Raw genomic sequence first — 144179 nt, 5'->3', positions numbered from 1 at the left:
TACCTGAGCAAGGGATGTTACTATTTCCCACACATTTGGCCTGTTTACACACTGAAGCCAAGAACCAAGGTGGCTGTTAGCACGTAGCCAAATGCCCCAGTGCAAATTACACATGGCACCAAAGTTGGACATCAGTTGTAGTCAGGTACAAAACGTTTGTGGCTACTCTTAGCCTGGTAGCACATTGACCAAAAGTGTTCTGATTGCCCTTGGGGTAGAACAATGGAACATTGAAGCCAGTACATGCTGGAACAGATAGATAGATGACTCAGGCCAATGAGAAACCGAGCTGCCTACAGACTCATGCTGTAGGGTACTGTGCTAACGCCCAACTTACATCTGGTTCAAGGAGTTGGGCCTCGGAAATAGATTACTTTCAGTTTCCCATGCTGTTTCATCTCTGGTTCCTATCCGGTAACCAAAACATCCTGTTGGTAAAGGCTACGGTTGGTGGACAAAGCTTCCCCGGACTGGATTTGGGAGTACAGCTGATGCAAGATTGAAATTGCTGTTCTTAAAGTTTTAACCTAACTCCGTGATACTGGCTATCAACTAGCAATAAGAAAATACTATACTGCTGTGCTCATGGAACTTCTGTGATTCCAGTTGATATTATTTTAATTTTGTAAAATTTGGAGTTGAAATCAAGAGAGAATTTGCCAGGTCTCTTAACCTGGCTCACTGGTGTTTCCAGGGTACCCCTCTGGCATTACCTCTGTCACCCCAGTATTCTGCCAAGACAGAGTACTGGACACCAAATTGGTGAGGCTGTTAGAGTACCCACAACAGAAAGAACTTGAAAGCGGTAGAGAAATTCAGTCCTTTATGGTGACACTATTGCTGAGACTAGCAATAAGCCAAATAACACATTTCATATGTGAAGAGTCAAGAGGGCCTGTTTATTAATTTTACTGATTCTCTTTAATGTAGAAATACTAACATTAATAAAAAAACGTCATCTAAGACCAAGTAAGAAAGTACATGGGCATATAGAACAAGAAAACAAAATGTACATTTTTTTTCAATTTATCCATACATTCATTGAAAAATATAATAAGACTCAGATGAAATTAATAGCCCTCCAAGAGATAATAAAATATAAAAGCTACTTACCTATTATAACTTCAAATCCACGGACATGAGGGGTAAATAAATATGACTCTGAACTCATTTACTGTTTTAAAGTGAAGCCTGACATCTTGTGGCCTCCCAAAATGCTACATGTTTATGAGAAAAACATTTCTAATTTGACTGTTATGCTTGAGTCGCCAATTCTCCGCATATGATTAAAACATATTTCATAGAATCTGGTCACAGTAGTTAGCAATCGTAGGGTTAATGTGCTGCGCCTTTATTTAGGAGTCAGATTATATTGATACTTGTGATCGGAATTTATGTAGGCAATTCAAAATAAGATCCCTTTACCTAGCAGTATCCTCAAAGTCTGTGCCATGGGAATGCTTTGCAGATACAACTGTCACAGAGTGAAATACTCCACTGTATCAATTACTAAACTACGTGCTCAAGGGTTTCTCTCCATGGTGCCTGGTAACGTGAACAATTCCAATGAGTTTCACCCTTTTTACTCAGGTTCCTAAAGCAGAAGAGATGGTGCAATTCAGTTCTGTTGTTGCTAATTAGGCACCAATGATAAGAGTCTTGTAAACAAAGGGACGGGTGTTACCTAAAGGCCCAGGGAAGAGCCAAGACTGCAGCACTCTCATTCTTATCTAAATACTAGGTAGAAGCCCAGGTGTCTTCTTTATGCCCACGTGATGATGAACTAACTCTATAGCAAAGTGCGCTCTACATTCAGTCAAACCTTCTGCCTTGTTATTTCAGACTCATCACAACACATGGTAAACATCCATTCTATTTTCTTGAAGATAATGGTTTTTGCTACGACCAATATTATGTTCAGCCTTTTACATATTCTTTGTTTGGTATTATTCTTTTCCTGTGATTCTTTCGTCAGATTATATATCAAAAACATTTTACATTCAAAATCAGTAGACAAGGTTTAAAACATTTTTTTAAGAACAGACTACCACGAAATACGTGTATTTACCTTTGAAATCTGCTAATTATACATAAGATTTCAGAAATTATCACAAAATGTTTAGTTCTCGATGTGTTTGACTCCATTTAACAAAGGGCATGCTGTCCTAAAGCCCTAGGGAAGCGTTGTTTATAAAACAATTTGTGGCAGACAGTGACATCTTGTGGATGAAACGATCATAGATTTAACTAAAGTAATCCAAAAACACGTGTACAAGCAAATGTTACCATATAATTAGGTTAACAATGTTGATTTTTAAGTTGGGTATCTGGGATTTGGAATATCCTGTGTGATAGAAATAACACTGTATGTGGAGGTTATGTTCAAGCTCACAAAATTCTATCTAACTTTCAATGCGATTATGAAATGTGGTTTACTTTCATATTTCACTAAATTATAGAGTCTTAGAGCCAAATGGCATTTTACAGAACTGTTCCAACCCAACCGTGTTACAGGTGAGCAAACTGAGGCCCACAGAAATTAAGTGACTTCACAACAGTCAGGCTGCATAAGGATAATTTAAGGCTAGAGCTAAGGGCTCGGATTGTTCTGGTCACTCCTACTGCTTCATGGATAGTCCACCCTGCAGTATTTGCTCATTATATGGAGTCTAAATGCCACGGATAGAAACACTTTTTTTAGGAAATGAAATCAAAGTTCCAAAGTATAACGCTAAGGATATGGGTCCTTAACATCCTCTGCCATTGCATCCTGAGTGGAGACGTCAAAAACCTTTCACCACTTTTACTAAAGCTGAGGGGAAAAAAAAATAAAAAAATCTATTTGTCATTCACTTGTGGTGACTCCCATGGAAGGTGGCTCAAGGTGAGTGGAGCCTGGAGGAATTTAAAAGGGAAGACCGGCAGTTTCACGAATTTTGCCTGAGGAGGTGGTTAACTGACGCTTCATCTACTTAGAAACCATACTGATTATTTTTCTGCTTTGCCCATTTGTTCTACAATGACTCCTACTTCCCACCCCACCAATAAAAATAAAACAAAACAAAATTTCAAAGGAATGGATCCACTGATTATTGTTTACGTGCCATGAGGACACTCGGAAATGTTACAAACATGCCAAAGTTTCTTTGGCTAGCCCATTGAGAATCAGAAGAGACCCACACACTCTAACCAGTGCATGGGTGCCCAAAGGATTGTATCTTAATGTTAACAAATGTCTTCTTTCCCAAAATCTCCACTGTTTTCGACAACCTGTATATCTTGACTTGGACTCCATCAGTCTATCAGAATTACTTTCACCAAGATGCTCACTGTTCTTGCCCTCGTCAAATTCAGTGGTTGAATCCCTTTGCAGTCTCACCCTCTGTCATCTTAAAATAATGATGCCCTTTAAAGCATGGCTGTTAATTTCTCTCTAAAAGGTCTCCTAGAGTCATATGATTATTGGGCAACCCTCATATGGTGACTGAATGGTTGGGGAGGGGGGGGGAAGGGACGAACTCCAGATGTCATGGCCTTCTGTGTGACAATGCTGATGAATGCTACTCTTTCCAGAACGCTTCACTGGGTTAGCCAAGACTTTGTTGAATCTGCATCTTAGTTCAATTTCTCCCTTTTCACAGGTGTCAATCCCTGATAAATCTTTTGTGAATTCTTTTAATCCACAATTAAAGTTAAAGAAAAATCACAGAGGAAGCATTAAAACCGTATTAAAAGGTGGCCTGTAATGGTGCGCGTAGGAACCTAATCCTGTATACCTGGAACTACCGCACTCACCTGTGTAGGTTCTGACATCCCATGTGCTCTGATTCGATCTTATTCCCACGCAGAGGGAATTTTCAGAACTATGTCATTCAGGGGGACAGCTTCTAGACAATCTTAGGACTTGCGAGTAAGATCTTTACACTCAGTTTTAACAACTGAGCATCAGCTTTTCTTTCTGTACCAACATCCTAAACTTACATGACAAGGGCGATACTTAGGCCCCTGATTTGTTCCTATGTGACTAATTCCTGTCTTGGTACATCCTGATACCCCGTTCCTCTAGGATTGTTGCCCTGCATGTTTCATGCTGCCATGCCTTTGGACAGAATTACTGTAGCTGAACGGCCATGTGGCAGGTGTAGATCATAAACCCAGCTCAGGCGTCCCCACAGCTGACTCTGTGCCTCAGGTGACATTGTTTGTTTTAATTCCGATTCCCCATCGCCCTGCTGCATACCCTGAAGGTATCCCTCACTGACAGCCTGACTTCAATCCTTCCCTGAAATGCAGCTAAGGTTGCTTCCACATCCCCACATTGCCTTCTGGGTGCTTCCATTCTCAAACCCTGCTTCTTACCTCCAAATCTGGCATGAACTAACTCTCCCCTCACTTCTATTTTTCTCTTCCCACCATTGAAAGAATACGTCTTCCTCTTCTAGGAAACTCTTGTTGACCACACTACAATTTGCCCAACGAGACCTCTTTTAAAGAGTTTTTGTTTTGTTTTGCTTCGCTTTTTGTTTTGTTTTGTTTTCTTAAGGGACATTTACACGAGCAGCAGAGACCTCTACTGGTTATTCAGGTTAACTTCCTAAAACGCTCATTTGATGTAAAAAGCTGAGTTTCTCTCTCTACTTTCTTCTCTATCAGTTGGTAAATGGTGCTTAATGTCATTGATGCCATGTAAACGCTGGCCTAGGTTTATGTGTGTCTTACAGAAAAAAAGATTTTACTCTGAGGGCTGAACCACAGGAGAGAATATTCACAGTAAAGCAAAGGAAGTTAAAGAAAGAGCAGATCACAGATAAACTGCAGTTTCCAGATAATACGGACAAAGCCAAGATGACTGTCCCTGTGGATAATTCAGGAATGGGAGATGATGCCAGCCTGAGGCTCCAGCCAGTGGAAAGTGGATTTACCCCTTGACTATAATGAATGTTTTCCCTCTTTTTGATGCAGCATAATTTGAACTACCTGTACTGACAAAGTTTTTATCAATGAATGTGCTGATGCATGGCCAACGTTTATGCACAGTTAATAATCAATTTCATAAACAACATCGATTTCTGCCAGTAGACCTGCTTTGGTATTCTCGGTAGCTTTCTTACTTGACATGTATCTACTAGTATGAAAACAATGAAGGAAGGTTGAAAACTTACCTTGGATCCATGGATATCTCTGTCTTTTATGGGAACTGGGTGGGTGGCATTGTTAGGTCCTCTGTAGAAGGAAGAACCTCAGGAAGAGCTAAGAAACAGAGAGGTGTGGGGGGCAGGGAGGGATGGAGAGAGGGACGGAGGGAGAGAGAGAGACAGAGAAAGAGAGAGGAATTTTCAAAATTCATATAGTGAGTTTAAAGTTGGTTAGTGCCTCTTTTAAAATTTTTGATGGAAGAATTTGTGCTGTCTGCTGTCGGTGGTCTCTACAACATGACTGATCCGTGTAACACTCCATACTAAACACTGAGTGATCCTGGTCTGCTTTCTACTCTTAACAGTTCGTTTCTCACAAATTGCTTTTTAAAAGGCATCCTATGGGTCCTCATGGATGCCCGGGATTACAGACCAGCTGCTCCTGAATCTCAATGTACTACTGATGTTTGTTTCCAGCTAGCCTGTTTACATATAACTTTGAACATGCGGAGCCCTGTTTTGTTATGAGATGGCTAGTGACAAAATAATATTCTGAGCAGGAGCAACAGGAATTGAGCCACTACACCACTGCACATGGCCGATGTTTACTGTATGATGCAATGTGACTCATGATGACACGTGATAGGAAAAACCCTCATTTTGGGGGGCCCAGCACTACCAACACAGCGGTTGTTTGGCATTAGCATGATTCTAACGAGTGTTTTTATCAAGCGGCAGGTGACACATTGGGAGAATTCTGGGCCTGATGTCTATCCTAGCTCTACCTCTTATTTGCTGAGTGGTTTAGTTACTTCATTTTAGTGTCCTCACCTGTAGACTAGGAAACATGGATATTAAATAACACAAGGTCCATGGGGCATGGAAGTAAGAGGAGTACTTACTCACAGCCAATAAAATAACATTACAAAGAGTATACTCAAATTTCTTTATAAATCAATTATATTTAGTAAACAATGTGGAAGTACAAATGTTACTTTTAATTTTGTCAAGATACTATATATTTACCTGAAAAACAGTTATGATTTCAAAGAAAAAAGAATTGGGTTGACTATCTTTCATTGTTGCCCAGGGCAAGAAGTCATGCTGTTTTGGTGATATAATTTAAGTTTTGAATCACATTGTCACGCAGGGCGGCCTGCAGGGTCTCTGGTCCCGCTCCCCACATAAGAACTCAGGATATGGTGAGGCCAAAAAGGAACACCCACGGAGCCATAGATATGGGAGTCATACCACTATAGTCTCACTGGCGGCTGGGATGGAGAAACAGGTAACAGGAGCCACACGATCCGCACCCCTCACTCCACCACTTGCTAGCTCAGCCACCATCTTCTTGCTAGGCCCCCATTTCCTGCTAGCATAGCCACAGCAGTTATATTAGTGGCCAATGGCTCACTGGTTACAGCTGATGGCCAACTAGCCACAGATGATGGCCATGCAATCACAGTTGATGGCCATTTACTACCTGAACCAGCACCTTTCCAAATGAGGCCGAGAGCCTGGAAACTGCACTCCTGGCTCTGTCCCCACACACATTAACTACAAAAATAAATTATGTCCAAAAATCTGGAGAGGCCAACAGAGGAAAGGGAAATGGCTAAAAAGTCATGGTACACAAGAATGCCAAGTAGCAACAGAACTTTTGTGAGACGGCTGCCATACTCTTTACCCAGAGGTCTTCATGAATGGGAACAGCTGAAATGATACTATTTCCAAGAGAAAGGACACCAAAATCCTCACAGAAATAGTTTTCCTGAAGCTTCTATATTAACAACAGCACCCATGTCCATGTAACAAAATCTTGAAAGCGGTCCCCCCGAGATAGCATGTTCTGCCCACATGAGGATCTGTGAGTTTTTGCAAAGCAAAATCAGCACCCACACAACACAGTGCAAATGCTGGGACTAGGACTGGGGCTTACTTACTCATATTCTGTGTCTTTCCGCAGCACCACAACGCTTCATTCAATAGAGAAACTCCTGCATTGCTACCCGCTGGGGGACCATGGTCCCCGTAAAAGTTTCTCCAGTCAATGTTGAGGTGTTGGGCGGGGGGAGGGGACTAAACAGCTGCTCCCCTGGCCAGTCAGCAAATACCCAGTGACTCTCTTGGTTAAATCAATTCTGATTTAACCAAGACTGAACGTGCAGAAAGAACAGCTCTGGTGGATTACATGGGAAGGCGTGGGACTGCCAACAGGAGGTGAAACCGGGAATAATTGTTTTTATATTGACTAGAAATATACTTACTTTGACACCTTCCTGATTGTGTCAAGATGAGGATTTATGGCTGAACTTGGGATTGACTAGCCACAGGATGATTTTCAGTGCCTCTATTCCCATCAGTAGATTATTTCTTGGTGTGCCAATATTTATTCTATTGCTGGAAGAATTCCTTGTAGCTAGTTGTCTGATGCTTATCAGGAAGGATTTGGGCCAGCCTTGTACTGGCAGGGCTCAGGAGACTAACTTTCATCTTTCTGCTCTCAGACAAGCCATCACAGGATACATCCAGGGCAGCTCACTGCATTGCTTTCTGTTCTTCACACTGTCTCATTTTTGGCAGTTGAGATATAAACCTGCAAGGAAAACTCAAAAGATTATTCGAAGACATCAATGTTCTCTAATATTGAGGTATTTACTGTTTAAACCTCACAGTCTTATGGAAAGGGTGGACTGTCATGCCTTTGATGTATTTAACCCCTTTAAGGCTAAATGTGAACGTACTAATAAAGAGTGCACACAACTGCCTCATCAGTTGCAAGACTTTGGAAAACTAAGAGAACAGAATAAGGTAAATGCCTCTGATTGATGGATCCTAGGTGACTCCAGAGCCAGAACCCCAAAAGATGAAATGTGAAAATGGTTGTTTTTCATCAATACGTCAAGTGATTACAGAACTCCCATCTGCTCTCCAACATTATTTGGTCATATAGAGAATATAAAATTATTAGCATGGTGCATGGTGTAGTGACAATAGATTTAAGAGTCCAAAAATGTTTGGATCCGCTTTGGTATCTGCTATTTAGTAAATATATAAACCTGTGAACCTCAGTTCCTGTATCTGTAACTTGAAATAGAGTGCTACTGTTCTAAACCAAGGCCCTTGCGCTCAAAATGTCTACACTGTCTTTCAGAAGAAAACACTAAGTCACTGTGAATATGTTAAAGGTCCAACTGTTGATAAAAGGATATGTTGAGAGGTGTAGATTTAAAAGCCATCCTCATGTAAATATTAAAGACAGAAGATTAAGTTATTTTATCTTTCAAAAACTATCTTCATTCATTCAACAAATACTGGTTAAGCACTTACCTGGTAGGCCCTGTACTGGACTCTCAGAGACTGAGAGAAAATTGACCAAACCCTTGACTTTGTGGAGCTTAACATGCCGAGGGTGAAAGAGAAGTCAGCTTAAGAGAGTCACGGTCAAACCACGATTCCATCTGAAAATATGGTTTCTCTGTTTTAATGCTTCTCAATCTTGGCTGCACCTTAGAATCATGGGAGGACCTTGGGATTATCAAAGGCTGGGGCTGCACCTCCTGTGCAGCCTGAACCCACAGAGCAGACCCATGCCCCATATTGTGAAAGTCCCTCCAGGTTATGCCAAAGTGCAGCGAGGGTTCTTGTCTGCCACATAGCAGGCACTCAGAATTAAAGGAAAATGTTGTTGAATATATTAAAATAGATACTTTCCCAGGCATTCCTACCACAAGACAGCTGCAACTGGTTCTTTTGGTCTACACTCTAGTTGCATACATTAAAAAAATGAACCTCTCATAAATGATGGTTAAAACAGAAAATCGGAATTAATTGAAACTGAGACACAAGTGCAGACACACATGCACACAGTCACAAATGAAACCTTAGTTCTTATTCCCTAAGCGTGCACTGCCGGTTACATACTCATAGATGGTAAAGGGGAAGGGATCCCATTCTTGAGGCTCAGGAAAAAATGTTTAACGGGAAGGTTTTCATTTTTCATTCTGCCTCAGTATAGGCATACCCCATTTTATTGTGCTCTGCTTTGTAGTGCTTTACAGATGTTGTGTTTTTTTACAAATTAAAGACAAGACCCTCCACCAGCAAAAAATTATGACTTGCTTAATGGCGGTGCTCGCTTTATTGCAGTGGTCTGGCAGTGAACCCCCAATATCTCCAAGGTCGGCCTGGGTCGAAACAATTAAGGAAATGCTGATTATTAAATGGTGTATTCCCTGCATCACTCACTAAAGTTGTAAGTTAAAGTTCGCCTTGAACTTTACTTTTGGCCTCCAGGCTTCATGGTAGATTGGACTGAATACAAGTTGGTCAGCAACTTTGTAACTTCAGATGGACATCCCTGGAAAAGTGACCCAGGTGGATGCCTTCATCTGTGGAGAGTTTTTCATGAATGAAGTACCACTGAAATTATTAACAACCCAGAATACAATATTTGATAATGGTATTGTGAGCCCACAGTATCAAAACTTGTCAAACTGAAGCCAGATATTTGAAGAAACTGTGTGCCCAAGAGCTAGGAGAGTATGTACATTCAGACAGTAGGTTCGTTATGTCAAGGTCAGAGATAAGGGTTGGGAGAAGTGAGTTCTTACAGATGAGTAAACAAGTAAAACAAAGTACACAGAAACTGTGCTGATAATTTTCAATAACTTCTTGTGGATGTTATGTTTTTGTTTCTTCTGTAAAAGTAGAGAAGAAGAAAGGAATACAACTTTTTTCATACCTCTAAAGTAAGTGTCCTTTGGTTTAATTTAGATGACAAGAACTTTAACCAAAATCTCTTAGTGGCATTCTTTTAGGGGCACATAATAGAGTATTTGGTATAATACTTTGCACAGAAGTGCTAATAAATATTTATGAAATGTGCATTGTTCTCTTAAATTAGCATGATCTTGGTTATACCAATTTAAGCTGGTTAATAATTCCATAACAATCATAAGGATCTGGATTATGTTCCCATTAATTTTCTCACTTTGTCAAGAGCCAGTGAATTTTAGAAATATTATTACATTCTACTATTAGTTAATAATTTCAGCTATCATAATATTAGGGAAGGAGGGATTTTATATTGTACTGGCATGGCCATCACTGCCTTTTTAAAGTTACCCACTGAGAATCTAAACCTTCTGGTTTTTCAATTTTTTCACCTATAAAATAGGCATGATCATATTTATTTTAAATAACATCACAAGATGTAAGTGGATAAATGTGTTCATTCATACCCTGTAATGACTGCTTTTTCAATAACAGCCTTTTATGAATGTCTGAAGGACACATTTCATGCTAATAGCTCAAGAAAGTATAAAAAAGGGTTAATTAAATACATAAATGTAGTATATTAAAGATAATGGACATTAGGTGTCTTAGAGGGAGTTATAAGTATAGAAAGAAGGAAAATTAAAATGCATATGTGAAGTTTGACAAGAATTGGAATAGCTATGTGATCTCACAGTTTTTTATTAGGTATGTATAAATAAATAAATATAATGTGTCTGTGTGTATATATATATATATATATATATATATATACATACATATATACACACATGGAGAAAAGATGTAGTAATACATTAGTTATTAGTATGTTAGAGGGATAATAAATGTGTTTTCCATGCTCAAATTTTTAGCCACTTTTGAGAAACAAGGATGTCTGGCAAATGGAAATTAACATGTCATCTTTATTACTGATAAAATCATTGGGGAATGTTTCTTATATGTGTTACAGTCTTGAGCTTCCGAATATCGTACGCACGAATACATGGCATTTTTTTCCACTCAGCCGTAAAGTGCAGTAGCGGAGAGACTACAGTTGTGCTTTTCCAGAGCAGGAAGAGTCCACCGAGAAAAGGAAAAAGGGGACACGTTAGATATGGCCAGTTCCTTGTCCCAAATTCACTAATCAGATAAGTCATTCCTTCTCAAGAGATGCCTCAGGAAGCCAGGACTGTTAATCTCACAGACAACCCAGCACATTATAAACCTAGAAAGGAGAAAGGAGTTGAGTCTATGGAAAGTGGAAAGTCGTCACTAAAAATAGTGCTGGGGGGTAAATGAAGGTGGATGGGGCATTGTTTACTTATTATTAAAACAGCAGCAAGAGAAATGCAATCAGTGACTTTGGTTTCTATTGTAGCCCAGGGAAGTGCCTCTGATTCTGAATTCCTGATATATAAAGTAGAGAAGTTTAATAGACCCATAATGTACCAAAGAAGGTTCAACTTACGGAGAGGTAGAAACAACTAAAGCTTAAAGGGAGAGAAAACCCAATTAATTTAGCAATTTTACATGTTTAGTTCTTTAGAATAAGTATATATACATATTTTAATAACTGAAATTTGTTATAAAAATCTTATTTAAAATGCATGTGATTTAAGTGGCTATTCTATAATTTTAAGGAGAGCATTGATAGGTATTGTGGAATCCAGAATGATTATTTGAGAAAACTTGGCGAGTTGATTGATTCTGCCCATGCCCAGAGACAGCAGAACCGTGCATCTGGGCAGTTATCTGAATTTTAAGCTGACTCTCTAGCAATGTAAATGTTTCAACAAAACTTGCTGGGGAAACCAAATCTGCTGAATGAAGCAAAATATATCCACTGTGAATATACGGATCATAAGATAGTAAATAAGGGGTTTCAATAACAAACGAAAAGAAAACCAAACAAAATCTTCCCATCTGCTCAAAATTTCCTTTCATTTAATTTTGATAACATAGCCAAAAGAGTGTTCGAAGGTTAAAAAAAATAAGAACTCTTGGGTCAACTTTTTTCCCCCTAATATTCTTTCTGTTGCTTTTGGCAATCTACCATATGTAACGAAGAGCACATTCTTGATTGAGAATGTCTCTGGCTTGTCTTTGAGTTAGACTAAAAGAATTTGCATGTGAATCAAGCAGAGGTACTAATGCAATCCTGCAGAAGACCTTTGTATAACTATATCTTTCCTTGATTTCTATGGAATAAAGAAAGTCATAAAAATCACATTCCAAGGAAACCAATGAATTATTTTTCAAGCAACCATTCACCATTGAAAAGATCTTTTGAGTCAAACTTAATACCAATTTTTTTTTTTTTTTTTTTTTTAATCTCCTTTCTTACTTTGCCTATGAGTCTATGCATTTCAATTGTTAGGCATGGCTGAGGTTGGGAGAAACAGAAAGAAGCTACTAAGAATAACTCTTGGTCCCTTCAAATGCTTCCAATTTTCTTTGTTAAAATCTAAAGTGTGCCTTATCAAAAGAAAGGAGTTTTGGAGAATCCTTTTACCTTTATATGAATTGGTCACAATAATTCTTTGCTGAGAATAAACACTCCTCCCTATTCTGGGCCATGGATGTATTTATGTGTTCAACATGTGTCATTTACTCTACAGGCAGTTTATATATTTTATTCTATGAAACAGATTATGCTAGTACTCTCTCGTAAACACACACACACACACACACACACACACACACACACATATATTTCTTGAATGCTTAAATGTAAGTAAAACTTCGCTTGTTGGAAAATGCACACTTACTGTTCCATGAGTTATATTGTGAAACTTAGTAGGTTAAAACTACTGCCCTTTAAATTTATTAGTTAAACAAGTAAAGCATTTTGTGTTTGGTTTCTCTTAGCATACAAGCATTCTTGCTAGGGCTCACTAGAAGATGTAGAACCCACTACCTCCAAAGCTTTGAATACTCGTATGTCACTTGTTCACTTAAATGCACTATTTTTATCAAAAGTAGCATGTTGACTATTTAAACTCGTTTCCCATCAACAATAATAAGAAGGAATAAATAAAACTGGAATTGATGCAGAACATTCTCTCAAACCTGTAAGCCTCTGAGCTTCTAAAACAGGATGGGCCAGAACCATATTTGATGTGTTGGTATATTCTGTCTCCAAAATAGAGACTCACAAAGTGCTGTATATTTTTCTTAGTGGCAGGAGAGGTGAGTAGCTATTACGTGTCCATTATCTTACAGGTGATATGCTGACAAAACCCAAACCACTGGATTCTTAAGAATTCCATTAACTGTCAGGCCTTTGAATTTCCGTGATGTTTAGCTGCCACTTTCTGCTGTCATATTTGCTATATTAGGTCCTCTAGGGTATTCACCACTTTCTACTCACTAAGTTCAATTAGTATGAGGACATGGGCAGAGTGAACCAGTGTAATATTCCTCGGAACATAAGAAGATCAAGAGTTATCATAGCTGCAAGGGAAGTGAGTTACCTCACATTGCTCCGTAAAGTATAATTTTTGTTCTTTCCTGCAGGTGAGAATAGAGCACCCTTCACCAGATCAACAGTGCACAAAGCACTCAGTGTTAGTAATCAGCTGCAATGAGGATGACTGCCTGGACTCTTTCCAGTAGCCCACAATCATTTGCTGTGTCTCGATTTGTTTCAGGGTCTATGTAGGTATATCGAATGGCGATATTGTGAGCATCATCAACCCAGCTTCTGTTAATTCTTTTCTGGTAGTGCTGATCGCTTGTGCTTCTGAGATGGAATATTGCTTCTATGGTGACTGGGGTGGGTGGAGGACTTTTTCATGGCCTTCCATTTGGCATAATGACTCTTACTCCATAGGTCACAGAACCACATCATAGGTTCACTCAGGTACTAAGTTTGTCTGTCCCAATGACATGTTTGGGTCAGGAGGAAACAACTACAGATAGGTGTATGGGCCCAATAGGCCTATTGTGAGATAGGCTTTAGCCATATTCTGTCTATCATATCCATAAACCTCCGCCCACTTTTACCAGAAAACCATGAAGATATTTTTGGTGACTTTCTTTCAGTTCAGCTCAGATCGCATATTTAATATTGCTCAGAGGACCGAGTATTCCCATTTTCCCACTGCATAGTTATTCAGCCAATGGCCCAGACCCTATTTCTGAAAGGTGAAAGGGATAGTTAACAAAGATATGGTAGTGATTTTCACCATGGACACTTTGGTCAATGTTGCTCACGCAGCAGTTCGCTGTAATCAGAAGCATCTGGATGCTGATGGTAACCACTTTGAGCACCTCTTGTAATTGCAGAAGTCAAATGTGACTTGTATTCATCTTTTGTTACCGGTATATGTTGAGTATTACAATTTAAGCACTTTCCTTTCTTAAAATGTGTATACATTTTTTTTGGCACCCTTTGTAGAGTTCCAAAATTGTAATAGAGCCCATGAGTGAAAATTAGTATGACAGATGAGTTATCTTTTTTAAATTTATTTTATTTTTTTTAATTAAAGTTTATTGGGGTGAGAATTGTTAGTAAAGTTACATAGGTTTCAGGTGTACAATTCTGTATTACATCATCTGTATATCACATTGTGTGTTCACCACCCAGAGTCAGTTCTCCTTCCATCACCATATATTTGATCCCCTTTACCCTCTTCTCCCACTCACCTCCCCACTTACCCTCTGGTAACCCCTAAACTATTGTCTGTGTCTATGAGTTTTGTTTCTTCATTTGTTTGTCTTGTTCTTTTGTTGTTTTCAGTTTTATATCCCACTTATCACTGAAATTATATGGTTCTTGAATTTTTCTGTCTGACTTATTTCGCTTGGCATTATAATCTCAAGATCCATCCATGTTGTCGCAAATGGTCCTATCTTAAAGCTAAAATAATGACAGTCCTATTAAGTTTTCACTACATGGAGAGATTTTTTCCCCCATTATGAGCCAATATTAACATTAAAGACATACTTCTCTTTCTGTAATAATCGACTTCTTGTTTCACGTGACACATGTTCACACAGCAGTCACAGCTTAACCATTTTCTTTTTTATTTGGGAAGGATACAATCTCTTCTTGAATATAATTAAGAGACTGGGAATAGTATCACTGGAGGGTCCGGATACACCTTGTTAACATCGTCATTCCAACAGAGACATCTCAGGAATCAGAAAGATGGCCCTCATTAACAAGAGAAAAGAAGCTTGACAAGCTATGGGATGGCAGAAATATGTGCTTGTTAAACAGAGTTTCACAAAAAAATGATCTGATAAATCCCTAATACCATGAAATTTCTTATTTCCCAAGAATTCTCTCATTGCTCTATATTTCTCAGAAAATAGAGAAACCACAGGATGATTTTTTCCCCTCAAGCAAGTGTGTTTGTGGCTAACCAACTAGCTGAGGAACCCATGGTGTAAAAGTCGTCAGTTACTTAGAAGATTTCATAAATTAAACACCTTCGTACCTTGGAGAATGTCTGATTTAGGTCGCTTACCGACAAGCTAAAATAATAATAATGAAAAAAACACAACACTGGCCTTTTCAAGAGCAGCTTCATCAAACATCCTCCGAGTATACTTTCTCCTGTGAACTGCACATGTCAGGGAGCCGAGACTTGGAGCTAGCAGGTCCTCACAAGGAGAGCCACCAAGAGCAGGATCTCTTTTATTTTATCAGCTTGGCCCAGGTTGCAAGGGCATGATTTCAAATAATCAAAGCAGAACAGCCCTCCCGCAAGTGTAATGAATAAAAATACCGAATATTGAACGAGCACAGTTTTCAGAGGGTCTTCGGGACATGGATGTTTTCTCGTATGTTTACCATGTTATCACAATTGTTCCAATATGATAAAGTCAACTTAATAAGTGAAAATTAGAGCTGCATTTATAATTTTGACCTTTTGGTGGTTTATGAAAGGCTGGTGGTGATACTGGTCGTCTGCTAAGTAATTTTCTTCTGTTCACCTTCAGTATTCCAGTATTATTACTGAAAAGTTTTAGCATACAAACAAAATATAGCTGAGTTTAATTTACTTAATCTGAGAATATCTTTCTCTTAATTTATAACTTTAACTCATCACAAGTATTGTGGATACTTATATGTTTGTACTTAATCTTTGTCAATTTGTTTTATTTTAATTTATCATGATTTATAAACCTTTATCTATGTAATGGGATTTTAACAGCAAATAGTTCAGAGCGATGTTGTATTAAAAGAACAAACTTCACTCATTCATGTGTCAATGTAGACAAGCTTTTGTTTTGTTTATTGTTTTTGAAGGACTTGTTGGGTTGTAAGCCACAGAAACCCAGTTTATGGAATTTTAAGGAAAATTTTAGTGTATTGGCCTAGGTGCCACACCATAGGGAAAACAAGGACAGTGCTTGTCTCAGGAGGGCTACAGGATCCTAACCGTGGATTCCACGAGTGTCTGAGTGAGGTCTGCGGCTCCTTTCTCTGCAGGTGGCTTCATTCTCTAACATTCGCTTCCCCATATAGAAGGATAAACGTCCAGCTCTGGACTGACATGCTGGTAGCTTATGACCAAATAGAACAGGGCCTTTTGTTAATTTCCTGTGTTTGAAAATCTCCGAAGAGCAGCTTGCTAGGTCAGTTTGGGTCACCGGCCCAGCCCACTACACTTGTGTCAGTCATACGAGGCAGGTGGACCAGGAAATTTGGGGGCCATGAAATGACTCTTGTGACTAGAAGGGCAGCATTGTGTGATTATTACACTCATCTCAAAAAAAGGTGAGCTGGGCAGACGTTGGGGAGACAAAATAAGGGATAGATTTTTATACATACATACATACATACACACACGTTATTATTTTCCACCATAGGTATAATTATAACACGAACCTCATAGCACTTTTGTGAAAGCTCAGTGTGGTAAACTATGCAAAGGGGTTTTGAAATCTCTAATGCAGGTTACTGCATGAGATTATTATTCTAATACGGCATCATGTACTTAAAATATAGCAGTTACTGCCTTTACCACTAGATGGGAGGCAAGTATAAGTAGCCTATCAACAAGCTGCCTTACAGTTAAAAATCAGCCTAAAACAAAGCTATATTTTTAAGTGGCCTTCAATAGGCAGATGGCTAAATGTAAAACGATTTAAAGTGAGGTCTGCCTATCCTTGGAAAATGACATACTATTTCTCAGATATAAGTGTTTTGTTTACAGTGTTATCACAATAGTTCCAATATAATAAAGTCAATATATTAAGTCCAAATTAGCGTTTCTCTCAAATCCATTCATTCACTCCTTCAAAAGCATGTTTGCTGAATATACACATTTTTCTTGTTTACTTTTCTTTTTTAAAAATAACACTATCACTTTATAATTTACATATTATGCAATTCACCCATTTGAAGTATAGAATTCAACGGTTTTCAGTTTATTTACAGAGTTGTGCAGTCATCACCATAATCCGATCGTATACCATCTCCCTCAAGCCTCAAAGAATCCGTGTACCAATTAGCGGTCACGTCCCATTATTCCCTGACCATCTTCCCCTCCCCTGCCAGCCCCAGGCAAACTAATTGACTTTCTTTCTTTGTAGATTTTCTTATTCTAGACATGTGTGTAATGGTTAACCAAAGCATCTGGAGTTGGATTTTCTTTCAGAGAAATCAACATTTGATCAGTATTTTCTCACAGAGGGATATTATTGATGTGTGAGTGTTTTCATTGCTCACTTACTCATTTTGTGCACCTGTAATACGTATCACTGCACTAATTCTTTCTCCAAGTAGCACAGTTTGCACCTTACTGGAAATTCAATATAAGTCCCTTTGAGCTGTATAAAGAAAAAAAACAAAGACCTGGATCTGGATTTTCATTAGTGAAGAGTTTGATACAAGCAGAGTCAATTTGTGCTTCAAAGAACACCACTACTAGTGATCAGTATGTATGGAAAATACACTATGTACTTGGCAGTGTTAGAAGAACTGTACGTGTATTAACATATTTTAATTCGTAACCAGATCTTAATAGAGTAAAAATATCAATCTGAGCAAGATTATTTGAATGAGATAAAGAATGTGAATGTTTTGAAAGCTCTAATAAACCATGATACATGATACCATTACTGTAAATTAGTGTGCACGTCCCGACTCTATTGCTTTAGAGATGGCAAGACTGAGGTACCGGCTGACGTAGCTAGGAAGTAGAAGAGCCCCAATTCAAACTTAGGTAACTTGTCTCCTAGCCCTACACACAGCAACATGTACTCACGTAAACTCATGGAGTGTATGTCATTTTTATTAACTGTCGTAATTTCAGTCCTGGTACACTAACCTACATAAATTAGGTAACCAATACCTATTTTTAGAATAAATGTATATTTTTGCTTTATAAACATTCAATTTGAAGAATGCTGACATGTACTCAGTTTTTATCTCTTTCATTTCTCACAGTACTCTTTTAAGGAATATCTGGCAGCTAGGTGAAGAAAAGTGTGGCTGCCTTACAATTTTCAAAAAAAATTCCATATTTAAATTCCTTGATAAAACAAAACTATATTTTTATTGTGAAAAAATAGTTAAATCCAAAAAAGTGACTATCTACCAGTTACTGTAACCAACATATTTACTTGTGAAATAGTCAAGGTGAGCCTTAGAGTTCAAAGTCTAATGAGAGAAAAAGATCAGAAAACAGACTTAAAATGCGGTATGGCAACCCCAAGTTGTTTGTGAAGAGAAAGAGGGGACATCTAGTAGGAGGGAGAGTGTGAATTATGGGGATATGGATGGGAAGAGTTTTCCTGGAAAAAGTGCCACCTGGACAGAATTTTGAAAATAAATAGAATTTCGTGAAAGAAAGGAAAGAGATTTCAAAGTCCCTCAGAATTAGAACATTCGTGAAGACAAGCATAGCTAAAACATAGTGCCTGCTGGAGAGGCGGTTGCAGTGAGGTATAAAAACAGAAATGAGGTTGGAAAGGCGGGAGAATCCAGGTCATGGAGGCCTTTTCATTCTATGATTTCAGCACTAAAGAGAGTCCATTTAAAGACGTCAATTGGAGAAGAGAGGTAACCAAATGTATATTTCAAAAAGGCAGCTTTAGTGGTAGTTTGGAGAACTGAAGGAATCTGATGGAAGTAGGATGTCCAATTAGGATATTGTTACAATAGTTCAAGGGAGAAAAATGTGTAGACTTGAAACAAAACAGACATATGGAGAAAAATCTGCATGTGTTAAGGGAAATAACACAAGTAGGTTGGCTAAGCTTGGTGACTCATTCAATGTGAAGTATGAACAAAAATGGGATTCAAAGCTGATACCCAAGACTTTGGCTTGTTCAACTAGGCAGAAGGTGACAGCATTTACTGATGGAAAATTCAAGAGAAGGAACAGGGTATAGAGGGATTGTACAGAGATGAGCCCGGATACTGTCAATTTCAGGTTTCACTGGGACATACAAATGGGGATATTCTATTAGTAATTTGATAAAAAGGTGTTGAGGCATGAAATAAATCTGAGCTGAAGATAAACTTTTCAGAGATGCTAGCATACCGGTGACAGCTGAAGTAACAAGAGCAGGTAAAACCTGTTTGAATACTTTGCCCACTCATCTTCTTGGCCAGCTGTTGGTCATTCTTTAAGTCTTAGTTCTGTTGTTCCTTTTCTGTTAAGTCTTTCCTGCCTCTCTCAGGCTGACACGGGTCTAAAAGTGTCCATGGTATCCGTACATTTTATCATTCTCCATCAGGGCAGTCATCAACTTGAATTGAAATTGTTTGCTTCCAGGTCTGCGTTATCTAGCTTTGTATATTAATATTCCACGTCTTTTCAAGCCTCACAAAGCTTCTGGTACATAATGGGTGTTCAGAAATAGATCGAGAAATAGATCTTTCAGAATCAAACCTGTAAAAGATTTCCAAACCTTTATTAGTGATATAAAATGTAACACTATAAAAGGTGAAATCCATATTCTGTACTTCAGCACATGAGCCTGTATGATGCAATGCAGTTTGGTGTAAAACATCTTGTTTTAAAATCAGTGGTGTCTAAAACCCTTGGATGTCTGAAGTGTTAAAGGGAGTCAGACACTTGTAAATGTTTAATGAAAATGTTTCTGCCCAAAAATTGTGATTTTCTTACTTGACCTTTTCATTCGGTGTATTGTGGATCGTTCAAAGGATCTCAAGCAATGCTTTCAATAACCCTGAATGCTGTTAGTATATAACTTAGATCATTATTTATTATTATATTGTTCCATTGAGAAACCTTTGTAATAAAATGAATTCTGAAAATATTGCCAATTGGTCCAGTAATACAACACTTAAGATGCCTCATGGTATATTAATTGATTTTCCTTACTTTGGTTGCTGGTAAGCATGTAGGGCAAACTAGATGCAATTTTTATAAAGAATTGAGGAACTTCGTAAATTTTATTTGAGGAATTAAGAAAGACTAATGATTATGAACTGAACTGACAACCATGATATTTAACATAACAAATATTGCAGCAAGAATGATTTAAAATCCCGTTCAAACACAGGGCTGTGTCTCTAGTTATGTAAGGAGCATGTGGGAGTTTGGAAGCCCAGATTTGTCTGATGTTCTTGTCATTTGCATTGAAAAACTGCTTTGAAATTCTTGGATGAAAATGTTCAAGTTATAAAGTTAGTATATTTTACATCTGAGGAGCTATGTAATGTGATTATTTTAACAATGGTCCTTTAAACACACACAGAAGAATATTTGTATTTTAGTTATAGGTACTTGCTATGCTGTTGTTGTTTGTTTGTTTTTGTCCTCTTAGGATAGGCAGAGTATAAAGTCAACTTCATTCTCACTTGGTACCGTTTTCTGTGCTGCTAACACAGCAGATATGCACGGTGATGGAGGTACTGAGTATTCTCTCAGTTTGCACCCAGGCTCATGCTTTCCAGTCCCTTCCATCTCATCTGTTCTTAGTACTTTTCCCATGTAGTGGTATTAGCAGAGGCTGTGGAATCAGAAATCATGTACAGAACTTCTCTGCATCCCTGACGTGTAAGTTTGGGGGTAGGCAGGAGAAAGCTGGATGGCTCAGATAAGATAACTAAAGAGACCATACTGAAAATCTATTTGAAAAGGTGCAGGCAGGGTTTACGGAAATCAGGTGGAGATGGAGCAGCACCCTGTCGTTAGTAATCTCAGGGAGCCATTATGAACCCTAAACATGGAGCTCAAGTGGAGGGGATAGGGCTGTGGAAGACGGTCTCATTATAAGAGCCATGGCCTTGGTGGAGGGACAGCAGACTGGCTCAGCAGCAAAGTAGCTGAGGAAATGATTACTCCAGTTTCACTCTGCTCTACTCTCCAATCTGCTGTCAGGATGGACTTTCGAATGAGTCTGCCCTGAGGACAGGGGATCAAGTAGCCTTATTGGCACAGTCCACAGAGGTTAGCCTCTCAAGGTCAGACCAGGTGGAGAAGGGTGGAAATGAAATCTGAAGGGTGCCTGAGGAAGACACAGCACACGTGTTTACAGACATGTGTGAATTCTCAATCCATTTCACCTCAAGATCAATGTGAGCATAGCAGGCAGGGTTCCACCAGAAAAAACAAGAACTGAGAGTAGGAGGAATGAATGATGGATAAAGAGTTTGAAAAAGCACTGGCTTACATAACTGGGAAGGCTGGCTAGGTAAGTCCATATTCCACAGGGCAGGTTGTCAGGCAGGATGAGCTGGACGCTCTTGGGCAGGAGCTGCCCATAGGTGTGATTTGCTTCTAATCAACAGAAAATTGCAGTGGTGGTGGGATGTCACTTCCATGTTACGTTATCAAGACTGCTCCACTGACCCTCTGGGGGCCTGAGGATGGCACCTAGAATTCAGCAGCAGCCTCCAGTTCAACAACCACAGGAAATACATTCTGCCAACAACTTTAGTAGGTTTGGGAATGGATTTTCCCCAGTCAAGCCTCTCAAGGAGGGTGCAGCACCGCCGACACCTTGATTGCAACCCTGTGACATCCTAAGCAGAGGACCCAGCTAAGCTGTGCCTGGACTTTTGGCCTACAGAAACTGTGTGTTATTTTAAGCTGCTAAGTCTGCACTTATTTGTTCTATGAATACAGGTTACTAACACATGAACTCCTTGGAGCAGGTTTCATAGAAATGTCCACACGAGGAGAGGTTCAACTCCAAAATGACAGATACAGTTAAAACCATCTGCAGTTAGGCAGCCAACTTGGGGAGGTCAGAAACTGTCCTAAGTACTTTACATACATTGCCTGCATAATCCTCACAACTTATAAAGTAGTTACCATTATTATCCCTACGTACAGTTCACGAAACTAAAACGATGAGAATGCTCTGTACAAATAAGAAAGCACTCAACGCGTACTCAACTTTTTGGACAGTGTGGAGTGGAGGATTTCTTCTGCTGTAATTGTTTGCAGTGTTGGGAGGATACAGGACCCAAAGGCAGAAGTCCTACCTGCTTAACAGAGCCAGCTGGAGTCAAACATTTATACTGCTTTCCAGGTCTCCCGGGCAGGTAACTACATTAGATCCCTTCAGTCCACAGGAAGACAGGCTTTACTCTGTGTGCAGACCTCTGGGCAGGCTTATCCCTCCAGGGACGCTGTGATAGAGAACGTCTCCCCTTCCACGTGGCAGAGAGAGGACAAATTTTCTCTGCTTACACCCAGAAAAAACTGTGAGTTTAGAGGGACCGCTGTATGCCCTACCCCTTAACCAAGCTAACCTAGCCTCCTTCTCTATCTTGCCTCACTCCTTATGGCTCACTGTCTGGAAAAACAAAACAAAACAAAACACCCCCCAAAAACAACAACAACAACAAAACATCACTTAAGAAATTCGATTTTGCAACAGAAATAGACCAAAACAACAATATTATTATTGTTAATCTCTACACCATGGCAGAAAACTCAATAGCTTAAAGGAGGTGGTCTAAAACAAATAACCAACACTGACAGCGCCTACGGAGAGCCACGAGAGAATGTGCAAAGGGGTCAATAAAATAATTTTCCAGTTTTATGGAGTAGAGAAGATGAACCACATAATTAAATGGCTTCTTCAGTGGGTTCCAAAATAATTTGATAATCTACAACTATTCCTGGTGAAAATTGTTAAGCTTCGAATAGATGGATGTCCCCTTAATGATATTAGAAAACTGCAGCAAAAATGATCCTTAAAATGAATATCACGAGGTTTTCCAAGATAGTCAGAAGTACAACAATGTGCCTACCATTTTTTCAGCTATTCAGCATTACACTAAATTTTTTACCTACCGCAATAATGCAAAATATTATATCAATAGTAGGAAAGGGAGAGACAGATTGTGTCAATATTTAGACTTAGAAAAACATGAGACTAAAGATACAAAATAACTAAAAAACATAGATGAATTTAAGACTGTGACTAGATGCCAAAATAACATACAGAAATCAATGGTTTTCTGTATGCTAGAGATCACGAATTTATAAAAATAAAAGAAATAAGACTCCTTTAATAAAGACATAAAATACCTAGGAATCAACCTAGGAAGAAAATAACAAAAGTTAAATAATGAAACTTATAGCATTTTGTTAACAGGTCAAAAAGATGACAAAATATTGAGAGACATTACTTTTGCAAAGTTTCAACATTATGATAATGGAAGTTCCGCAATTAATCCACATAGCCAACCTAACGAGAATCAAAATATCTATAGGATATCTTAAATACAAGTTTACAGGTTGATTCTGTACTGCTGGAAGGATGATATGTAAAAATAACCCCCAATAAATGATATCTAAACTAAAAAAAAAAACAAATACAAAAATATACAAAATATACTCGTAATACAAAAATATTAGAAAAAAATACAGAATAAAATCTCTGCTATATTACACTAGGGAAATACTTCCTAAATAAGACACAAATCCAGAAGCCACAAAGATTAAGGACAGATGTGAGTGCATAACAAATAAAACTTTACAGGAAGACTCTGTGATGTCAAAGGACCTGGAGGAAGAAGTACTGACTGCACATGTACAAACAGCTGGCCTCCCGCAGCCAAGGTCGCCACCAGCGTTTCCTGTGATTCCAGTGTTTTCTGTTTCCTGAACGCTAGGCTAGCTCTGGCTTCAGAGGTCTGCGCTGCTTAGTTCTGATGGTTTTGAAAGACTTTAATTCTCTCCATCAGATTCTTTCCTTCTCCTCCGGAGGGTGGTTTCTATTTGGCTGCCTGATCCTGACTGATACAAGATTTCCCTGAAGATAGACTAGGGCTAACATTTATCCTGTTCCTTTTCAAGCCATGTTATAGGACATGAGGTCCATGCCAATAAATGACAGTTGGGAGGTTTCACCCTCCACTCTGCTTTCCCTCTCTTTCTGCTAAGCAGAAGTAGATCTTAAAACACTACCCAACACAATTTTCATAGTTTATTTTCTGTGCAATGCATTCTTCACTTTTATAAGTGTTAAACAATAAGCACATAATTTCAAATTACAATATTTTTTACAGTTTTTTTTTTTACAGCTTTTTACAATATGTTTTCAGTTTTCTTACCCTAGGTTTATAGTTTTATTCTTACTCTTTTCCACTATTAGGAAATGGGAGGAGGGAAGGAGGGAAAGAAAGAGATTATTTTCTTAATTCTTAGGGACAAAATTTTGATTACATACCACCACTTTTACAAAAAGATCCTTTTAGACAGATTTCAGTAAATACTTGATAACTTGATTTGGTTTTTACTTACTGATAGAACTCACTTTTCTAGTTTCACCTTGCCAAGAAACCATAATAAATGGTGTCATAAGCCCACTTCCCACCCTTCATCTTTGTTCTCCTTCTTCTGTTAGGACTATTTCCTAAATCATTTGAGGATTGTTAACAAACAATAAATATCTTGTTGTTTAATGAAGAACAGTCAAATGGAACACTAAGTTTAGGAAAACCACTGATTACTCAGTAATGAACGAATTGACTTACTTTCAAATATTGGACAAGAAAAGACAATCTCTTGCAAATTATAGAGGGACCAAATTGTCCTTGTATGTTACCAAAACATCATGTGGAAAAAGGACCATTTCTTAAAGGACCATCTTTAGCAACTCAGAAATCTAAAAATAATTTATAGCCTGCAGTTCATACCTCTCTGTATTGAAATTAATTTATTCTTGATATCCATCCATCGTAAAACACATATACGAATTATGATCAGAAAGCAAATATTTCTACCAACACTAGCTTCTCTCCCCATGCATAAAAGCCTACAGGATGCATGGAGAGCCCCTAGAGGGAAGTAGAGGACTTCTCAGAGGCAGCTGCTCCGCTCTCTTTGTTTCTGCTGTTTTAACTTTGTGTATAGAACAATCATTGAGCTGTCAACCCAAATTAGCACAGAAATGCATGGGATCTGTTCAGTCCAAGCCTCCTCCTTCCCCCAAAAACTGTTCGTCAGTTGACTGTAGCACATTGAGTTAGAAAGAGATATTTGCAGGTTCTCAAATAATTTGATAGAAAATATGAAAAGGTAAAGAGAAGCATGTGGCCTTTGAAATTGATTGCATTATTTATATAGGAAATTCTCCATGACAGGATGTGTCTAACATGTGATCAGATGGGACTAGCCCCAGGTTTCTTCTTTGGTGACTTAGCAGGATAATATTATGTATGTACTTTGGACTAAGCCTCTTCTAATAACATGAAATAAAGAACGAAAATTATAGTTGACTTCCTTTTACCACAGTTTTCCATTGATTGCATTATGTATTTCAGAAAGGTACTCTGAGAAAAAGCATTAAAAAGGCAGTCTAAAATTTTCTCAGGTCGTTCGAAGAACATTCTGCCTTGTGAATGTACAAGTTATTTGCATTTAGTCTCCCATAAAACTCAAAAAATTACTGAAATTAACACATTTTGCACATTAAATAAAAATAATGCCATATTATTTTTTTTTAATTCTATTTTTAAATGATCTTTAAATGTATGAAATTAAAATTATTATCCTGTTTTTCTGGTCAGGTTACAAACATTTTACTATGTACATTTATTATTTATTTGTTTATTTATTATAAATATTGTGTGACTTTTTATATGCATTTTAATATGTATTACTGAAGGGTTAGAGAACATGGACCAAAACTTTTTAAAATTTAATTGTGGATCTGAACTGGGTTTTTGTATTGGATGCTGCTGAAAATTTCATAGTACCCTGGTATATGTAAATAAATGTAAGCAACAGAAAATAACTTTAATTAATTTAGACATTAAATATTCTATTAAAAGAATACTTGATTGCTCAGAAAATCTCTGAGAGAGCTGGTACCACAGACTTGGACTACAGGTAGCCAGGACCAACACCTGCAAGTACGCAAGTACACTGGGTCCATGAACACACCTGGAGGGTAAGACCATGGCCCAAACTACGGCAGGGACCAAGCTGCATGAGCTGCTGTCAGCTGTCTCCAGGAGCTAGAACCAGCTTCTTCTGCTGCCACCATCCTTGTCAAAATAGATTCAGTGCGCTCATGCTTTATTGCATCCCCAGCTTCTCTTTCAAGCACTGGTGTGGACCTATGATGACCACAACCTACCTAAGCCCCTACCTGAGGTGTGGGGGAAGTAGGATAGCAAACACTGTAATTACTGATGTTGCCATGGTAATAAATAGGTTGTGTTCTATCAGGTGTTGATTCCCCACAAATGAAAAAGGTATTTGCACCAGGTGACAAAAGCAATGACATATGTCCACTACACATACTCCTCAGCTGCTGAGATTTAGCAAATGTTTATAAACCGTATACCAGGTGCCTGTCAATAATGTGGTCACTAAGGATACAGCTGTGAACCCCACAGATAGAGTTCTGCCTTTGTGGGATTTACATTCAGGCAGGAGAGGGAACATTAAAACAACAGACTACATGTGTTAATTATGTATGTATTTTGTTACATAGGGTGAAAATAAATAATAACAATTAAAGTCCGTTAAAAGGAGAGAAAGAGAAAGGGGAGGTGAATGGAAAGAAGCTCTCACCTAACAAAACCTCAACCTTTAAAAGGGCCACCTCACAAAGTCTCATTAGATAGCACATGCAACTCAAAGTTAAGGATATCTAGGTTACGTCCACTGCTCCTTTAATTTAATTGTCCTGATTCCAATTTCTGTAAAGTTATAGGTGAATTAGAAAGTTAACAATTGTTGGGAAACAACGATCAATGGGACTCAAGTTCTGCACGTTTTGAGTAGAAGCACTGACAGTTTTTGTTCCAAATTTTATTTTCATGGATGTCTGTATATCAGACAATCTTGAACGACAGATACCTCTTTGCACTGGTGTGGACGTAGATTTGTGTCCTGACCAGGACAATAAAAAATAATGTCTCCCTCTGGGACAAATGTTGGGCGCATCTGTGAACAGCTACATTTAAATAAAATACTGGGGTTTTCAAAGTTTGGGGTCCTTTGCTTTGATGCAAATTCATTGCATGTGTAGCACCCACTGAGCCTCTTTGCATCACCCCCAAGAGATTTGGGGACTAGAGGAAATGTTGGAAACGTGAAGCTCAGGCTGCTGGCTACGCCATGAGAGACAAAGTCCTTTGTCTCTGGCCCAGGACTTCCATATCTGCTGTCAATATCCATGAAATCCTGCCTGAAAAACCAGTCAGCTTACAAGTAAGGGGAAATCCCAGCCACTTTACATTTCTTCACAACAATCATCAATATACAATATACTATTTATTTACTTATTTTTAATTGCAGTAAGAACACTTAACATGGGACCTACCATCTTAATCAAGTTTTGAGTATAAAATGCAGTGTTAATTACTTAAACAATGTTATACAGCTGATCTCTAGAACTTAATCATCTTGCGTAACTGAAACTTTATACCCATTGAATGAATGAATATATATATACTTTTTACAACAGGGTGAGACAGACAGGAAAACAGGAGAGTATCAGTTAACCAAGATAAGCATAAACATGTATATGGCAGCGTGGGTAAATAGTGCAGGTCCTTTTTTCTGCAACTGGCCCTGAGGCCATTTGCTGTCTTTTATAAATTCCCTCTTTTAAGAGCCTCTGCCTTCAGCTGGTTCCCTATGAGGTTGTATTATTTGTCCAATTAAGACGTCCAAACCCTTTTCCTTGAAAGGCTGAAGCTCTGGATATTTCTACTTCTCCTCCTCCTTCTCCTCTAAGTTCTTGTTTTTAATCAGGCTTATTAAGGCATAATTTATTTAGAGTAAAATTTACCTTTTTAAGTATATAGTTTTGATTTGATTGTGATTATTATAACAATCAAGATACAAAATACTTCCATCAGCTCAGTTTTCATCATGCATCGCTGGTCCCGCAAATCCGTAGCTTCATGTGCTACTTCAATTCAGGCGACAATAGGCAACGACTTCGTCAACTCCAGCATTATATTAGTATCCACTCAACCTAGGCCGGACGAATACCAACTATCAAATTCTACTGATCTCCCTGAAATTCATACTCTGTGGCCCCTACTTTTACCAATTTTATGAAGTTTTTAGTTGTAAATGTAAACAGGGAAGGGACTTTAAAAAGGATGTCAGGTATCTAGCTCATGGTTACTGGTACTAGGGATTCAGACTTCAGTGTATCCTTTTGGAGTGTAGGGTACTACACATAACAAGCGCGGTGCTTTCAGTTCTTAATGTCCAGGCTAAGTGTAGGGGTAGATAATTTCTGTTTTCAGAAGCTAGAAATGGAAACCTACATTAAAAACAAACAAACAAACAAAAAACCAGACAAAACCCTCAAATACCATGGTGGACACCCACATAGGACCACTGTCTATTCTTCAATGTCCCAATTCTCTCTAATACTGAATAATGTCGTAAATGCTGTGCTAGTCCCCATAGAGTATGCTGACAAAAAAAGCTGTCTGGATTATTCCTGTTCTTCTTCATAGACTCTCTGAAATAGCTGCTACTTTCACATTATAGCTCTCCATATTAAAGGGAAAGTGTGGTTACATCATTTTTAGAGGCAGGTGCCTGTTTCAGTGCAAGATAATTTAAAGTGAAAAGGATTTAAGAAATCTTGAAGAAAAACTCTTCATTTTCGATATTAAAACACTGTACTAATATTCTTTGCAAAGCAAATTATGGTTAACTACTATTGGTTTGTTAAAATAAATAAATGCCCTAGGTTAAATCATATGGTACAATAGGATAGCAAGGAATTTGTTCTTTAGGGCTCCTGGCCTAGCTCCTTCCTTTTGGTATTACTCAATTCCTTAGCCAATTATTACCATTTATTCTCAAGAAATAAGAAAACACATTTCTAATAGGTTGAAAATGATTTATAACTATTTCTGCTTCCAAGGAATATTGAGTATTGATTATGCAAAGTTGTAGGTGAAATAATTCTATGGGGAAAGTGTTGTTTAATAAAATTTCCCCCCCAAAAGGGGAAAAACCTTCCCAGAAAATATACACTGATTTAATAACCCACTAAAAATATATAAACTGGAATCACTTCTGGAATAGCAGAGTAAGGACCTCCAGAAATCCAATCCTCTACAAAAGCAACAATAACACCAGAAAAACGTGGTCAAAATTAACCTTTTCAGAAGTCTGGAAATTTACTCAATGTTTACAGCAATATGAGGAGCATTTATTCTATAAAAATGACTGACTCTCATAAGACCACACACTTTGTGGCATTTAGTTTACCCAATTCCCATCACCTGTTCATCAGTTCTGCTATAGCCTTAAAAAACAACAGCCTCACAACCACAGCAGCTGTGAAAATCAACAGCCTGTGAGGCACTGATGGATGTAAATGGGTCTGATGTTCCCTACAAAGCCCAATCACCAGAGCTTTGTTACTATTTGACCTGACAGCTCCCTGGAAAAGCCCCATTCTCAGAGCTTGTCTTTATTGGACCTGACTGAAAACTCTCTGTGAGAAGAGTTCTATCCCAGGGCATTTGCCAAAAACAATCAGTGACAATATTTTAACATCACAGATGCTTGAGATGGTGATACTAGTCCAAGCAAACATTAGCCTGACCAAAAAAATACTTAAGAAAAAAGCTTGGGTATGAGGTGTTCAAAGGGGGCTTTTCAAAGCTCAAATATATTCCTGGGAATCCATAAAATCATGTGCACATGAAGGGCTGTGGCAACACCCAGGAAACACCTGGAAGGCCTTAACGTCTCTCCTGTGGCTCACCTTGAGGTCCTGTGCACAGAGGAAGGGAAGTCAAAGGCAGAGTTGTAAATAACACACTGAAGGTGTGCCCCCAATACATACACAGAGCCCCTCAAAGGTTTAGTGACATTCTGGGTCAAATCATTCAAGGAGACCCCTATGCAGTCACTAGGTAACCACCCAATTAACAGAGGAGAGACTCCAGTGGCTTCACATGATGAAGAATACAGACACTGTAGAATTAGCCCATAAAACACTAAACAAATGAGCAACAAACCCTGGTAAACAGGGTAACTTATTTCCAGAGTTGTCACATTTATTATTATATTTCCAGTTTTTAAGAAAAAACAAAGATACAAGACATACCAAGAAACTATGACCCATACACAAGAAACAGAAAAAAAAAAAAATGCAGTCAATGAAACTATTCCTGAGAAAACTCAGACTTTGAATTCATTAGACAAAGACTTAAAACCAGCTATTAAAAATATGTTCAAATGACTAAGGCAATAATGGTTACAAAATTAAAGACAGATGTGAGAATGATGCATTATCAAATAGAGAATATACATAAAGACACAGAAATTGTAAGAAAGAGCCAAATAGAAATGTTGGAGTTCAAAAGTACAATATTTTATTCAAAATTCACTAGAGTGGCTCAGCAGCAGATTTTAGTTCGAGAAGAAAGAATCAGTGAACATAGAGATAGATTAATTGAGATTATCCAGTTTAAATAACAGGAAAAAAAAAACCGTGTTAAAAAATAATGAATCAACCCTCAAAGACTTATGAGGCCAAATAAAGCATAACAACTGACTTATATGGGGAGTATCAAAAGAAGAGGAAAGACAAAATATTTGAGAAAATAATGGTTAAAAACTTCCAGTTTGATAAAAAAAACATTCATCATGTCTAAGAATTCCAACAAACTTCAAGTAGAATTAACTCGAAGGAATGCATATCTAAGCATATCATAGTTAAAATGCCTAGAGTCAAAGAAAAATTCTTGAAAATAGTGAGAGATAAATGACTTATCGAGTACAAGTGATCTTAAATAAGATTAACAATTGACATCTCATCAGAAATCATTGATGTCAGAAAGTAATGGGACAACATATTCAAAGTGCTGAAATGACTGTCAATCAGGAATCCTATGCAAAATGATCCTTCAAAAAATCAAACAATAATTTAAGACATTCCATGATAAAAATTGAGGGGATTTTTCATTTACAGAATTACTCTAATGGGGGTTCTTCAGGCTGAAATTTACCAGACAGTAAATCAAAAACACACACAAAAGTAAAGAACCCCAGTAAAAATAAATGCATAGGTAAGTATAAAATATGGTTTTTGTTCATAATGCTTCTTCTATTTAATGTGTAAGACACCAACATAAAGCAATAATTACAAAACTGTTGATAGTGTAAAATGTACAAATATGTAATTTGCATGGCAATCAGAGCACAAAAGAGCAGGAAGAAATAATGCTATATTGGCACAATTTTTTTGTTTAGTATTGAAATTAAGTTGGTAATAAACTAAACTAGATTGTCACAAGTTATATTCATTGAAATTCCGAGGACATCACTTAGAAAATACAAAAGCAGCATAAAGTTCAACAAAAAAAAATTTTAAATGGTATACTGTTTTATTCTATTTAATATCTATTAACATGAAAAAACAGTGATTAAGTAATGAGAGAACATAAAAGACATAATTTATGGAAGAAACAAACAGCAAAATAGCAAGCATTAAATATTACCTTATCATTACATTAAAAGTAAAGGGTTAACTAGTTTAATGAAAAGGCAGATATTCACAAAATGAATTTAAAAAATAACCCAATTATGTACTGTCTGTAAGAGACATGCTTTAGATTCAAAATCACAAATAAATTGCAAGTTAAGAAAAAAAAAAGGATATACAGTGGACCATTGAACAACATGGATTTGAACTGTACACGTCCACTTATATGCAGATTGTTTTCAACTGACCACCTTTCAATTGACATGTGCAGTTCAATTGATCAGTCATCGACTTGCCTATCTCAAACCGATGTTGTTCTAGGATCAACTCGACAGTTAGGAATTCACATATGTGAATCCACATAACTATAATCAACTGACCATAGGTATGTGCAGATTTTTGACTGCAGAAGAGGTCGGTGCCCCTAACTGTCATGTTGTTCTAGGGTGAACTGTACTAGGCAAACCGTAATCAAAAGAAAGCTGGTATGGTAAAACTATTATCAAGTAGACTTTAGGATAAAAAATTTTACTAGAGACTAAAAAGGACCTTTTATAATAATAAAAGAATGAAGCCACAAAGAAAACACAATTATAAACATATATGATCCTAACTAGAGAACCACAAAGTACATGAAGTAAAAACTGACAGAACTGATAAAAGAAATGGAAATTTCAACAATAATAGTTGGAGACTTCATACCCTACTTATAATGATGGCTAATACAACTACACATTAGATCAGTAAAAAAGTAGAAAACATGAACAATTCTATAAACTAACAGAATTAATAAATATAGAACATTCCGGAGTATGATTTTTTTTCTTTTGTTTTTATTCTATTTTTTAATTAGTTTTAGGTGCACAAAACAAAGTAATAGTTAGACGTTTATCATTTATATCCCTCACATTGTGTCAACCCCCCTCCCCCATCCACTATCCCTATGACATCGCACACAGCCAATACATTTCCACTGTTGGCTATTCCTAATGCTGTACTCTGCTTCTTATAAGTATATATATATATATATATATATATATATATATATATATATATATATAAACTTGTAGTTGACATTCATTATTGTTTAGCTTCAGGTGTACAGTGCAGTGATCAGGCATCTACATCTTCCCTGAGGTGGTCTCCCTAACAAGACAAGTGTCCATCGGATACCCTACAAAATCTTTACAACATTATTGATTACATTCCCCAAATTAACTTTCGTGAACCCGTGGCAATCTTGTGGTTACTGACTGCTTTCTAATCCTCTCACCTTCTCCTTTATCCCCACCCCCCCATCTAGCAACCCTCAGTTTTTCCTCTATATCTCCAGAACTGTTTCTGATTAGTCCATTCACTTATTCTTTTCTTTAGATTCCACATATAAGTGAGATCATATGGTATTTGTCTTTCTCTGTCTGACTTATTTCACTTAACATAATGTTCTCTAGGTCCATCCATGTTGTTGCAAATGGTAAGATTTCTTTCTTCTTTATGGCTGCGTAATACTCCATTGTATAAATGTACCACAGTTTCTTAATCCAGTCGTCTACCAATGGGCATTTGGGTTGTTTCCATGTCTTGGCTATTGTGTATAGTGCTGCAATAAACATAGGAGTGAAAAAAAAAAAAAAAAAAAACATACACTGGAATGGACATGGGTAATTGAAGAGACTAAACAGTCTATTAAATAGAAAATTAACTTGAATTATTTTTGGTGTATTTACCCGCTGTTGTCAATTTGGGCATTATGGGTTTAGATATCATCATTAGAAATTGTGTGGTTAGGAATTGAATTGTCTGTGCTATCATAAAAACATCTTGGTTTAAAGGATGCTACTTTTAACTACTGGAGAAATTTAGTGCAATTTCAAGTTATGTATTGTTTTAACAGTTCAAAGTTAAAATAAATTCTATGAATTTTGTGAAGAAAGCAGCCACAAAATAAGCCATAAAGTAGTTGGTCATGCCTCTAGATAATATTTAGCTAAGTTTTGGAATTTGAATGGCTCTTTGGACTTAATAATTTATTTCTATTACATTTTATTTCAAAATAAGAGGACTTATCTGCCACACACACACAAAAAGAATACAGACGAAAGAAAGAAAGAAAGAAAGAAAGAAAGAAAGAAAGAAAGAAAGAAAGAAAGAAAGAAAGAAAGAAAGACTCTACCCAACAACAGCAGAACGCAACTTTCCTCCCAAGTGCTCGTGGAGCATTCTCCATAGTAGTTCATGTGTTAGTTCATAAAACTTACATTTAAAAGGATTAAAATAACAGAAAGTATGTTCTGTAGCCACAACAGAAAGGAATTATAAAAGAACAAGAAAACGCTATTTGGGAAATTTACCAATATGTGGAAATTAACACACTCTCCTATAATCAGTTAACTAAAAGAGAAATCACAGGGGAAATTACGAAGTATTTTGAAGTGAATATACAACACAATTTATCAGTTGCAGCTAAAAACAGTGCTTAGAGGAAAATTTATAGGTGTAAAAACATTAGTAAAAAGAATATCTTATGTCAATAACTTTCCCTTGCATCTTAAGAAATTAGAAAAAAAGAGAGCAAATTAAGCTTAAGGTAAGCAAAAAGAAGGTAATAATAACAGAAGTGAACACCTGAAATCTATGTAACTTTACTAACAATTGTCACCCCAATAAACTTTAATTTAAAAGAATCAGAGGAAAATAAATGATAAAAGAAAAGAAAACGAAAAAAAAAATCAATGAAACCAAAAGGTTATTTATTGAAAAACAATAGAGAAAAATCAAGGAAATGATAGTTAACAAAATTCAAATTATTAAAAGAAAGAATGAAAGAGTGGTATCACTACTAACCTTACAGAAATACATTTTTAAAAGAGATTAAAAGAGACTGTTATGAATAATTGTACACCCATAAATTAGATGACCCAGATTAATTGGAAAGTTATTATTGAAAGTAGTAAGATACAAATCACAGAAAATGACTCAAAAAGAAAAAAAGCAGTCTGATAGACCTATAACAAGAGAATGAATTAGCAATAAAAAAAAAGAAACAACCAAAAAAGAAAAAAAAAACACTTCCCATTAAAAACAAACAACAACAACAACAACAAAAACAAACCATCTGTGCCAGGTGGCTTCAATGACAAAATATGCTAATATTTAAAGAAGAGTTAAAACCAACCCTTCACTAATTCTTTGCAAAAGTAGAAGTAGTAAAAAGACTTTCCCAGTTATACAATAATCCAGAGGTACTCTGATGCCAAACCAAAGACATCACAAGAAAACTACAGACCAATATCCCTTATTGGCGGATATTCGGGGGATACTTAAAAAAAATACTAGAAACATTATCTAGCAACATAAAAAACATGAGGATCTTATACCATGAAAAAGTATGATTTATCTCTGGAAATCAAGGTTGGTTTAACACCAAAAATCAGACAATAATTAGGAGTCCAGAAATTAACTAATTAATTTGTGGTCAACAGATTTTCTACAATGATGCCAAAACAATTCAGTGGGAGAAACAATAGTATTTTCAATAAATTATCCTTTAACAAAAGGATATTTACATGCATATGAATGAATATGAACCAGTACTTCACATCATATTCAAAAATTAAATAAAAATGTATCACAGACCCAAGTATAAAAGGTAAAATCATAAAGCTCTTAAAAGAAAACAGGAGTAAAACCCTTGTAAACTTGAATTAGGCGATAGTTTCTGCTTCAAGTCACACCATCAAAAAAGTGGAACAGCACCTCACATAATGGGAGAAAATATTTGCAAATCATATATCTGATAAGGGGTTTATATATATATATAAAATCTTTCAACTCAACAATTAAAATATAAATTACCCAATTTAAATAGAAAGATTTGTATAGATTTTTTTTTTTTTTAAAATACAAATAATAAATAAGGTAGGAAAAGATGCTCAACTCCATCAGTCATTAGGGAAATACAAGTCAGACCCACCATAAGATACCAGTTCATTCCATTAAGATGGCAAGAAACAAACAAACACAACAAACAAACAACAAAACCCAAATGACAAGTGTTGGCAAGGATGTGGAGAGCATGAAACCTTCATACAGCTGTTAACTTCATTAATGGTACAACCACTTTAGAAAACAGATTGGCAATCCCTCAAAATTTTAAACATACAATTACCATTTCACCCAGCAATTCCACTTGTAAGTATTAATATATACCCAAGAGAACTGAAAACATAACATCACACAGAAACTTGTGCATGAACGTTAACAGCAACATTATTCATAATTGGCAAAAAAGTAAAAGTAATTCAAATATCCACCTACTGATGAATGGAGAAATCAAATATCTATACAAAGGAATATTATTTGACATTAGAAAGGAATAAAGTACTGATACACGCTAGGGCATGAGTAAACTTTGAAAATATTATGCTAAATGAAGGAAACCTGTCAGAAAAAGCCACATATTTTATGACTTGATTTACATGAAATGGTCAGAATGGTCAATTTGTGGCGACCATAAAATAGACTAGTGGTTTCCTGTGCTAGGGGAGGCTACTAAGTATGAGGTCACATTTTGGGGTGATAAAATTTTTCTAAAATTAGATAATGCTGATGATAGCATAACTGTAATACTGAAGCCACTGAAGTTTATATTTTACAGAATGAATGTTATGGCATGTGCATTGTATCTCAATAAAGCTTGTTTTTGAAATAAAAAAAAATGTATATTAACTAAGATGGCTACTTTGATAAAATTTTCGTAGTAAGTACACCTAGAAGGGAAACATCCACCTGAATAACATGCAATGTGATAGGGAATGTGGGTTCCCAAGATCCCTGAAAAATCCCTTGAGCTGAAGAGTCATTTACTGACACTAAATGTTATATTTTAACTTTTGAAATATCAGAGAAACTAGAAAGAATATGGGCAAAATTTACAAAAACTTCTTCAGCATTTTAATGCTCCTCCTGAGTTGCAATAGACCGTGTGAAAATCAGGACAACAGCTACATTTTTCTAAAGGAGTTTGCTAAGATCACTGGCAGGTGTGTGCATGGGGAGAGGCTGAATAACCTGCAATCATTTCACATTCGTTCATCAAATTGTTCTGAGCAGAACTCTGCTAAATTCTCGTGACTAGAAACCAAATAAAATATGAACTCTACCTTCAAAACTCTTAAAGTCTAGTGAGAAAGAACATAGATCTATCAATAAACAATTGTAAAACAGTCCTGTAAATTTTATACTGGAGATATACGCTTGGTTCAGTTGAAACAGAACTTTCTTCACTTCCATCTGGACTGGAATTTGTACTCTAATTGTAGGTTTCAAGCTAAAGAGAAGAATTTCAGAATTTAGTGAATCTCAATTCTATTCCCAGGGGGCAATTAGGAGGAATAGAAGCAAAATGTACTACCAGGTATTAGAAATACGTGTGCATCTTCAAACAGTTGCAAGTGAAGTAAAAACTGAGTATCTCTACTGACATGAGCTTTTCAATCTGTGTAGAGTCCAACAGTCATTTTAAAACTGGGGACCGTCAGAATCTCCAAAAGGAGCATATGTTCCAAACCTCTTAAAAAATTCAAAGATTTGTGTCTATACTTGCACCCATTTAATTCGATAGAAATTAACAAGGTATATGCTAAACACTTATGAGGCAAAGCTGAATATGAAATGAACCTTCCATTTCCCTTCAGAAATTACCAGTACCATCTAACAGGTTGCAACAAAGGGTTAATAACCGTACATCTTTTTTGTCAGTAGAGAAGGTTCCTTTTCAGTTTTTAAAAAATACTCTTTATCACTGAATTTTTATATTCATTTTCAAAGTTCAATTAACAGATAACCAAAAAACAACATTTTAGCAATCTGTCCATTCATTCAAAACAGGTATCTGTCAGCATGTTAGTGACAGAGCCAGCTGGTGAGCTAAAATTATATCTATTCAGTTGCTATTATGCCACAACTCAGTTGTTATTCTGCTGCGACGAGAGAGACTATCTAAATAATATAATTACCTGGCTTGTGAATTTTCCATAATTAAAAAAATGTGGGCTGGCAGCTACTAGAAAAAATATAGACTCTTTCTTTTAGTCCCATCTTAATTTCTTCCTGGCCTAAGAACATAAATTCTTGCTTTTTGCTGTTGCCTTTTTTAAGTTACATGGGGAAAAGGCTGCATATTTTCAAGATGTAAGAGCACACCACACCCGATTGGGCTGTCAGGACACCATGTGAATACATGTTATCCACTTCTCCAATAGATGATGCTACAGCTGTATTTTACCCAACGGGTCTCCATTCTGGAGCAACAGGGCCATTTAACAGAAGATCTCAGCTGTTTCCCCTCCTCTGACGTTTGAAATTTAGTTTCAGGAAAAGCCATGTCTCACCATATACAAATAATTTGGAAATGCAACCCCGGCTGCTGCTTCTTATCTCAGTCTTAGCTAAGAAATCTTTATTTTCTTAGGAACCAAAATATTGAGTTTGAAGATTAAGAGACAGAACAGGTATAAATGCTTGCTGTGCAGACAAATCTCAGAGGATTATATCTTAAAATATGTTTAATTGGGAAAATAAAATGACTTAGAAAAATACAAGACAGTTCTATAGTTGGTAAAGTTGTTCTTCCCTGGGGTATGAGTTTGTAATTCTGAAAATAAAACCTAGTACTTAAAGGAAAATATCAATCATTTTATTTCCACAATGCATCAAAAGGTAAATGTAATTTCATTTCTTGAATCTCATTTGGTGCTACCTTAGGTCGACTTGCATTCTGGTGTGATCCAACTTTGATATGAATGGTTATCTCTTTATCCCAAAGAATAGTTATATTTTTCTATGAGAAGTATACTACTATGTACTGTGTTTCCCCCAAACTAAGACTGGGTCGAATATTAGTTTTTGCTCCAAAAGATGCATTAAGGCTTATGTTCAGGGGATGTCATCCTGAAAAATTATGCTCGGGTTTATTTTCCGGTTAGGTCTTATTTCGGGGAAACATGATAGCACCTTGCCTTCCAAATCTGGCTTGTAGGTTTATTTTCCACAAAACAAGAAAACCTGATCATTTCTTTAAAGAAATAAAGAAAAAGATGAATTCCATATTCTCTAACTAAAATATATATATGAATTAAGTTAATAAATACCAGTAAGTGTCTATGTACAGTTGGCCCTTGAACAACATGAGTTTGAAGTGTGCAGTTCCACTTATATATGGGTTGTTTTCAATAAAATGCAGTCGGCCCCCATATCCCTGGGTTTTGCATCTGTGGATTCAACAGCAGAAGTGAAGGGCCAGTGATATGCATTGTTCGACACCATTTTACACAAGGGACTTGCGTAGCCTCAGACTGGTGTTGGGGACCAATCCCCCACGGACAGAGGGACATGTTTTTGAGGACTCAAAAGTTACATGCAGATTTTTGACTGCACAGGGTTTGGTGCATTGTTCAAGGGTCATCTGTACTAGTATTTTTGCTTGATCCTATCTTTTCTGAATTGTGTAGTAAAAGAAAACAAATGCATAAAATAGGAAATACATAAAATTAGTAACAGGACACAAAGTGGTAGATGGGCTCATCATGAATGAATGGGCTAAGGGTAAAGGTACTTTAGGTTCTGGAAAAGAGCATAAACAAGGGTGTGGACATACAGTACTTCAAGGAATGGACCTGCTAACTCAGAAATTCTATATTGATGATGAATAAATATGATGGAATATTAAAAATATATAAGACAACATTTCAGGCTGGTACCCTGCATATATCTTATATACCAGAAATTCATGTCTAAACCGTTTCTTAGATATTTCCAAAAGTGGGCTTTTCAGGAGTTATTTCTTCATTGGACTAATAGATTTTAGTTAGATATCAACTTTTAAAGAAAAAGAGTCAAACTAGATTTTTAGGTTCTTTTTTAAAACTTTTGAATGTCCTTCAGTACCTCTACATACTTTTTAATTCTTGCTGTTCTTGTCACAAAACTAGGGTTTCAAAGATACTTTTAATTTGGCTCCTTTTAAATGCATCACTGAATAAATCCTCGTTTTGAACAACTATATGAGTAACTGGCAGATTGTTAATTTAAATTCCTTCTTGGACTGTTCAAAGGTAGCAGAAGTTAAGGGTTTATATTTGGTTGTAAAATCTTTTATGGTGACTTAAAATTCGTATTCATAGTGACATGATAAAATATTCTCATTTTTAAAATCTCCTATGCTGTTAAGTCTCTGCTCCTCCATTTCTCCAGCCATTCACAAACATTCTTGGAAACCTACTGTGTCCTGGGCAGTAGGAATGTGAAAAAAAAAACCAGGAGAAGCCACACACACACACACACACACACACACACACACACACACACAGTGTCTCGTTATAAAGAATACACTATAATTAGTCAAAGGAGAATCAAAAAGTACAAAGTAAATATTTTAAAAACTAATAGAACATGTGATATAAATGATATAGGTATTATATTTTAACCAATTAATAATATGAATTAAAACTAATATTCAAAGTATTCTGTATATACACAATGGACTAAAATTCTTAAAAAAATAATACTTGAAACTTGCTGTGATTCAAAATGTAAAATAATGTGCGACATTCACTATCTGCCTTCTACCAAGTTTAGCTTAATTTCTATTTGCAATTAGCATTCATGGAGATGAGTACATATAGAATAAATACCTTTGTTGAAAATATGAATTGAATATTAATTCACTTATCTTCCTCACCATTTCTTTCTTGCTTATTATAGAAAATACATTGCATTATGAACTCTGAAGGACACAAAGTAAAAAAGATATTTCTGCCTTCTAAAGCATACAATCTAGTTGGAAAGACATACAATAAAAATGAACATCATAAACATTGGGATGAAAATAGTTCACACTAAAGTTACAAATAAGTTATTTTATGATCTTGGAGATGGTAAAGACTAATTCCACTTATAGGGATTGGAAAGGCTTCACCAAAGCAATGGCGTTTGACTAAGACTTGAAAAAAACTTGAACGGCAATGAGGGAGTGGAATAAGGGGGTATCTAGGCTAAAAACCACTGAGAACTCTTCCCGTGATGCTGGAGGAATCCAGCTGAAAGATGAGGTCTGGAGCTGTGGCAGAATGGGAGGACAGACACAGCAGATTAAGGAGTTATTTAGAGGTAGAAGGGACCAGATTCAATGGGGGATTTATTGGAAGTGGGGAAGATGAAATGACTTTGTCTAAAAATGAGTCAGATATTCTAGTCTAAGGCTCAAAAGAAGGTTTAAATAAGAGATATAGTTGTAACTTTGGAAGTAAATGAGACTGACCAGAGACAGAAGATTTGGGAAGGCCTCTGGGACAGAAGACCTGGGGAAATGAACACTTATGAGTCATGTGACAACAGAGATTCTATAGAAGGAAATCAAGAAGAAAGAGGCGATTAGGTAGAAGAAAATACAGCACAGAGTTGTGTGTTGGAAACCAAGTTAAAATGACATGTCAAGAGAGGAAATATTTAACCTAATTGAGTATCAGAGAGCAAAAACAAGAAAAAAATAGTGTCCATTATTGCTGGGGAAAAATATAGGACAATACTAGTAAATGTCTGGAGAACAATTTCAGAAACACTGGAATGAGAGAGGGGGATAATTTCTAATTGTCTGGAGCAATGTAAGTGTAATTGTGATGATGATTTCATGAGATCAGAATGAGATTCTACACTCTAATGCTTGAACACCTCAGTGAGTCTGAGAAGCACCACAGAATAACAGAATCAAAGATCTAAAGACAGTATCCTTGTAAAACAATTCATTTTGATAGGGTGAAATTGAAGTTGAGACTTGGACACTGGAGAGTAGAGAAAACAAAATTCAGAAATATCTCAAATATACTTAAATACAAAAGCATCTATCGAAGGACATTTTGGTTGTTTCCATATCTTGGCCACCGTAAACAAAACATGGAAACAACCAAAATGCCCTTCGATAGATGAATGGATAAAGAAGTTGTGGTATATATACACAATGGAATACTACTCGGCGGTAAGAAAAGATGATATAGGAACATTTGTGACAACATGGATGGATCTTGAGAGTGTAATGCTGAGCGAAATAAGTCAGACAGAAAAAGCAGAGAACCATGTGATTTCACTGATATGTGGTATATAAACCCAAAACAACAAAAGCATACAAAATAACTCAAATTCTTAAGTCAGATAGTGTTTGTAGCATGCCACAAAAAATGCTGAAATTTTCTTTAGAGAGCACAATTTAAACAAACAAAAAAAGATCAAGTTTACCATTGATTTACAAGATTTTGAAGTTAAGACCAGCATCTATTTTCTTTGAACCCTCACCACGCCCCACGGACTGTGCACATGCTACTCTTTCAACACCTGATGGTTTCTGACTCATAGACATACTATGTGGGGGTCTCACCTCTGTGTAAGGTTCACACAATGAAGTAAGGCAAAGGCCTCAAAACAGGGCACATATCTGGTGTAATCCACATGTTTGTCACATTGTGGTGGGTATGGTTTTTATGTTTTATTTTGTTTTGTTTTTTTGCATCAAATTTGTACTCAGTGATTTTTTTCATTTACTTCTTTCTTTTATCACAAAGTTCTTTGCTAGTACTCTCATTAAAATAGTCGTTAGCTGATACAAGAAAACAAGCCAATCACTTCAACCAATAGCAAGTGTGTGTCGGTGGTTCACTCGCCCTTACATCATAAGACGCGGCAGCTGATTACTCCGTCATAAACAGCTTCATCCACTATCAATACACTAGCTATTCAATAATAGCACAGATAGTTAAACATGGGATGACTGCCTGCAACTAATTAACATTAGATAATGAATGAAGATGAACATGGACAGAATCAGTCCTAGAAATTAAATACCCTCATCTATAATATGGGGGCAATAATCATAAGGACTACATGAGTTTATATTTGGGAAGCACCTTGAAGAGTGTCTGCCCATACTAAGTGTCATTAAATAAGTGTCTGTGATTAAATGAGTCAATAAACAAACAAACAAACAAACAAACACATAAATAACCATTGTAAAAGGTCCTTGTTGAGACATGGCTAAGGTGGAAGAATCAGTGTCTGAGACGCTTACCATGTGAAGAGAACTCGACTGCAGAATCAAGCTCGTCAAAGCGAAGCTGGGGCTGCACCAAAGCCATATGATATTACACCACCCTCTCGGCCTCACTATACCCATAGTCAGATATGTCCTTGGATTTTTCAGGTACAAGAGTCAATAACTTTTTGATTTTTTTTTTGCATTAATTTGATTTGACATTTTGCCACCTGAAAACCATAAACTGCCAACTAATACACAGGCCTAGTGCTGCTAACTGAATTTTCATGTCCATTTCTTTAGTCATCAAATATTTATTGAGGACCTTCTATGTCTCTGGCTATATTGAATAAGTTGACATGAATACTGCCCCATGGAGCTTGTAATCTAGTCAGGTAGAGAGACAGGCCAAAATTACAAAGTCTGATAAAAGCTATTAAAAATAAACTTAGTGTCAGAAAATAGGAGTATGGTATTAACGTAGGGTGCATTATTAGAGGAAGTCCTTTCTGAGCAACTGAGAATATGAAATTATAAGAAGGAAGCAATTCGATAAAAAGTAAGGAGGCTTTGTTTTTTCCTTCTAGACTGAGAAGAAAAACATGAGTGAAGCCCTGAAATGCAACCTGTCTTAGTGTGGTCAAGGGTTGGACAGAAGACCAGTTTAGCTAAAGCCTAGTGAGCGTATTGGGGAGTTATGTAACAGGAGACTTTGAAGGGGTTACCTTCACTGAGATGACAGCAGGTCAGGGAAGATGGGGACAAAAGAGTAGTGCTGCTTTTGAACGCACACACACAGATACTGTTTACCTTGGACATAATGGGAGAAATGTGAAGCTGGATGTGCTGGGGGTAGGGGTGGATAATGCAGTGGCAACCCAATGTTCTTAAGTTTCTCAATGAAACAGGAGACACAGTCATCCACAGAGAACGGGGTCTGACATTTTAGATTGGGGACTTAAAACTATGTGAAACTTTGTTAAGACCCTTCTGGGAGTGTCCTTGATAATCAATGAGAAAGGTTACAGTGTGCTTTCTATGTTATCCCTTCTGTTTTAAAGTGTGTACCATTGAAGGTATCTTTCAATAGTTAGCATTAAATGTGTATTGCTGGTATAAATAAGTAATGCTCCAAATACCACAGAACACTGTATCTCTTTCTTACTTAGTATATGGACTATTACTATGGAGTGTGGCTTTTTTTAACTCAGATTGCTAAAGCATGCAGAGTATCTGAACATAGCAGTTAAATAGCATTTGATGTATATGTAATATGATACATTTCCAAAGATACATACAACAGTTCTAACATTTTTTTTAAATTACAATTTCTGGGGTGACAATGGTTAGTAAAATTACATAGGTTTCACATGTACAATTCTGTAATTTGTCATTTATATCTCACATTGTGTGTTCACCACCCACAGTCAGTTCTCCTTCTGTCACCATATATCTGACTCCCTTTACCTCATCTACCACCCCCCCTCACCCGTTACCCTCTGGTAACCATTGAACTATTGCCTGTGCTATGAGTTTTGTTTATTTGTTTGTCTTGTTTCTTTGTTGTTTTCAGTTTTATATCCCACATATCAGTGAAGTCATATGGTTCTTGACTTTTTCTGTTTGACTTACCATATGACCCAGCAATCCCTCTCCTGGGTATATACCGAAAAAACCTGATATCATTTATCCATAAAGATATATGTGCTCCAATGTTCACTGCAGCTTTATTTATGGTGGTCAAGACATGGAAACAGCCAAAGTGTCCTTTGATAGATGATTGGATAAAGACGATGTGGCATATATACACAATGGATTACTACTCTGCCATAAGAAAAGATGAAATAGTGCCATTTGCAACAGCATGGATGGATCTTAAGGTTATTATGTTAAGTTCTAATATTTTTTATTTGAGGAATGCTTGGAAACTTGCTTATCTAAAGTTCATCGCTATTTTGTATGATTTTCCCACACAGCCTCAACTGTATCTCTACCATCACAGTGCCTCCAACCACTTTAGCAATGATGAAGTATATGTATATGATCTGATAGGCATTTAATTATTTTACAAGACGGGAATGTTTTAAAATTCATACCCATATTCTTTCTTGAAAACACCTCGAACATTTCAGAAACTTTTCACCTGTATTGAGCATACTTTCCTTCTTCCACACTAATCTGAAGCTGTCTGGTTGAGAACCATCAAATCAAAAGTGGACAAAAATTCATACATATTCATGTAAAGGAGTCTCCGACTTCGAGTTGGATTGTAGGATGGGCACTGACAGACCAGATGGAATAATAAAGTGAACAGACCAACTCATCATTTATAGAGACATTTTCCTCTTTCGTAGGCTGACCCTTCCTTACTCAACTCCTTTTATTTTTTTTTACTTTTATTTATTTTTAATTTATTTTATTAGTTTCAAGTGCACAAGACAAAGCAATACTTAGACGTTTATCATTTATATCCCTCACACTGTGTGAACCCCCCTCCCCCATCCACTATCCCTCTGATATCACACAGAGCCATCACATTTCTACTGTCTCTATTCCTAATGCTGTACTCCGCTTCCTGTAACCATATACATATATATATATATATATATATATATATATATATATATATATAATTATAGTTGGCATTCATTATTGTTCAGCTTCAGGTATACAGTGCAGAGATCAGGCATCTACATCACCCCTGACCTAGAGAACATTATGTTAAGTGAAATAAGTCAGACAGAGAAAGACAAATACCATATGATCTCACTTATATGTGGAATCTAAAGAAAGGAATAAGTGAATGAACTAATCTCAACTCTTTTTAAATGACCACTAATCCCATTCATTGCTTTTTTCTCAATTCCAGAGACTACTTGACATTGTGATAATGCTTTAAAAGGCGAAATTATTGCCACTCCTAGGAATACTGGTCCTTTAAGAGTATGTAAGAAAATTAGAACAAAATAATACATTCATAATGATAATACATGTTGGCACCAGATTGAAGAGAAGTTTCAGGAGGCAGGTGGTTCCTTCTTCTACGTGCACTGTTACTTACACAAGGCACATGGACCTGGCTCTACTAAAGCAAAAGCCAGCTACTCCTGGGAAATCTGTACTTTTTCACCTTTCCCCTCTTCCCTCTTCCTTCTTCCCTCTTCCCTCTTTTGTCCTCTCTCTCCTCTCTCCTCATTCCTTTTTCCTTCCTTTCCCTTCCCCTCTTCTCCCCTTTCCTTCCCTCCTCTCGTCTCCCCTCCCCTCCCCTCCTCCCTCTCTTCCTCCCTCCTTCCCTTCTTTTTGTCTTTTTGTTGTTGTTGTCTCTTTAAAGGGAAGAGAAGAGTCAGAGACCTAAAAACAAGTAGTCTTGGCAGGTGTAGTCTGTAAAGGACAGCCAATCTTGATTACATAATGCACCTTACTATAATAGAACTCTTTGAAAGCATCCATCAATACTCATTAATTTATATTTCCCCAAATACTTAGCTTTGCCCTCTGCACATAAGTGTTCACAAGTATTTTTCAGAGAATTTGAAGATGTTTTTGTCATTTTGTAGTGTAGATAAGAAATGATGATTGCTTTAGTCCATTAGGATTTGTGCTTCTTTTTATAGGTATTTTCACATCATTGCTTAATTCATTTTTTAATTCCACAATCTATTGTTGAGAATGAATTTTGTGTCAGACCCTGTTTTCAGTGTTAAGGATGCAAAAAACAAATCCCAAAAGTTGGTGGTCCTGAAGGAGCTTCCAGTCTCATGGGGGGAACAGATAAGTTATATACAATAGTTTATGGTATTCTCTGTCCAGGTCTTAATTTATAAAGGTGATTTAGTGATGACAAGGAGAGGCCAAATGCCAGTAAAAGAAAAATTTATTGTCACTCATAGTTTCCCCCAGAAACAAGAGGCCTGGCTCCCCATGCAGGGCCACAGAAGGGACACATGGTTTTGATCAGGAAGCAGATGTCAGAGTGAGGGGTGAGACCAGGCCTTTACTGGGGCTTCTGCTAGGAAGGCCAGCGGGGTAAACAGTTTAGGATTAGTTAGTCTGAATAATTCCAGCAGGCTTTGGGCTATAGGGGTGACCTCTAGCTCTCCTCTAGCAGGCCCTGGAATGGTTAAGGCAGAGGAGTATTGCTTCCTAAGTGTACAGGTCAGACAGAGGAGGTCTGGCTGTGGGTTGGTTAGTTGCATATAAAAGGCATGTTCCTGGCAGAGACCTTTGCTATTTCTAAGAATTGGCTTGCCCAGGGTGGGGCAGTCTCTCTGGTGTTCAGAGCCAGAAAGGTTTTTCAAGATGTCCTAACGTCATAATATAAAGAAAAAAAATTAAAGATGATTAATATTTATGGCAGAGATATGAAATAGACACTAGGCACTTTGCATTAGAAAGAAAAATCTGTCGCAGATCAACATTGGCTTTCTGTACGGGATATTAAGTATATAGTAGCCAAATGAGATATCAGGAGTAACAGTTCAGAGGTATGAATGAGCATGGAATATTTGGAGGAAAAAACTCAAATAGTTTTATTTATCTGTATCATCTGGCTCCTATGGGCAAGAGACAAAAATTGATTATGGAGGCTGATGCCATCAGTAGTAAACCAGATGATCAGATCGTGGTGTATTCATTCAAAGGGGTGTTCTACTCAGTTCTCAAACTCTTCAGGCATAGTAATCACCTGGACAGCCTGGTAAAACACAGATTCCTGGGCCCCGCCCCAAGACATCCTGAGTCAGCAGGTCTGGGATGGGGCCTGGGAATCTGCCCCTCTGACAAGATCCCAGATAGTGCTGAGTCTGCTGGTCTAGGAAACAGACTGAATAGCACAGCTGCACAGTCGTGTGAAGGCATGAACTACAGTACGAATGGATCTAATCAAAGGAATGTTGAGTGAAAAAACCCAGACACCAAAGAGCAAACTTGGTGTTATTCCATTTCTATGAAGTTCAAAGTAGGCAAAGTTAATCTATGCCATTAGAATCAAGAGAATGGTTACCCTTGGGGTGAGCGGGGAGTGGGGCTGTCTGTGTATGAGGGGAACTACATGTAAAAATGTTTTGCATCTTTACCTGGGTGCTGGCTACACAATAGTAGGCAGTTTAAAATATTCATAAGGTGGTGCTCATATTAGTTTTTGCACTTTCTTCTTGGTATCTTACACTTAACAACAAAATCTACAAAAAACAAACAATGATGGAAGCATAGGAAGAACCCAGAACCCAGTTATTGTGCATTTACCTCGCTCTAGATGCCATGCTAGACATTGACAGAAATACACAGATAAACACAACATAGTTAATACCTTCAAATAAATCACGATTTAATCAGGGAGTGAGACACTTCAATAATAAAGATTATGATTTATGGCAAAAGTGGTAGAAAGTGCTGTAGCATTTCAAAGGAGAGAAATATAACTTCTGGTTCAGAAGACCAGCAGAGCCTTTAATGAGGAAATGGTAGTTCAAACAGGCCTTAGAATGATGTGTAGTTTTCACAATTGATTTGGCTTCATATGTAAAACCTTTCTTCTTCTTTTTTTTTTTTTTTTTTTTTTCCTGTGCAGGGCATTGCAACCAAACTCTCATGTTTCTCTCAATTGGCAGCTACACAGGCCTTGTATCCAGTTTCAGCTGACTCAGTTGGTAGTCATGCTCAACGAGAACTTCAAATATATTGCCAAGAGTTAAACAAACTATTTCAAATATACCTTTCAAATTTGGTGAAAATCTACCCATTTTACTTCATATAATAGCTAAGAAATATATATAATGCAAAAGATGGGCAAACGAAACAAAAGCTCTTTTCACTAATACAGGCAAAAAAATGAGGTACAGGTAACCCCCGTATAACATGGCACTTCTATAACACAGTTTCGCTCTAACATGGTTCGAGAATTGGGGGAAATCCTCCTACAACACGGCATCCTAGAAAACAGTTTCACTCTAACACGATTTGAGAATTAGAGAAAACCCTGAACAACACGGAGCGTAAGAGCTTTTAAGAGGAAAAGATAACTTATTTGAAATTTTTCATTTGAGCATAGATGTTGTATTAGATTTGATTGCAGAATTTTAAAATTTATTAGAATTTTAAATCCATTTTGTTCGTGGAGTATTAAGTTCAGAGGATGAAGGTATCTCTTAAAAAGAAAGCACCCTCAGTTAATGGTGCTTAGTAGTGATGATTAAGAAAACATTGTTTAATACATATTAATATGTTATACTTTTGGTAAAAATTGCTTTAATAAATATGCTTTTCTTAATTATAAAAATATAATAGTGTTGTTGTTGTTTTTAATTTTTTGGAACCTAACTCCCTTTTTTGTACTAGTTCTTTATTTTGAACAACACGGATTTGCATAACACGGGATTTTTAGGAACCTAACAACCGTGTTACATGGGGGTTACCTGTATATTCTTTCAGCCTAGGTCTAACAGCACAAAAATACATTCCTTACTTTATTTAACAACATGTGATCAGTTCGTTATATTGTTAAACGTAGCTCATCTGAGATCCTGCATAATGGTAAATGACAGAAGAAAAATGCTACATAATAGTGTCAACAGCAGAGGTGACCCAAATACGAATACAAACACATTCAAAATAGGCAATTTCCATGAATAACCTTAAATACAAAAATTATATTGCACCATGCTTTTAAATTAAATTTCAAGAAAATTTACAACTAGACCTAATACAGTCTCATATTCTTCTCAAAAGCAGGCAGGAGTCTTACTCAAATAGCTGAATGTTTTAGTGGCTGCATCATTCTGTATTTCATAAAGACATTCTGAGAGTTCCACTTTTTCTGCATCTCTGCCAGGACTTGGTATTACCAGTATGTATTTTTTATTACATTAGTTTCAGGTGTACAAAACAACATAATGATTAGGCATTTACACCCTTCACAAAGTGATAATCCCCCCCATCCACTGCCATATATAGCTGTTACAGTACCATTGACTTTACATCCTGTTCTGTACTGTACTTTTATATAATATATATATACATATATATTGACGTTCAATACAGTAGTACTTCGGTTTTTGAACGTCTCTGTTGACGAACATTTCGGTTTATGAATGCCGTAAACCCAGAAGTAAATGCTTTGGTTTTCAAACACGCTTCAGAAGTCGAACACGTCACACAGCTTCCGCTGAGTGCAAGATCCTGAGGCCTAGGTGTCAGCTGTTTGTGAACGTTTCAGAACTCGAACTGTCTTCTGGAACGGATTACGTTGGAAACCCGAGGTACCACTGTGTTATTCTACTTCAGTTTCAGGTGTATGGTGCAATGGTCAGGAGGCACCTACACAATCTATGAAGTGATGCCCCCAATAAGTCCAGTACCCATCTGTCACCCTCCATAAACTTTACAACATTATTGATTATATTCCCTATAATGTATTTTACGTCCCCGTGACTATTTTGGGACTACCAATTTGTACTTCCTAATCCCTTTACCTTCTTCCCCAGCTCCCAAGCCCCTCCCATCTAGCAACCATCAGGTTTTTCTCTGTATCAGTGAGTCTATTTCTGTTTTGTTTGCTAGCTTATTGTGATTGTTTTAGATTCCAACTATAAGTCAGATCATATAGTATCTGTCTTTCTCAAGCTGACTTATTTCACTTAGCATGGTACCCTCCAAGTCCATCCATGTTGTTACAAATGGTAAGATTTCATTCTTTTTTTATGGCAGAATAATACTCCACTGTATAAATGTACCATAATTTCTTTATCCAATCATCTATTGATGGGCATTTTGATTATTTCCATATCTTCGCTACTGTGAATAGTGCTGCAGTAAACATAGGGGTGCATATATCTTTTTAAGTTAGTGTTGTGGATTTCCCTGGATAAATATCTATAAGTGGAATTGCTGGGTCATAAGGTAGTTCTATTTTTAATTTTTTGAGTAACCTCCATACTGTTTTTCATAGTGGCTGCCCCAATTTGCAATCCCACCATCAATGCATGAGGGTCCCTTTTTTCTCCACACCCTGAGCAACTTGTTGTTTGTTGATTTATTGATGATGGCCATTCTGACAGGTGTGAGATGGTATCTCATGGTGGTTTTTATTTGCATTTCTCTGATGATTAATGACGTTGAGCATCCTTTCATGTCGATTGACCATCTGTATGTCTTCTTTGGAGAAATGTCTCTTCATGTCCTCTACCCATTTTTTAATAAATTTTGAGTATTTTATAAATTTTGGGTATTAACCTCTTATCAAATGTACTATTGGCAAATATCTTCTCCCATTCAGTAGAATGTCTTTTTGTTATGTTGATGGTTTCCTTTGCTGTGATTAAACTTTTTAGTTTAATGTAGTCCCATTTATTTATTTTTTTCTCTTGTTTCCCTTGCCCAAGGGGATATACCAGTAAAAAATATTATTAAGGGTAATGTCTGCAAGTTTACTTCCTATATTTTTTTTTTCTAGGAGTTTTATGGCTTTGAGTCTTACATTTAAGTTTTTAATCCATTTTGAGTTTATTCTCGTATATGGTTTAAGAAAGTGGTCCAGTTTGATTTTTTTGCATGTATCTCTCCAGTTTTTCCAGCAGCATTTATTAAATAGACTGTTTTTACCCCAATGTAAATTCTTGCTTCACTTGTCATAGATTAAATGACCATATATGAATGGGTTTCTTTTTGGGCTCTCTATTCTGTTCCATTGATCTATGCATCTGTTTTTATGCCAGTGCCATACTGTTTTGATTACTATAGCCTTGTAGTATATTTTGATATCAGGTATCATGATACTTTACACTTTATTCTTATTTTTCAGTTTTGCCATAGCTATTCAGTGTCTTTTATGGTTCCATATAAATGTTAGGATTATTTGTTCTAGCTTTGTGAGAAATCTCATTGGTATTTTGATAGGGATTGCACTGAATCTATAGCTTGCTTTGGGTAGTATGGACATTTAAACTATATTAATTCTTCCTATCCATGAGCACAGCATATGTTTCCACTTATTTGTATCTTCTTTATTTTCTCCCTTCAATATCTTACAATTTTCTGTGTAGAAGTCTTTTACTTCCTTGGTAAATTTATATATATATATATGCAATTGTAAGTGGGATTGTTTTCTTAATTTCTTTTTCTGATAGTTCATTATTGATGTATAAAAATGCAACCAATTTCTGAATATTAATTTTGTATCCTGCTACATTACTAAACTCATTTATCAATTCTAATAGTTTTTTGGTGGAATCATTGGGGTTCTCTATATATAGTATCATGTCACTTTTCAGAAAAAAAAAAAAGCTCTTGTTTTCACCGATCTTTGGCATTTTTTTTTTTTTTGTCTCTATTTCATTTATCTCTGCTCTGATCTTTATTATTTCCTTCCTTGTATTCATTTTGGGCTTATTTTCTGTTCTTTTTTCCAGTTCCCTTAGGTGTAAAGATAGACTGTTGGTTTGAGAATTTTCTTGTTCCTTTAGATAGGCCTGCATTGTTATAAATTTCCCTTTTAGGATTGCTTTGGCTATGTGTTCAACAGATTTTGGGTTCTTTTGTTTTCATTTTCCTTTTTTCAAGATATCTTTGATTTCTCCTTTGATCTCATTGTTGACCCATTCACTACTTAGTAGTATGTTTAGTCTCCACGTTTGTGTGCTTTTCAGTTTTTTCTTGTAATTAATTTCTAGTTTTATATCACTGGGGTCAGAGAAGATGCCTGATACGATGTCAATCTTCTTAAATTTATTGAGACTTGTTTTGTGTCCTAACATGTGGTCTGTCTTGGAAAATGTTCCATATGCACTTGAAAATAATGTATATTTTGCTGCTTTCGAATGAAATGCTCCAAAACTATCAATTGTATCAATCTGGTCTCATGAGTCATTTAAAGTTGCTGTTTCCATGTTGATTTTCTGTCTGGAGGATCTGTCCATGTGTATCAGTAGGTTGTTAAAGTTCCCTACTATTCACTATTATTGTTGATCTCTGCCTTTATGTCTGCAAATGTTTGTTTTATATATTTAGGTGCTCCTATGTTGGGTGTATAGATGTTTTCTAAAGTTATATCCTCTTGTAGGATTGATCCCTTTTTTATTATGTAATGTCCTTTGTCTGTTTTCATCATCTTCATTTTAAAGTCTATTTTGCCCAATGTAAGTATTGCTACCTCAGATTTTTTCTCATTTCCATTTGTGTGAAATATCTTGTTCCATCACTTTACTTTCAGTCCGTGTGTCCTTTGAACCGAGGTGGTTCTCTTTTAGACAGCATATGCATGAGTTTTATTCTCTTATCCACGCAGCTACCCTATGTATTTTGATCGGAGGATTTAATACATTTACATTTAAAGTTATTATTGATAGGTACATAATTGTTGTCATTTTATTATTCCTATTTGTGATCTTCATTACTTTGTTTTCTCCTTTCTTTTGCTTAACGAAGACTTTTGCTTAAGATTTCCTGTTAGTACTGACTTGGTGGTGATGAATTCCTTTAGCTTTTCCTTATCTGGGAAGCTCTTTATCTCTCCTTCAATTTTAAATGACAGCCTTGCAAGGTAGTCTTGGTGGTAGGCACCTGTTTTTCATCACTTTGATTATTTCCTGCCACTCCCTTCTGGCCTGCAATGTTTCTGTTGAGAAATCAGCTGACAGTCTTACCAGAGTTCCCTGTTGAGTAACTAGCTGTCTTTCTCTTGTTTTTAGAATTCCCTTTTGGCATTAACCTTTACCTTTTTAACTATGATGTGTCTTGGTGTGGGCCTTTTTGGGTTCATGTTGTTTGGGACTCTCTGCCTTTCCTGGGCTTTAATTGGTACTATTTTCAATTATTTCAATTTCTGAATTCATTGCTAGTATATACGAATAGAATTAATTTTATTTCTATTGTTCTTGTATGATGTGACTTTGCTAACCTCATTTATTGATAGTAGCTTTTGTAGAGTCTTTAGTATATTCTACATATATTATGATGATGTCTGAGAATAGAAACAGTTTTATTTCTTGTTTTTCAGTTTGAATAGATTTTATTTTATTTATTTATATTTTTTTGCCATATCTCACTGGCTGGGATCTTCTTAAGGTAAATGCATTCCGTTTTCACTATTAAGTATAATGTTAATTGTAGATTTTTTTGGCAGTTACCCCATGATAGGTTCCTTTCAATTCCTTGTTCGCTGGGAATTTTTAATCATGAATATACTCAACCATCCCAGCCAAATTCCTCAAAGCCATTTGAGCCATCCCTGCTGAGGGGCCAGACATGTGAGTTAGGCCCATCTTTGATCCTTCAGCCACAATCCAAACAACACAGCCAATACTTTGGGATAGAGATGAGACCTCATTACGGATTCCTGCTTAAATTATTGAATTACATAATGATGATCAATAAAAAGATCTTGTTTTATCCACTTTTTTTGCGTGTTTTTTTTTTACCTTGGAAAACAATAACTTAAACATTTGGTAGCTGAGAAGAGTTCACTAAAGAACTTATTTGTTAAGGTGTGGACAGTGTTTAGGAAAGCCATAAAGCAGGATATTACAGTCTGGGGTGAACAACAGCAGGGATCCACTGTCCCTAGGCTTGAAGGGACAAGAGCAAGGAGAGTTATCACAACTCAGAGGCAACAGTTGTGTGGAGAAAGCTCCTCAATAGGACATGTGGCCTTTGGGACAGGCAGAAAGGAAACCAGGGGAATTAATTCCCAGTTTCACCTTCTGCTTTCTGTTTCCTGCCAATCCTCCTTAACAGAAAGCCAGTGGTCATACTGGAAACAGAAATGTTAGCTACCACTGTTGCCAAAAGCAGGTTCTTGGTGTCATCACAGGAAAGAACTCAAGGATGTGCCAAATAAGCCAAGCAAGCCAAGCCAAGTAAGCAGGGGATTTACTAAGAGAAGAGAGTACACTCCCGTGAGAGTGGGAGCAGGTAAGGCAGGAGAAGAGCAACTACCCCAAAGAACAGAGGTTTAGGAATTTAGTACTTCTAAAATGAGGGCGAAAAATATTCAAGTTTTAGGGGTGGCATTCTTGGCGTTCCTAGGCAGGTCCTTGCTTTTGGGCAGTGGGATTCCCTTGTCCTCATTTAGCCCTTGTAGGAACTGTCATGGCCACACAGGTGGTGGAGAGGAGATCTTTCCCTACCTGCAATGCTAATAGTGTTATAATCCACTACAATTAACTAACCTTCACCTTGAAGGGCAAGATGGCTTCTTGGATCTGTTCTCAGTCACCAAAATCTATTTCTGGCTGGTCCGGTAGCTGCACTTTTTCTTAAGGATGATCTCATCTCCTCTCACTTTTGTCTCCCCTTACTTCTTCTTTCCTTTCCTCCCTCTGTCTCCCCACAGCCCTACTCTTTCTGCTTATGGTAACACCATCAGTGCTTTTTATACAAAGTAGCAGGAGAAAAAAGGGAGAAAGAAAAAAGAATCGCTAAGACTTCGCCTCTGCAATTTCTACTTCTGTAGGTTTTTTCTGAGGTAACCCAACATAGACAAGACCATCACAAATCAGATGCAGGTTTAGCTCATGCTGAACACTGAAAGATCCCCCAGCACTCAAGATGCTAACAGAGGGTAAAACTGTCACAGAATCTCTCATCACAGCAGAATTTCTGCATAGAAACGACAAAGATGAAGTCAGAGGGAAAAACCTACCTGTGATGTATTTACTACCGAGCACTCAGCTGATTGTTTCTGGGACTCTGGAAACAATTTAATATGTGGCTCATTTGTTAGCCAAGCAAGGAAATCTGTTTGCCTATCGTGAGTTAATTAATTCATGTTTGATTGCAGCAGCTGAAGAAATGTGTCCAGATTTTCAAACAAACAACAACAAAACAACTTGTTTAAGGTTGCTAATCTTTACTTAAGAACAGTTGCTCAATAATTTGAAACTTTGGGAGTCATAACAACTGTTGATTAAAAAAACAAGGCAAACAATTGGTTCTCTTGGCTTTTGATGCATCCACAGATGTGACTGATACTGCTCAGTTGTCATTGTTGATAAAGGAGTCAACCCTGAGTTTGAAATAACTTTAGAATTAGCCTCTACAAATAGTCTGCATGGGAAAACTTGAGGTAAAATATCTTCAAAGTTGAAAAAAACATTCGGTGAAAACTGAAGTAAACTCTGCTAAGATGGATCACAATCGATGGTGGTAAAACATATGTGGAGCAGAAAAAGGCTTAGTTGCACAAATTTACAAAGCTTGTGAAAATATAAGGTGTTTAAAGCTTGTGGTTATTCACTGTAGTATTTATTTTTCAGCCGATACTCTGAAGAAAATGCTTGAATCTATCATGAAGTATTGAACAGTCGTGTCAACAGTGAAATTCAGTCACTCTCATAGGCTTAACAATTGTCGGTTCTGTGAATTTTTGCCAGAAACCGTTGAGTTGCTTGACTTACCCTACCTCCTTTACCAACAATTCCATAGCTTTGCAGCAGTAAAATTTTATTGTGAATTTTTGATCTCAGGGTCAAGATTGAAATTTATCTGCAGCCCTCAACCACTTTTATTTCACACTAAATGGAGTTCAAAATTAGCTTTTTCTGTATACTTGAGCATGTTTCTTAATTAATTCAACCTAAAATTGCAAGGCAAAACAGTGCTTATCTGTGAAACTTATACTGCATTAAATTCATTTCAACAACGAATGTTTAAATCGCAAGTAAAGTTAAGCTGTTTGATATGTTTCTAGTGCTGTCAAAAGTTAAAACAAGAAGTGAGATCTCCATACCCACAGAGATTTGCATAGACTATGTGTTCCAAGCTCAGACTACAGTTCCAGAAGCATTTTTGTTATTACCTCGATGCAAATGCAAATATAATTTCCATATTGCACAATCCACTGAAATGAGCAGTTGAGGACTTTTCACCTCCCCTTCAATTGGAACTGATTGATACGCAGTGGAGTAACATGCTCCACACCAATATCGAGTACAATCTAAGAATTCTGTAAATGCCTTTGAATTGATGAACACGCTCAATTAAAGTCATATGCTTATTGGATATTAGCATTTGGCAGTAAACATCTGCATGAGAAAGCATGCAGAAAACCTATTTTCGAAGATAAAATATGTACAATCTCCTTACAGATCAGCATTCACAGGTGAATGTGTCCAATAGTTTGATTATAGAGAACTCTAACTCGGAACTCCAATTAAACACAACGTTGCTTCCTCCAAAAAGAATTTCACTCTTCACATGAACAGACCCATGTTACCAAAAAATGGTATTCAAATCCTATTAATACTTTTACAATATTGTCAATAAAAGTGTTGCGGAATTTCTTTCTTTGTATGTAAGTATTACATAATATCCTTGGTTTTGCCTCGTCTTGTGACGTTTCATCCTTACCACAATGGCCACCTCATATGTATATGGGGAAACAGTGGAATGACCAGGACCAGAGATAATGGTCTATGCTGGCAAGGGGTATTTGAAAGTGCGAAGCTTTCAGTCTCTTCTATATTCCTTCCTGTGTTAGGTTTCTTAAGTTTGCATGTTTTCTCTGGATCCTACAGAGCCCTGCCAAGTTCCGGCAGCTTCCCTTTGGCTGTCCCTAGCGGCTTCTCAATGCCCAAGTGTGAGGTTTCTCCCAGGCCTGCAGATCTGAGCTGCCTTTCTGTGTGTTCTCACTATTCTCATGCATAAGCTCATCTTCACTGCCACTAGCAGTGCATGCATGGAGCCAGCAAAAGAGTTAAGGAGTGTGGGGGTGAGGTGCCAAAGCATTGGGGGTGCCAATGGGCCAATTTAGGGGACTCCAAAGGTGAGGTGTCCCCATAGGCTCATGTACAGGGCTCTCGATGGTGTCTGAGACGTGATTAGTAGGATTTGTATCCCTTCGTTATGTTCTAAACTCTGGCTGCTGCTCTCCCCGTTAGTTACCCAGCACATGCCAAATCATGCAGCTCAGGTCTCAGGACTCTGGATGGGGCCAAAGAGAAATGGGCGTCTCTGTCAGCATCCTGCACACCTGGGGAGGCCAGGCTCTCACTCACATGCTCTCATGTTCCCTCATGGGGGAAATCAAGGGCTGAGAAGGGCTCTCTTGTGGCTGAGCTGCCCTGCCCTAGAGGAGGAGTGACGTGAGTGATTGCAAGCTGTTCCTCCTACCGTCTTCAATGTATTTAACCTTGGATGTTGTTGTTGTTGTTGTTTTCTCCGACAGTGTGCTGGAACCTCTCTGCTGGACTTGTGCATTCCAAAACGCTTGTCACTACGAATGATTGTCAAAAGTCAGTGGTCTTTGGGGGGAAGACGGTAAAAAGTCCAATTCTGCCATTTTGATGATGTCACTCCCCAGGTGACCCTATCTGTGTTCTAAACTGAACATGTGGTCCTTTCTTAGCCCTTTCCTTGTGGATGGTCTCTAAGGCCTTCTCAAGCTGCCAGCTGGTTCCGTCATCGTTACACTCACTATTGTTACCATAATGATTAGTACCAGAGTCACCTGATCTCTAGGCATCTTGTCACTCCTTATGCTCATTCCTGTGTCACAGTGGCAGTGATCTGAGTAGCTGTGTTGTCACCACAAGCTCAGCTTTCAGTCTGACCTCAGCTAAAAGTTATTTGTGCCCTCCTCAAGTATGGGGACAACCCAACCTAGAGCCCCGAGCTTAGAAATATATGACACTATTTCCTGAGGTTACTCTGGGAAAAGTGATGGTACAAGTCATAGTCCTATCAGAAAAGAGAGGACACACTAACTTTCAATAGGGAAAGTTTAATAAAGGAACTATTTTCAAAATGTGTGTGGGTGGGGGGAGGATTTAGAGACACGAGACAGAGTACTTCCAGGGCCAGCAACAGTGTGTGGGAGAAACTGAAAGGTCCTGAAAGAAGCCATCGCCTTGGTTATGAGAAGTACAACAAGCTCATGCAACCCAGCCTGGAGCAGGATGGGGAAAACATGCCAAAGTCACTCTCCTCCTGCCCTTTTCTTCTTACAAGTGTCCCTCCTCCCTGCTGCCCCCACAACTGACTGAGTCTACCTGGAAGCCAGAAGGAATAGAAACACATTGGTCAATCTGAGTGAATCACTATCTCTGTACTGAGGTAGGGAGAGTGGAAATTGGATCTATAGAGGTAAACAGGCAATATCCAGTACAGCTTGCTATGAAATTTGGATGTTTTTTGTGCTATTCTTGGCACAAAAACATATTCACCTTATAGTAATAACCTTTCATACAGGCAGTCCTAAAACGACATCTCTTTCTATCTCCCCACCAGATCTACTCTGAAGTATTACCTTTTGGAGTTTTTATAACTTAGTGTTTCTAACTCTAACTTTCAATAATGTACCCTGTGTTCCAGAAAATAAGACCTAGCCAGATCATCAGCTCTTTTGAAGCATCTTTTGGAGCAGAAATTATTATGAGTCGGTATTATATTATATTATATTATATTATATTATATTATATTATACCCGGTCTTATAGTAAAATAAGACCAGGTCATATTAATTTATGCTCCAAAAGACAATTAGAACTGAGGATCTGGCTAGGTCTTATTTTTGGGGAAACACAGTATTTGAAAATAATAATTTATTGACCGAGGGAATCTGAATCATTCTCCTGATACAATTCTATAAAAATGTATATAAAATACCATTACTTAAATATAGTTGAGATTGAGATTAATGGGATGAAATAAAATGTGTGTGTGGGGAGACATATTAAATATAAAGAGGATATTTAAGTCTTGAGTATTAAATGTCATTGCTGAAGCGGTGGCGGTTTTATAAGACAAAGACACACATCCTAGTCTTTAGGAGAATGGGGTTTTAATGCTGAATAGGGACAGAAACTGTGACCTTTAATCATCATGAGGCAACGAGATAGAACTGGGACCACCTCACGGAGTCCGGGCTGTGAAAGAACTGGCCATTACATGGAAGATGAGAACAGCTCTTCCCACTGACCCAGCAAAGTGCTAAGGGAGACTTTCTCTGCCAATGGTTCTAACTGGAAAACAAACAAACAAACAAACAAAAATCTCCCATTAGAAGAATAAAGTAAGTGCGTGGCCAACTAAGTGAGTGCTAAGTCAACTGAGGGGTGTGGAAGCCCCAACTTGAGAAATTAGAGTAGAAACTGGTTCCAGACCACATAACCCCTAGGGGTTACTTACTAGGGGTTACGTAGTCTGGAACTAGTCTTGCAAAAACCTAGCAAGAGCCAACTTGTTCCTTTGGAACTTTCTACAACACGAGGTGCACAGGCTCCTCAATAGGAAAAAAATACACTAGAGATTCAACCAGGAATAATCCTCTCAAACTGCATGAGTAAACGATGTAGCGTAAGGTAGAACAGGAATTAGGGGGATTAGGAGTCCAAGAAAATCAGAAAGAGCATGTGTTCATAAAGTCTGTCTCCACCTGAGTGAGTATGCTTTTCCAGGATGGGATGGTGGATGAGAGCCACGCTAGCTTTCCAGGCTCCTCAGAGCACTGTGTTTTCTCCTTCTGTTTATTTAAGTATATAGTCCTCACTGCGTCTGCTCTAGGAATCTCTTCTGCTTCCGGAGGCCGTCTTCTGCCAGCCATGGTTCTGTGACTTTCTTTCCCGGATACAGCCATTAAGGTGCACAACACAGTTAACTTACTTTTTGAAGGTGTTCGAATCTCCTGCTTCTTATTTAGAGCTGCCATCCGTGGCCACTGGACTGCACTCCCACGCCAACACTTCCATTCCGTCTCCTTTCACTTCCTTCCCCAATGGCAGTGCACATTTGTTGATGGTTTTTGAGCACTGTCTTGGTTTGAAGGTGTCCGTAGTTTCTTTTCTTCCCTGTCACTCCAACGATTGCTTCCCATCATTATTTCTTTCCAGCTTCTACCTTACTTTTGGAAACACTTGTACATAATTCAGAAATGTGTGGGTTACATTTCTTTCCTAGCTTCACTTATATATATTTTTTCTTCTTGCTTTTTCTGATAACCACAGCCTGTGTTAGGATCAAATTTATGGCTAAATACCTATGTTTACTACCTCTTCCTTAAAGAAATACGTGTTACATCTTGCTTTTGTAAATCAATCTTCATTTAATTGCAGGTGTGATGAGTATGATATGCACTTTGTGGAAAGCAGAAGAGAATGAAAAAAAGAAAGGATATATCTAGCACAGCAATGTAAAGTATGTTCAAATAAAAATATTTTAATGTGAAGTTACTAATTTGGCCAGAGGAGAGTCAATCTTTATCTCTTTTTCCTCATATTTCATCTTTTGTGAAATTGCTAAAATCTAACTTCCCTCTTTCACTTCCTGTGTGCTGTAAAGAAGGAGGGAAAAGCATGAGAATAACACATAATGAGGACACTGCAGGAATGCTCAAACTAAACTGTATCCTTTGTTTCAGGTAAGTGGCTTTCGGAGAAGCCCATCCCTTAGGACCAGAGGGATGCTGCCAGTTAGCTAGGCTGAGGGTAACTTTTGCTGACTGTGTCAGAAAATGGAAAAGACAATTTAATGTGCACATTTATAAAATCATACATTGACAGGAAACAAGTCAAACTTAACGAAGCAGCTACACCTATGGTTACCCAGGTGAGACAACTATCAGCTTAAGGAAAGAAGTCTTTCACATTAATGTGTATTGTTACATTTTTTTTTTTTTTAAGGTGAGCAGATTCCTGAAAATCCTCAATGCAATTTGATAAACAAAGAATCAAAAGAAGTAATTACATTCCTGTTGTCTCCTATTAAGATTATAGTGTTTAGAGTTACTTCAGTTTTTAGAGGTAGAGACTATTATTTTCACAACAAAGTAAAGAACAAGAGAATCCTAAGGGTCTGACTTTTGTAGAGAAGCGATTTGACTTTTAAAAATCAAGGTGATCAAAAGATCTGGCAGTTTGGAGCGCACTACATTTTTCATGAAGACGCACATAATTTAAAATGAGAAATTCAGAAGGATGTTAGAATAAATAAACAATTTAGTACTCAGGAAAGAATGGAAAAAAACTGAAAATATGCAGGGTGTTTAGAGTTTAACAGAGAACAAATTGTATGGCAGATGAATAAAGTAAAAAGTACAGAGTCACACAAGGAAGATGAGTTAGGAAAATATGTTGATGGGAACATGCGCTGTTATATTAAGTGACAGTGTTCTGCCTGTTTTAAATGTTTTGAACATATACCTTAGGAGAATGTCAAGCTGAATGTTTTTGTGTTATGCAGAAAGAATTTCTGTTTCATAATGCAGGCACATTCATGGACAACTTTCAGCTCAATCTGAATACATTTTATAGGAAATCATATTGAGGTCTCAGTACTTGTTTAGGCTGCAAAACATTTCTTGTGATGCCATATGAAATCTTCTGAGTATAATATACTACATCTATGATAATATTTTCTGTAAAAATCAATGATGTTGGTGGTTGGTTTTTATCACATTTAATACTATCCTTCAAGAATGAATTCTGTGATGTGAGTCCGTCTCTATTAACATCAAGAAAGATGAAAAGAGTCTCCTGTGCCAATTGTGCATCTCAGATATTTCTTCCAATAATAGATCTCAGGGACAAAAAAACACTAACTAAGCAGATCTTTTTCAAACAAACAGCCTATTCTAGGGGGGAAAAAAATGCCTTGGAATTATCTTAGGAAACTGAGCCAGGAGGGGGAAATAATACACACCAACTTCAAATTATCACTAACCTTTTTAAGTAAAACAAATGTGCTGTCTCCAGAAAAGACATACATCTGTCAACTCAGCAGGGAAACTGTTGCATTATAAAAGAAAATTATTTGCGTTTTTTGTTAAAGTCAAATTTAGGAGCTATAGCACCAACATACTGGTATTTGACTTTTATGACAATAGGAAGTTGAGACTCCTTTAGTCACTTTGTAGATAAGAAAACGGAATGCAAAGCAAGTTAATGAATTTGCAAAGATCACACAGTTGGTGACTGTGCAGGACAAACTGGCTCCAAAGCTTGCTTGTTTTAGAATACCTTGCTTAGGAAGGCGTCCCTCTCCTGTACTTCTCCAGGTAACTCGCGGGTGAAATTTCCCTTGCTTATGGCATTTCAGATGACACCCTTCATCTGTCTAAAGACCTGATGGAATACGCAATTGCATATACTCTTCAGAGGTTTGCTTGCTGGAGGGGACGTCTCCTTTCTGTTCCTCCACACTTGTTAGTTCATCTATTTTCTTCAAATACAGTATCTAAAGTAGTTATTAAGACAAAGATCCTTAAGTTGAATTATAGCAAGTATGGATAATAAATTATTGCCCTTATTGTAGGGAATTAGCTTTTGAAGAACTGTGATGAAAGAAATTTTAAGGCAAATGTTTGAGCAAAAGGACCCTTAATAATATATAGGATTATGTTTCCTTCATATGTTAAAGTTGGTCTTTCTTTGGAATTGTACTTTATAGGTATTTGAGTTACTTGCTTAGATGGGTTCCTGAAGGCCATAAGGAAGGGGCTGGTCTGGAGGCTGGGCCTGAGAAGGCCAGGATGCTGGGAGCTTTGGGGCTAGTTCTCTGAGGCCACCACCGGGTTAGGCTGCAGGTGGGCAAGTCAAAACCAGAATAAGTATAAATGACAGAGCACTTGAAAACTGGGGAAAGTAGCTGAACAGAACTAGAAGAGTAAGAGTGTGGTTGGAAACACTGCAATATGTGCTTCCTATGGAGTTTCTGAGACAGAGACAAAGTCTTTATTCGACTTGGTTTTCTTAGCTTGCGTTTATTGAGAAGAGGTGATGAAGGAAAAGGTTAAAAGGATAGTATACAACTTACACAGGGCCTACTAAATACTACAATTAAGCATATGTACCCTACCTGCCATTTCAAAATTTGATTAAAACTAGTGTTTCTAATTTTAGGGAAAATCTTTCCCCAAGATCAATATGCCGATCATAATTTCTTAGACAAAAATTAAGTTAGCCTCGGGACAATGACGTATAGAGTAACAAAGAAAGATGGCGTATATTGAACAATTGGAGAAAATCAAATAAATGTGCTCCTATATATATATAGACTTACTTTTCTAAGCATTATTTCTCTATGTGTTTGTTGATGGCAACTGTTTCATTAGAAGCACTGGGGTTTCTTCAGGACAGCTTTCCTCTTAAAAGAAAAATGTATTCACCAGCCATAGAGAATATTGCCAACTCTCCATTAAGGTAGGAAAGTAATAGCACATCGATATAAGGCTTTTGTCTGACAGGAATGCAATATGATAATTCCTTTCATGGTTTCAGGAGACAGATGCAAAGCTCATAAGAGCCCAGAGAAAATAGTCACTAGCTTGCAAGTACATTAACTAAACATTCTTAGGAGTAAAAAGACATCAAGATAAGTTTCCAAACCAGAGACATAGACCAAAAGCAATTACAAGTTTCTTTATATCTATAAAGCAATTATGACTTTTTTGAATGGCATATTGTCATACACCATTCTTGTGTGTGTCCAGAATGTCCCAAAAGCTATATATTAATTTTCATCTTAGCTCAGGACAACTGCAAATGCAAGTGTTGAACATATACCAACAGCTTGATAAAAAAAAAAAAAATCAATGTTTGCTTTTCATAGAAAATATTAGAAATACCAAAAGTATTAACCAAGTGTTTCTGAGAAATATGTATTCTGTTGCAGTTTCTTCATTACTTATTGAATCTCCTGTCTTAGCCAGAAGCAAAAGTGTGTAGGAGATTAGAGAACGATAACTGCAGGGTTTTCCCACAGGGACAGTCATGAGACTGAGAAACAATTGATCTTGAACAAGAATAATATAATTTTATTGTCTAAGATAAAACCCAGTGTTCCTGAGAAAACGTAAGGAGAAGAAAACTTTGGTAAGGAAGGCGAGGAAAGCAGGGAAGTATAGAGCAGTAAAGAAAGAGGGGAGGAAGGGAGATTATAAGCAACAGAAACAGAGAAAATAAGAAAAAGACAAAGGGCACACAGCACAGCAAGACTCAGAAGTATGAGGGATCTATTTAGCCTCCTCCATCATCTTCCTCCATCTCTCATTATGTGGTCAGATTGATTACCATTTCCTTCCTACCCACCGGACTCATTATCTAGATTCTGGCTCTTTTGGGGTGAACAGTAAACAGACTCAAAATGCGATATTTTACTAGAACCCTAATCACTTTACGTAAGCCTCTTCCTACAATGTCAGAAAGAATATAGAATCCATTTTCCTAGAATAGAGTGTAGCTAGCATACATTTTCATGTCCAAAACTCAAGGAAAGAAAGAGTTCTATAAAGAAAGATGTAATCAACACAGAGATCAAATAAGAAGAAAAATAAATATACACTGCATTTACAAATGGTTAACCACTGAAAAATTTTACCAAAGTAGTTTTAGTGGATTTTGTGGGTTAATCCCCCTTTAGTTAATTAAGGGGTATTAAAATTGGGTACATTTGAAAAAGTTATTCAAGTGAAACAAAGAAAGAGAAAGATATTTCATCATAGTATATATAAGAACAAACTGAAAGTAGCATCCATATGGCCTTTATGACTAGATGAGATAGAAGGAAGTATAATTTTTCTAAGAAGAATTAGGAAATATCAGGAAACTCAAAAGTTTTATTTTAACAAGATGGAAGAACAGAATTCTGGAAATCAAAAGCCATTTGTAATCTGTTGATCACTAATTGATTGCTTTCGTGAAGACTGGAATAAGACTACTATTGCAACACTATATAGACCTAGGAAAAGATCCAAGCGTTAATTTCATTAATTGAATATCGTTTCTTATTTGTTCTGATAATATCTTGGAGCTCTGTTGGTTTAGATAATTTTGTGCTAAATGATTCTTATGATAACATTATACAATTTTATTTTCAGAGAAAATGTAGATGGCACTTTATCAACATGTATATGACTTTTTTTTTTTTTTTTGCCAGATTGTTCAGTATGCACAATTTCCTAACGGGCTATCAACTTTGCATTCTATGTTGGCAGATTTTATTTTCAGCTTATATAAATGACCTCAGCTTTAATTTTTTTCTTTTTTTTTCAAAAGGATACGGAAGCAAGTATTACATTCTCAATATGCCTTACATTTTGATCAGAATGAACATACAAGCAGAAAATATCCAGTCCGTATACGATGATGGAATCCTGGTCCAGGTAGGAAACGAAGGAGAACACACCAGAAGCATTGCTGCAATGTTCCCTGAGCAGTGGTCATTGACGACCAGCTTCCCCATGTGTTGTGTTTCTTCCCACGAAAGGCAAACTAGAAAAAGCCAATGATGCTCCTGAAACCAAGCACACAGGCTGCCCTGCTTCTCATTAGCCCACCCCCACCACTCCATACCAACAACTTCTAGTCAGAGCATACCTGAAGCTTATGCTTTTTTCACTATGAAACTTTTCCACTGCCCTGGCTGCCTTTGAGTCTCTGGCAAACACCAGTGATGCTGGCTGACTCTCTTGCTAGAGCAACCTCTGAATAACACTCTGATGTTATCACTTGGGTGGCCTTTGCTATTCCCACAAAGCCATTCTTAAGGCTCGTTAACAAATAATAAAGGAAGAAAGAAACTTGTGTTCCATGGGGGGTGCTTCCTTGCCACTCTACTGGTTTCCGTAGGTGAGGACACTCCCCATGCCTTTCCTTTTCCTTTCTCCAGCATGTGGGAAAGGACAAAGTTATCTGATTGGTGAGCAGTAGAGATTAGTGCCAGTTTCCTGTTTAAGTGGACTTCAGCTGTCAAAAATCCTAAGCATGGCGGGTAAGGCTATGCCTTTGGATCTAGGCTTTTTCAGCAATTAAAATTGGTGACATTGGGCTTCAATCTGCATCATCATTCTTTCGAAGGCAGACAAAAGTTTGGAGACTCTTTTAAGCACCAACAATATGTTCTCCCTTTTTGTGGTTTTAAAACTTTTTTTGATATCAGAAAAATGGAGGCCATAATCCTTTCCTGCTTCACAGAACAAAAGACCCTGAAAATTATAAATTCCTGCTAGGAACATAAGAAAACTAAGTTTTGTAGAAGAAGTTCTGTTATTTATTTTCTTTCAAAATGATTTTTTTTTAAATGCCGTCTCACCCATTTTTTTTTTTTTTTTTTGTAATTTTGCAAATTTATAATTTTTGCACTTTCAGTGTGTGGGTGTGTGCAAATAAGCCTAATGTGCTTCTGTTAATTTTCACACTGTTTTCTGCTGTGTTCCTGCTGAGCTGCTAAAATCAACTCGGGAAATGTCATTACGGTTACCTGAGTATCAGATAAATTATTGTTTTTCGTTCTCTTACGGGAAAAACAGTCATTTTAACAAAACAAATAAAATGTCATGCATTGGACTGTTTTACTTTAGACGACGGGGTTAACTTGTATGCGCGCACAGGGGTGGGAAGTCTGAGTCAAATTCTGTTCCAGGGCAAAGACATGGGGGTCTGTATAGGTGTGTTGATAAAAACGCCCAGCCCATGACAAACAGATCTTCATAAGAGAACAGACTTATTTATTCTAAGATTTAAAGATTTTTCAAAATTCTTTTTCATATTTAACTGCTTTAATATTTATAAAAGGATGACTTAGCCAATTCCTCAAAGTGTACTTATGATGCAGGGGACGATGAAGCAAATAAGGAAAGGAACATGTTCCATTTCCTCATTGGGCTAATGTAGGAGTTCAGGCCTAAGTGAAGGAAATGCAACAAATGATTCACAACTTCTAAGTGACTTTTCTGTAGGAATATGGCTGCGTGTTCTGAACGTTCTTTTAAATTCCAAGTAATATATAAGTGCTGACAAAAGCTTCTGAGACCAGAAAACTCAGAGAGAGAGGCAATGATGTTTCTGAGAAGAACTGGAAGATGAAAGGGCCTGGAGGTGGCAGATACTAGTGCTTTAATGCAAGAATGCTTAAGTAGTGCTTATTATGTTCCCAGTATTATTCTACATGATTTGCAGATATTAGTTCATTTCAACCTTATATCAACCCTATGAGCTACTAGTATTATCCACATATTATGGTAAAAAAAGAAAGCCAATAGCTATCAAAGAAGTTGATAATGCACATTCCCTCTAAATGGGCCAGATAGAGGGAAAACAGAGCAGTAGCCAGAGGGACCCAGAGTCGGTGCTATGGACGGAATGTTTGTGTCTATCCCGTCTCCCCCAATTCATATGTTGAAACCTAATCCCCAATGTGATGGTATTAGGAGCTGGGACCTTTGGGAGGTCATGAGGTCATGAGGGTGGAGCTTTCATGAATGGGATTAGTGCCCTGATAAAAGGACCCCAGGAGCTCTCTCGTCCCTTCCGCCATGTCAGGACACAGCGACAAGATGGCCACCTAGGAAATGTGCTTTTCCCAGACATTGCATCTGCTGGCACCTTGATCCTGGACTCCCCAGACTCCAGAACTGTAAGAAATAAACTTCTGTTGTTTAAGCCACCCCAGTCCATGGTATTTTTGTGGTAGCGGCATGAACAAACTCAAACAGTATCTTTCAGAATGGGTGGCACCAAATATACTTTCTAAAGATGAGGACGTCACCTAAGAAAGCAGTGACCACGTTCCTTAGTGATGAGGCAGAAAAGGGAAATAAAAGTGAACCTGAAGGGGGGCTGCCCAGGCCTGCATCCCCTCCCCAGGAGCCACCCAGGCTCATCCCCTAGAAATAAATCTAAGGTGTCTAAACCCCCATAAAAAGAGGAGACAAGACCCAACTGGTATTAACTGGTTCTTCACACATGTGCAAACTGCCTAAACCTGCCTGTTAGTTGAACTCTAGTTTAATTATAATGCAATTAGAATGGAATGAACATTAAGGCTGGGCGCTTCTGTGGGTTTTTCTGTATGCGTTCTGGGTAAGAGCATGCGCAGAAAGAAACTAGTTATATAACCAACATATGTCCATCAAATAAGCTCAGTCTATACATCACATCTCCTGCTGTAAGGAAATTTACTTACCCTTTCCTATATAAGGAAAAGCTAACCTAAAGTTAGGTGCACTCATCTGCCCCGGCCACTTCTATGAAGGCATCTTGAATAAACTTACTTCCTTGCTCTCATTTCAGCCTGAGTCTGTGAATTCTTTTCCCCTTTTGCGAATGACCAGGGGTTAATTCCAATGACAAAACACTTACTGGCAATGTCTATTGAAATGATGTGACTGCACCACTTCTCCTGAGTCAGGTATGCTATGAGAGTCAGAGGACTGGAAACTACACAAAGTGGGTGTGTTTTATGAGGGAAAAGCCTATTGCTGTAGCAAGAGAGTAAGATACCCTTGAGCTATGATACCGGAGACTATCCTGATCACTCCCTCCTCAAAGTGTCATCTGTCAATAGCTTTCTGAAACTCCCAGACCTTCAGAACTGAAGGGCAAAACAAGAATAAGCAGCAGAAGACATAAACGTGAGATCAGAGAAAAATGGAATGGGATGCAAAATCTCCTATGTGTCAAGAAAATTCAGCCCGAATTAGGCACAATCCAGATGAAAACCGTAATCCCAGTGACCTGGAGTGTGACAGTCTGATAAAAACGGTGGTCGAGGAGGCAGGAGAGCAGAACAAGGCGCAGTATTGGGTGGTCCAGCACGTGCAGCGGGGCGGGTGTTATAGCATCAGGTTTACAGAAGCTGGAAACCCGGTTCCTACAGCAAGAAGAACACCTCGGGCTTGGGATGAGATTTGAAATGTGAAGGATACTGACAAAATGTTTTCATTGATTTATCTATGATGACACCAATCTTTTCACTGAGTTTACAACTAATTCAAAACCTGTCAGTAAGAACAAAGGGTTTACATTTTTCTTTCCAAGATGTATTATAGCGTACACACATGTGGGCAAATTTCCTTCCTTAAAACTTTATCTTTCTTGCTAGGACCTTGACCTTCTGTAGTTCTCACTATTTATGCATGCCACAACCAAGTTAAAGAATTGCTGTCACCTTGAAAATGTCTTTCTTGGATTAGTAACTTTGTGTTTTAACCCTGGATAAATTTATTTCATAGGCTCAAATCACTAATCTATTCATAATTCTGTTTCATTTTTACTGCTACACTTCTTTGTGTCTTTGCTCTATTCAAATGTTCAAATGCCATTAGTATTTCATTTTCAGACTGTCAGAAAATTTTTAGGAAAAATGTTGAAATCCCTTATTACTGAGAGATTAGAGATGCATCTATTGTAATGCATTACATTAGGTTTAGACAAAAAAAACTTGTTTTTCCCTATTACTGTATTAAATAACTTTGTAATATATCCAAAACTAAAGATTATTAAAAATTATAGTTGATGACTTTTCTTTATAAAAACAGAATTGAGATAAATTATAGATTTTTATGAAAAAGAAAAACTTACACACAACAGAAATTAATAGCTATATCCATAATATATAGTTAGTATATTTTGAAAATAAAAAAACTCTAAAAATGTACCTAATGATGTCAATAAAGTATATATTTCAATATATGAATAAATTCTTTAAACAATTATGAGGCTGGTTTCAATTCATAATTTTATTAATAAATGTCTAGACACTGGAGCTAGACACTGATAAATTTCAAGTAACAAAAATAACATAAACCCGACAATATAATCAGGGAGATTTCATAAACATCACCCAATAAAACATTTATTTAAAAGTTAAAATTTTTTATAGCATTGTATTCACCGTTGATAGGATTCCTAAATGGAAAGGAATTAGTATACTGAGAAACCAAAATTGTATAAATGTATTAAAATGGCATTTGAGAAATTTTATGGTGTAAACCTGTTTTTTCTAGCTATCCTTGACTCCTTGATTTAAATAGATTGAGAGGAGAGAGAGAGAGAGAGAGAGAGAGAGAGAGAGAGAGAGAGAGAGAGAGAGAGAGGAAGAAAGAGAGAGAGAAGAGAGAAAGAGAGAGAAGGAAGGAAGGAAGGAAGGAAGGAAGGAAGGAAGGAAGGAAGGAAGGAAGGAAGGAAGGGAGGAAGGAAGGAAAGGCTATGGAATGAATTACTCTTTAAAAAAGAGGAAGAAGAAAGGAAAAATTAGGGATATAATTTGAAAGTTTAGAAATATCAAAATGTTGAAGAAAATAAGATGGAGAACAAAAACATTCAGAAACCCTGTCATTTTTTGATTATTTGTATTGCTTAGGTCAGGAGCATGACGTTTAAGGCCTAATGAAACAAACTCTCACCTTGAACATCTACAGACAGCATAGTCTCATAAAGAAAACACCATGGTTTTCTTTGAGAAAAAATATTAATTTACTTATTCAGTCAAGAGACATTCATAGATTTGCGTAATACTATTCTGGCTATGGAGAATTGTAAATTGAATAGCTCTTACTCCCAGCCTTCAAAGCATACATAGTTTTTGTTTGTTTATTTGCTTAGGATTATTAACTAAAACAACTATAGGACACAATTAGGCTAGTGATTGCAATTTTCTGTGGTAACTAAATACTTTGATAATGAGTACAATCTTTAAACCCCAGTAAACTGGTATTCTTGGCAAGTAAAATTAGGAACTAGAAAATTTTTGTGGGTATTTAGGCAAATCACTGCTTTTATTCTTCTTCATACCACATCCCATGAACGGAGAACACTGAAACAAAATATCTGTGATACAATCAAGATGAAATCACTTTTGAAAAAGCAAAAAAATGTGAATATTTAAGTATTCCTGTCACAGAGACATTCTTTACATGGCACAACTTACAAATAATTTACTCACAAATGTTTCACTTCTGAATTTATCACATCCTTTTTTGCACACAGATGTGGGCATAATTCTCATTATCTCACTATTTTACATCTCATGCATTTTGATGTTCTGCTCTTACAGTGTTCTGAGGGTATTTTGCTTTCCTTTCCCCTTTTGGATAATTTTCTGGTTTTAGAAATGTTAGCTTTTATTCCATATTCTTTTATTTGGTTGATCAGCAAATTGCTAAAATTTTGCTGTTGAACACTTTTATTTATATTGTCTGATCATCTTTGGCAAGAGCAAAGATTTCTCTGCTGATGATTAAAATATGGACCATAAAGAATGCCCCATTAAACATACTGTGTGCAACTACTGCGCTTGGGGTGGTTTTATTGAAGTTGTTTTTTTAAATTTTATTTATTTATTTATTTATTTATTTATTTATTTATTTATTTTATTAGTTTCAGGTGTACAAAACAATGTAATAGTTAAACACTTATCATTTATAACCCTCACAAACTGATAGCCCCCTCCCCCCAATCTACTACCCCTCTGACACTGTATACAGCACTTACATTTCCACTGTCTCTATTCCTAATGCTGTACTACACTTCTTGTGACTATACACACACACACACACACACACACACACACATGTATGTATAATTATAGTTGACATTCAGTATTGTTCAGCTTCAGCTTTAGGTGTACAGTGCAGTGATCAGGCATCTACATCGTCCCTGAAGTGGTCTCCCTAATAAAACAAGTGTCCACCGGATACCCTACAAAATCTTTACAAGATTATTGATTACATTCCCCAAACTGACTTTCGTATCCGGTGGCAATCTTGTGGTTACTGACTGTGCTTCCTAATCCCCTCACCTACCCCCTCAGCCCCACACCTCCTCCCATCTAGCAACCCTCCGTTTTTTCTATCTCTGAGACTGTTTCTGATTCGTTTGTTCGTTTATTCTTTTCTTTAGATTCCACATATCAGTAAGATCATATGGTATTTGTCTTTCTCTGTCTGACTTATTTCATTTAGCATAATGTTCTCTACGTCCATCCCTATTGTTGCAAATGGTAAGATTTCATTCTTCCTAACGGCTGCGAAATACTCCATGAGGTTCTTGATTACATCCAGTCAATGTGCCGTATTGGTATTCCAGCTCCCGTGGACAGAGCTTAACAGAAAGCAACCTTTTTCTTTTGTCCAAAAACCTTGATTTTTAGGTCAGGTTGTTAGGAACAATATTAATAGTCACAAATCCTTTGCGGAAATAATGAATGTATATATACCGGGGGTGCCAAAAAATGTATACAAGTGGACACTTTGGTCAACGTTGCTCAAGCAGTAGTTTGCAATAATCAGAAGTGTCTGGACACTGATAGTAACCACTTTGAGCACCTCTTGTAATTGCAGAAGTCAAACGTGACTTGTATTCATCTTTTGTTATCGGTATGTATTGAATATTACAATTTTAATACAGTTTTCCTTTTGTAAAATGTGTATACATATTTTTGGCACCCTCTGTGTGTATGTGCATGTGTGTGTGTGTCTCTTTGGGATTTTTTATAAAACATCACACACAGAGTTAGAAGATCTGAAGTAGAGTTGGGGCTCTGCCCTGAACTAACTGCATTAACTGCATGGTCTAGAGAAATTTACTAGTGAAAGCATAATCATATATGACCTCTGAGGCCTCTTGCAACATTATTTGTGCTTCCAAATATAGTTTGCACAATTGATCATAAAGTAGCCAGAGGTAAGAGCATAAAGGTCCATGTCTTAAATCAAGCAGTTTAATCAATTTAATAAAGATTTATTAAGTGCTAATCACATGTCAGTAGCTTGCCCTTTTACACAGAATAAGCTAGAAAATTCCCCACTGCTGTTAGTGTGTGTGTGTGTGTGTGTGTATCTAGAAATGTATGATTAAAATGTTTAACTGAGGTTTTTTTCTGAATGGAGAAATTAAGGATTATTTTAACTTTCCTCTGTGTAGTTTTTCAATCTTTTTAATTTTCCACCATAAACTTATATGTAGTTTTATAATCAGAAAAACAAACAAAAATAATAATTTTTAAATACATAAATGATGAAGGTAATTCCTTTCCCTGACATGAGGCTCGTTAAAGGGAAGTGAGTGAAGGACAAATTATACAAAATCATAATTTTGTTTTTGATTGAAATTGTGATTTCTATTGATCCCTGAGTTTTTAAGCCCAACCAATTTACATAATTGGTGCAACTGCACTGGCAGTTGTGTGGACTCTGTTTAGTTGTTTAAGTTAAAGATGTTAAAAATAAACGCTAGTTAATTTTGTATGTATATCATCAGTGAATGTTTATCCTTTTTCTAAAGAAAGTCCAGAAGGCCAAAGGTCAGCCTTTACTTCTCTACTGAATATGATTTTTGTTACATAATATGTACAGAAACAAGGTCAGTAAAAGACTTATTACATGAAAGTATTTTCAAGTAAATAAATTACAGTTCCATTCACAGCCAAAGCTACCTTGTTAGCATTTGATTAAATGCTTCAATAATTTTCCATGGCAATGTGTTTCAAAGGTGGTGAGGACGAATAACAGCTGCACATTTGTGGTTAATGTGTTGTTAAATTGATATAGAAAAGTAATATTGATGTAATAACTCTTGTTCACACATTCTCTAGCAACAGAAAGTTTATAATAAATTAAGAATGAGCTGACATTCAAAAACTAAATAATCTAATATTAATTATGAATTCATTAACATGCCAAAACAATTGTTTAATTTTGAGTAACATTTTTCAGTGTTTGTTTCAAAGTTAGTTAAAACTCACCTTCCCACAAAAAGGTTCATATTTCTTCTTTTCATGGAAAACATTAAATTTTCTAGTCTAGCTTTTTAAATTAGTAGAATTAAAGCCTTCATCAGAGGAAATGAAATTTGCATAAACATACATGCCTTAATAGCCTTTGGTACCAAAACAGAAATTCTTCTTCCTCTTCTTGCCCTAACTTTGTTGCACCATTTTTATGGCTCTAATGTCTTTATAACTGGATGCTTGCTATTTATCTTTTGTTGAAGTTCATTTTGTCTGTGAACAATACATTTTAGTACTATCCAGTAATTTATTTCAAATTTGTGTTAATTATGGTAAGTTAACTCTTACCTATTTATTGAGCACTGCTAAGTTGAATACAGTAAATTCTTTCAAATTAATGTGACTTAAATTAAAGTAAGCCAATTTGGTACTGCTGGGAAATGTGTGTAGATTTTTTTTTTCAGTGTTCACTCAATGGGAAATTTTTTTTTTTATCACCTTTATTGGAATTTATGTTCCTGCAATTATGGTGAATAAGAGGAAGACATATTGGAAAGTACTTTGCTCATAAATAATCTCAGTCTCTCTCTCCCTCTATAGTCAAACTTACAAAGTATTACTCATTTTTGTTCATGAAAATATACTGAAGCTAACCATTCCTTTGATAAAATTGTCTCTTAGAATTAGCACAATTTATCCTTTATGACTTAGGAATCAGATTAATCTATACATTTTTACTTAGTTTTCACAAATAACTGCCTCAGTTATACATACTGGGTGAACGTTTCCTAAGCAATGACTGTCAAGACCAGAATGGAAAAACTACAAAGAAGCAAACTGTCAAGTTTATACTTCACCCTGAAGACCTCCCTCCCATTTCTGCCCCGGTCCTAGGGAGACGACTTTTCACAGATCAATTAAAACCTGTTTTAAAACCTCAAGGTGTATGTTTGCTTCTTGTTTTGATAAAATGAGAGTTTCTGTGATATTACAACCTAAATTCTCATCACAAGGGGCATTGATCTGTCTGCTGAAGTAGAACGTATATGTTTATGAGTGTGTACTTACAGGAGAAAATGTGCAAGACATATTAGGTGAAAGAAGGATTTTTTACAACTGCACAGAATACTCTTACTCAGATTTTAAAACAAACTCATTACTTCTACTGTGGTCGCTAATACTCTTCTTACATGTTAGTGCAAATACAGTGAAACATTAAAATGAGAAAATTAAGGATGACACTGTTAAATTAGTTGTCAGAGGGACATGACTTTTGGGGAGAACTTTCAAGTCCTTACAAACAGTAAGGATTTCATTACATGAGAAGTATTTTTTGGTTTGTAACCTCTGCATGAAAATCTGCAGAATGATGATGCTATTAAACCACCCCCAGTAAGATAGACATACACATTGTTTTTATTTTTATACTAGTGCACAGAATGCTGCAATACACATTCTTCTGTGTCTTTGCATAACCTTAAGAGTGATTGTCTAGAATACACGTCCAAATACAATCTTTAGGTGACAGTATATACTCACTTGAAATTTTACATGGTTTTGTCAAATTGTCATCCAAAATGGCTACCCTGATTTCCTTTCATCAGCTGCCTATGAAAGTTCTCACACCTCCACTACCCTCACCAATACAAACTATTTGTTAATGCTTTAAAATTTTGGTAACCTGACATGTGAAAAAATGATATATGATTTTGGTATTCACTTTTGATAACTCATGCATGTGATCTAATTTTTAATATTGCAGATGTATTATTTTAACTCATCAATAATTATATTATTAAATAACTAGCACTGAATGTGACAAATTAGGAAAGCTTAATTTTTAAAATTCAAATCATGGCTTTACCATTTTAGACTATACAGTGGTTTAATGTTTACCTCACGAAATTAGAGTTTTGACCATCTACAGTACACTGTAAATGTGTCCTGATTTAGCAAAATTAAGTCTCAGACTTTGACTGCTGGGTTAGGAGAATAGTTTCAGGTGCCCCAGTGATCTCAAGTAGGTTAGCTGAAGTTCTGGAGAAATTTATCAAAAGCTAGACTATAAAAAAAAGTAAATAAACTAACCCACTCATCTCCCCTTTCCAAACACACACACAAAAGTAAACGTCAAGTGTAACATACATTTTTTAGAGGGCCTTGGTTTCCTTTGGACTAGGTGAGGAGCACAGATTTATCATGACAACTTAAAATAAATTCCACATGTATCAATGTAGGGAAGCTCCACCAGGGAAGCTGGATCAGTAGGATAATGAGTAGGACACACACACTATGTGTGCACACCTATGCACACACACACATTTACTACAAGGAATGGGCTCACACAGTTGTGGGAGCTGGCCAGCCAAAACCAAAATCCATGGCAGCCAGGACAGGGAGGTCGCAAGCAGGATGGACCTCCAGGGCTATGAGCCAAAGTTTTTGTCTGTAAGCAGAATTTCTTTTGTCTTTTGGGGGCATCAGCCTTGCTTTTAAGGCTTTCCAACTGATTAAGTCAGGCTCACCCAGGTTATCCATGATAATTTTCCTGACTAAAGTCAACTGATTAGGAATTTCCATTATGTCTGCAGATTCCTTTTTTTTTTTTTTTTTTTTTTTAATTAAAGCATATTGGGGTGGCAATTGTTAGTAAAGTTACATAGATTTCAGGTGTACAATTCTGTATTATATCATCTATAAATCCCATTGTGTGTTCACCACCCAGAGTCAGTTTTCTTTCCATCACCATATATTTGATCCCCTTTACTGTCATCTACTACTCGTCTCCCCCCTCGCTCTGGTAACCACTAAACTATTGTCTGTGTCTATGAGTTTTGTTTCCTCATTGGTTTTTCTTGCTCTTATGTTGTTTTCAGTTTTATATACCACATATCAGTGAAATCATATGGTTTTCGACTTTTCCTGTCTGACTTATTTCGCTTAGCATTATAATGTCAAGATCCATCATGTTGTCACAAATGGCACTATTTCATCTTTTCTTACTGCCGAATAGTATTCCATTGTGTATATATACCACAACTTCATTATCCAGATTCCTTTCATATCAGCACCTAAATTTGTGTTTGATTGTATAACTGGGACTATAGCCTTGCTAAATTGACACATCACAAAAGCCATTGCACCATGCCATTCCTTTTTTTTTTTTTTTCCCACATCAAATTTACAAATGTGAGACTTTATTTTTGGTTCAAATTAGGCTCATTATCAGTAGAATATAAACCAAAACACTGAACCTAAAATTCTGGGGCAGGGGGACAGAAGGGCAGGTGGTGGAGGGGCGGCTATCACTTATTCTCACTTAAAGGGTACCCAGGGTCTTCATGGATATATCCAAAGGGAGTGATTATCCAGCCAACATTCTACATGGAAAGCAAGAAGGCTTTAAGCACAGTTAATCCAAAATTGAATATTATTGCAAACTATTAACAAAGGTTGTGATAACAGTATGACATTACAGGGAATTCTCCTATAAACATTAAGAATTTACATTCTCAGATAATACATGGATGCTTTATACTTTTCAAATTAGCAGAGATCAGAGAAATCTGATTGTATACATCTGATGAGATTACGGGAGCTCGTATTTGAAGAGACAAAAGATAAACTTATTATCCTACATACATGAGGAATCTTTCTGAAGCAATTCATAATTATTTGCAGTGACGTGGCTCTTCTGTCTTTGATTTGGAAGAAAGGAACCTGTCGTGGTCTAAGTTTTGTGAACTCATCAAAACGCATTGTATGTTTAAACAAAAACTGACCCTGAAGTCGGAGTTTAGGTTGTTAGAAACATCTTTTAGTGGACCAGGCCGTTTTGAACGGTGTTATTTAGGATTAGGGATTTTGTTCTTCCTCACTTCCACATCGTTCTCAAATAGTGACTTAATAATTTGAAATGATTTTGAATGCACTGAGTACATCCACTTCCGACAACCACCCTTAGATAAGCATTTTCTACGGAGATGATGGTACGATTTGAATTGGAACAAATTTGGAGTGAGCTCAGAGCTAATTGGTCTTGGTATAGAATTCCTTTTGTGGGGAGGAAGAAGAAGACTACGCTGAAATCCCAAATCATATACTTATTAAATGGATTTTAAAATGAGTGGCTTATAGTCATTAATTCTCTAAAGGGGACACTATCAGTTATTTTCCACTGATTTAGGAAAACTTTCCAGGGTTCACATTCAGTTAGGTGCTTCATTGCTCCATTCTAGGGCGCTTTTTCTTTTAAATTGAGCCCAGGGGACAAATATGTTTTAGCCAAAACCATCATGGCGACAGCCACTTTGAAGATTCAGTAGTTTCTGTGTTTGTATGATGGAAAGACCCACAGAGTTAATATCCTGACGGCCTGTGGTCCCCATTTAAGGAAGTGTCCTTTTACGCAGGTGACAGTTTGAGTTCAGTGCTTTAGTTTTAATGAGCACGTCAATCCTACTTTCCACTTGGTTGATTTTTAAAGTTCTTATATCTGCCATTAATGGACACACAGAAGGTCTGCAATCTAAACTATTTGGAGGCAATGTAACTGCCATTTTTATTGCTTCTCAAATCTCTCTAAATGCATTTTTCTTTTTTGGTGTGAAAAACATTATTTTTAGAATATTTTCTGAAAAGTAATCCAGCCATCCCTTTTTCTATATATTCCAGTGAGCTCTGTGTTGCATTTGCTCTTACCAACATCCCAAGTACAAGACTTTATTCCCTTGTGAAATCGACATAGGACTAGAGTGCAAAGAGTGGAGAATGTCTTAGCTTGGCTTGCTGTTATTAATACAAAGTACCACAGGCCTTGTGGCTTGTAAGTAACAGAAATGTATTTCCTACAGTCTGAAGGCTGAGAAATGTAAGGTCATGGTGCCAACAGACGAAGTGTTTGATGAGGCCCCACTTCCTCTTTCAGCGATGGCGTCTTCCTGCTGTGCCCTCATTTAGTGAAATGGACCAGGGAGTTCTGTGGGGTCTCTGTTATTAGGGCACTAATCCATTCATGGGGTTCCACCCTTGTAACCTCATCACCTCCCTAAACTATCACACTGGGGTGAGGATCCCAACATCTGAACTCTGAGGGAACACAGGCATTCAATCTACAGTGGAGCTGGAAAAAAAAAAAAAAAATCAAGCCTGGACAGCTATATGATCAGCCCCCATGTAGCATCAGCACACACCGCATTCTGAATGACATCCAGAGAAAAAAGCGTAACACAGGAGATGGCCATGCTCCTTCTGGTCACTTCTGCTGATTCCCTGGACACACCTGCGTCCCTCAGGCACCCCTGTCTCTCTGCAGACACTCTTGCCTCCCACTTGGCACTGCTATGTCCTTCCCGGTTCTCTCAATCACTTGCTCGAACTAAAGCAGCGGAGTTTCTCAGGTGCAAAAGCTGTGCAATGATTTTGCAAATTATGCAAACTTGTTTCCTCCTTTGTGTTAGACTTTCCTGGAGAAGTTCCCAAATGTAACTCTGCTCCAAATACACTCAGGTTTTCTCCTTGTCACTTTTCTGACTTTGTTTGCTCCCATGACTTAAAAACAGAAGAGTTTATTTCCAATCCTTGAAAATACTGTAGCGGTGGTGGGGGAGCAGAATACTAATATGTTCCTCTCTGAATTACCTCTCCCCAGAGATCACAAAATTTACGTTATTTGACCAAACGTTTATTTTATTTTATTTTTCTCATGATCTTCCATCACAGGATATTTTTAAAACTCCTTGTTTCCTCATGGATATAGGATTCTGATGACTCTGCTCCCTTCAAACGGCCAGACTTGTTTAACGTGTACTCACAGGCATAGCTTAGGTTCAAACTAGGTCTCAAACTCTACTGGGTTTTCATTCCTAGATCAGGTAAGAGCAGCCGAGAATTTACTTATTGGACCTTAAAATAGTAGTATTTCTCAACCATCAGCTCTGCTCCATGGACCCACCCACCTCATGCCTCCTTACAAAAAGTGGAACTCAAAATTCACAAATAAACTTGCTATTGTGACTCTTTTAGAGTTGCTGTTGATTTTTTTCCTTTTTTCTTTTTTTTCTTTTGTCTGCCATATCAGGATCTGCCCTCTGTTGGCAAATCTGGCCACAGAATGGAGAGTGGTATTTCATCCTTTAGCATCCAAAAAGCAACAAGTTTTCTTCTTCCAGAAATTCAATTTTGTAAAATTTAACAGAACAGATGACTTTTGTAATTGACTATTTTCCTGCCTTTGCTTGAAAAGTTAATACAGCATTTCCACCCTACGTTCTACTTCTCCCTATTCTTCTTTTCTCTTTTTATTTCATTGTCATTTGTCTCTGTCAGTTTGGGAAAGTATAACAAGTATCAAACTGGGTAGCTTATGCAACAGACATTTATTTCACCCAGTGTGGAGGCTGGGAAATCCAAGACCTCCCAAAGGTTCCACCTCCAAATAGCATCACATTGGGAGCTAGGGTTTCAACCTGTGAATTTTGAAAGGACACAAACATTTAGCTCACAACATCATTGCATTTGTTGCATATATTTTTATAAACCACCTGAGATCATGTTGGAAAGTGGCAGGGTAGGAATCAATTTAATTGGGTGTACAGAAATACATCACGTTTTTTAAGGCAGGCCAAGACTACTTTCATGGAAATCCCGTGGTGTGGTGGCCTTAGGTACCGACTAAAGAGCAAAGGCCCTTAGCAGAAGATAGGACTTTTCTTATCTGGAGTTCGTGTCTAGAAGTCATGTGTTATGCAGCTGACTTAAAATGTATTTTCCCCTCACATACGTGTGGCTGTTCATGTTTCACAGCACACATAAAAAATTATTCATCAGGTAGTTCCATTTCGGCTACAGATCGTCCCTTTACAGTAACCTTAAAAGTTAGCAGACAACTTTCATGTGAACATTTTCATCAATGGGTATCTACTTAGCTCCCATCATCCCCAAGCCACTCAATACGTTCTCATCCTCACCTTAGACAATTCATCCTGGGATATCTTAGAAAGGAAGGGCATCACCTACGGCCTTCTTTCTAGTATTGGAAGCCTGCGGGTCAAGCTCTTTTCCGTCTATTCTCCAGTCCCATGGAAAAGTTTGTTTTACCTTGTCCACTCACTCCACATAAACAAGGTAAGTCCACATAAACAAGAAAAGTGGATTGGGAGATGATTTGAATATATTGTTAAGAAATCCACTGGGCTATCGCATGCCTTTTTATATGTTTGGGCTTAGATTTGTTCTACAGTTTGTAATATTCACATCCACTAGGGACAGCCAGATTGCCATAGTTTTGTTTGTTTCATCACTACATTTTTTTTTTTTTTTAATACATTGGAGCAGAAGGTAGGAAGAAGGTATGCACGACAAAATAATAATTGGGATCATTTTATAAATGTGTAGAAGTATATACCAAATATAATGGGCATAAATATGAGTTTAGAAGAAAATGATTTTCAATGCTAGCCTCATTTAGAAAATATGGAAATACAAAACAAAATAATGGTTTTTAAAATAGAACCTTTCTACATTAAAAAAAAAAGATTGATGTGAATAACACACATAGTAAAGCATACTGGAGTGACCATATCATTTAATGTCAGTGCCCTCGTTTTAAAAATAAATATGATTTAAAGAATAATGCTTTAACAACATATAAATTAAGACTTTGAGTAGAAAAAAAAAAAAACCAACACTATTTTTTTAAATTGCCAACATCCATGAATTTGAAGCTTATCTTAATGGTGGCCTAAGGAAGTCTATATTTTTCAGAGCACATTCTTCCGTCTAGTGAAACGTCCTCTTGTGGGATACCAAATCATAGGTACATATATATAAAAGCATGACATTCTTGATGACTATTGTTAAGAGCTTTCCTTTTACTTCCCTTGCAGGAATTTTCTGGTAATTTGGTTTAAATCTTCCTCCAAGCAGAGAATGGTATATGATTTGCTAAACTGCGGCTCAGAACAGAATTAATGTCTTTAATGAATCACTCTCCTCTGCAGACAGATACATGGCCTCTGAACCCCAAATTACAAAACTCCTTTTCAGTAATTAAAAAATAAAAATAAGCCTGACAGCAAAAGCCTTTTAAATGTATTTATTTCCATATCCAAAGTATCTTTCAGAGTTTCAGGCACATGGTACCCATCTCCACCAAATTTTTAGTAATGGTGTGGCCTACTTTAAATGTCACTTTTGCAAATACATGTGATTTATCCTGATAGCATAGTCAGTGTGCATTTAAGAGGGATATCTTCCCAGTAAAAATAAGAGTAAGCCTTTTTCAAAAGCTTACTTAAAAATGCAAAAATTGGGATATATAATCACTACCATATGACAAGTCAGGCACTTTTCTTTCTTTTGCACATCACACTAGAAACACACACACAGTCACAGGCACACGCAGAGAAAAAAGTTCTAGAAAAACGCATTGTGCTTAAATCAGTATTAACACCATATGGAGAGAGTTATAAAAAATATAATTCATAAAAAATGCTTTTTATTATATTGTTTATGTTAATCTTCCCTTAATGTTTACCAATCGATTATCTATAAAATGATCTGAGACTGGATCTTCTCAGCAGAAAGCACATATTTCTCGTTCATTTGTAACTCACCAAATATATTTAATCACTAGAATAATATTTGATGATAATATAAATAGTTAGGAGAGAGATCCAACAGGAAGGGACAGTTATTCCCGGGGAATGAGTCAAGTCTTTACATAAAAGGCACCACATTTCCACATTATTAGCAAATTTACTCAGGTGACATGGGCAAATTTGAGGACATATTAAAATGAACATAAAAAATCATAAAGGCAAAATGAAATCCCAAGGACATGCTATTACATAACAAGCTTTCTGTTGTTTTCTCCATATGATTAATTAGTATTAATTAAGCGGTATATATGAGGAAATACTTGTTTATTAATTTACATTGTTTCAGTAATTCAAAAATAGTATGCTATATTTCTGTAGTTATTAAAATATTTAAAGCTTTTTCATGTACATTATCACATTGAATATCTATAGAAATTCTACAATTTATCTAAGTCACGTACACTTAATATCCAACAATCAGTTATGCAGCATTTGTTATGCGTCAGGTACTTTTTAAAGAGATATGCAGAAAGAAACTCATTTAATCCTTGTAATAACGTATAAATATATTCTATTGTTATTTTCATTTTACTGATGATAAATATGATGTTAAATAACTTTTCCCAAATCACATACCTTAAAAGTCAGAATTCAGACTCAGGAAATTTGGCTCCAGAGTAGGTTTTTTTTACCGCGGAAAGATGTAAAAACCAGGTCCACAGACTTGTACCTAGAAGGTAGAAGGGTTTGGTATAAGACATGGTTCTGATTTCTCCAAGTCCAGTGGTTTTCCTGTCACATGTCTGTGGTAGAGTGATATAGACCATTTGAAGGCTTACTGTATACACACATACAAGCCACACTTGACATTTGAATGGCTTCTGGAGTCTGAAAGTTAGGAGGCCTTCCCAATTATTGTCCTAAATGTCTGCATGCTCTCTCATAGGAACACTTAGTATCGGCAGTATAGGAAAGCATTTACTTGTAAGGTATCAGAATAGGAGGATATGATACCCAGTTGCAACCCATATTTAATACAGAACACCAGAAACAACATAACATGTATATAATTATCTCTATGGGAAGTCAAATTGACAGGATAGAAACCTGGGTCTCTAGAGATGAAGTGTCCAAGGAATTGACCTTACATTTATCCTGTCTCCAAGTAAACGCTCCAGAATATGCTGGGGTGTTTACCATTATTTGCTCTCAGTGAGGAGGTGAGAACATAGCCCATATCAGATGGTATTATATGGAGAAAGACAGAGAGAGACAGATGGAAAGAGAAATGTTCATACTAGCAATAGGTCATTTCTCAGTGACTCAAAGGGAACCTCCCCGGACATGTGGTGTTACTGTATTGGCCGCTGGGTTTTGGACATTCCTGGGATATTTCAAGGCCCATAGAAGTTCGTGTCTTTGACTGAGAGGGTGACTGTGTCTCTTGCTCTGGAGAGCCATCCATATGCATTCACGTTCTATTATCCTAAACTAACATTAAGTACATTATAAACATATTGTCATGTAACAAATTGTTATAGGAAAATCCTGAAGTTTTCCTTGTACCTCACAGACACACAAGAAGATATAAGGACAGATTTTTGTCTTCTTTTTCAATAACATTGTTTTTTAAAGAAACATTTTTCAAATCTTAAACTTCATTTAAGGTATCCTTTTCAAATTCAATTATGTACTAGTCTAAAATGAAAGAAAATTTTTATAAATGTTTTTCATGTACATAACATATTGAGGAACCAGGGGCTGTGGGAAGCAGACTTTGTGCTGTCAGGAGGTTGCAGTGACTCCCATGTGCTAGCAGGGACTCAGGCCTGCTTTTCCAGGATAATTAGGGACTGCACCTGATCCCCTTGGGAAGAAGGATTGTTTGGCCGGGTCATTATCCCAGGGAGCCAAGTGGGGAAGGGACCTTGTGGTTAGGCCTTTTGAGGTCCTCCCGGTTTCACCAGCTGTCAAGACACACATAGTATTGGGCTTTAGCACATCTGTTTCATCCAGAGCGGGGCATCTTAGAAACAGACCTTGGGTCCTTCCCGAAGCTTGTCTTACTCGACAATCATGATAACGCACAACTCACTAAAGCCTAGTGGTTCTGAGCATGGACCCCAGAGGAAGGTATCCTGGGCTCAAATGCAGCTCTGCAACATTCTCAGTTCCATGACCTTGGGCACATCACTTAACTCTTCTGTACCTCAGTCCCTTGTTTGTAAAGTGGACTTAGTACATACCTACCACATTGGGTTGTTTTAAGGAGTGAATGATTTGTTATTCCTAAACACTTAATATGTGCTTGGCATATTTATTTTTATGAGATAAATGATTAAAAGCCTAGAAATATTTAATGATCACCTATTTAATTATTTGGGAAACAATTACTTCCAAAAAGGGTTGTGAAGAGAAGATATAGGGATGATTAAAATGGACAAGGTCCAGGTAACACAGGAAGAATAGTGTTGGGACCATGCTATACTGAAAGAAACTTCGGCAATTATACTATGAACTTCATGTCAGTTAATACACGTACTTTTCAAAATTGTAGATGACATAAAGCTAGGAGAGATAGTTAGCATTTTGGGTAATGGAATTGGAATCTAAAACCATCTCTGTAATCTTGAATATTGGGTCAAATCTGGCAGGATTTAATTTAACAGAAAAAAATGTAGGTCTTACACTTGGGATCCTAAAAGAAGCAATACATACGTTAGGATGTAATTGATTTTTGGCTCAGTGTAAGTCAATTAATAAGTTACCCAAAAAAGCTAAATCAAGTTTAGGCTTTATTTATAGGAATGTGGTGTCTTCATCAATTAAAGTGATAGTACCGCTTTGCATTGGTCAGTCAGTCTATCCTTCAGGATAGTTTTAGGAGGATGTGGAAAAAGTAGAGCATACTCAGCAAAGCAGCTATGACACTGAGTTGATTTGAAACTGTCATTACCAGAAAGTGAGGAATAGAAGTAAAAATTGGCCTTGACTCGATTCCATCTGGTAGTCTTAACACATGCACACACTCCTCACACTTGGCAAACCATCCAGCTGCAGTGCTCAACTGTTAGAAGCAATAATTCTAGTTACCCCCACTTTGCTCGTGACCTTCTCAGTTCTCATCCATTCCTAACTTTTGGCTTGACCAAAGGCTTTGCTGCCTTTTTTTTTTAAACAGGATTTAGTTTCTGGGCGGTCTTCATCCTCAGACATTAACTGGATAATCGATATGCCCTTCTGGATCTCCTTGCTCCTGCTATCAGGGGTAGAATTCCGATCCTAGTAGACTCTCAAATGACTCCATTTTCCCTAGAGGTGACAAGCTGGATAAGATGCCGGGAGTAGCCTGCTAAAGGCAACTCTAGAACTAAAGATAGGAAGCAAATTGAAGAGAAAGTTTTCTCCTTAAGGACAACTGACTTTGTGACAGCTGGAACCACCTGGAATTACAGTGAGCCTTGACGGGAACTAGTGATTTCTTCCATTTCTACAGATATTTTAGAAGAAGTTCATTTTTCCATTTGTGGAACTCTTGAAGCAAACATTTAAAACTGAGACCAAAAATGATACAGTCTTTTCTCTGAGGTATTGTTTAAACCTGAGAGTATGCGATTTTATGGGAATTTTTCAAAAGAATCAGTGTAACAAATTTCATGTTCATCATCATTGAGGATCAAAAATAGAGCCAAAGGTTTACATATAATATGATAAGAACATATTTTGGTCATTAAGTAAAGCATTGGAAATTAGTCTGATAATTAAGAGACTGAGATTTACTCAGGAAACTGAAACAGTGTATTTCTCATATGAATTACCCAGATAAATACACTTTGGTTTTCCCTCATTTCTCTATTTTAAAATATAATTTCATCTTTAACTTGAAATATTTTTATATTTGTTTTCTTTTGGCCTAAATTGATAGCATCTTTCCTCAGAAATGGATTGCTACAAGTAACAAAATTAGCTGTTAATAAGACAATTTGAAATACCAGAGCAAGTTAACCTATTAAGATGTAGACATATGCTGTATAAATATTTTATATATGGTGATTGTGAAACTGATTTTTTTTATCCTGTCAACTTTACTAAGAACCCCCTAAACAAGTTAGGACATTAAACGATAAAATCAAGACTACAATTAAGTAGAAAGCGTATTATAAGGTATAAAGTTTAAAACACAAATTATGCAGAATTTAAAAACAAAAGCAGGAGGAATGGGTTTCTTGACATATTTTTTTAATCCCATACAGAAAGGTTGCTTTTCTAACAAGAAATTTAGAAACGGACTACACATATTTTCATTTCATAATGTAATAGTTATTGGGTTATTTAAAAAACGTTTCTAAAGTGTGTTTCAGGTTATGGATTCTCACTTGCTTTTTCGGAAGCAAAAAAAAAAAAAAGCAATTGAAGCGAAGATGTTTTGTATGTCAGGTTTTCTCTACCTTTCCTCATACCGAACACACACATTGCATTATTTTTTCACATACACATTTTAAGACTTTCATGATTTTAAAAAGGAACACTGAGTAGAATGCTTACTTGTGACAGAGCCAAGACTATTAGCCAACATACATGGATATAGCACATATATCGCCATAGAAAGTACAGCCTTGCCATAGTAACTAAATTATCCTATTCTTCTCTAAAGTGAGGGTTCATACCCTGCAAAATAACAATCAATCAATCTTTTGTTGCTTATACAATTTATAACTAAACCTATTATATCAGCCCTATTCTGCTAGTCTGCCTGTAGTGCAGAACCATCATATTCTAGACATTGAGACATATTTTTTCTTTGGTAGAGCTTATTAACATAGATGTGTTTCTTAATTTAACATGTATTAAGTGGTAACTATTGAGTCAAGCACTGTGTTAGAAATTGAGGAGACAATTCTAACTGTGATGATGAATTTTGTGTGTCAACTTGGCTGGGCCACAGGGCTAGATATGTGGTCAAACATTGTTCTGATTAAACTGTAACTCTTTCCTGAGTGTCTAGCCTGCCAGCCGCCCCCACCCCCATCAGATTATGAATTCACCAGGCCTCCACCATCATGTGATCCACTTCCTTAAACTAAATCTCTATATATCTATATCTATTTATGGAGAAAATCATGTGACCTAATTCCTTAAAGTAAATCTCTTTACATCTCTGTATCTATCTATCTATCTATCTATCTATCTATCTATCTATCTAGTGATATCTATCTTTATGGATAGAGTGATTTATAAATAGATACGTAGATACATAGACATACAAAGACATTTATTTTAAGGGATTGGATCACTTATTGTGACCTACAGTCAGTGAGTGTAGCTACGTCTATATCCTTATTATATCTATGGCCATAGCCATAGCCAAATCTATACCTACATTTGTTTCTCTGGAGAACTCTGACCGGCATAGTGACAACACATGTTCCCAGACTTTAAGCACACAAGGAGAATCATTTTTGGAGGTGCAGCTATCTATTTGAACTGGGAGTGAGGTTGCTGAAAAGAAGTGTTAAAGCTTTGTCTGAAAACCTATGTAAGACTGTAGTAGGTACAGAAGGATGTCACTTGTCTTGACAAGAATGGCAGCATGTACAAGTGAAAAGAAGACTGACAGCACACGCTTGAGGAATAATTAATAGTTGTTTGGCTGGAAAATTGAGGGTAGATGAGAAAGAAGTAATGAGTTGAAGACTCATTACTTTAAAGCAGCAGAACAGCACGTACACACACATGAGCAAGACAAAATAACTCCACTTAAAACAATCGCCCTAGGATAAAACACCCCTTCTCTTTCAACCCGATTCTCAAAAACCTAGACCCTGCATGTAGCCTTTTTGTTGTAGATGGCTGGCTGTGTTTTCCTGGTATTTAGACCCACCCTCCACCTTCCCTATCTCCCCATGCACGTTTGACTTGTCCTAGCACATCAAAGGGTGATATCACGGACGGCTGTGGGTAATCACCTGCTGATTTTTATTTTCATTGCAGACATTTCATTTAGTCAACCTCCCTTTGTGACTACTGTTTATGTGCCAAGTCTTTTATGAGATGATTAGAACGATGCAAAATAAGCGATGGTCCTTTCCCTCCATGCCTCTAAGACCACAGTGATGTTTCAGTCTGAAAACGGGACCAAAAATCTTACAAGCCCGATTATTAACACTCAGTGTATTTCCGCCTCGATGTGTTATCAGAGATGATCAATAGCCTGCATTTTTCACACTGATGGTACAGCTCATTATATGCCACTGAATAGAATGATATATTTCAGAATGAAAGTATTAACATCACTATGATGTAAAAATCAATAGCGTGCCATACAAGGAAAAATGCTATTAAGTAGGATTTTCATTTTTAAAATATATATTAGAGTTAGATCCATAACGTAATATGATTTATTATAAATGAACAGGAAGAACAGGTAGATTTCAGAGTAATTCTACAAGTAATGCCACAGAATCACCTTCCTGAACTAACTAATTAGCTCATTAAAGCATTACATCTCACTGAAAAGCAGTTTTTCTTGAAGATTGTCAGCTGTGTGATTGAATGACATGCAAAATCTCTTGGTATTTTATGGATGTGCGATCCTTGGCACTCAATAATGAAACTGCTTTTCTGTGTTTGTAGAAGAAGAGCATTCAATTTTCATGGAAATGTCAGAAAGATTATATTGTTTTCTTTTATTTATTTTTATTGTTTTGGTCTGGGATATGGCTGAGAGCCTTTGCAGTTGATATCCTTTGCAGTTGCTTCAAAATCCATAAAAACAGTTGGTACAACCTGAAAATACTGATTTATTGTTGATGCGAAAACATATGAATCTTTAAAAATAAGGAATAATGGGAGATCTATAAATGTCCAGTTGAAGATAAAGCATTTTAAGCTTTGAATACCTAGCTACTGATTTTGAATTAATTTCTTCAAACCTCTAATAAAATCTTATATGATGGGCTCACCGTAAACAGAAAGAGTGAACAGGCCCTCTGGAACTATTATATAGGCTGCATACTTGCATATGCTAGGCATTCGATAAATGCTTAATGAGAAAGTGTATAAATGAAGTAATAGATTAATATATTCATATTTAGAGAGTTCCCTTTGCCTAACTTGCTCTCTGACTTCTTTCCAATTATTCTAAATGTCTCTTCCATGACATACTTTCTTATACTTTTAGCTCAATTGTTTCCTATCTCATTTTAACCAATATTGCACTACCTAGTACTCGGGCATGTTTAATTTGCATTATTATCGTATGAGTCTTAACACTCATTTTTGAATTCTTATATTTTTTTTTCATGGGAGGTTAACATTACACATAGGAAGGTGGGAAAGGGAAGAAATAGAGCACTTAAAGGAAAAACAGAAAGAATAGGAATGAGCAAGCAACCGATTGAACTCCAGCTACAATGTTTCCCCGAAAATAAGACAGAGCCAGACAATCAGCTCTAATGTGTCTTTTGGCGCAAAAAATAATATAAGACCCGGTCTTATCCTATCTTATCCTATCTTATCTTATCTTATCTTATCTTATCTTATCTTATCTTATCTTATGCCCAGTATTATGTTATATTATATTATTATATTATACCATATTATATTGTATTGTATTATATTATATTATATTATATTATACTATACTATATTATATTATATATTAGACCTCGTCTTATATTATATTAAAATAAGACCGGGTTTGTATTAATTTTTGCTCCAAAAGACGCATGAGAGCTGATGGTCCGGCTAGGTCTTATTTTTGGAGAAACACGGTAGAATGAAAAGAGGCACGTCGGATATATGTATCTATTCATACATATATTCAACTGTAAATGTTTGTGAACTTAGCAGATACTAGAGTACAGAGGAAGACAATAATTAATAATTACTGTGGCAATTGTTAACAAAAACATCAGTATAGGGTGGGTATTTTATAGAATAGTCACATAACCCAGTTTGCTGGGTTAGGAATGGCTGTGTCAAGGGCATGATCTCTTGAAATGGGTTAGCCAGAGGAATAGTAATAAAGAGATATGACAGATTGCTAATTGTGCCCAATCTTTATTTCCCTTTTCATATTTAGTAGTAAACTCCCCAATACTGCATCACTGTTAGTAGGACCCATGACACCCCAATAAACAGCATGATTCTCAGCTAGAGGTTTGTCCATATGACCAATTCTCATTAATACAATCTGAATAGATGGGTATTCACCTTCTGTGTTACTTTCTTATAGAGGAAATGTGAGTGCGACTGTGAAACAGCTGTGAATATAAGGTCAAAACGATACCCTAGGGAATGGTGAAACAAGACAGAAGAAACTCCAGATGAATTAATTAAATAAGCAAAACTAAGTATAGGATGTAGTGGGCATTTACAGGACCACATAATCTAGTCTTGTAGAGTGAGAGATGCTTTTTCTTTTCCTAAAAACTCTTCCTGCCTCTGAACGTCTATGTGAAGGAGAAAACAACAAAGCGAAACAAAAACAACAACAACAACAAAAAACACTTCTATCTTCTTTTTGGACACTATTTTTTTGGTTCTTTCAGCCCAACCTCTTAGCCCATATTCACTGAAATAAAGAAGGTGTGGGGGTGTGCAAAGGTCCCAGGGTGAAAACACTCATTGAAGGCTTTAGTGTCCGGACTGCTGACTACATCTTCATTCTGTCTGGCATATACTTTTCTGTGTCTTCCACATCCTTTGGAATAAGCAATCAGCATCTCGGCCTTTGTTGATTCCTCTCTTCTTTACCTCCAGTGACCTTTTCTCCCCCATGTTCAAACCATAGAATTTGTTTGCATCCAACAGTAACTGCAATGCCTTTGAAATCTCTACTTGGTGCCTCCTACTTTCTGTTCTCCTGTTTATTACTGAAGCTAATTATTGATACATTCTTTAATTGCTCATTTGTAGAAGCCCCAGCCAAAGCCTTGGGAAGAGTTCTTGGAACGAGTTCTCATATAAAGTTTTTTTCTTTTTTAAAGATATGTTTGCATTCTTTTGCTTAAGGAGGGGAGTCTGAATTGTATAAGCTTTAGGACTCTATAAACTTATTAGCATCTTCCCTGCCCCATTGCAACAAGTCTTAGACACTTTTAAAACTTCTAATCCAGTCACTCATGTACTTTGCAATGCACATTGTAGCTCACTGTTCTTAAGTCCTAGCCACTTCCAATGCCCAGCTTCAATTCCATGCATTTTTCCCTATAATCACTCCCCTGTCAATATAGCCAAACTTGTTCCTATCTCTCAAGAGTAGAATCCTGAGAAATTCCCAAACTTGGTGTATTCAAACACCTGATTTCTCTGAAGTAAATTAAATGATCATAACTTGTGAAAAGCTACACAAACAGTGTGGTTTCACTGTCAGTTTGTGAATGCATATGATTCATAAGCGCTCCATTGTACCTCTTAGTTCTTTATTTCCAAGTTGGCTATTTCATACCTGCTGCCTTCTCCTCCCCTCCCCACCTCCTGCGACTCTCATATCTGACTTCCTTTAACAATTATAAGTTAGCAGACAGAAGCTTTCTTATCTTTCTACTATCAAATACACACAACTATTCTCATCTGAATATGACTTTTGCCTTTTTCTTAATACAATGGAAAGTCATCTTATCAGAAAAGAATTAATCATTCCACCCCCATCTCAATTCCTAAGGATTTAGCTCCTGCCCATAATCTCCCTCCTGCCTCATCAATTTTTTCATCTCTATTGGATAATTCCCACAAACTTACAAAATCCATCTATTATCTCTACCTTAATAAAATAAAACCCCATTTTATGAATCACCACCTATGTCAGCCATAGTCTTTCTCTCTTTCAAGCAGATTACCATTAGTACCACACCACACGAGATAGTCCATCAATTTCTTATCTATTTGCAATGCTTTTTATGTTGTATCTATATATCCATGGGCAGATTTCTTTCCCTTTCTGCATTTTTTGGCTCTTCTATTACAAATATACCAACTTTTTATTATTATTTCTATGGCTTTCTAATAAGTATTGGCCTCTGATTATGGGAATTCAGCATAGCCCAGTAGTTACAAGCAAGGATTGTAGCATTGTAGAAGCAAACAGCTGGATTCAAAGCCCAGTCACTCTGCAGGAATGTACACTTGAAATCTATGTAATTTACTAACCATTGTCACCCCAATACATTTTAATAATAATAATAATAAAGATTCAGCACCAAAAACAAAAACAAAAACAAAAACCCAGTCATTCTGCTAACATCTTGCACAATCTAGAGGAAGTTAGTATCTGTGACTCAGTTTGCTGATCTGAAAAAAAAAAAAAAAAAAAAAAATTTCTAGTTATTAACTATACTACCTAAGGTTTTGGGGAAGTCTAGAAGTATTAGCTATTATTATTAAGATTATTATTGCAATTGTCAACAATTTTTGTTTATTTCATTTTCCAATATGAATTTCAGATTAGCTTGTTTGTCATGAAAACTTTTAGAATATCTCAGAATCAACACTTAGTGTACCTTAATTATGACTATGGGAAGATCAGTCACTATTGATTCATATATTAAACTATGATAATATTTCGTAATATTATCATAGTTTGATAATTTCTTTGTGTTCGATTATTTGATTTTCCTTGAGTTCACACATGCTTCTTTTATTTTATTTTTTTTAAAGCTAAACTCTCTGTTTTACTGGAAAAAAAATACATTCCTAATTTTCTGATAGAATTAAAATCTGCTTTTGGTTGTTTCAAATGTGACTTAATCTGACTCTCTTTTCTTTCCTTCTTCTTTTTTTTTTTTTTAATCCCCCCAAATTCTCATAGAATCTTCCCTTCTCCCCATTCCAATTTATATTATTTGCAATATGGCCCTCTGAATAGGTTTCAACCTGGGAGCTCCATTCACCATCATACCGAAATTCCACTCATGTTTCCTATATTTGGATACCTTCTTCTCTTAATCCCCATGTCTTTCTTTTTATAGGTTAGTATCTTTGTTTTCATCCAATATATATTACAGCTGCTTTCTGAGAAGGAGTGCATGAGAGATAAACTTTTAAGAGCTTGATTGACTTTTCTAGGTATAAAAAGTACTACATTAGAAAGATTTCCTCATAATTTTGAAGCCATCAATCTATTACTTTCAGCTTCCAACATTGTTGAAATAAATTTGACACTCATCTGATATTTTTTTGTGGTATTTCTTTTCTGTCTGAAACTACTGGATTTTTTTCATTATCATGAATGTTCTAAAATTTCATATTAATGTGATCTGAAAATTTTTATTTTTAAATATTTATTTATTTATTTATCTATTTATTTTGGCAATACCTATCCCTCAGCTCTATTGAATTTTCTTTTTTTTTAATTAAAATTTATTGGGGTGACAATGGTTAGTAAAATTACAGATGAGGTCTGCCAATTAAATTTGCCAACTCATCCTAGAAAAAAGTGCTACATACCTCATTGCTGAATATTCACTAAGGTCACCTTCAAAATACTCCCCTTGGGAAGCTATGCACCGATGCCAGCGCCTAGTCCACCCTCCAGGCTTTTCTGGAATGGCCATCAGAGCTGTCATCGGATTATCCTTGATGTCCTGAATGTCATCAAAATGTCTTCCTTTCAATGTTTCCTTTATCTTCGGTAAAGAAAGAAGTCATTGGGGGGCCAGATCAGGTGAGTAGGGAGGGTGTTTCAATACAGTTATTTGTTTATTGGCTAAAAACTCCCTCACAGACAGTGCTGTGTGAGCTGGTGAATTGTTGTGATGTAAGAGCCATAAATTGTTGGCGAAAAGTTCAGGTAATTTTCATCTAATTTATTCACGCAAACTTTTTAGCAATTCCATATGGTAAACTTGGTTAACTGTTTGTCCAGCTGGTACAAATTCATAATGAATAATCCCTCTGATATGAAAAAAAGGTTAGCAACATTGTTTTGACTCTTGATTTGCACTGACGGAACTTTTTTGGTCATGGAGAATTGGCTGACTTCCATTGTGCATTTTGAAGCTTTGTTTCAGGGTCGTATTGGTACACGCATATTTCATCACCAGTGATAACAAAGCCTAAAACATCTTCTTGCCTCTCCGAAAGGTCTTGGCAAACTTTGACTCTCCTTTGCTTTTGTTCATCTGTGAGCTCCTTTGGGACCATGTTTGTATACACCTTTCTCAGGCCAAGATTTTTAGTTAAGATTTTCCTAACTGTGTCTCTATCGATGTTTACTTGGTATGCTATGCTTCTCACAGTCGGCCGATGATTTTGACGCACAATTCAATGAATTTTTGCAATGTTTGCATCAGTTCTGCTCGTTACTGGTCACTCTGACCTGTCTTCATCAGTGACGCGTAATCTCCCCTCAGAAAAATGTTTAATCCATTTGTACCCTACCATTTTCTTCATGGCAGTATCCCCATAAACTTGGACTACCATATCCCTGATTTCACTTCCACTCTTGCCAAGTTTAACAAGAAATTTAGTGTGTGTTCGTTGCTTTAATTCAAGCTCAGACATTCTTGTGACAGCACACCAAAACATGCAACAACAACAATGAACGCCCTTCTGCAAGACACCGCCACATGATGATAGGGACACAGCTGTGAGACACTGAAATATCAAGGTTATGAAACCTTACTGAGATGTTTGTACAGTACTGCCAATGTAAGTGCATGGTGGCAAGTTCATGAAAGTAATTGGCAGACCTCGTACGTTTAAAGTGTACGATTCTGTAATACATCATCTATATATCAAATTGTGTTCACCATCTAGAGTCAGTTCTCCTTCCATCACTCTATATTTGACCTTGTTATACCTAATTTAATCTGACTCTTTTTTGAAGTCAGATTAAATTAGGTACAATTTACATATAGTTAAGTTCATCCTTTTTAGGTAAAGAGTTTGATGCGTTTTGAGAAATGTAAACAGTTGTGCAGCCATTACCAAAATTACGATAAATAATAATTTCATCAGCCCCCAAAGTTTTCTGCTGTTGTAAACACCCAGCAGAACACGGAGCCTCTAGAACACACTGATGTGACTTCTGTCACTGTAGATTACCTTTCCCAGAAGGTTATAAAAATGGAATCATACGGTTTGTAATTGTTTGGGTCTGGTTTCTTTCACTTAACTGCATTTGAGAGTTATCTATAATTTAGTATAGCAGCTCTGACAATATCAAGTGTTCCTTTTTGTTTCCTAGTAGTATTCCATTGTATGGCTGTACCACACATTAACTGCATCACTTGAAGGGCATTTTGGTCGTTTCCAGTTTGGGGCAAGTATAAAAAATGTTGCTGAATACATTCACGTATGGGCTTTTTGTGCATGCATCTCTTTCATGCATCTACAAGACACTGTCAACCTGTTTCCGAAAGTGGCTGCTCCATTTTGCATTTCACAAACATCCACACCAACACCTGAACTTTATTTGTCAATCTTAGTCATAAGGACAAGGGCATGAGATGTGGAGAAGCACCACCCTGGCTCTGAACACCGTTAGTCTGAAGAATAGTCATAGTTACAAGTTACAGTTACAAGTTGTGCTATGCCAGTGCTGCTCATCAGGTACCAAGTGACAGAGGCAGGCGTGTGTTCTGTAATAAATCTATTGTTTGTGATACATAGTTTTCTAGATGATGGGGCTCAGGGCAGTGGATTTCTGTTGCCTGAGTTTAAAGGTAGTATGAGTAGAAAAAAATATTCTTATAAAAACATAAATCAAGCCATTGTTCCCTGTTGCATACTACAGTCCACTAGATTGGCATTGCATTTAAAATGAAATCCATATTCTTTACTATGGCATCCTGGCTCACCATGGGTAGAGCTTGCTTATTATTGCAAATTCCTTTGATTTCTCTCTCCCTCAGCCCACCATGTTCTAGCCTGCTTGCCTCCCTTCTTTTTCTTGAAAAAATGGTGGTGGGGGGGAGGGGGAACCGGTGCTTTCCCAGGAGAACTATTTCTTCCCTTTCATTTTGATATTCTAGGACACAGAACAGTGCCTGATAAATAGTAGGCTATCAATAAGTGTTTTTAAATAAATGAGTGAGATCATTTTACATAGACAAAGGAAGGAGGGATAGTTCCATGCTGGCGGAATGAATGATTTGAGCAAGTTCTCAATGGTGTTAAATGTATCTTTTGTTTTGTGGAATGACTAGCTAGACTACAGTAATGAGATTGAAAAGGAGGAGGTTATTTTACATATTAAGGTAGTTAGTGATAATTTCATGGCAATGATGAAAACCCTATGATATTTACATCAATGTTTATGCTTTAGAATTGTAAAATACTTTGCACTTCCCAAGCATTTCCACATATGCACTCTCATTTACACAAGGTCCCTGCTTTTCTAACTTAATGGAGGTCTGGGATGCATGAAAGCTTAATTAGAGACAGAAGGAAAACACTTTCTTCTTCCAATGATCCATATGTGTCTGGTGAAAGAACAAAAGAAGTTTTGTTTTGTTCTTTTTAAGAATCATCCTGGAACTTGCAATTTTATTCATTTCTGACAATGGAAAATCGCTGTGGCTGCCAACTCAACTGTCTTCTCAAGTAAACAGTTAAGGAGCCAAATGTCTTGTCTGTGAAAAAACTTACATATCCATGGTTCGCCATCTGAATGCCACCTCCAGATAAGAAGGAAATGAACATGTGTTCATTTGATCTAACACTTGAAAATGTAATCTCTCACATGGCGCTCCCAAGACTCATTAGCTTGTGTTTGGAGAGCACTGCTGAGCACCAGGGCTCAGGCCCATTTCACAATTAAATACATATAAGTACACTTAAAAGTGAATTAAAAACAATTACTCAGTCCATATAGATAACTAGAGTGTTCTTTTTTTTGCAGTAGTATATGCTTAGTAGTTTTAAACTGGCCAGGAGATTGCTTAAAAAGAACTGGGTACAGATCGCAAAATACCTTAACTCCCTTCAGGACTAAGAAGCAAAGAAAATGAGAAGGTTATTATGTGGAAAATCACCATATGCTATGTCAGGAAATATATAGCAGAGGCACAGAATGGGAATTCAATACGTCCATTCTATTTAACAAAATATTTACCTGAATCAACCTTAGAAGTTCCTCCCTCCCGCCCTTTGGGTAGATTTCATCTAATCTTCATGGAGAAAAATGGTTCGTACTGAATTTGTTAATAATGATGTTGTTGTCTACGATATTATATAAGCTCTTCTCTGTTGTTTTGAGAATTTCTTCAGTCCTTTCTCCTGCCATCACTAGAATTTTACTGTTTTGTTTTAGGTACCATATTTGCAACTGAAACATGGTTTTTGGAATTCTGGGTGGTTACCTTACAATATTTACTTAAAATCCTGTGGTTAGAAAGACCAACAATGACCACGTGTAGAAATTAAGTTAAAGGATTTTTCATCTCCTCATCCTCCATATTTTTTTTCTCTTTCATACAAATGGAACACAGATTTGCCTTCCTGTAAACTACAGCATTTTCTGCTTGAACTATGCAAATGATGCTGTATTATTTATGATCTGTGTCTGGGCAATCTCTTAAACATGTAAACATACACAAAACTATAGGACACTGGTGGTTGACATCTTTTCATCTTATACCCCTTTCACATAGTTTGTATTCAAATAATAATAATACTTATTACTGAATAAATGACTATAATTACCTGTAACTACTGTTGGTTTTCATGTTTAATTTTAAGTCCTGAGGAACAAGGTTGGGGGGGGGTGTTCATTCGACTTATTACACCATGGTTTTCCCATGCTTATCCCAATTATTGGCACATATAAAGCTATTTAGCTAAAAATCTTAAAAACTTTCTGCATTCCTGGCAGTAGTTTAAGCTTTTTGCCTCTATTAACTCATTTGATCTATAGAAAATCCTCTGAGGTAACGCTATTCTTATTTTATAGATGAGAAAAAAAAATGAGGGAAAAATAAAGTTAGTAATTCATTCAAGATTTCATAGCTATTAAGTAGCAGGTACAGGAGACATAATGTATCATTCATAAATACTTTAATGGACAAATTAATTGTCATAATTACATAAAAATTAGCTGAATATACTTAGCTAATTTTGAAAAAAAAAAAATATATATATATATATATATATATATATATATATATATATATATATATATATTATATGTATGATGTATCCCTGAACAATAGAAACTTATAAAATAATGAATTACTTAGTATGGAAATTTGCTTCCTGCAGAATATTAGTATTTTCTATTTAGCTTTAATGGAAGAATTTTATCTTCAGCTCATCATATAAATAGGTTAATATAAACAATATATCCATGATTTAAAAAAAATTGTTTTGTTGTCCATATAAGAATCAGATTATCACAGAGACAGTTGGTATTAACATGTGACCCAAGGTCATAATTTGTACTTTATAAACTTTTTCTGGAAAGAGAAGGTGGCTGATTGCCACATCTAAAAATTCTTCTGTTATGCATTATATATTATATCCCCATGACTTATTCATTTAAAACTGGAAGTTTGTACCTCTTAAGAAGTAGAGCATAGGGAATATAGTCAGTAATATTGTAATAACTTTGTATAGTGACAGAACATAACCAGACTTATTGTGGGGATTTATAAATATGAAATCACTATAATGTACACCTAAAACTAATAGGATATATTGTATGCCAATTATACTTCAATTAAAAAACAGAAACATAAAAATAAATAAATAAAATTTCTTCCCGTGCCTTAACATTGTGAAGATTTGGCAAGCCTATTTTTTCTTGGCTTTTTGGCATGCCAAGTTCTAGTTCAATTTTAAGATTCCATTCCAAGATGTGCAGAACAAAAAATAAGAAATTCTGAATTTATGCTGAAGCTGTAAAATATACAGAAGGCCTTGTTTCTGCACCGTGTAATTATACACCCAGTCGCTGCTAACTCAGGGGCAAATAACTGAATTTTTCCTTTCAGAATTCTTGGCATCCCCACTTCTTTTCTGACATTTAGAATGAGTTATAGAAACTCGATTTTAGTGAAATTAAGTATCTTGCCCAATGTCACTGTCTCCTTAAGTCAAGTTTGGAAAATGGATATCTTCCCCAACTATATTTCATAATTTGGGGGTCATTTTCTTAGTTACTAGTAATTTCAGTGATTCATTGTTACATAATTATATTTGAGAATTTTTAAATGGAGAGCACTTGAATTTCTTCTAGCTTAGACAGTGCATAAAAAATAAATAGGGAAAAATAATATTTACTTAAATGCCTCATGTGTGTTGTGCTGGAATGAACACTGAAAATATCTTTTGGAGCTGCTACTGTATACATAGGCAATCACGTTAGATCTTGGTAGAAGACGTTTGTTTGGAAGTGCTCTGAGTAGGAAGCTGAGGGGGTGAGGGGAGGGAGAGCGGGTCTTTGTTTTGCCTTGTTCCCAGGCTGCTTCGGGTCGGTAGCAGCTCCTCTGCTAATCAGCTCGAAGGAGTTCACAAACCAGTACTGTCAAGAGGAAACCATCAGCCTTAAAAACAAGCGTGAGCTCCCTGAATGCTTTTCAGTGCCTCTTACCTTCTGCTGTCATGGGAGGGAACCAATTGCACTCAGAGCTGCAGGAAGCAGCAAGTTTCCTTTGAGGAGCAGATGGTGTTGATGGGCCCATTCACAAGGGCTGGTATCATTTCCAATTAGAGCCACGGCCCTTTCTGTTACACAGTTTTTAACTGTGCCTTCTCTATTATGTTGCAGGCTTGAAGCTGAACAGCAATTACAATCCGTTTGTTCTCACCACATGTTAAATTGTTCTAGGTATGCAATCCCATGCTTTGTGGAAAAATGGACTTAACTATAGAACAGTGACACTTTTTTACCCATTATATTCAAGGGTTCAGCTTTTCCTTATATGTGATTTTTTTCCCAGTTAACTGAGGTTTATTCATTAAACACAATTTTCAATCAACTCTCATTTTAAATAAAATCTTTCTAAAGTGCTCCAATGTTCCTGGAATTCTTAAACGAAATATAAAAAAAACCTGTTTTTTAAAAATTGGGGTTTCAGTCATGAACTAAAAAAAAAAACAGGTTTTGTTTTATTAGTTTAAATATGATGCTCATAGGGGCGATACGGAAATACATGCTGCTATTTTTGTCAATCCCCAGTGTCTCTTGATATATCAATCCCCAACAGATTGATATACCTGTTTAATTATTTAATTTGCTTTTTCAGTTTAATCAAAGTTTAACTGACATAAAACAAACCACACATATCTAAAGGGAACAATTTGAAGTATTGACATAGGTATACACTTGTGGAATCATCAGCACAATAGCAAAAATGACATATCCATCACCCTGAAAATTTCTCTCCTGCCCTTCCTACTGACACTCCACAATTTACCCCCATCGCAAGCAATCGATTCTCAATTTTTTGCCATCACAGATGAGTTTCTTTCCTTTTCTTTTTTTTAAAATTATTAATTAAAGTTTATTGGAGTGACAATTGTTAGTAAAGTTACATAGGTTTCAGGTGTACAATTCTGTAATACATCATCTGTATATCACATTGTGTGTTCACCACCCAGAGTCACAGAGCTTCCTTTTCTTAAAAATATTATATAAATGGAAGCATATAGAATATATATGTTTTACTCTGGGTCCTTTCGTTCAGCATAATTATTTCAAGATTCATCCATGTCGTAGTACATATTCATTTTTAATTTAATCACCGAGTAATATTTCATTGTATAGCTATGCCACAGTTTATCCATTCATCAGACAATAGATATTTTGGTTGTTTCCAGTTTGGGTTTCTTACAAATGAAGCTTCTGCGATCCACTTTATATGTCCTTGTGTGAGTATATGCTTTCATTTCTCCTGAGCTAATACATAAAAGCTGAAATGGCTGATCATATGGTAAGTGTATTGTAATATTTTAAGAATGTGCAAAACAGTTTTTCCAAGCCACTGTGCCATTTTGCATTCTGGGAACACAGTGTATGAGTATCCCATTTCTTCCACATCTTTCCCAAAACTTGGTATGATCATACTTTTACATTTTTTCCATTTTAATAGGTGTGGAGTCGTATCTCATTGTGGTTTTAACTTTACCTCCCTCAAGACTCATGACGTTGGATATTTTTAAGTGCTTATATCTTATTTCTGTATTTTCTTTTAAAAAGTGCCAGTTCATAGCTTTTATACATTTTTAATGGGGTTGTTTGTTTATTCAATATTAAGTTTTGACATTTATTTATATATCCCAGACACAAATTATTTATCAGATATACAGTACTTTGGAAAGAGTTTCTACCAGTCTGGTCAGAATTATTATTCTCTTGACAGTGTCTTTCGAGGAGTAGTACTGAATTTTGATGAAGTTCAATTTATCATTTTTTTTTAAATTAAAGTTTATTGGGGTGACAATGGTCAGTAAAATTACATAGGTTTCAAGCGTACAATTCTGTAATACATCATCTATAAATCCCATTGTGTGTTCGCCACCCAGAGTCAGTTCTCCTTCCATCACCGTATATTTGACCCCACTTACCATCATTTTTTTTTTCTTTTCTGGGTGGTGCTTTTGGGGTTATATTGAAAAAAACTTGACCTAACCAGAGGCTCTTGACACTGGCACTCTTGACTTTTGACCCAGATAATTACTTGCTGTCTGTGGATATTTTCTGCTGTCTACGTTGTTTCGCAGTATCCTTGGCCTCTACCACTAACACCAGTAATGTCTCATCTCCTGTGAGGCAATCAAAAACATCTCCAGATATTTCCAAAGGTTCTCCAAGGGACAAAACTGTCCCTTTTTGAAAACCATTGGCTAACTCAAGATCACAAAATTTTTCTCTTCTGTTTTGTTCATGGAGGTTTCATAGTTTTAAGTTTTGAATTTATATCTATGTTTCATTTTGAGGAATTTTTGCACATGGTGTGTGGAATGAATGTATTTTTGCATGTGAATATTCAATTGTTCTGCATCATTTGATAAAAAACTTCATCACTGAATTACTGTTGCATTTATGAAACATTGATTTTATATCTGTACTGTATTTTTTCCACAGATCCAATCATTTATCTTGCCATCAATACCAAGCTACCTTTATTACCATTGCTTTACATTAATCTGAAATCAGTTGTTAGTCCTCCAACTCTGCTTTTCTTTTTCAAAGTGTTTTTGGCTATTGTAGGTCTGTTGAGCAATCAGGTATTGAGATGGTCAACTAGAATAACAAGCTAAAATGAAAGTAATAAGCAATCCTTTATTCACTTAGTGCAATGGAGCAAGAGGCAAAAAGAGTTGCCGTCTCATGGGGTTCCATCTTGCCCCACAGAATGGCAAGAGAAGAAGGTGAAGTTGATGCAGGGTAGCTAGCGAAATCCTCTCACTGCTGAGGGACTCCCTGGGGGGCAGGAATCATCACTGTACCTGGGAACATTTTATAAAGTAACTGATCCATAAGTATTTTCATTTATTTACTTTTCCCCCCTCATTTTAACAGGGCACTTTCAGAAACTTAATGTAAAGCCTGGCATGTCTGTCAGCATCCCTCAAAGCATCTCTGCAATTACCCAGTGAAGTCACAGATGATGGCCCATGAGAAGATGGTCACTAAAACACCTATGTATGCATGAGAGCAGCTGCACGGATCCTTTTGTGGGAATGCTGCTATGATTTTTCCTTTTCTGAAAGTCTTAAGACCTAAGAATATGGTATAGGTATAAGGAGTAATGAACCCAAAACAATTGAGGGATATAAAGACCATTTTTGTTTTCAAGTTGCCATGAATGATATGTTTCCTAGAAATACCATGAATCCATTGAACATTTTCTAAAGGTTTTTCTGTATTGTACGTATTCTAGAGGTACCAAACTATTTTGACTTTATCTTCATTATGTGTTGGCTTCAATGTTTTAAGTTTTAATTAGAATTTGCATTGAATTAAAGCTATTCGGGATTTTTCTAAATACCTACTGTTATCTTCAAGATAAGTATGTGCACATTTTGGCATTTGTCAAAATTTTTATTCCTTTTTAATTTGATTTGAATCTATAAAACTCCCAATGAACATTTTGATTATATTTTGAAATTTAAGGCATCTATTTTAGAAGCATAGACTCTAAGTCAACTTACTTTAAATCTATAAGCACTCACGTTCCATTTGAGAGGTACAACTCAATACTGGGCCCTGAAATGATGGAATTTTAGATGCCATTTCTATATAAGTTCTCTGATTCTTTGCTTGAATAAATGTAATTTAAAAATGAATCTGACTAAGATGAATGAAAGAACTACTGTTGAACTTTCCTTTATGGGTTCTCCAGATCCTTGAGGTATTGTTCTTTAATATATTAAGCAGTGTTGTTAGTTTGTTCAAAAAATAGTTCGTGGTAGATTCTTTGGAGACCGATTAGCATTATTTCTTTTTATGTAAAGCATTTGGCAAACTTTATTAGGTTTCTTATCAAAATTTAGAGTCAGCAGTCTTAAGTTTAAAGAGACTTGAGAGTTTACCTTGTTTCATTTCTTCATTTTACAGATGACTCAGGTAAAGGAGATCAAAATTGAATGGTTGAAGGTAGCATTTTGTTGTAATGCATGGGACACTGTGTTTGGTATTAGAAATCTGGGTTCTAGTCACATAATCTCTTTGAACTGGTTTTTCTCACACATAAAGTAAGGAGGTGGGAGTTTTTTGCATTCATATCTGTTTGGGCTTTAAAACCTGTAAGACTCCAGAGAGCAAACACCTTATTACATTTTCTGATCTTCAATGAATTTTCATATGTAGGAGGTACAACCCTTTCTATAATTGTGAGCTAACTGACTTATTCATTATTTCATAAATTCAACGGACATTTAATAGTTACTTAAAAATGAAAGCCATTATGTGAGATACTAAGAACCATTTCACTGCTTCGAAATCATATAAAATCAAAGCATGTTTATCATATCATTGATATTCTTTTAAAATTTTTAATTTAGCAGCAGGGACCCCTCACCCTTTATCCTAATGACAGTTTATATAAAGCCTGATATCTTAAAAATATGGGGTCACTCTTCTGAATTGACTACGGGGTTCTTGACCAGCTCGCCTGTCTTTGAATCAATTGTCTGTCTTTGATGCAATTCTGGGGATCCCAAAGGTTCTTATATGTACAGTTAAGAGTTCTATTCGTTGGTTTTGCAAACAAGGGATCTGTGGCCCAAACCAGATAAGTAATTTCACCATAGAAAAGGAGGGCAGACAAGATACTCATTCTCTTTACTGCTTTCTAGTCCTACACAAAGAGTATTAAATTATGTCACTGTCTGGATTATGTCACAGCTCAGAATTTTTGGCAATACGACAGATTTTTTTAACTTGCATGTTAAATAGTTGATTCTATTTTGTGGGATATATGTCTTCAAAATCATGACAGAATCTAGGTAAGTTAAAATCTAGTTATAAAATACATTTGCATAATATGCATTTGTTGTACAGAATCCCTGCTTTGGTGTTGAACCTAAAAGACGATACCTTTCAAAATAGTTATGCCCAGCCCATTACATAACTTTGCATAAATAGAGTTGAAGCGATAATACATATGTGAATGTTAATGCAAATAATTTTCAACTGACTCCACTTTCATTGACAAGATAACCAATTATCTGTGGGACTTGTTTCAGACTGAAGTAATTCAAGTCTATCATTGGAACAGAAGCCTTGCCACATGGCTTCTACCCACTCTTCCTATTATTACACATTTTCTCCCAAATAATATGTATTCTAACGGCTCACATGGAATGTACAGAAGAGAAACTCTATAATAGTTATTGAGAGATGCTTATTTAAATTTATATCAAACATTTTAAATTTGAGAGAAACCAGGCAATTTAAATTTTATAAGGCTCATGCATAACTGAGTTCAGAAATAGCTGAGAAAAATATACATTATAAGTAACAGCCTCCAACAAGCATTTATCTTCCCCTCTGAGGCAATGCAGAATGGCTTAGGAAGAATTTTTTTACTTAAGAAAGAAAAAGAAAACTATGGTAACCATTAAGTATTTTTCTTCTTTAACAACAAAGAAAACAAATAAAAGAACACAGCAGAAAAAGGGATAAAACATAGCATCGCCAGTTAATGAATTATCACAAAGTAAACATTTATGTGACCACCACAAAGATCAAGAGTTAGAAGTCTTCCAGTACCTTGAGAAGCTGCCTGGTTGCCTCTTCCCCCATCTGTCCATCCTCCTGTGAACAAAAGTAACCACCATATTTTTAAGACTTTTATGGTAGCTACATCATTTCTTCTCCCCCCCCACTCAAGTTTTTAGTGTGACTACATAAACATGTATCTCCTCACACTACAGTTTAGTATTGTGTATGCATGTGTGTGTGTGTGTATATATACATGCATATATATACATTCATATATATATATGTGTGTGTGTGGTTGTGTGTGTGTGTGTGTATGCACATGCGCACACACACACACACACACACACACACACACACACACATATATAGATGGACATATATCCATATGTATACCGGGGGTGACAAACAAATGTATAGTGGACACTTTGGTCAGCATTGTTTAAGCAGTAGTTCGCCATAATCAGAAGGGTCTGGGCGCTGATGGTAACCACTTTGAGTACCTCTTGTAATTGCAGAAGTCAAACGTGACTTGTATTCACATGACTTGTATTCATCTTTTGTTATCGTATATATTGAGTATTACAATTTTAATATAGTTTTCCTTTCTTAAAATGTGTATACAGTTTTTGGCATCCTCTGTATATAATGTAGGGGATTAAAAACTCTTCTACACTACTACTAGAGGGAATGCAAAATGGTTCAGCTGTTCTGGAAAACAGTTTAATAGTTCCTCAAAAATTTAAAGATAAAAGTTTTCTTATGACCCAGAAATTCTACTCTTAGGTATACACCTAAGAGAAATAAAAACTATGCCCACACAAGTATTTACAGCAGTATTATTCATAAGAGCTCCAAAATGGAAACAATGCAGATGCTCATTACTTGCTGATGAATAAACACAGTGGGGTCTATCCATACAATGGAATATTATTCAGCCCTAAAATGGAAGGAAATACTGATACATGTTACAGCATGGATGAACCTTAGAAACAAGTTAAGTGAGAAAATCCAGGCACAAAAGCCATAAACTATATGTTCCCATAAATAGGAAGTCTCCAGAATAGGCAAATCTACAGAGACAGAAAGTAGATGAATGAACAGTTTTTAGGGACTTACTGAGAAGGCATGAGAAAGGGAGTGACTGTTAATAGGTATGGGCTTCCTTTCTGGGGTGATGAAAACATTTCGAAATGAGATAGTGGTGATATTTCCACAATTTTGTAAATATACTAAAAACCACTAGATTTTACACTTTAATTGAAAATGTTATGAATGATATCTCAATTTTAACATAAGAAAGTCTTCATGATGTCCCAGGAGACATTTTTGTGTTTGTTTTTTGAGAATATACATAAAACACTGTACATAAAGATAAAAATTGGTAAAAAAATAAAGAAAGAACTTCTGTTCATCAAAACACAATAAGCCTTCAGTGTGGCTATCCTATTTATTTAACTGCTGGTTAGTTTAATACACTCCAGTTTATTTCACTTAGTAGGTGTTCTTCCTGTTAGACCGCGAACTCTTTCGGGCAGGTTTCATTTGGCTCATCATTGTCTAAAAGTGATGCTATGCACAGTTTTTCCTCCACACTTTTGTTCAACTTACAATTTGCTTTTAGTTTTGCTTGTCCAAGTCTCAGTAAGAAGTAGTTGAAAGCTTGATTTGGGGGAAATAATTATTATTTTATTAGCCATAACTAATGTTTAGTGGGCAATTATTCTTTGCGAGGCACTCTATTAAGTGTTTATCTTATGTTAACTCATTGAATACTTAGAACAGCTCTCTGAACTTCTACCTCCATGATACACAGGAGATAAATGAGATGTAATCCTCCCAAGTTCACATACTCTGTAAGGGGCAGAGCCAAGATTTAAACCCAGGAAGTCTCATTCTCTGGTCTGTTAACTATACACTGCTAAAATTGTAAGTGGGATTCTGTACTACTTATAGATGAAAAAATAAGATGGGAAAAACTACAATGGGGAAACTGATTTACAGCCTCTTCTTTTTCCTTGCTCTAAGCTTTTCTGTGGTGGTGGACTGGACTCATTGTTTATATGTATCTGTGAACATAAATGGTTATAAATACAGAAATGGAAGACCTGTTTTTATCTTTTATCTTTTTGTCATGCAGCTTCTCTCTAATATCTTGTTCCCTATAAAAATCATCTAAAACCTTGGCAATGTACAATGTAGCTTAGTATTGGCAATTAAAAATGGGTTGGTAAAAATGAAATCAATAATTATATTTACACACCACTGCTTTAATTCATATGCAGTATTTACTGACCACACATTGGTCTTCTCTAAAACATTTTGAACAAAAAGAAGTGAATCCCTCCCTATTAGGATATATGCATATGAAAGAAAACATAACTGCCTTTTATGGTAATTTATGCTTAAATGTGGGGCTAAATTACAAGTTTCAGTGTTATATGAAAAATGTTAACAATTTTAACCGATGTGAAATATGAAAATGTAATAATTTTAACTGACGGTCAGACATTTTCTTTAAAGACTAGTGTCAGTTGTTGAAGAGATTCAATTGTTTGGGGGCTATCAGATGAAAAGGCAGGATTAAAATCCTATCGACACTAAAATTTTATTTCTTTCATTATTTAATGTTAGTTCTGAAGTTCTGTAATGCTGTGTATGTTACTTGGATACAGGTAACCTTGTGGAAAAATAAGTATCAGGTTTTATATCAAAGGATCAACGTTGCGGGTGCCACTCAGTAGAGAAATCATTATGTGTTAAAAGCCCAAGAGACGACGATTTTCAAACATTCTTGGTTTTCTCAAACTTGCACCCCTAAGGCAAAGTGCCAGCCACATTTTCCAGCTCAGAGCTATTCATAATTCACTGATCTTCCATTTCCTCTTTTAACCAGAAAGTAATAGTAATATTACTGATGAAATGTCCTGATGGGCTGCAGCTAAACTACTCAACATTGCTTCTGTTTTTCTAGCCAATGTCTCAAAGAACTCCAGGAAATTGTCCTAATTCCAGTGGTTACCCTTAGGAGTCTTCACTACATTTTGAAGTTAGGATGGCTAGTGTGTCATACCAGAGACCTGCTGATTTAAGAAGGGGACATCAACTTGAAATATGGGCTGACATTTTTACTTTTCTGTTTAAACCAAGCTCTTACTGTACTACACATGCTGTAGTGTGTTAGAAACAATTATTCTAATTTTCAGCTTATTACATATGAAGTATATATGTCAGATTTATTATCTGTTTCCTACATTTCATGAGGCTTGTTAGCAGAACTCTATTATGTCTAACTGACTCCCTGATGTCAAGAAGACTTTCTTATTAAAATAAAATAAACAGAAAAATGAGCCAACAAATCACTCGAATGGCTTTGCTAAGCAGGAAAAACAAAGTGGGATATAAAATATTATTTATAACACAATTAAAAATATTATGGCAATTTAAAAGCAAGGCTTCAAGCACCGTATAAAGGAGCTGCTTATGAGGAAAACAATATTCTCCAATTCCTGACTGTCTCATTTTGAGCTAATTTTTTTCTCTCTTTTTCTCCATCATTGCTTAAGACAACTGGTTTATTGGATTAAGAATTATACCTGGCCAGTTTTAGACCACATTATAATTCCAAGGAACTGCCTTATGTGTCTTCTGCTAATGTGCCCTTAAGCAAAAGAATTGGAGTCATGAAGTGAGGTCTCCCCAGCCACTGGTTTTTACACAAACTTGAGTCATGCCTGGGGAACTGAGCCTTCCAGAATTGGAAGGCTGTGAAGCCGACATCTTCCTTTCTATTTTCATAGGTTGATACACACCACTGTACTACGTAAGATAGTTAGAATAGTAATAATGACAATAAGAATAATACTCATGTAATTTTCAAGGATGCAAAAAGAATGGGAGAAAATACATCCTGAATTAGCATAGTATCTTGCATTTTTCTGAAAATGCATACCTGAAAATCAGCTTGGTGTCTCCTATAACTTTTTAATATGGATACTATTTTTTTTTTGGTTTATATTAGTGTGATTCATACAGATAGTCTTAGTTACAGACCTAGACACTTCGCTCATAGTGGCTTTTATGTTAATATTTGGGTAAAACTGAAGAAGGGTAAAAATTCACAAGTGGATAATCCAAACAGCTGTGCTCTTTTATCCAAAAAAGAAATGGGGGCTATTCAAAGAGAGAATGTTTTATGACTAAAAAAAAAAAAAAAAGGCAAGGAAAATTAATTGTCTTGGATATTCACATTTTAAATCCTCTACAAAAAAATATGTCTAGCTTAACAGTTTCAATGTACAAAAGAAGCAGAATTCCTTTGTTGGATAACCAGGCACGACATTTTCAGAGCCTCTACGTTTTTATATCTGCTCATAATACAATGCGACATCTCTCCTTTCAGCTGATGGCTTTAATTCATTATTTGACATATGATGAATGGGAAAACTAAATGAGAAAATGGTGTGCATATATATTTTCAAATATGAGTCACATCTCAAATTTTGAAATATAATGTGAGCTTAAAAAAAGTCCTCCTGATTAAGAATGCAAATCTCAAAGAATACAACAGGACTCATCAAGCACTGAACTACAGATGCCAAAGACACATGCGATCGCTTTCGAACGATTTGAAACTAAAAAGGATGGACAAACTCTGTAGAATTGTATTTATGTTGACCTAGGTATACAAGTGAACTATCAGGATACTGAAAATAGAAATTTTTATGTAAAAATGATAGTGTCATTCATACTGCATCCCTTTTATAAGAGAGAAAACCCTGCAGCAGGGATTTGTACAAGTTAGGGTATAGTTGTTCTCCAGGAGCAAAAGGATATTCATGTTGACCATTAAAGCTGGAAGTTAGCTCAACTGCTGCTTGTGGGAAAAGGTTTTCAAAATTGTCTTAAATTATATAAACAGGAAGCTCCTTTCCTCTTTCTTAACAGAGTGTGGAATGAAGCCAAGCTGCACGTTCTTTAATGTTAAAGCCTAAACGTCAGAATTGTCAAGGCGTGGGCTTCTGGCTTCATGTCTTTTAATGAAAAGTAATGTAAACAGATCTGTGGTCAATAAATCTTTCCCTTTGATTAGTAAATATATGTAATCAATATTTTATTCATATTTAATTTTATCTTAGGGAAATACATATTTGCTAAAATATCCCCCAGATTATGAAACATTTTATTATTTGTGATAATGAACAATTAATGGGAAAGAATCAATGGAAAATCAAAGGCTAGTTGTAATTGACATAACTTTAGCCTGTAATATATCTAAGTTGTTTTCCTTCCACGTGTGAAGAAAAGTGCTTAATTCTAGAATACAGATAAGATAAAACATTTCCAGATTATTTGGGAGAAAAGACAGGTAAAAGTTGAGAGACACAAAGATAGTCTGGCTTTTAAATGCATGTTCTGTTAGAGGCTATCTTAATCTCAAGATGTCTCAATTACTCAGTTATCTTTCCATAAATTTACCATCTTAGTGTTAATCAGTGTCTTGATAAATTACTATATGAAGAAAGCAACTCTAAGTTTTTATATCATTTGAAATTTAGTCAACACCCTTTTCAAAAGATACTTATTTTATAAATGTGACATCATAGAACAGTACCTACTTTTTCTTCCCCCCACCCACACTCATCCCTATACCTTTCTTCCTTTGGAATAGAACTCCTAAAGCCATCTACTTGATTGATCTTAACTTAGCATGGTAATCACCTTCCTGTTGAATGTAATTGATTAAGCATGGAAATGTAGCCCTATCAGAAAATAAGTCATGGGGGTATGTGCATGGCTGGACTTGGGAAAGGTGTCCTCATCAATTAAAAGAGACCCATCAGAAGAGAAGGGAAGGCTCCTTCTTTCTGCTGGATAATATGCCTGCATTGTCACCTAGAACTTTGGTAGTGATCTTTCAGACAGGAGGGGAAGCGCAGAACACAAAGTCAACAACACTGATCCTAGGAGATTATAAAATGAAAGGATTTGGGGTTCTTGGTGATGGCACTGAGCAACTGAATTAACCAAACTTGTCGGCACTCTACCTGAGGCCTTACGTATAAGAATATGTCTTCCAATTATTTAAGAATTTTAAGTCTAGAATTTCTGTTATTTGAATTTAAGGTATCTTAAGTGATAGACAGTGATTTGAGCAACTGAGTAGTAGACCACTATTAAAACTATCACTTCTGTTTAGTTTTCCTCTTTGCATTTTCAGGATAAACATTCTCAAGCATATGGCTTACAAGTGCTGTGGCTTGTGATTGGTTATGGTGATAAAATTCCAATTTTCTTTTTTATGTTGATTTTTACCCATGCACTTTGAGACACATACAACATGTCTCTGCAACTAAAACAACCCAGTCTTTCTGAGTCTAGTGTTTCCTCGAAAAGCACGTATGTTGTAGGTTTCGAATGGTGTGTTTCTGTATGTTAGAGACATATGGTGTCACATATAGTAATAACTATTGGCCCAAGAAATAATGAAAAATGCCTTGTTTTATAGAAGGTGTCCTGCTAATATGGTATTTTCTAAAAGGCAGCATCATGCCATATAAGCCTTTCATGTTTTACTAGCGGGTTAGGTCATATCTTACAATATGACCACTGAGGCGAAGCTGCAAAGACTTTTGTGAAATCTAGAAGAATCCTAGGAAATGTCAGCACACTGAGTTCTAAGAAAGTTTTAAAATTGCCTGTGTCTCACTAAAGATGCCAACATATAGGATAATAGAAAGTTACTGTTGAAAAGAGTGAAAACATTTTCTATTATAAAGTAATTAATAGACATGTAGCAATCATTTCTTTATGTGTAAATTCCACTCAAATGGTTACTTCATCAGCTCAGCTCTGTTTTAATATTTTTAGCTAGTAACTTTTCTAGACATTCAAGAGCCTGTTTAATGACTTTAATCACAATATATTGTAAACAATTAAATGATGACATATTCCAGATAATGCAACAAATGCTGGCATCAGAGTACTTAATTTAAAAAGATACAACAAACAAAAAAAGCATGCCTTACACTTTTCCCAAGAAGACAAACCAACAAACCAACAGATATATGAAAAAATGCTCAACTTCACTAGCTTTAGAGAAATGCAAATCAAAACCACAATGGGATACCACCTCACACTTGTCAGAATGGCTATCATCAACAAGACAAGTAATAACAAGCGTTGTAGTTGAGAAAAAGGAACCCTCATACACTGCTGATGGGAATGTAAAGGGAAGAGCCAGTATGGAAAACAGTATGAGGGTTCCTCAAAAAATTAAGAATAGAATTGCTGTATAACTAGCAATCCCTCTTCTGGCTATCTACCGAAAAAATCCTGAAAAGAGTTGTCTGTAAACATATTCATATATGTTCCCTGATGTTTACTGAAGCATTATTCACAGTGGCCAAGTCATGGAAACAACCAAAGTGTCCTTTGATAGATGATTGGATAAAGAAGATGTGGTACAGGAGGTCTGACAACTAAGCTTGAAAACTTGTTGCAACAAGATAACAGGGATTATTCATTATGAATTTGTACCAACTGGACAAACAGTTAACCAAATTTACTATTTGGAAGTGTTGAAGACTGTGTGAAAAATTAGATGAAAACGACCTGAACTTTTCGCCAACAAGTCATGGCTCTTGCATCACCACAATGCACCAGCTCACACAGCACTGTCTGTGAGGGAGTTTTTAGCCAGTAAACAAATAAGTGTATTGGAACACCCTCCCTACTCACCTGATCTGGCCCCCAATGACTTCTTTCTTTACCTGAAGATAAAAAGGAAATATGAAAGGAAGACATTTTGATGGCATCCAGGACATCAAGGGTAATACGATGACAGCTCTGATGGCCATTCCAGAAAAAGAGTTCCAAAACTGCTTTGAAGGATGGACTAGGTGCTAGCTTCAGTGCATAGCTTCCCAAGGGGAGTACTTTGAAGGTGACCATAGTGATATTCAGCAATAAGGTATGTAGTACTTTTTCTAGGATGAGTTTGCAAACTTAATTATCTGATCTCGTATATACACAATGGAATATTACTCTGCCAAAAGAAAAGATGAAATACTGCCATTGGAGACAACATGGATGGATCTTGAGATTATCATGCTGAACGAAATAAATCAGAAAGAAAAAGTTGAGAACATATGACATCATTCAGATGTGGGATACAAAACTCGAATCAGCAAATGAATAAGACCAACAAACAAAGAAACAAAAACTCATAGTCCCAGACAACAGTTTAGTGGTTACCAGAGGGTAAGGGGCAAGGGGAGATGGTAGAAGAAGGAAAAAGGGGTCAAATATATGGTGATGGAAAAACTGACTCTGGCTGGTGAACACACAATGCAATATATAGATGATGTGTTATATAAATGTATAATTTTACTAACCTGTGAAACCTCTATAATTTTACTAACAAGTGTCACCCCAATAAATTTAATAAAAATTTTTTTAAAAAGCATGTTTTACTCATGGGAATTTGAACATCTAATCTATAATTATAACTCTCCAGCATATTTTTTGTACCAGTGTGAGCTTGTAGCTTGCATGTTTAAGGAAAAAGAAAAAGAAAAAGAAAAGAAAAAAAGAAGAAAACATATACAAACAGGCCACTGATTCTAATAGAGTAGGAGAGATAATTGTAATATGAATTCCTGTGCCTATTTTAACTTGTGCATTAGCTGTAACCCACCGTTCCTTCCCTTCCTTTCTTCTTTCCTTCCTTCCTTCCTTTCTCCCCTGTCCCTCCAAAACCTCCCATCCTCATACATTTTTTTCCTTGAATCTCACCATTAAAAGTATCTCTATTACAATTATAATTTTGTTCTCATATTGTCATATGGAAATTACTTTTTCTGTACTTAATTTGATAACATGTTTTCATTCAGATACCAAAATATGTAGAACACACACACACACACACACACACACACACACACACACACACATTACACCATCTAGACAAGGCTACACATTTAGAATATACTATTTTGGGAAACAGTATGTAGTCTTGTAAATTATAATGTTTCCTCTATTTAAAAGACACCCTTGCATTTGAATTAAATTATGACCAAAATCTAGATTTAGTAAAAATTCCCAGGCATTAGCCAGGTAATTTAGCGAGTATCCCTGAGTCACATTACTCCCACACAGCATATAGGATATAATAATCCTACTTAGGGTACTTTGACTTGAAAGGTTTTACTCCTGCATCAAGCCCAATTGATTCTCTGTCCTAATTGTGTTTAAGGCAGACTGTATAAGTTGCAGCTATGTCAATCAAAACTGATTGGGTTTTTCTTCTTTTAAAACAACTGAGCATGTTTTAATAGAACATTTAGATAATATATATCCTCAATAAAGCTCTTATGGTAGCTTTTCTTGCCTCAAAACAACTTAGAAATTATTCTTGTATGTCTGGTGAGCACTTATTATATATCAATGCAAAGTTCCACTGGTGAGAAATACCAACGTATCAGGCATGGTCTCTGGTCCCAGGCTGAAGCATGAAACACACATGCAAGCTACTGATATAATACAATATAGCCTGTCTGGTGTGGTGATTAAAAATAATATTTTGATGTTGGTGGTCTTAGGTTGAGGTAGCGTTCTGACACCAATTTAGTAGTTTAATATCAATTAGTATATTCTATAAAAAAATTTTGTTTGTTTTACTTAAGACTGAGGAGAACTTAATAAAAGGAGTGTTTGTAAAGTTGTGAGTAACATATAGGGAATCTTGTTACTTTACAATGAGCACCAGTGAAGTCTACAAGCCCAAGGCAAGGGACCTGTTACTAGAGGGGTCAATAGCTCTAGAAAACGGCCCCCTTACAGGAGCTGTGGCTTTGCTTGAGAAACAGTTTAATAATCCAAATCATATTACTTAAGGGTTCTTTCACCAAAATTAATTGAAAAATATTTAGTTCTTAAATTCTACAAATATCAAATATGAGTTATATATATATATCCCCCACCCCCGCCACGGGGACTGTAATGCACTAACTAGAACACTCTATGGCTTACACTTTTATATTACTCTATATATGTGAGTAAGGGCACTCAATACTTAGCCTCATCCAAGAAATATAATGTTAAGATGCTTATATTCTAAACGGGTTTACATGAAAAAGTCATGGATATACAGTAGCTTAGTAAATATTTTCATAGTATGTAACATCTATAATGTGTCTTCAATCAAGCTAGTTTTCCCCAGGTCAATCTTCAGTAAAATATTTTTATTTATCTGAGAAAGTATTTATCAATAGGGCAAATGAATCACCGTATCTACAGAGGATATAAAATGATACAAACATTGGAGCACATGTTCATTGCAGCTTTATTTACGGTGGCCAAGACATGTAAACAACCAAGTGTCCTTCGATAGATGATTGGATAAAGAAGATGTATATACACAACAGAATACTACTCTGCCATAAGTAAAGATGAAATAGTGCCATTTGCGACCACATGGATGGATCTTGAGACTATTATGCTAAGCAAAATAAGTCGCAGAGAAAAAGTTGAGAATCATATGTGGGATATAAAACTGAAAGCAACAAAGGAACAAGACAAACAAATAGAGAAACAAAAATTCATAGACACAGACTATAGTTTAGTGGTTACCAGAGGGTAAAGGGGGGTGGTGGTGGATGAGGGTAAAGGGGATCAAATATATGGTGATGGAAAGAGAATTGACTCTGGGTGATGAACACACAATGTAATATATAGATGATGTATTACAGAATTGTACACTTGGAACCTATGTAATTTTATTAACCATTGTCACCTCAATAAATTTTAATTTAAAAAATAAATTATATAAAATTATATAGATGTGATGGCTAGAGAATTCTATATGAACAGACAGGTTATTTCCTTTGAGCATATCCAACTAATTAAACTTATGAATTCAAGTGACTATTGCTTTGGTTTCTAAAAAATATTTGAATTCTAAATTTAAAGACCATTTCAAAAGAAGTAGATATATTTTAAATAACCTAGTTTGTAGTCAGAAACAATAAGGTAATCAATAATGTATCTTATATACTAATACTCATGTTTCCTTCTGCAAAAGTTTAGCCAACAATAAAACAAACAAACAAAAACAACCAGCAAAAAATAGACAGCTATTTAATATTTAATGCTGAGAGTGTTATGTTTCGACACTGGGAAAGCTTAGTTCAGGCTAATGGGTAGCCCTTGAACAGTGCTTGCCCATCAGAAGAGTCCCTCACTGGGCACGGACAACCTGCTGTAGTATCCTGACCATGCTAGTCTCTGACTAAAAGGAGACTGGGAGAAGGGTGGTCTTGGAATGAAACATACAGTGGATCCAAAGAAGCAGAAGCTGGTGGGTATCAGTCCTGAATTGGTGGGTTTATAGTTTTCAAGAGATTTGAGAAATCTGTAACCATAATTTCTTCAAATTGTTCTTTGCTCACAAACATCCCTTTTATCTTCGTCCGGTACTTCAATTACATATGTATTCATGTATTCAACCACTTGATACTACTCCACAAATTACTGAGATTCTTTTTTTCTGCACGTTTGATTTTATTTCTGTGCTTCATTTTGCATAGTCCCCACTGGAATTCTTAAGTTCACGAAATTTACGTCTGAATTGTCTCATATGATCTTACTTGTAACCTGTGAACTTCTCATTTTAGACATTCTCTTTTTTATCTTGAAGATTTTTCTTTTTTAATATTTTGCATTTCTCTCTTCACTGCACTCACATTTTCCTTTAAATAACTGAACATAATATAATGCCTACTTTAACATTTTGTCATGCTAATTCTATCATTTCAGTTGTTTGAGGTTGTGTTTCATTTGGTGAAGTTATATTTAGCTATGGATTGTATTTTCCCACTTTTTGGTATGCCTAGTAATTTTTGATTGAATGTTGGACATTGTAATTTTATTCTGTGGAGTGTTTGAATATTGTGATCTTTATAAAATCAATTCCTTTGTTCTGATAGGCTTTTATGTAACTTGCAGTTCTCTTTGATGAATTTGAGACTCGTCTTGTGTATTTTCTTGTCAGGTCTATAGTATTCTTTTCCCTAGCAGTAGTTTAGCCCTAGTCTTAAAGCATGGTTTTTTTTACAAGTCTCTACTGAATACTTTGAGTGAACAAAAAGCTCTTTACACTGGTTGGTGGGAAAATTAATGATTTCTGCTTCAGAGTTAGTTCAGGGAAAATTTCAGAAGCTCTTTGTCCAATCTCATAGAATTTTACCTGATTCATGTATTTTTGTAATCTTCATACTTAAGAGGACACCTAGAGATTCTATGTCACTTTTTCTGCATAATCCCTTCTCTACAGAATTTCATCTTGCAAATTTCAGCCAACTCAGCCTCCAGTGAATTCCAGTCTCTGTCTCCTGCTGAGCTCTGCTTGTTTGTCCATGTACTGTGATACTTAATATGCTTCCAGCAGAAATCCGGGGTGAATTTTATGGCTCACCTTGTTTGGTTCCCTTTTCTCAGTGATTACAGACAGACATGTCCTGCCTATTTGTCCAATGTCTGAACAGGTTGTTTCATGTATTATCTTTAGGTTTCTAGTTGTATAACATGAGAGGTTAAATCTTCTCTCTGTTATTTTATCATGACCCAAACAGGAATTCTGGAACCTTTTTTTGTTGTTGTTGTTGTTTTAAACAACGAGCAAATATTGGATCAAATTCAATATCCAAAAATAGAGAAATAGTTTATTGCAGTGTATACAAACTCTGGAATTATAGACAACACTTTAAATAATAAAATGGAGCTTAAATGCATTTGTACTTCTTTGTTCTCAAGACAGTTTAAGTGAAAAAAGGAGCATGTACATAATAATACACATATATTAATATGTATACAACTATATATATATCACATATTTACAAGTGTAAACATATATATGCATATATTTAGACACTTATCTGAAAGGAGATACAAAACTGTTAGGAGTGCTGGGATTGGGTAAAAATAGTATGGATGGTTATAAAAAAGGAATTTCCAAGTTTCGTATTATATATATTAACATTTTATAATATAAGAATTCCTGCATTCATTGTGAAATGCAAAAGGTAAAACAGATTATCTATTCACCTTCTTTGTTATTGACACTTAAGGGACCATTTGATACTGTTATAATTTGTAAGGCATGCTGTAACATAGTACAATAATAATTTCTATTGTTTATAATAGTACTGTATAATCATCACAGTATTGAACGCCTTAGATCCTACCTAAGTACAAGCCTTATTATTTTCCTTTTAAAGAGTGCTTTCAATTATATCTTCTCTTCCTTTTTTATTCCTAAATTGTTGTGTTTCTCACCAGGGTACTGTTTAGCAGATATTAATGTTCACAATTAATTACTGTTTATGTGCTATCAGCATTTCTATAGGGTCTGAATGGTTGGAGAGTCATTTGTGATAAACGTTTATGTTGTTACTCTATAGTTCATAATCTTTAAGTTACATATCCTAAAAGTCTGATGTTACATACTCATGTGTATACTTATAGTTACTTCTGTTTTATAACTAGGCACATCAATGTGTGGGAGGAGAATAATTTTCAAATATTTACACATAAATGTAGCACTTAAAAATACATTTATGTTTTGAGTTAGATAACGATTACAGTAATGCTTTTAGTGAACATCTCATAGCATTATAAGATGGTCAAACGGACCTATAAAGTTCTACCTTCCCCTTACACATAACTGATATTAGCAGGAGAATGGCTTCTTCCAGATACTCAGCAATATACAAAAATGTTCAAGTTATCTTTTTATGAATTCTTCAATAATTTTGAACAAATTGTATGGTTTTACGCAATCTTCCAAACCTACTTGTTTTAATTCCACAAATGTATGTTGTTAGAAATGTTTCAGGAAGAATATAGCCAGGAATGTGATCCCTTGGACAAAATATTAATATTAATACATACTTAAAGCCATGACCATGTTGCTTGAAAAGCGAGAGCCATTAATACTACCACCATAAAGGGAAACTCACAATAATGAGAGGAGGCTCAAAACCCCACTATGCCATTGGTTCTCTCATTCAGTTAAAAATCATGAAGACTCACTGAAAATTTACAATGTGTCAGGCTATAAGGTAGGCACTGAGAGTCCAGAAATTAGTAACATTCACTAGCTTAGCTCAAAGACCCTATAGTCCAAAGGGGGACATACATGTGCAATCATGTAACTATGATACAATATTGTCACAGACAAAAATAAAATGTGCTACAGGAATGTAGAGAAGGGAAAGTCAAGTCTACCTAAATGAGGCAAGGTAACATAGCACTTAGGCTGAACATAGAATGATCAATAGAAATTTGCCAGAATAAAATACATGGGGAAGAGATAAGTATTAGACACAAGTAGGAGAACTGACTGCCTTACATGTCGACAAATGATGATGGTATGTATTCACAACATAAGTGAGATGTTTTCACATGAACACTCTGGACCCTTATCAACTTCCATCCTGAAACACTCATGCCGTCTTTTGGTACTCTGGCACAAGACAAAGAAAAGGACAGCCTTAGAACTGTCATTGTCTAACACATCTGCTATCCGAAATCCCACTCACTCTTACGTCCATCTCAACTTCAACTGTTCTGTGAATACTTTCTTGATATTTAAAGAAAATAAGCTCTTTCTCCCTGTGTTTTCACTTTATTTGTATTTATGACAATGTGGGTAGCACATTCTGCTTCTCATTATAATTATTTTTGTTTATAGTTTATGTCTCATGCAGGTTTTATTTTCTTCTTTCCTTTCCTGTGAGGTCCTAACCTGACTTGCACCTGGTATTAGCTTAAATATGTGTTTAATTTCATTCACTGACTCTTAAGATATGAGATGATTTAGTACAATTCATTATAGATTATCAGCAGGTAAATTTGGGTAAGGAAAGTTACTTTAAAGATCAAATAGGAAAATGTATGTTATGTAACAGAATAAGAATTCTAAATATTTTTAAAACATATTTCTTACTTTTTTATTTTCTGGAAAGCGAGGGCCTTTTATATAATTCATGTATGTTCCTAGTATCAGAAAATAATCCGTCACTCTACTGTGTTCTTTTCTTAAATTACTAAACTGCATGGGGACCTTTTGAAAGTCTCATGTTTTTCTTTGATATCAATAGTCTGCTATAATTTTCTTATTATTCTCCTGCCACTGAGCATAGAGAAACGTTATCAGTCATGTCAGCATGGAAAAGATACGCTATGTGTCAGCTAAGTTCCCATTCTAGAAAGTCTTTCTATCCACTGGAAACAATAGTGTTTCCTGAAATTTGACAAGACTCATCCTTTAAGTTGTGAGAAAAGAATCAGAAGATCAATAGGAGCATGACCAGGTAGCATTTTTCTGAATTACAATGGTTATTTCAGTGTCAATCAATCTTCTCTTTTGGGACGTGTAGTTTCACCAAAATAGATGAACCACTCAAGTCAGCTCTGGGACCCATGTAGTGCATGATGCTGGACTGATGAATACGTGAACCACACGTTTCTAGGGATTATACTTATTTTCTAATGTTTCAAATATCAAATTTCATTGTAGTCTATTATTCCCTGTGTGGAGCTGGGTTTTTTAAATCTTTCTACTGAGGAAGACTAACAGTGATGATAATATGCCTATCAACAATAAAAATACAGTAGCCCCCCCCCTCCATCCGTGGGGCACATGTACCAAGACCCCCAGTGGATGCCTGAAACTGTGAATATTATATTATATACACTGTTTTCCCTGTATATATACATACCTTTTCATTTAAAAGAAGCAATTTGTGGCTTCCCTTTAGCATATCTGAGTTGCCAGCATCACTATACTTTCCTTTTGGAACCATTATTAAGTAAAATAAGGTGACGTGACCACAAACACTGAATATGGCCACAGTTGATCTGATAACCGAGGCGACTATTACGTGACTAACAGGAGGGCAGTTCATACAGCGTGGACATGCTGGAAAGAGACATGATTCACAACCCGGGCGGACAGAGATATTTCATCACACTACTCAGAATGGTGTGCAATTTAAAACTTATTGTTTACTTCAGGAATTTTCCATTTAATATTTTTAGACCAGGGGTGTCCAAACTTTTTTCAACGTATTTTACCATGGGCCATATGCGGTAAAATACACAAACAGCCGGGCCACTCACTAGAGGTGAAGTATGTATTGCCTCACCTGGTTTATTAAATAAACTGACTATATTTTTGGAATTTGCTGTGGGCCAATTAAAAATGGATTGAGGGCCGCAGTTGGCCCACGGGCTGCAGTTTGGACACTCCTGTTTTAGACTATGGTTGACTATGGGTAAGTGTAAGTTACCCACGGAAAGAAAACTTTTGATGGGGGGAGGGGCTACTGTAAATCTAATTGTGTGTAAACCTCACACACCACTCCACGTGAGGTCCAAAAAATGCACATGTGTAAAATGGGATATTCCATTGTCATGAGGTCAATGAAATAACTGAAGAAAACCAGCAGCAGAAGTCAGGAGCCATGGCCAGTCACATTCTGTTAGAAGTTGTGTTATTGTAAGGCACATTATCAGAGAATTTCTCTGCTTATAACCTTAACAAACGTTAGGAGAATTCAATAAACTCATTGATGATGAATTAACTTTTTTGTCTTACAGCAGATACAGTTCATACTTCTCTACATTCATTATGGATTTTTCTCACCACATCCCTGGAGATACATGTGAAAATCTAAGCTTACTGTTCTTTCATAAAATATACAATGAACTATATTATTATAATTTTGAAAAGAAGTAAAAACTTTTATAGTTTGAACTTCTGTTCAGCTTTGATGATTATGATTAGAAGATTAGCTTCCACCTCCAATTTTTTTGATATCTCAAATTTGAGGGCAATTTTGGTCATGTGTTAACATGCTTATGTGCTTCCGCGGCCCTTAACACAATTCTGCATACACAGCGGTTACACAACAAAAGCTGCTTGATTATATCCAACAATTTTCTGAGCTCATTTGATATTGTGATACAGGATATAATGGAAATAAGCCAGGAATGAAGTTCTTGCCCCATGTACACACATAGCTGTCTTTGAGATCTTGGACAAATGATGTAGCTCACTAGTCAAGCAAAATAATGAGAGAGGGGGAGAGAGAGAGAGAGAGAGAGAGAGAGAGAGAATCTTTCAGAAATGTTCAGACTTCTGAGATTCTGAAAAATCTTAAAAAATGTAGACAAGTTACTTATTGTCATTAAAAACTGGCTGACTTCTCTTGAACTATCCTTATTTACCACAAAACCTGATATCAAGACCTATCACTAAGCTTTGTGAAACAGAAACAGTTGATTGTGGAGTGGTTATAGAAAACTAGTTTATTAGAGTAGATCATTAGCCACAGCACACTTCATACCCATGGTATAGATATTTAGGGAACTTATAGGGGATTTAGGGAATTTGTGTGTGCTGTTTGTTTGAAATGTGTGGCATAGGAGTGGTACAGTAGCGTCTGAGGACTCCAATATGCTGGGAGCTTTGGAGGGGGGATGTCTTATTCTGGGCTTTTTCTTCTCATGCTTTTCAAAAGTCATACACACCTTTATTTCTACATTGTAACTTCTGCTCCAGCTGAGAATTCATATGATAAGTTCCAGGGTTTCTTTTTTCTTTTCTTTTTTTCTTCTCTTCAAAGCCATTTTCTGTTGTGTCTACAGACTTTTTTAGATTTGCCCCTTGGTAAGAATATTACTGCTTTTTTTGGTTTGTTTTGTTTTTGTTTTTTCTTTTATTCGGCTGTTTAATTTTTCTTAAAACCTAACAATTTTTTGTTTTTTTAAATCTTTCTTTCACTCCTCTAGTAGCATACAAACTGCACTAAAGTCTAGCAAGAATTTGTCTTATTATTTGATTTGATCACATCTCTCTTTTGAATCAAGTTATAATTTCTGACAAGCAATTCTATGAGAGAAAAAAAATGGAAGCTTTCTTTCAGCAAAACTTTGAGGAAAAAAGATCTTAGTCTCTCTATGGAGAGTGAGTATCTATGTGTGAGTGGTGCCCCTGAGTGTATGTGTGAGTGTGCACACATTTGAAAGAATTCCATCTACATGGACTCCTATCGTACAAGGATTTAGAACAAATGTTGTAAAGTATATATAACAATATAATCAAATGCTCTTGTATGATAAGCTTACAAACTTAAGTGGTCACGACAAATATATAGGAATCATTTAGTAACCAAGTGATTTATCTAAAATATATGGTTTAGCATTAACAGTAATCCACTTCTCTCATTTACTATAATATATATATTTCTCTGTCACTAAAGACATTATGTCAATGGCTTCAGTCTTCTATTGTGTAGGTGTATATATGTATGAGTACACACACACACACACACACACACACACACACACACGGTCCAAAAAAAATGTACACACATTTTAAGAAAGGAAAAACTATTACAATTGTAACACAATGAATGACACTAGCATTCATTTGATTAACGCCATCTTTTGAGTGAACGTCTTACTACACATTGCTACTGTAATTGAATTCAACTTCTAAAAGTAATACACAGATAACATCTCTTAAAATGTGTACATTTTTGGTACCCCCAGTGTGTGTTTGTGTGTGTGTGTGTGTGTGTGTGTGTGTGTATGTAGTGTATAAATAATTAGTTTAGGTTTATTTTGTGGTACATGTAGCAATTTAAAAAAAAATTGTAATGCTAACAACTCTGCAATGCAACCTGCATTTAATTATATCTTGTATATGCGTGCATATGCCCTTCTTCAATCAATTTTCTGAGGATGATTTCCTGTTCTCTAAAACAGAATGATTTTCTCTTTTTAAAAAATCAAAGATGTTTTTAAAGTTTATGTTTGGCTGATCATTTTAAGACACTCTCCATTGCGATAATATTTCTCATTATACAAGTTAAAGATAATAATTTTGGTCTGCAATAGGTCTCTCTAGTGAAAAAAGTCAAGATTCCGTATGTTTATTGTCTTCATAATTTTTCTTTTGTGAATAGTCTATTTATATTGCGTTTCACTTTTTCTTCTATTGGGGTGTTCATCTTTATTAAATAAATTGCAAAAAATATTTACATATTAAGAATTTAACCCTTTAACTGTTGTATATATTATAATTATTTTTTTAGATACGGTTGACTTTTGCCTTTTAATTTTCTTAATTGAACCTGTGCCATACAATAGTATTATAATTTCACAAAGTCAAATCTACATTTCTTTTCTCTCCTCTTACCGACTGTGTCACTCTTTTGAATCAAGTTATAATTACTCACTTGTTTTTCTCACTTTTTTTACTTTGAAAAATGAAGTTTCCTCTGAATCAATTCTAAAAGGGAAGGAATGGAAACCTTTATTCAGAATGGAAAGTTGAAGAGTGAAAAAAGATATTTCTACTATAACTAAGGGAGGGTAGGAGGAGAAGAGTCAAAAGGCCCAGAGTCCCGCATGTCAGCTTAAAGATGATATCCTGCAGGTTAAGACCCTCCACTGCAACATGTGCTACATAGTCTCAACAAGCGGTCATTATATTGTGCTATGTCCCCATCACTAGAACATGTCTTGTTTCAAACCAATGGAGCTAAGACCTGCAGAACTGTTCTTTTTTGTATTAGTTTGAAACACACCGACAAGAAATTAAAAAACAACAACAACAACAACAACAACATCTAATCTTTGCTTCTGTCATCTAACAGCTTCCACTAGAATCAAGCAAATAACACACACACTGTTGTAAACTCTCTTTCTCTCCCCACAAGCAAAACCATTAGAATTGCCTGTTTGGCCTTATTTATTTGTCTTAGCTAAAGAGCTGTTTTTGCTTAATTGCTATTCTGAAATAAAACGTGAATTTTTTGGAATCTGTGATTACTTCAGCCTTTGTTCTAAAAGCACTGAAATTGTTACCCTGAATCTTCATTTCCACATTTTTCCATGTTGTAATTTTAGAGTCAGTTATATTCTCTGATGACCTGGTGTAGTTCACATATAAATATAGGTTGCCAAAGTAGAAACTCTATGAAAAATTATACACCAGCAAAACAACTGTAACATGTTTATAAAGGACATACCCACATTTTATTTCTGAAGTATTTTTGCAACATTTCTTTAAGATTATTTGATAACTAAGTAGTGCACATTAAGATAACACAAGCATATGTTCAAATAAGCATTTTTCCAGTGACTTGTTTGGACACAAAAGTAAACCTTCGATTATTTCTTGTTGTCAAAAGGAGCCTCCTTATAATATTGTATCCATTTATTTGAGTCTTTTAATATACAAGAAGCTATAATAATTCCTTGCTACTGGATCATTTAAAAATTATTTTGAAAAAATGAAGAAAATAAGTTAGAGGTATATATAGTCTATGCATATCTATGTTGACTAATCACTACTATGGTTTGGTGTAAATTTTTACATAAATTGCTTCCTCCTAAATTAAAAAGGAAAAAAGGAGAAAGGGGAGAGAGAGGTAGAGGGAGGGGGGAGGAGAGGAGCCAGGGAGGGGGAGGAGGAGGAGGAGGAGGAATTACAGGTAATTTTCCCAGCATTACATAATCTGTTTACTGAGAAACTGGTAACACAATGGAGTACCAATATAGCCTACTTGATTTTTATGAAATAATACTAGTCATTATATTATTTACCTTAATATTTTTCTTGTGGGGGTTATCACTTTGTGAAGGGGTGCAAAAGTCTAACTATGACATTGTTTTGTACACCTGAAACTAATTTTAAAACACTAAAAAAATAAAATAAAATAAAAATGTTTTCTTTTCTTTTTGCTATGGTATCTTTACTTAGAAAATTAATTGGCTTAAAGCTTTTGAACTCTGCATTAGAATTATATTTAAGTCATGAACGCCATCACAACTATGGATAAATACATTTGATTATGATCTTGGGATTATCCTATAATTAAAAAATAAAAATTCCATTCCTTATCAATGTGCTATTCACTATTCTGGAATGACAATGGAATCATAGAAAGAAGGCAGCTCCATTTATTGGTGTTGCACGCAGCAGCTGTCATCTCTGCAAACTAGCCTTGAGGAAGTGCTGGTGGGGCCTACTGTTTGTGCGTGGCTATCATTCTTGTCCTGTAGATATTATGATGATGATAGGATGACACCAGATATAGGACAGCTTGGGAACTGCCATTAGAGCATTGAGCTGAAAATGAATGCTGTCATTCGCAATTCTTTCAACTTCATAAATATTTATGACATATCGTGTGCTAAGAAATCGTCCATACTTGAGCCTGAACCTTAAAGAAAGTTGTTTTGTGGGGTCAACGTTATACTGGTGATTAGAATCAGAATGGAAAACCTCAGAGGAAGCAAACTAAAGGGAAAGGATTCTAGGCCATGTGGCCCTGCCCCATCCTACCCTAGTCTTCTCACGCTAAACTTTTAGACGCTTTTTAAATGTTTCTGTTTACTTTCTTATTTTAAAAAGAAAAAAGAAAGTGTTTCTTTCACACACAAAAAGAAAAAAAAGAAGAAAAAAAAAGGCAGGATGGAGGTAGTGTTGGCACCCATTCCAAAAGAATATAATATATTCCCAACTATTCTTGGGATCCATGTAACTTCTCTACAGTCTTGATATGATGCTCTAGAAAATTCACAGAGCCATTAAAACAACTATGTGTGGTGCTATTTAGACTCCTGGAAAAAGAATATTTAACTTATGCATTTATTTTTGAGTGGACAAATGATGTCTTTTCTCTAACTTTGATTATTTCCTTTGGGATATATTTCTCATTATAGCTACAGAGCCAAATTAGTAGGAGTTTCTTTGATGTGGCCATGTACATCTACAGAGGTTTCTTAAGGAAAAGGGTTTCTTTAAGACAATTTCCCTATTCTGTGTACCACTTTCATCTCCACTTCCTAAATGGCCCCCAAATGGGTTTATTTTTATTGAGAGGTACCAGATAAGCTTTCTAGAGGTAGTGTATAAGTTGTTTGGAATGTTTCTACCCTCAAGTTTGTCCTTAAAATGCAGGAGTTCCCTCCCTCGGCTAACAGAACATGGATCTAATGTTCACAAGGTAATTTGAATATTTTTTCTTTTTCCTTTTGCTTCCATGTTTTAACTCTGTGGAGGAACTGAAGGCTCGTGGTTAAATGTCAGCACTATTTTAGTGAATAAGAGTGTTTAGTGTAACTATCCCAAACGGTCTGTTTCTTTGCCAACCCAGTAAAGCATCAAAAAGACCTCTGGTAGCTATAGCAACATAACCACAAGCTGCTCAATTGTAGACAGTCTTTTTTGTATATCTGATTCCCTCTCCATTTTGCAGAAAATCAGAAGCTAATGGGACACAGCTGCTTTCACTTTGGTTTGCTTATTAAGCTAAATTCAAATTGTGTCTTGCTTTATTCATTTAATTAATTGGGTGCCAGTTTTCAACATACCAGTATATTTTATTTGAAGCCCTAAGATTTATGAAAAACATGCAAAATAAGACTTTTATTATAAGCCATGCAGAAAAAACATATCCAGGCAGCACTTTTAATTATTTCATTAAGAATCAGTCTCAAATAAAATTTCTTGATATATAATAGATGATATGACTTTAGTTGAACAAGTCATTAAGATCTGACTAGGCAATGGTAACAAAGGAAAACTCTATTGATAAAAAAGATATTTGGGCATGTAATTGTTAAGATCAGTTGTCTGATCCACTGTAATAATGTTATAACTATCTTTCCTTATGTCATAGTAACAGATTAAAACTTACCCTATTAGTACAGTGCTGTACTAATGTATCTATGTGTATATATACAGATACATACCTCTTACTCTTACTTTTGAGTTTCGTATGAAGGAAACATTTACATTGGTAACTAGATCAGTACATAAAACCTATACATAATATTATATAAAATTAATGAATTCAAGATTTAGAGTTCTTAATATTTACTGCTTTGGGTTTACATGGAATTTATCAATTATTTATTTGTCAGATTACAAAGGGGACTATGTCTAAATCATCTTCCTAACTCTTGTTAGAGCACCAAAAATGTTTTTCCTTAATCATTCAATCATTCTTTTATTTGTCCAGTCATTTACCCATTCACTTACTCAAATATTTATTAAGCAGTTAACTAGGCATGCAGTTCAATATTGCAAATATGGGCATGAAAATAAAATGCAGGTTCCATATGCAGATATATAAAATAACTGAAATGTCATTTGATATGTGTAAAACAAAATATTATACAAAGTGTATGATATGGATGGACCGTATCCTGAGAAGTACATATTTAGCAGAATGCAGGGAAGGGAATCAGTAACTTCAGCTGGAGGGGAGAATGCAGATTTAAAAAAGCACCTCAGAGGGCTTGATGTTTAAACTGAACCTTGAAGCGTGAGTGACAATAGCTCCTCGGGGGTATGGCAGATGCAAACCACAGTGGCACAAAACGTGAAGTGTGAGCAATTGCAGATTGTTCTTTTAGATGATCCTGAACCCCTATTAATGTCAAAGGATGCTCTATTGTCTGGAAATCTGGGAGGGATTTTAGTCTGAAGAGCATTTCCAAGAGCTGGTTGCACACATCTGTTCAACAACCCTAATTTGAAAAAGAAACTAATAATTATTATGCATCTTGTTGGTATCAGTAACATGCTACGCCCTGTGGACGCCTTATCTTATAAGCAGGATTATTAGCTTCATTTGACATGTGGGCAACCTGGGTTTTAAAAGGTTGGGGAATTGTTCAAACTTAGTAAGGCACAGAGATAGGGTTTAAATCCATGTCTGCCTCAAAACTAATGCTTTCCAAAGTATCATTCCACTACCCCTAACCCAAAGATTGGAGCTTCTGACACAACGGGAAGGCGATGGATGAGAAGTCAAGAAGAACAGGGATAAAGAATAGCCGTCACACCTTGCTGACAAGAGGTCCTCTCTGTCTGATGATGTTCAGATAAGAAGGCAATGGGGCAAAGACCTCTCTATTTATTGATTGCCTTATAAAACTCAGCATTTTTTTCCCCTTGGCTATGTTAACTCGTTTATCATACTTGACTTCTGCAATGCATTATCCCTGTGAACTTCCTTACATTCACATTTGAAATGTCTAGTAACGTCCTAGCAAATCCCAGTGCCCTAACTCCTATAGCATCCTATAACCACTACTCTATTGGCACTTACCTGTCCTGCAGTGCCTATTTACTTATCTGTCTTTTCTATTAGAAGAAAGCATCTTGAAAGTCAGGGTCACGTCTCATTTACTGTTATAGCCCCAGTGCCTAACAGAGTATCCAGCACATAAAGAGTTCCAATATGATTTTTAGAACATAGATAATGAATGTATATATATATTTATTTTCCCCTCTCACTGTGAATCTAAAGCGGTGGGCTCAGATACAGGGAAATAGCAAAGTTCAGACACCAGGCAGCCTTTATATAGAAATCTGAAGGAGCCCACTGAGCTTCCTGCACTGGAATCTGTAAATTAGTTCTCCTTTAATAATTATTTTAGGCACCATTTACAAGTTTGAAAAACAGGCAGCTGGTTTGCATCAATCAACAAGCAGAGAGACCACAGTATAAGTTTGGGTTTTATGAATGGGATGTCAGTTCCTATAGGTGAAGAAGGCAGAAAGAACTAAGAAAAAGACTGAATGCCATTCCTAGAAGTATTAAGATAATCAGCCAGTTACTGACAAATAGATTCAGGCTTGAGGTAACAGAATAGAAACACAGTTAACTGACTTGAGGTAATGCGTAGAAATTTGGTCTCAGAGACAGCAGAGGACAAATTTCAAGTGTGGGTGGCTTGTAGAGGCCTGCTATAAGTCCAATGATGCTTAATAATAGTTCGTGATAGCATGAGATTTCAGTACAACTTATGCATATTTCTATGTCTAGTGGTAGAACTTGTTACGGCCTCCACATAAAGGGGTGCTAATGGCAGTAAGCTAATGGTTATGATGTTTCTCTTACTTGGTAGCATCTGCTATCGGCTGAAATTCAGGACTGGCTTCAAAAAGGACTAAGAAAGCAATGAGCCTGGAGGGTACGTCTATTTACTTGAACTTTTTATCTGATTCATATCCTTTAAGAACGTGGTTGCTGGGTTAAGAGTAAAGTAAAAAAGGTAGCCTTCACCATGCCTGAATGGGCATTCTCTTTGATACTTGATCTCCAACCGGACTTTGCATTCTGTTCTAACTCACAGGGTTAAGTTGTTATCCACTCAGAATAAACTCTTATATCTATAAGATGTTTTAGATAAGACTCACGAATAACACAAAGCAAAAACCTACATTAGGCACACAAAAGATAAAAAGAAGGAAAATCAAAGTACACCACAATGGAAAATCATCAAATCACCAAGGAAGGTAGCAGGAAAGAAAGAAAAGAACAAAGGAACTATAAAACCATCAGAAACCAATTAAAAGATTGGCATTAGCAAGTCTTTATCTATTAATAATTACTTTAAATGTAAATGGATTAAATTTTCTAATCAGAAAGCATAGAATAGCTCAATGGGTAATAAGACATAACTAAACTATATGCTATTTATAAGAAACTCACTTCAGCTTTATGGACACACACATACTCTAAGTGAAAGGATGGAAAAAAGACATTCCATGCAAATGGAAACCAAAAGAGAATAAGACTATCTATACTTATATTAGACGAAATAGACTTAAGGTCCAAACTGACAAAGGAGGCAAAGCAGGTTATTATATAATGATAAAGGGATAAATTACCAAGAGGGTATAACAATTATAAATATATATGCACTGATATTTAAGCACCTAATATACTAAGCAAATACTGATCTGAAGGGACAAATAAGAGAAATACCATAATAGTAGGGGACTTCAATGCCCTACTTTCAACAATGGATAGATCATACAGATTAAAACAATAATAACAACAACAACAACAACAACAACAAAACCCCACAAAAAACAATAAAGAAACACTGGACCTGATCTATACTTTAGACTAAACAAACTTAACAGACATTTGAAGTATATTCTGTCCAACAGTAGCAGAGTACACATTCTTCTCAAGTGCACATGGAACATTATCCAGGACAGATTATATGTTAGGTCACAAAACAAGTCTTAGCAAATTTTAAAAGACTGAAATCATATCAAGTATCCTTTTTGACCATAGTGGTATGAAATTAGATCAATAACAGGAGAAAAACTGGAAAATTTACAAATATGTGGAAATTAAACAATGCACTCCTGAACAACCAATGGGTCAAAAAAGAAATCAAAAGGAAAAATAAATCTTGGATCAAATGAAGATGATAACACAAAATAAAAAAGATAGGATGCACCAAAACTAGTTTTAAGAGGGATGTAATGTTAAATGCCTGATTAAGAAAAACAAACAAACAAACAAACAAACAAACAAATTAACATAAACAATCTAACTTTTAACCTCAAGGAACAAGGGAAAAAGAGAACAAATAATTCCAAAGTTGGGAGAAGGAAGGAGATAACAAATTTCAGAGCAGAAATAAGTAAAATAGAGACTAAAAAAAAAATCAATGAAACTAAGAATTAGTATTTTGAAAAGCTAATCAAAACTGACAAACCCTTAGCTAGAGTTATTAAGATAAAAAAAAGAAGACTCAAATAAATATCATTTGAGGTGAAAGTGGAGACATTACAACTGATCTCAGATATACAAAGGATTATAAAAGACTACCAAGAATAATTATATGCCGACAAATTGGACAACCTAGAAGAAATGGATAAATTCCCAGATACATACAATATATAAAGACTGAATCATACACAAGCACACACACACACACACACACACACACACACACACACATAAACACAAACTAGAAAATCTGAACATACCAGTAACAAGAAAGAGTGACTCAGTAATCAAAAATCCCCAACAACAACAACAACAACAAAAAACACCTGGGAACAGACAGCTTCATGTGTGAATTCTACAAAACATTTACGAGAATTAACACCAATCGTTCTCAAGCTCTTCCAAAACATGAAGAGGAGGGAACACTCCCAAACTTATTTTAGTAGACCACGGTTATCCTGATACTAAAGCCAGATGAGGGCACTACAAGACGAGAAAATCACAGCCCAATATCTGTGATGAATATAGTTGAAAATATTGTCAATAAAATAGTAACTAACTAAATTTAACAGTACTTTAAAATATAGTTGAAAATAATAAAATAGTAGCAAAGCAAATTCAACGGCACTTTAAAAGGATTATATACCATGATAAAGTGGGATTTACTCCTATTCCTGAGGATGCTTTGATGGCTCAACATATGCAAATCAATGTGATGCACCATTAATAAAATGAAAGATAAAAGTCATATGATCATCTCAATAGACACAGAAAGACATTTGACAGAATTCGATGTCCTTTCATGATAAGAACTCTCAACAAAGTATGCACGAAAGGAACATACATCAACGTAATAAAGGCCATACGCAACACACCCACAACTAACATTATAGTCAATGGTGAAAGGTTGAAAACTCCCTCTAAGATCAAGAATAAAACAAAGGTGCCTCCTAAACCACTCTTCTTCAACACAGTACTAGAAATTTTAGCCAGAGCAATTAGGCAAGAAAAAGAAATAAACATTATCCAAACTGGAAAAGAAGTAGTAAATGGCTCTGTTTGCATATGACATGAACTTATATATAAAAAAAACCCTAAAGATTACACCCCAAAAAAACTGTTAAAACTAATAAACAAATTCAGTAAATTTGCAGGATAAAAATCAATATACAAACAATTTGTTGCATTTGTATACACTACCAACAAAATACCTGAATAAGGAATAAAAAGAACAATCCTATTTATAATAGTACCAGAAAACAGTAAAATATTTAGGAATAAATTTAACCAAGGAAGTAAAAGATCTATACACCAAAAATGATAGTGCATGATGAAAAAACTTAAAAAATAACACTAACAAATGCAAAATTATTCCATGTTCTTGGATCAGAAGAGTTAATATGGTTAAAATGTCCAAACTGCCCAAAACCACTTATAGATTTATTGTAATCCCTATCAAAATTCCAGTGGCATTTTTTTTTCACAGAAAGAGAACAAGCAATCCTAAAATTTATACAGAATCATGACCATAAATATTCAAAGCGATCTTGAGAAAGAAAAAAAACTGGAGCCTTTGCACTTCCTGATTTCAAACTACATTATAAAGCAGTAACAAAACAGCATGGTACTGACATAAAAATGGACACATAGACCAATGGAACAGAATTGAGAGCCCAGAAATAAACCTTCACATTAACTATTTGATAAGGGAGCCAAAATCATTTAATGGATAAATGATAGTCTCTTCAATAAATGGTGTTGGGAAAACTGGATATCCACATACAAAAGAATTAAGTTGACCCCTAATAAAACTCACAAAAGTTAACTCAAAGTGGATTAAAGTTTTAAACGTTAAAGCCTGAAACTGTAAAATTCCTAGAGGAAAAAAAATCTTTGACACTGATCTAAGCAACAAGTTTTTGGACATAACATCAAAAGCTCAAGCAATGAAAGTGCAAGTCATGTAGGACTACATCAAACTAAAAAAACTGCAGCATAATCAACAAAACAAAAGGTTAATCTATGGACTGAGAGAAAATATTTGCAAACCATCTATTTGATAAGAGGTTAATATCTGAAATATATAAAAGACTCATACAACTTACTAGCAAAAAAACAACAACAAAAAACCTATGTAATTAAAAACGAACAAAGGACCTGTATAGACATTTCACCAAAAAATCCATTCAAATAGTCAATAGGTACATGAAAAGGTGCTCAACATCACTAATCATCATGGAAATGCAAATCTAAGCCATAAGCCATAATGAAATATCATCACACATCTGTTAGAATGACTGTTAATAAGAAGACTAGAGATAAATGCTGGTGAGGATGTGAAGAAAAGGAAACTCATACACTGTTGGTGCAACTGTAAACTGATACAACCACTATAGAAAACAATATGGAGGTTTCTCAAAAAATCAAAAATAGAACAATCATAGGAGCCAGTGGTCCTATTTCTGGGTATAAATCTGAAGGAAATTCTGAAGGAAATGAAATCTCTATCTCAAAGAGCTATCTGTATATTCATTGCAGCAGTTTCATAGTAGCCAAGACATAGAAACAACCTAAATGTCCATCGCCAGATGGATGGATAAAGAAAATGATGAAATGAATATCATTCAGTCATAAAAGAGAAGAAAACGCTGCCTTTCGCAACAACTTGGATGAACCCTGAGGGTGTTATACTAAGTGAAATAAGTCAGACAGAGAAAGAGAAATACTGTACGATCTCATTTATATGTGGAATCTAAAAAGCTGAATTCATAGGAACAGAAAGTAGATTGGTGATTGCCAGGGTCTGAGGGTGGGACGGGGAAAATGAGGAGATGTTGGAAAGGTACAATGTTCCAGTTATAAGAGGAATAAGTCTGGGGATCTGATGTACTCATATGGAATAGTGACTATAGTTAACAATACTGGAATGTTTACTTGAATCTCACTGTAACAATAAAAAAAAAATGGTAATCACATGAGGAAAAGATTGTGCTAAATAACCTTACTGTGGCTATCATTTCACAATATATAGTATCAGGTCATCACACTGTGTATCTTAAACTTATACAATGTTATATGTTGATTATAACTCAATAAAGCCAGAAAAGAAAACAAAAATTAGAAGGAGGGGTTCAGTGGTGCCATTTGCCAAGTTTATTGGAAGGCATGAGTATGAGACCAAGCAGATTATATCGTCTTCACCCGGAAAAAATAAATGCTTTTGATATTTTCAACATGTTTCCTTCCCCAACATTATGAGATCCTATGCTGCTGGGTTTTTGTTTTGTTGTATTTTCTTTTTTCATTTTTCTTTTTCCCTTTGGATTGAATGTTAATTGAAAATAAGCCTTTCAATATTTTCAACTTCACAAATCATCCTTCTTAGGTGTGCTTATGGGACTAAGATGATTTCTCTAAATGTATTTTATTATTTAGTCCCACACACTGGCAATTTACCATCAAGTAATTTATATATTGCTGTGTGAAAGAGGCCCCGTGATTCATATATTTGGATATCTTTTAGTATTTGAAATTGATTATATAATGACAGAAATAAGTCAATCATTTTGACTGTCTTAAAAGATATCAGTGCAGATTACTGCACAATGAATATTTCATAATTGATCTTTGATGTCTTTTCTGTCATTTCTTGAACGGAGCCCAGGGAGACAACCACAGATCATAGAAATGGACTGATACCCGAAAGGGGGTTGGGAGATGAGGCTTCTTCAAAAAGGTGCCTACTAGTGCCATCCAGGAAGAGACAGATGGAGAGAAGGACCAGAGAAAACAAGTCTGTTACCAGGTTCCGAGGAAGAACTCCTGCGAATAGAAGCTGAAGGCAAAAGGTTAGGAGCTGGGTGAATGATGCACTGGAGCAGCGAGAAAGAAGCAAAAGCAACAAACAACTGAGTGTCCAGCACGCACAAGGAGCCCCTCCCTCTAAGGTGGACGCATGCATGGTGCTTGGGTGACTAATTTTCAAACCAGCAAAGACAATTATCTCACATGTGTATAGATGTGATAATATTTTTTCCTTGTGAGAATTGGATTACATTAGGTTTCGTGTAAACATGATCAGGTACTCATGAGGTTTTTTTTGTTTGTTTTGTTTTTTTCCTCTTTCCTAACAAGATGAGTTTCTCATTATTGGTTTTAGTAAATTAAGTTTCCCCAACTTAGTACAACTGAGGTACTTCTAGTTAAGGTTTCACTTACATTTTCATTTAACACGAGCATCAGAGCAATTTCCAAGAAACATAATCTGGTTTAATGATATTATAATAGTCAGCGAAGTATCTGGATATTAGGCAGAGAAAGCAGGCTCACTGAATAAACAAATGAACTTGTGACTCTATCAGGTTTCTAAGTGACTTAAATAGCAGACAGAGATTTGGGTTCATTAGTTAGATATGGCATTTGTATGCTTTATAGCTCTGTCTTTTATGTATCAGTCTGTCAGATTAAAGAAAAAGGTCTTAAAAAGAGTACAGATATATTGGAAGAGATTAATGACTGGAGTCAAACAATCCCGTCTTTCAAGACCATGCAAAACTGAAAATGGATAAACCCCTTATTGCCTGCTCAGTATGTGTCAGTTCCTTTTCAACTTAATTCTCGCAGCTCTGAGATCGTAACTATTATGATCATCTTCACGTTATGGAAGAGAAAACTAAAACTAAGACACGAAGGAGCTAAGTCACTTGCCTTATCAGCTACAAGTGACAGGCCCAGAGTTCCCATTCCCGGGTCTTCACCCCCATCCAGTACTGCGGGTGTGGGGCTGACCTTGGGGGCAGTCTGTCTCCATCCAAGGCCAGTACGGAAGCACGTTTCAGTACCGGTATGCATGGCTCCGAAATGACTTTGTGGATCTAAAAATGCTAGTGAGCCACACAGAATTTGCTGAAGATTTAGAAGGAAAGCTGTAGGAGAGACTTTTCTTTTTTAAAATTTCTTCCTTCACAGGAAATTGCCTCAGACTCCTCACTGAACATGTCCCTTCTCCCAGGGCTCTGGTAACACGGCCAAACTGAGGGAGATAGGGAGCCCAGTCACATCTTTTTTCCATGTTTAGCTCCTGCCTCACAGCACTCAACTGTGTATCCCAGGTTTAGCCCCCCTATTCGCTCTCCCATTTTACCCTTTCTCCCGGAGGGGATTTCACTCTATCACAGCTGCTCCTAATGTGCCTTCCAAATGGGCCTCTGATTACCAGAACCCACTGTTGTTGGCAGATGATAATTCTATTATTTTTTTGTTTAAAGAAATTGTGGGTTCTGATACTGATAGGTAATATTTAAATCAGATTGAGCAGTGCATGAGGGACTGAATGATATCGTCCAAATGTGGGGGCTGGAAGTGGGGTTGTGGAGAGAGGAATGGAGCATGTATTTTCTAAACTCAAGCCATTAGAAAGTCAAGAAATAAGTTCCTTTGTAAATCCCTTTAAATAAGTGTTGAAGGCAGAGGTTTCACTGGCCAACCAGTGGGCAGCAGAGGGCTCGTAGGTTTCTTCCTTAGTTGAGGTGGCCAAGGACCACATTGGAATGATGGCCCAGGGTGAGACATCATCACAGAGCGGCTGAGTCATTTTGCAGTGATTTTACCAGGGAAGGCAATACTAGCCTTAACTGCTAATTTCTAAGAGAGACCACACTGGCTGTAATTCCTTAAATTAGTTTTGGAGCAATCAGTAAGGCAAATAGGACATGGGATTACACATTTCTCAACAGTCGCTCTATTTAGAAATCCCTGTTGTGGTGGCTGGCCACCATGTTGAATTTACTTTGGCTCCACTGCAAAGATTAATGGATTCTAGAGCAAGTCGCCAAGTAGACCATGGCAACGACTGCTGGGAGGTGTTCAGGGATCTGCCACTATGTGGCTAAATCCAGTCTCAGGAAAGGCAGACAGATATGATATAGAAATCAAGCCTGCGGGTCTATGTGAAAGCCAGGCCACTTCCACTGACAAGGTGGGATATCAAAATGGAAGGAAAGTAAATGCTCATTTCTACACTGAGCTGTCCTAAGGAGAAGGGGCCTTAGGGTCTGCTCAGCTCCTTAGCTCCCATGTCAGGCAGGTCCTGTCAGGAGGTACAGACCACACACTGATCTGAACAGGAAAGGTTTAATAAAAAGAATTGCTAACTATTTAGAGGGAATGAATTACCAAATAGGAAGAAAAGAGAATGGTGAAGAACAATCTACAGTTGAATGAGAGTGCCTGTTACAGACTGAATTGTATCCTTTACTCTCATTTTATATGTTGAAGCCCAACCCCTGACGTGTATTGGAGAAAGGTCCTTAAAAATAACGAGATTAATTTGGGAAAGGTATTTTTCTAGAGTGTCAAGGAATTCCATCACATACATTTTATGGTTGAACATTTGATACTTTCTACAGTCCAATTATCTGTTGTTATATACACAGATTCCACAATGCCTGCATTTTGCACAAAAGACTCAGCATGAAACAATACCTGTTGTTTAAATTCTCTTAAAATATCTAGAAACACTTTTGGCACCGACTCTCAGCCACTCATAAAGCACATGTGCATATACACACATCATTTTATCTCTTTGAGTCGGGTTCTTCAGGGATCTTGTTAAAGCTGCATGAGGCCATCTGAAGCTCAAAGGGGGAAAAAGAAGGCTTATTTAAATCTTGCTACTATCTATAAGTGGACAGATAACAGAAGATTTTGAAACTGTGCTCTACAACATGTTTACAGGTCAGGATGCCACTGCTGAGAAAGGAACATTTTTCAGGTTGCCTCTGATGATACCAGCATAATTTTAAAGCCATTTTTCCTGTGAAAGCACATGGCCCAGAGAAGAATCACAGTTTATAGTAAATACTTAGTCCCCCTTTGGAGGGTGTTGGCATTTTGGGTTGATTTAAAAATGCACTAACCTTACCAGTCCCTCCCAAAAGAACCATCACTTTCAGGTAGTGGCAGAGAACTGGAAGGCACAGGCTGTGTCCACGGGAACACAGCGATTGTAAAATGTCATCTCTTAGCTCTCTCAAAAGTGGTAAGACACACAAATACTTGCTATGTTCAAATTAGTCCTCTTCCTTTGGATTTCCTATTAACACGACGCCTCTGACCACTGCTTCCGCCATGTTCTTAACCTCTTTTTCCATTAGCAGCAATAAAAACTATTTTCTCAAAACATCAGACACTACTGATGCCTTGGCCTGTCAAGGAACAGAATGAAATGTAACCATGGCTGTTAAATCTTTTTAAAGCATTTGGATAAAAGGTTTTTTTCCTACCTTTGTTGTTTTGGTAAGTGTTAAATATAAATGAATTGTGGTTTATTTCATTGTTGCCAGACTGCAGTTGCCGTATACTGGTTACATGGTCAAGTTTCTTGTATGAACTTGGATTTGGAGTCTCCAAGTGTGACTAGGTTTGCGGTAGAAAAACTGTCAAGTTGATCATTGTAGTGTGAATGATACCTTTCTGAAATCCAGGTGTTTGTAGGAGGTCAACTAAGTTCTGCTGGTTGATTAGCTTTTCCCAGAAACATATCGCATGCTCATGAACAGCAAAAGTGTTTCTGTTGCAGATGGAGAGTATTTATTCTGTGTTATCAAATTATATGAATTTGAAACTTTGGAAAAATCTCTTTGAAATTGCATAAATTTCCTGGTTTGAGTGTCAGAGGAGATGTGGAACCATTCTGAGTAATTCTGGGTTGATAATGTGGAATGTTTATTTTTGTGCTGAGGTGAAGGTTATAGAGTTTAGCTTACTTATTGGCTAGCCCATGTAATTGAGATTTAGTTTATGCATGAACTTAAATGTAAGTCTAAACAGATTGATGTGTGCTCGGTAATAAAATGATCATTCTAAATCTAGAAAATTCATACAGAGACAAAACTAATTGCACATTGAAAATGATTTCAAATGACAAGTCTAGAGGAAAACCAATTATTTATAAATCTGAGACCTCTTGAAGTAGGCAATTCAGCAATAGAACTCCAAGGAAATATAATGTATGATAAAACAATTCTTAGCTCAATCCTCCACATAGGGGTTAAAATACACTTTTTAGTTAAAGGCATTCCCTTTACCTGGGAAGTACAATGCTATATTTTTAGCATTCAAAGATACCTAAAGTATGGTTTATGTCCCCAAGGAGCTTAGATTAATTTCATTCGTGATGATACAGGTTTTCTTCTATCTTGCTCAGTAATCACGCTGGTGCTGGACATAAATATGTAATAAAATCTGTCAAATGTAATTGAAAAGTAATCTAGCAAATATAATATAAATATAATGAAAAATAAGCTCCCTCCCACCAAATCTGACAGAGAATTTGACGCACCTATTGTTTAGGTTGCATAATCGTTAGATTATTAAAACAAGGTAGACAAGTGAATCGAACATAATTAGTGGACTCATTGTTAAAAGGCTCAATTGCCTTGTCTGTGTGAAGTTTCATCAGTCCGCAAGTTTCCTTAGTTCACTTATCATTAGAAGTTCTCTGGACAGCTCAGACTCACGCACTGTTTTGGTTCTAGTAGGGATAGTTCTAGAGCCATCATTTAAGCTTGGGATAAAGTGGTTAAATCGGACAGGATCAATTCAGTTGAATTCAGCTCACCTACACAGAGGATTCACTGGCTTAGTAGCACAGTGTTTATGACATGTCTATTTTATTCCCCAACTAAAATAAAACATTAGCAATAATATTAATAATGAGGCATTAGTAGTTACTATCAATATATATCATGTTACAAATGGGAGAGCTTTATTAACACTTTTTTAACCACCCCCCTACTGAGAAGAGTGAAGATCACATGAGCTGTTCCACGCTACCTCTCAGGTAAAGTGAATTAAAATGCTAGTGATAGAAACAAATCATATGCTTAGGTGCAAATAAAAACAGTGAAAGAAAGCTGTGTATCTTTGCAAGGGTGACTTTATCAGTAAGGAATGGAGTAAATTCAAGGAAGAAGAAATAGTATGTCAAGGCATAAATACCTTTAGAAATTAATGATGAATGAACCTGGACAAGGCATATCTCAAATGTCACCTGTGCCATGAAGATTGTGTTTATTACTTCAGGTGTAAATGCCTTCTATTGCTAAGCTTCTGACATTTTCAATATAGCTCATGTAATGGCTGGTTTACAGAGGTCTGCTTGTGCCTATGAGACTGTGTATTTGTAGTATTACGTTCATTCAGTCATTCAGCACATAGCTGTTTGAGGCCTGCTTTACACACAGTGATAGGCATATGGGAGAAAATCAAGATTACGAGTTATGGGCCCAGCCCTCAGTGACTGCACACATCATTATCTGGCAAGTATCTTTTTTTAATTCCCCTCACACCATATCATAAATAGATGTTCAATAAACATTCTCTGAATGATAAAAACATAGGTGGATATGTCTATTTTCCTATAAATACTCTCTCCTTGCACCACACCACCTGAAGTCCTGAGAAGCTTACTGTGGCACCAGCTCCTGTTTCAGAGAGAATTACTCATTCCCAAATTGCTCATTCCTGATTTTCTGTTCCGACCACCCAGCCTCTTGGACATATGCTTCCTGTCTGAGCATGTGATACCTGCTTCTGGTTATATTGACCGTAGTGTGTTGCTGGTCACACATTACCTCCCTCTTTCACTCTGTTTTGTATTCTACGAACTCCTTTCATTCATCCTTACAGCTTTGGGGAAGAGAAACTTTCTCTATCAGATCTTGATACCAAAACAGGCTACGCAAATGTCAGGTTATTCTGCCAGAAGAGGGTTAATAGCTTTAATTTTTCTAGCGGAAAGAAAAGTCAAATAACTTTGATTATCATGTTCTACCCGCCACCATCTCCCTGCCTCTCTCCCATCAAACCTTGAAGTCTTGACTTGCTATCCTAATTTATATTTCATATTCCTAGAATTTTCTATTTTTCTAGTTTACAATATGTTTTTTACAATCCTTTTTTAAATAATTTTTGATGTGAGAAAATGATTGTATCTTTTACCACTTATTTAACTTCTGTGCTTAACCATCTGCAATAGGAAGATAATTATAATTCCTCTTTTATAGGGCGGTTTTTATGATTAAAGAAGTTAATAAATTTAAAATAGTTAAAATGGTATCTGATAAACTGTAAGCATTAAAACTGCTAGTTGCCCTTTATTATTATTACTCTTTCCATTAAATACCCCTTTAAGAGATAAATCAAAATGAATTTGTTAAATTGAAAAAAAATAAGTTAATAAAAATAATAAAATGAATAAACTAATAAACAGCATTTTTATTAATATTCTTTTACTTAATTCCTCTATTTTTATTTTACCTCCACTTGTAATGCTTTTACAATCACACCTATGGCTACAATTTAACCTCTGCCCTAAAGCACTATTTTAAACCTTCCTTACTTTAAGTTCAGTTTTTTGGCTGAAAATGTCATGGCCTTCTACATATCCTCCAGATTCAATTAGAAAAGTAAACTGCTCCTTAGTTCATCTCTCTCCATTAGCCCTTTATCACTGACAATGTACAGAATCCAGGTAGCCCTTTCAGTATTTTGCCTGGAAGTCTCTTTAGCTAGATTATTAAGTTCATTAGCTGCATTCCCTATTTTCCACATTACCACAGGTGACGGCTGCAATGTCCTGCTGAAGATAACACAGAAAGTATGTTTGCCCTGGAACAATAGTGAAAGTTGCTTTAGGACTACAACCCTGGGCCATAGCCCCCGAGTGAACTTCTAGCCCATTTCTTCATTGCTATGCAACCAGGTATGGATGTCAGGTATCCTTAAAGATCAAATCTGGATAATGGAGATTTAAATGATCACTAAATTTCTAATGGAATTAAAGGTAGTGTTTAATTTCTGTTTAAATTCAGTGTCATAAAATATACTGATTTTAATTGGTCATCTGGTTCAGAAAGGGAACCTCAGAGTGATGTAGGGTCTCTTGTGCACACATGTACCCCTGCAGGGCATCTGTATCCGATCACTGGATAGAGAGCACTGTCTTTGCTTCCAGGTTAGTGTTCATTGTAATTTGTGGGGTTTGTGCAGCTTTTCAGCTTTTTAAATCATACTAGAATCTTATAAAACCATTTTCTCCCTAATTTCTTCTGTATTTTAACTAATGAAAACATCTTTAGAATATCCTGATAATCAGCCTCATGTCATTTCCCTCGGGTTGCTGGCTTCATTTTGATTCTATTTTTGAACCAAGAGTATTTGACTACTGTTCTTCTTACCTAGCTTTTATTGAAAACTTTGTCTTTTATATTCTTCACTTAAAACAAATGCCTTATAAAGACAACACTCATTTAATCTAAATGTGCAAAATACTTTTTGCTTCATTTTTATTATAGGGTCCTGTGCTTCGGTTAGTCTCCAGGATTAATCTTTATAACCCTGAGAAATGGTACATTTAAAAAAAAAAAAATCTATTGAACAGATGCCACAACACAAGTAACGCATTTCTTACTCTCCAAATACTAGTGTGAATTCACTTCATGGAAAAGATGAAATGAGAAAGAAATGAGACTATGAGAGGAGAGTA

This window comes from Rhinolophus sinicus, linkage group LG02 (assembly GCF_036562045.2).
Source record: "Rhinolophus sinicus isolate RSC01 linkage group LG02, ASM3656204v1, whole genome shotgun sequence".
Taxonomy (NCBI): domain Eukaryota; kingdom Metazoa; phylum Chordata; class Mammalia; order Chiroptera; family Rhinolophidae; genus Rhinolophus; species Rhinolophus sinicus.
Note: the sequence above shows the minus strand (reverse complement) of the source record.